The 119,660-nt window shown below is 44.1% G+C and overlaps 2 protein-coding genes across 3 annotated transcripts; one reads left to right on the top strand and one right to left on the bottom strand.

Annotated features, from left to right (window-relative positions):
- The first annotated feature begins 22,563 nt into the window (after positions 1-22,563).
- Positions 22,564-77,971, top strand: Il6r (interleukin 6 receptor). Of its 2 annotated transcripts, XM_047555749.1 has the most exons (11): positions 22,564-22,926; positions 46,536-46,772; positions 47,996-48,119; positions 51,712-51,893; positions 52,500-52,666; positions 53,167-53,308; positions 63,748-63,794; positions 64,918-64,987; positions 68,193-68,228; positions 68,510-68,603; positions 74,228-77,971. In XM_047555749.1, exons 1-11 carry the CDS (start codon positions 22,845-22,847, stop codon positions 74,457-74,459), a joined length of 1,413 nt encoding a protein of 470 aa, XP_047411705.1. In that variant the 5' UTR covers positions 22,564-22,844; the 3' UTR covers positions 74,460-77,971. The 2 variants fall into 2 exon arrangements, with proteins under 2 accessions (XP_047411705.1, XP_047411709.1); XM_047555753.1 differs by lacking the exon at positions 68,193-68,228 and having other exon boundaries at positions 22,566-22,926.
- Positions 77,972-88,336: 10,365 nt separating this feature from the next.
- She (Src homology 2 domain containing E) lies at positions 88,337-106,584 on the bottom strand. Its single transcript, XM_047561308.1, has 6 exons — positions 105,569-106,584; positions 102,954-103,080; positions 94,531-94,836; positions 91,827-91,983; positions 91,310-91,429; positions 88,337-89,941 (listed from the first exon to the last, which is right to left on the bottom strand). Exons 1-6 carry the CDS (start codon positions 106,184-106,186, stop codon positions 89,755-89,757), a joined length of 1,515 nt encoding a protein of 504 aa, XP_047417264.1. The 5' UTR covers positions 106,187-106,584; the 3' UTR covers positions 88,337-89,754.
- Positions 106,585-119,660: the final 13,076 nt, after the last annotated feature.

Below are 119,660 nucleotides of genomic sequence, written 5' to 3'. Positions count from 1 at the left end.
TTGCCACTTCCAGGCCTGTTTTCTTCTCTTTTTGTACACACACACCTCTACTGAGTATTTAGATTCCCCACTTTCTTCCCTCTATGCTGTAGACATCCCTTGATCTAATCCCTTCACTGCTTCACTAAGTCACTGCAGTCTTGGGTAACTTGGGTCTTATTTTGGTTCCTGGTACCACCAAGATCCCGGTGCCTTCTCTTACTGTGTGAATGAATGAAGAAAGGAGCACCCATGGGCACCCACTGCGGAAAGGAGTAGCTGTACCTCTGAAATTTTACCATTCAGGGTTTGAGTGTTCAGATCCTTTGGTTCACCTTTTACCTGTGCTCCCAGCATATGCTATATTGCCCAGGCTGGTCTTGAACTCCTGGGTTCAAGTGATCCTTCTTCCTCCATCTCCTGAGTAGCTGGGACTACAGGCACATGCCACCATGCCTGGAATTCACTTCCTTTTTCTGAACCCTTATTTGCTTCCCAATCCAACTTAGAACCTATGGTCTGGTATTAGTTCCTTTGCTTAGGGATGCTTCAACTCTGAAACAATCCCTGGTGAGTTGTAGAATGTGGAAAGAGAGCCAGAGCTAGGCATAGTGACACACTTATAATCCCTGCTGCCTGGGAGGCTGAGGCAGGAGAATCTCAGATTTGAGGGGACTTAGTCCTTGTCTCAAAATTTAAAAAGATTTTAAAGGATTGGGAATGTAGCTCATTGATATGAAGAGGGAGACATGAAGTGCACCTGGGTTCAATCCCCAGTACCACAAAAATATAAACAATTTATAAAGGCTAGCTGGGTGCAGTGGTACATGCCTGTAATCCAAGTGACTCAGAAGACTGAGGCAGGAGGCTCATGAGTTCAAAGCCAGCTTCAGCAACTTAGTGAGGCCCTATCTCAAAATAAAACATAAAAAGGACTGGGAATGTGGGTCAGTGGTAAAGGGCCACTGGGTTCAACCTCCAGTACCAAGTAAATAAATAGCCTGTGGGAGGGGAGGAGGAAGAACCATGTCCTATTTCCTCTGTGAGCCACTCTTCTCCCTGCTCAATAGCCCCGTGACAGGCAGTGTGAGCCATGGTGCCCCACTTCCCAGTCCTCAGTTGCCTTGTGAGTGGTGCTTCTGCTAGAAACCCCAGGGCTGCTGTGCTTGGGCTTAGGGTCAAGGGCTTTCTCTCTGTGCTGGGAACACTGCTTTGGGGCTGTGCTTGACTGTTTTGCATGGTGTTCTGGTGCTGGGATTTGCAGGGCATGCGGGGCCTAGTTGGTTGCATTGTGATGCCCAGTGCCCAGAGGAAGTCAGGCAGCTGCCCAAGCCCAGAGGGCCTTCCAAAGAATCTTCAGAGCTTCTGTGGTTGGAGGGAAACCATCTGAACTAGGGCCTGGGGTTTGGTTCTCCACTGGAGAAGGGGGGACTCCTAGAAACTAAAAAAATTCTATTCTGTGCAACTGGAAAGAACATCAGGATATTGGAAGAATATCAGGGGCCCCCTCAGTAGTTCCAAATGATGGCTGTTCTCTAGGTCTACCCTCACAACAAGAAGGGGAAGAAGAAATGGCCTCTGACCCTGTCTTTGCAACTAGCCCAGTGCCCTGTTAGATTTTCTACAACATCCTGGCCAGTGGTAATGACTTTGGCTCAGGTTCTTCTCTGAGAATCTGGTGAAAGCTATGCAATAAAATGCTCAGGTGCTTTTACAAGTGCCTGCAATTTAATAAGCTCCTCACCTGTCCATCCAGAAATGTTGTAGGCAGGCCTTCCTGGAATGTTCATGGGCCTCAGGGGAAGTAACAAATAGAGGCCTACATACCCCAGTCTAGTTATGGAGGAGTTATGAAATCAGGCTCACAGTCTGTTATGTTCCATCCTCCTACCTTGATAGGTTTATATTCATAACAACTTGGAAGTCTAGGTTTAAATTCAGCACTGGTCACCTTTGACTTCCCACCCCTCTGCCTGCCCTGTCTCTTTCCATTCGCTGGCCCTGTTCTACACTAAGGAATCCTGCAGCACACAAGTAGATACCCCAACTCACAAGTCTGAGCTCCATCTGCACCCCTCTGCAAACAGCTGCTCCTGGTGGCCTACTGAGCCAGATAGCACACTAGCAAAGGAATCTCCTCACTGGAGGATTCCAAGAGCAGAAGGTTAAACAGACCCTGAAATTGGACTCTGGGCTATTTGGGCAGAAAATGTCAGCATCTAGAAGAACACTATTTCAGGCGAATGATCAGCTTTTAAAGTTTCCAGCCCATGGTTGTAGCTCAGTAATAGAGCAATTGCCTAGCACACACAAAGTTTGGTTTGATCTCCAGCACTGGGAGAAAGAAAAGAGTGGGAGGGAAGAGGGAGAAGGGAGAGAGAAAGAAGTCAGCATGGTGGTTCACACATATGACCCTAGCTACTCCAGAGGCTAGGACAGGAGAATCGAAAGTTGACAGTCAGCCTGGAGAGTTTAGTAATACGTTGTGTCAAAATAAAAAACTAAAAAGGTCTAGGGGTGTAGCTCAGTAGTAGAGTGACCCGGGGTTCAATCTCCAGTACAAAAAAAAAAAAAAAAAAAAAGAGAGAGAGAGAAAAGAAAAAGGGAAAATGTGTTTTCAATCTGTGATGAACTGACACTTTTGTAAAATAAAAATACAATTACAGTGCCTTCCTGGGAAATGATTAGGAGCTTGGATGTTGCATCAAAGTGAAAAAAAAAGAAAAAGAAAGAAAGAGAAAACATTTTTAAGATGGTGTTGCCTAGGTTCAGGTTCAGGCTAATACTTGAATTGAAAAGCTTAAGGGAACCATGGCTTCCTCTTCTTTAAAAACATTTAATTTAGTTGGGTTTGGTGGCTCATGCCTGTAATCCCAGGGGAGGCTGAGGAAGGAGGATTGCAAGTTTGAGGCCAACCTTAGCAACTTAGTGAGACCCAGTCTTGAAATAAAAAGTAAAAAGGGCTGGGGATGTTGCTCAGAGATAAAGCACCTCTGGGTTCAATCCTCAGTACCAAACAAAAAAGTCAAATGGTGATACAAGTTTCTAAAAGCTTGCTTTCAATTTCTATACTTAGCTCATTGCAGGCAAGTTAGAAGCATTTCATTGACTGGAAATAGTTCAAAGACCACACCTTGAGCAGTACTAGTCTAGAAAGAGGCAATGTGACTTATAATTTTATGGGAGAGTCATGACCAGAGGAAGGTCCATGGTGGTGGTGAAGGGGTGCTATAGATCAGCCCAGAGTAGTAGGCTTCTTTGCAGGATGAGGGAAGTTCCATTTTGGGGGAGATACAGACCCCTGAACAGTTTGGGAACTCTAACATAATTTGTCAAGTCCATGAGCTGGGGAAGTAGCTCAGTGGTAGAGTGCTTGCCTAGTGCATCTAAGGCCCTGAGTATGATCCCCAGCACCACATACACACAAAAAAGTCCAAAGTTTCCTGCCCCAAATTATGGGTCTAAGCCTCCACTGGGCCAGTGGCCAAGGGCACCAAATACAGAACACATATTCATAAATAAGGAAGTCTGTTGTATAACAGAAGAACTTGACTCTGAAGTAGCCATCAATATAATTAATTACAGGCTTTTTAGAGTATAAGATGCCCAAGTACTATGAAAGGCCTGATGGCTTTTTTCCCTTTTCTATTTTTTGTTCTAGTCACAGATGGACGAACTGTGAGTGTCACTTGCATCTGTGGCTGATCACGTGATCATGCACTCTAACTCCATTGTCACCTGATTCTTTGGTCATGTGAATGTGAGCACGTGTTTGTTTTCTTTGTTCTATCCTCCTAGTGTTACAGTCTTCTATGTTAAAAGTTTTACCTACTGAAATCGTAGAACAGGGACATAGAGGGACCTAGAGGGTGAGGGCAACAAAGACCGGGCATGAGACATGAGGTCCACCATATGAGTGACTGGAACATCCCCAGTGACTGACCAGAACAATGGTCGATGCCAAGCAGGGCTTCCAGACAGAAAGGAAGGGGAATGCTGGAAGGAGGTGCCTGCAGCTGCAGCGTGGCCTTCAACCAGGGCAGCCCACGTTGTTTCCAGTTGGATCACCCAGGTAGACCTTCAGTACCATACACACACATACACATATGCACAAAAATTAAAAGTATGTAAAGAAGCTGGGCATGGTGCATGCCTCTAATTGCAGTGGCTTGAGAGGCTGAGGCAGGAGGATCACAAGTTCAAAGCCATCCTCAGCTGTGAGAAGCCATCCTTATTTAGCAGAATCAGATAGTTCCCGGTCTAGTTTCCCTGAGAGAATGACTCCCCTAACTCCACCCTATCCTGTCCATCACAGAAGAAGCTCCTCCGGGTCTTGTCCCCTTTACCTGTCTGTTTATAAATAAAAGAGAGTTGGGCTACTTCAGGTTATTATTAGAGGCCAGAGCTGGTATGGTCAGACCCGTCATGCCCCCTTTCATTTAAAAAGAGTATTGGCTCTTGTGGGTTTATTGAGTAGATAAGTTTTTAGGGTAATAGAAACACTATCCTCTGGTGGCTAACCCTTTTCTCATCCATGTGGGATGTGACTGAGAGGCCCCCCACATTCAGTAACTTAGTGAGCCCCTAAGCAACTTAGTAAGACCCTGTCTTTAAATAAAAAATAAAAGGGGCTGGGAATGTGGCTCTGTGGTTAAGTGCCCCTGGGTTCAATCCTCAGTACCAAAACTGAATACACCCCCTACAAAAAAAGTATATAAAGAAGAGAAATACCATTTATAAAATGCTTCAAAACCACCAAATAACTATAAATAACTCTAAGGTGTGAACTGCCCAGGTACTTTCCACATGAGACATCCCCTTGTACTCTGTCCCAGACACTGTCTCCTCTCTCCCAAAGGTAACCTCTACCCTGAGCCCCAATACCACAGATCAGTTCTAAACTTTTTATATGTTGAATCATGTAGTAAGTACCATTTTGTGTCTGGCTTTGTTCACCATCATGAGAGGCACCATATATACTATACAAAAGTAAGAAGTGGGTCAAATGCATCCCAAGGGCTCTGTTCTTCTGAACCTCAAGTTGGAGTATCCGAAAAACCCAAATGGCAGGTGATGGGCTTTAACTCATCCATCTCCAGTTGTCTTTTTGGCAATTGTGGTGCCAGGTGGCAATGTTCCGAGGCTGGCTGCTTTCAGAGTAGCAATGTGGCTATACCATTCCCAGGTATCACATTTGTGGTCAGCATAATTCAGAATCCAGAAACAGGAGCTGTCCTGTACCATCCACCCAGTCTGGACTCAGAGTGAACCCATGTCCTTTTGGAGCCAAGTACTTTGACCAGGGAAGCTCTGTGCTCTTTTTGTTTGTTTGGGGCAGCATATGGGGGTAGCGGGAGGTCTGTTGTCTGACTTAGTTGTAACTGGGTCCATCCCTGGAACTGGGGCTGGGGTGAAGCCCATCAATCCCTGAGGCTGCCCCAGTGCAGACAGGGGCAATGTGTGTTAATGATTAGCCACAGTCACCACCATACCCGTGAGCAGATGAGCAATTGCTTAGGGGAGGGTGTTGTTCTGTTTCAGCAAAAAGCAACTGATCTCAAGTAACAGAGGAGCTGTGTGCATTAAATAAGTGTGTGTATGCATGTGTGAGCAACTCAACTCAGGGCTCCGTGAGTGTGGGGCCCAGAAAAGGAGGCCCACCTGCCAACATCTAGTCAATGTTTGCAAGAACACTGCTGTGACTGGAGCCCAGACAGCAAGAAGAGAGAAGCAAGAGAGGAAGCAGGAGAGAAAAGCAGGGGTGATTTCTAGAGAATTCTTTTCTTTGCCAAGGCATTTCAGCTTTGTCTTGGATATAAGTCAAAGCCTCAAGAGGTTTTTAAGGGAGAAAAGTCTATCTTACCCCATCTTTCTCTCTTTCTCTCTCTCTCTTTGGTCCTGGGGAATTGAACGCAGGTGTGTTTAACTACTAAGCCACATCCCCAGCCCTTTTAAAAATATGTTATTTAGAGAGAGGGTCTCACTAAGTTGCTTAGAGCCTCACTAAGTTGCTGAGACTGGCTTTGAACTTGTAATCCTCCTGCCTTAACCTCCTTAGTCGGCATCCCTGCTCTTTTAATTTTTTATTTTGAGACGGGTTCTTGCTAAATTGCTGAGTCTGGTCTTGCATTTGTGATCCTCCTGCCTCAGTCTCCAGAGTTGCCACCACACTGGGCTGCCTTACCCATCTCAATGGCTTCGGGTCATACTACTATTTCTATGACTCAAAGATAACAATAGGGCTGCTTTCCAGCTTATTCATTTCTCAGGTTATTCAACTAATCTGGAGTTCTTCACCTGTACTCCCCTCCACTCCCTTTCATCACTGGTGGGTGGTACAGGTCCTGGGGGGGATGGGTGTGGTGCCTAGAGGTGGATGTGTACATCTTGATTATTTCACTTGGGAACCTGAGGGCAGAGGATGTGGGAGTGGAGAGGGGAAAGGAAGGCCCTGGAAAGTCCCCAAGAGCCTGGCAGTTCATGAACCACAGCTAAGCCAGTCTAGAAAAGACAACCTCGTTTTGAAAGCAAGGAGGAAATGATTGACTGTTCCACAGAGGGTGTGTGTAGCCACAGACGTGTACACATGTGGGCACAGGCCTGCTCTTCCTGACTGCACCAGCCATCTCCTTTAGCTCAGGTAAGCCTGGGAGGCTCTTTCCCCTTGCTACAAATCCTAAGGCCTGTTCTGTTATTGAGCAAACCTGTCTGAAGTGTCGAACGCATTGTTTTATTTCATATTTTTGGTATGGGGGATTGAACCCAGGGGCGCTTAACCACTGAGTCACATCCCCAGCACTTTTAAAAATATTTTATTTAAAGACAGGGTCTCATTAAGTTGAGACTGGCTTTGAACTTGTCATCCTCTGCCTCAGCCTCCTGAGCTGCTGGAATTACAGGTGTGTGCCACCATACCTGGCCTCAGAGGTTTATTTAAAATGTCTTATTCTTGAGACAGACAGTATTACTCTATGTACATGTATGATTACATGAATGGTGTGAAACTACATGGTGTACAACTATAGAAATGAAAAGTTGTACCCCATTTGTATACAATGAATCAAAATGCAGTCTGTAAAAATAAAAATTAAAAATTGAATAAATAAAATATAAAATACAAATGCAAAAAAACAAAAAGTCTTATTCTACACTTATGTTTGATTCATACTTTGGCTTGGTATAGAATTCTAAGTTAAAAACCAGGCATGCTGCAGCACCTCTGCAATCCCAGTGATTCCAGAAACTGAGGAAAGAGGATCACAAGTTCAAGACTAATCTCTGCAACTTAGGGAGATTTTCAGCAATTTAGCAAGACTCTGTCTCAAGATAAAAAATAAAAAGGTCTGGGATGTAGCTCAGTGGTAGTGTGCCCCTGGGTTTAACCCCCCAGTACCACCAAAAAAAAAAAAAGAGGAAAGGGCTTATTCTATCCTCATATTTGATTCATATTTTGGCTGGGTAGAAACAGAATTCTGGGTTACGAGAAATGTCACTTTTTTTGTTGTTGTTGTTGTTGTTGTCGTTTTTTTGTTTTTTTCAGTGCTGGGGGTAAAACCCAGGGCTTCACACACGCTAGGCAAAGCTCTACCTCTGTGCTACATTGCCAGCCCATCATGATTTTGAAAGCATTGCTCCATTTCCTTCTTTCTTCTAGTGTTGCTGTGGACACCTGCTGTTTGAATTATTGGTTGTATCCGTCTGTGTTCAATCAGGAGATAGAATCTCGCAGTGATTTAAACAGGGAGGCGTTCACATGAAGAGTCTTAAACTGATAGAAGAATAACTGTAAATGTAATAAGACTCTATATGATGTCCCAGGGCTGAGGGCAATATTCAAGGAAGAATATATTTGGAAAGGGGGTCTTCCCAAAGACAGGGGTTCAGACCTCATTGGAGAAGGTGTGGGCATAGTCCAGTGGTTGGCAGAGCAGTTTTCTGGTTTACTGGGCCAGAGCTGGTCTACAGTTACGAGGCAAGTGGGAAGCAATACTGCAGGGCACAGGTAAGCCACAGCTGGTAGCTGGAACACAGCGGGAGTAGGGTTCTGGAGTGGTAGGTCTGGAGTGTGTACTGTCCATGTCAGAAAGATGGAAGCATTGGGAGGGCAGTAGAGTGCAAGCAAGTCTGCTGCAAAGCATGGCAGGATGGGCTTCCCCATAGCTCTGACTTGTGGTGTGGTTCCCATGGTCAGAAGGGAAAGCCCCAACAACATGTATCCCATTTGTTTACAATAAAAAAAAAAAAAAAAAGAAGAAGAAGAAGGGAAAGCCCCATCCTCCTCCCACAATGTGACTCCATGTGCCTGCAGGGCCTACTCTCTAGAAAGCCTAAAATCACACTCACTGTAGAGAAGCAATTCCACCCTTTAAAACGGAGACTATAGCCAGGTATGGTGGCCCACGCTTGCAATCCCAGCTACAGGGGGCAATGTGTGTGTGTGTGTGTGTGTGTGTGTGTGTGAGTGTGTGTGTGTCCTGAGGTAGGAGGTTGGCAAGTGCAAGGCTAGCATCCACAGCTTAATGAGTCCCTGTCTCAAAATAATAATAAGCAGGGTGCCATGGCACATACCTGTAATCCCAGTGGTCTGGGAGGCTGAGGCAGGAGGATCTCAAGTTCAAATCAGCCTCAGAAACTTAGTGAGGCCCTAAGCAATTCAGTAAGACCCTGTCTTTAAATAAAATATAAAAAAGGACTGGGGATATGGCTCAGTGGTTAAGTCCCCCTGGATTCAATCCCTGGTACCAAAAGATTACAAACAAAATAAAATCTGAGAGGGGATTAAAGGTGAATTTGGAGCTAGAAACTGATAATCTTTGGTAGTGCTTATTTTTTCTCTCCCTCTTAAAGTTTGTAAAATCTTTTGTCTTTAGTGTTCCCTTGGTGTGAGTCTAATTTCATCTCTTGTTCTAGGCACTTGACTATTCTTTTAGTCCAAAAACTCATGTTTTCTTTTTAGCTCTGAGAAATGTTATTGAAGACTGGGGGTGTAACACTTGCCTAGCATGAGCAAGGCCCTTCAATCCCTAGTACTGCAAAAACAAAATAAAAAAGATTATTTGAATTGTTTCTTCCCCTATATTTCTTATTTCTCTCTCTCTCTCTCTCTCTCTCTCCGTTTTTCTTTTTCCTTTTCTTTTTTCAGTGCTGGGGATGGAACCTGGGGCCTTACACATGCTAGGCAAGTGATCTACCACTGAGTTACCCCCAGCCCCTGGGTTATTCCTTTAATTTCAACACTTTTTTTTTTTTTTTGGTGGTACTGGGGATAGAACCCAGGGGTGCTTTACCACTGTGCTACATCTGCCTCCCTCACAACCTTGTCTTTTTAAAAAGTTGCCCAGACTGGCTGGGTACAGTGGCACACATAGTAATTCCAGTGGTTTGGGAGGCTGAGACAAGAGGATCATAAATTCAAGGCAGCCTCAGCAATTTAGTGAGGTCCTAAGCAATTTAGCAAGATCCTGTCTCGAAATAAAAAAATCAAAACAACTGGGGATGCAACTCAGTAGTTAAACACCTCTGGGTTCAATCCCTAGTCCCCCCCTGACAACCCCCCCCCCCCCCAAATTGGCCAGACTGGCCTCAATCTGTGATCTTTTTGCTTCAGCCTCCTGAGTAGCTGGGATTATAGTTGTGGGGCACAGAACCTGGCTGTTTTTCAATTCTTCTACAGAGTTTGAGTTTTAAATTTCTGCTATTATGCTTTTAATTTTCAAGAGCACTCTCTCTCTCTTTCTCTCTCCGAATGTTTTCCTTTTTAAAAGTCACATCCCTAAACCGGGTGTGGTGAGACATACCTAAAATCTCAGAAACACAGGAGGCTGAGGTAGAAGGATCACAAAGTTCAAGGTCATTCAGGGCAATTTAGTGAGACCTTGTCTCAAAATAGAAAATAAAGAAGGACTGGGGATGTGGCTGTGGATAAACAGCCTTGGGTTCAATCCCTGGTGGGAGGGAGGGAGGGAGGGAAGGAAGGAAGGAAGGAAGGAAGGAAGGAAGGAAGGAAGGAAGGAAGGTAGGTTGAATCCCATTTTTGTTTCATGAGTGTAGTATCTTTTAATGTCTCTGAGGATTTTTTTTTTTTTTTTTTGGTCCTATGTAGAATCTGTTCCACAAATTGCTTTTCATTCTTCTTTGTATTTGTTTGTTTGTTTATCTTTGATGCTTGCAGGTTTGTTCAGTCAGCTATCTGGTGATCCTTGACTGATCATTTATGATTTTTTTATTGTGTGTGTGATACTGGGTATTGAACTCAGGACTGGAGCTCGCTAGATAAGAGCTCTACCAACTGAGTCATGTCCCCAGCCCCTCTGTCTGATCACTTGTGAGAGGGGATGATATAGACTTAGGTCCCAATAGTAAACACATGGTTCCCTCAAATTAGGAGAATTTCAGGAGGATTTGTCTACAAGATGGCCATTTACAAAGACAAAGTATTGGGGAGCTGTGACCTTTGGTTGAGAGACATGGGGTGAGGGGAGGAGAGTCTGAGTGGCACAGAAGAGAGAAACCAGGGGAATAAACACCTTGATCTCACTCTCTTCTACCCGTTGCCTGTTTCCTTGGTTCCATGTGGGCCAGACGACCCAGAAGTTAGAGGTATGGGATCCTGCTTATGTGATCCACATCTGGGGTCCTCCAGCACACAGGGCCAGGCTGAAAGGGATGCGGAGGAGCAAGGGAAGTTCCCTCACACAGGAATCAGCAGATTGGCAGCTCTGTGTGTGCATGCTTACTCCACCACACACACACACTCATAGAAGCACACACATTCAGTACCAGTGGTCCTTCGAGCCCCACTTAGGAGTCTTTCAGGAGTTTGTGGAGTAAGTGAGGGTGCTTCTCAGCTTTGCCTGTGCACTTTAGGATTTCAAGTCTTTGAGTTGGCTAAATCATTTGCTACCTAAACCCAGGTGGTTTTTTGACTCTTGGGCTCTATCTGGAAATATCAAACCTCCCTTGGGTATATATCTGGAAAGGTCTTGTGGGTAAGAAAAGTAAAGTCATCCTGAGGCTAGAATGTGAAGTGTCTCAAGTGGAGGTCCTAAGCAATTTAGCAATATCTCGTACCTAACTCTAGAGGCCATGGGCTTGGGGGTGGGAGATAGCAACTGAATTCTAGTTATGTGAGTCTTTTGCCAAGTTTATTATCTGTTTGGGGTTTGATTTTTTTTTTTTTTTTTTTTTTTTTTTTTGGTGTGTGCGTATGGGGGGGTGGGTGCTGCACATACATGCTATACTACTGACCCATAGCCCCAGGTCCCAATTTTTTTGTGTGTGTGTATGTGCACTGGGGATTGAACACAGGGGCATTCTTCCATTGAGATACATCCTTAGTACTTTTAATTTTTTATTTTGAAACAGGCTCTCACTAAGTTGCTAAGGGTCTCACTAAGTTGCTGAGGCTGGCCTTGAACTTGCAATCCTCCTACCTCAGCCTCCTGAGTTGCTGTAATTACAGGCATGTGACATTGTGCCTAGCCCTGGTCCCAATTTTCTTTCCATTTTTTTTTTTTTTTGTACCAGGGATTGAACCCAGGGGTGCTTAAATACTGAGCCACATTCTAGCCCATTTTAAAATATATTTAGATGAAGTCTCACTGAGTTGCGCAGGGCCTCACAAATTTGCTGAGGCTGGCCTTGAACTCTTGATCCTCCTGCCTCAGCCTCCTCAGCCACTGGGATTATAGGTATGTACTACAGCGCTCAGCCAGGGTTCCAGTTTTCAATGGCTTCCTATGTGATGACTCAATGGGGTATGTGGAAACAGTAGAGTGTTGTGCTAAATGTGATGCATTTCTTTTTTTTTAACACAGAATTTTCTTTTATATTTGTTCACACTGTTGCTCCTACTTGGAATTTTCTTTATCTTCTCCCTCACCTGTCCCACCCTTTCATCTTTATCTAGAGAAACCAGAACTTCAAAGCTCAGCTCCATGTCTATTTCACTGTGAACCCGCTGCCCTCTGATTGAATAGGAACTCCCAAACTCTCACACTTTTGTTGATGGTCACCTTTTTCTCCTCTATCCTGCAAGCCTGTTTTAGTCAAAGTTCCCCAGAGACACAGAAAAAAAAAATTTTTTTTTTTCTGTCTGTACTGGGGATTGAAGCCAGGGAACACTCTAGCACTGAGCTACATCTCCAGCCCTTTTTTTAGTTGTTGATGGACCTTTATTTTATTTATTTTTATGTCATGCTGAGATTTGAACCCAGTGCCTCACATGTGCTAGGCAAGCACTCTGCCACTGAGCTACAACCCCAGCCCCTAATGCCAGCCCTTTTTATTTATTTATTTATTTATTTATTTATTTATTTATTTTATTTTGAGACAGGGTCTCATTAAGTTGTTGAGGTTATCTTCTAATATGAGATCCTCCTGCTTCAGCCTCCCAAGTAGCTAGGGTTGTAGAAGGTACCACTGTACCCAGCCAGAATAGAATTTATGTATAAAATGATAAGGAATTGGTTCATCTCATTATGGAGGTCGACAAACCCCACAATCTTAAGGGTGAAACAGCAAACTGGAGACCCACAAGAGCTGATGTGGCCCAGCCCATGAGGACTATGGTATAGTTTCAGTCTGCAGACCCACAGGCTCCAAACCCAGGAGGAGATGATGTGTCCATTCCAAATCACAGTTAGGAAAAAGTCAGTGTCCCAGTTCAAAGGCAGTCAGACAGGAGGAATTCTTTCTTACATGGAAGAGGGTTAGACTTTAAAAACAAATTTTTTTTAGTTGTAGATGGACACAATACCTTTATTTTATTCATTTCTTTTTTTTATGTGGTGCTGAGGATTGAACGCAGTGCTGCACACGTACAAGGCAAGCGCTCTACTGCTGAGCTTCAACCCCAGCCCAAGGGTTAGAATTTTTGTACTGCTTTAGGTCTTCCATTGATTAGATGAGATCCACCCACATTAAGGAGGACAATCTGCTTTACTTATTCTACTGATTTAAATGCTGATCTAATCCAACCTCCCTCCCCCAGAGAAACACTCAGAATAATGTCTGATCAAATGTCTGAGCACCCTGTAGCCCACTCAAGTTGACATGTGGAATTGACCACCGTGCTACCCTTTCTCAATTTGGTTGCATTGCCGGAGCTGTGAAGCTGCAAACTATTTTTCCCAAGTCCCCTTTTCCTCTTCCTCCTCCAACTCCTCCTCCTCCTTTTTTTTTTTTTTTTTTTTTGTACTGGGGATTGAATCCAGGTATGCTTAACCACTGAACCACATCCCTAGTCCTTTTTTGAGATAGGGTCCCACCAAGTTGCTCTGGATCTTGCTAAGTTGATGAGTGTGGCTTTGAACTCACAATTCTTCTGCCTCAGCCTCCTGAGCTGCTGGGATTTTCAGGAGTGCGCCACCATGCCCAGCTTGAGCTGGCTTCTGGTTAGGTGCTGCTAATGGTAGTCACTGGAAAGAAAGCTGATGGAAGAAACCACGTTTTTCTCTTCTTCTCTGGATGTGGCAGCAGCAGTGGGCAAGTATGATCTTCCTCAGCACGTTGCAGCAGTGTGAGTGACAGTAGGTCATCCAGGAGTGTCATCAGCACAGCAATTGTGGACTCTAGATCTGGAGGCAGCATAGTGATGGGTGATTTTGAGCCCCTGGGTTCCTGCAACAATATGGGGAATGCTCCCTCTTGGTTCCCTGCAAGGTGGTATCCATAGCAGTTCTCATGGTCACTGTAGCAGCAGTGGACGCTCCCATGGCCTTGATGGTGCAGATGAGCTTTGATTTACATCACTTTCCTGCTGGTTCCTACAGCCTTCCTGCAGCTAATAATCTTTGAGTAACTTTGCTTCCTCTTTTGCTCTTCTGCTTGTTTGGTAGTAGGGATTGAATCCAATAGTGCTTTATCACTGAGCTACATCCCCAGCCCTTTTTTAAAAATTTGAGACAAGAGTCCAAAGTTACCCAGGCTGGCCTTGAAATTGTGATCTTCTGCTTCATCCTTGCAAGTTGCTGGGATTACAGGTGCATACCATTGTGCCCTACCCTCCTCTAGTCCTTCCAACATCTTTGTAACTTGGTCCTTATACAGTAGTCCCTCCTTACCATGAGAGGATATGTTCCAAGATTTCCAGTGTTTGCCTGAAACCACAAGTCTACTGAACACTATAGGTACTAAGTTTTTCCTTTCACCAAGATATGTATGATGATGCCAGGTATGGTGGCACACTCCTGTAATCCCAGCAGCTCTGGAGGCTGAGGCAGGAGGATCACAAGTTCAGAATTGGTTTCGTTTGTTTGTTACTTCCACAATCCCACAGTGCTGGGGATGCGAACCCTGGCCTCCAGCATGCGAGTCAGGCACTCTACGTGATGGGCTACATCGCCAGCACAGGATCACAAGTTCAAAGGCAGCCTCAGCAATTTAGTGAGGCCCTAGGCAATGCCTCCTGCCTTCCTGTCTGTAAATAAAATACCAAAAAGAACTGGGGATGTGACTCAGTGACTAGGTACCACAGTTTAATTTAGAAATTAGGCATGGCAAGAGAGTAATAATAATAATAAAATAGAACAATTATAAAAATATGTAATAAAATTGTGTGAAAGTGGTCTCTTTCAAAATATCTTATTGTGCTGTATCCGCCCTTCTTGTGATGATGCAAGATGATCATGCCTGTGTAATGAGCTGAATGAGGTAAGCATTGTGACCTTACATTTGAAGTTAAGCACAAACACTGCCAGGAGGCTATTAAATGGTCTGTACACACTACACAAAGGGGTGATTCACACCCAGGGCTGGATGGCTTGGATGGCAGGAGATTTCATCAAGCTATTCAAAACAGAACACAATTTAAAATGGATAAATTATTTATTCTTGGAATTTTACATTTAATATTTTTGAACTGAGGTTGATTGTAGGCAACTGAAACCACAGAAAGTAAAACTGTGGATAAAGGAGTACTACTGCATTATATTTCCTCAGTTTAAAAGACCTGAAGTAGTTTTTGTTTTCTTGATCATAATTCTTTTTCTCTTTCCTTCTTTCTTTTTTCTCCCCTCCTGGCGCCAGGGGTTGAACCTACGGGCGTTTAACAACACTGAACCACATCCCCAGCCCTTTTTATTTTTTATTTAGAGAGTTGCTTAGGGCCTCACTAAATTGCTGAGGCTGGCTTTGAACTTGCAACCTCCTGCCTCAGCCCTCTCAGAGACTGGGGTTACAGGCGTGCACCACCACACCCGACTTGATCATACTTCTTGACTTATGAAAATTGGACTTGTTAGGCCTGGACATGTAGCTCAGCAGGGGAGTGCTAACCTAAGCAGCCACAGGGCCCTGTGGGGGATCCTAGCACCAAAAAATCACAAATAAATAAAAATTAGGGCCTATCTGATTTATGAAAATTATGATATTCCTTCTTTAACAAGAAGTAATTTTAAGAGCCAGAAGTAATATCAAGAAGTAATTTTAAGAGCCAGAAGTAATATCAAGAAGTAATTTTAAGAGCCAGGTGTGGTGGTGTACACTTTTAATCCCAGCAATTTGGGAGGCAGAGGCAGAAGGATTGCAAATTCAAGGCAGCCTCAACAACTTGGAGAGAACCCTGTCTTTATAAAAAATAAAAAGGGTGAAGAAAAAAGAAAAAGAGACCGAGTATGTAGCTAAGTGGTAAAACAGCTCTGGCTTAAATCCTCAAAACCACCCCAAATAAATAAATAAATAAATAAATAAATAATGGACTGGAGATGTAGTCAGTGGTAGAGCACCCCTGGGTTTAATCCCCAGTACCAAAAATGAAAAAATAAACAAAAAAACCCACATTTTTTGAAATTTTTCTCCATTTCCATTTTTAAAAAATATGTAAATAAATAAAATCCATACAAAAATACGTAAAAGTTATAAGGTCACCACTCCTACTTTTCTCAACATGGCGCTGGTCAGCCTTCTCCTCCGGATTCTACCTCCCATCGCTGTTTCTGCCAGCGCCACGCCACACCCAATCAATATTCAACACCTCCATCTGAAACCAGCGGCCACGGGATTCGACCTATCAACTCTCACCCCGTTTCATGCCCCAACCAATCAGCCCACACCTGGCTCTATAGAAACACACTCCTTTCTGAATAAAGCGGAACTACTCCAGCACTTAGCTTTGGTGTGTGTCCGTGTGAAATTCTTTCAAAAGTAAATATATAAATGAATATATATATATATAATATAATTCTATATAATTCACTTGTTTACAACATACCATCTGAGAGTTTCCAGTGTACTCACAGGCAAGTGCGAACATTACAACTCAATTTTAGAACATTTCCATTATCTTGAAAATCAACCCTATTACCTTTAGTTATCACTAACTATCCCTCTAACTCTAGGTAACTATTCATCTACTTACTGTCTCCACAGATTTCCCTATGCTGGACTTTTCATATGAATGACATCATATAGTATGTAAGTTTTTGTGGTGGCTTTTCTCATTGACCATATTGTTTTCAAGGTTCATTCATATTATAGCCAAATGTCTTGGCAAAATAATATTTCACTGTATGGATATATTGCATTTTTATTTATCTGTTCACATTGATGGCCATTTGGGTTGTTTCCACCTTTTGACTGTTGTGAATAATATTACTGAAGACATTACTAGTACTAGATTTGTGTGTGTAAGAACCCAGAAACCACTGTGGACACAGGAACTCACACAAGAGAGTTTATTAAGCAAACAGACAGTGTGTCTCCCTGCAGGGTAAGAGAGAAAATGGAGGAGAGAGCATGAAAGCAAGGAGAGAGAGAGAGAGAGAGAGAGAGAGAGAGAGAGAGAGAGAGAGAGAGCATGAAAAAAAAATGGCAGGGAGCTATCCTTAAGCAGTCGAATTCCATGGGTTAACAGGGGACCAATAACAGAGAAGGAAGCTGACTGATGAACCAATAGCTAGCTAGGATGTTCACAGACTGACAAGAAGTTGGGAGGCGGGGAAATGACTGTAGACTTAAAAGGCGGGGGAGCAGTTTATATTTTATTATAGTGTGGACATATGTTTTCATTTCTCTTGGATATATATCTTAAAGAGTAGAATTGCAGGGTTATATGGCAACTCTATGTTTAATCAATTTGAGGAACTGCCAGGTTGTTTTCCAAAATGAGCACACCATTTCATATTTATTCCCACTAGCAGCAGATGAGGGTTTCAGTTTCTGCATATCTTCTCCAACACTCGTTATTGTCTGACACCCTCCACTTCCTGGGGATTGAATGCAGGGGCTCTCTACCACTGAGCTACATCCCCAGCCCTTTTTACTTTTTATTTATTCTGAGACAGGGTCTCACTAAGTTGCTCAGTCTGGCCTTGAATTTGCCAACCTCCTGTTTCAGCCTCCCAAGTAACTGAGATTATAGGCATGTATTACAGTGCTGGGTTTACTATTTCCATTTTATAAATAAGGAAAATGAAGTTCAGATAGATTATAGTTGTCCCAGGTCCCCAGTGGCCAATGGCAGAACTGGGTTTGAACTCAAGAATTTGCTTCTACATATATGATTATACATAAAGAGCTATGCATATATACATAACTACTAATGAACCAGTTTATGGATGCAAATGGAGTACATGATCAGCAATATAGAGAGTAGTTATTACTTAACACTTTCTACAAAAATCCAGAGTGTAATGTAGATTCTGCTGGGAAGTACAAGAGCAAACTATTCATAGGTACTTGTGAAATCCAAGTTTAGACCATCTTCCAGGAAAAGTGAAATGGCAGAGGTAGTGACTGCTGAAGCCTCAGCTTTGACATGACATCACTGTTGTCAGCAGAAGCAAACCTGAATCAACAGTTAGGTCTGCTAGTAAATGGTTCGTTCTGTAGACCTTAACACTAACCCTTGGGACTTCTTAGTAGGAGGCTCAGAGAGCATCTAATGACCATATTACATTTCCTTCTTTTATTTGTACTGGAGATTGAAACTGGGGGTGCTTAACCTCTGAACCATATCCCCAGCCCTTTTAATGTTTTATTTTGAGATAGGGTCTTGCTAAGTTGCTTAAGCCTTCACTAAATTGCTGAAGCTGGCCTGGAATTTGCAAAACTCCTGCATCAGCCTCCAGTCACTGGGATTATAGGTGTGCACCACCACCAAATTATATTTCAACCTGTTTATTTCACAGGTGATATAATGAACTGTAATTTTACTTAATATTTATTTATTTATTTATTGGTATCTGGCATTGAACCCAGGGATAATTAACCATGGCCCCAGTCCTATTTTTTTTTTTTTTTTTAATTTGAGACAGGGTCTTGCTAAATTGCTTAGGGCATTGCTAAATTGCTGAGGCTGGCTTTGAACTCACAATCCTCCTGCCTCAGCCTCCTGAGCTGCTAGGATTACGGGTGTGTACCACTGTGCCCAATACCATTCTGCTCTCTGTTTCTAAAACTTGGACTATTCAGGGACTATTTATATAAGTGAAATCATATAGTATTTCTGGCTTTTTCACTTAGCATAATGTCTTCAAGATTCATTCTTCTTGTGGGGTGTTGCCCCATGCCTGGAATCCCAGCAATTTGGGTGGCTGAGATAGGAAGATTGCAGGTCAAAGGCCAGCCACAGCAATTTAGCAAGGCCCTAAGCAACTTAGTGAGACCCTGTCTCAAAATTTGGAAAAAAAAAAGGGGGGTGGGGAGGGTTGGGAGGGCTGGGAATGTAGCTCAGTGGCAAAGTGCCCCTGGGTTAAATCTCCAGTATCAAAAGAGATTTATTCTTCTTGTAACATGGTTCAGATTTTCCTTCCTTTTTAGGGCTGAATAATGTTCCATTTGTGTGCACATATTTTATTTTGTTTTTCTATTCATCTATTGAGAGACATTTTACCCCCCACATTTTGGCAACTGTGAATAATGCTGCTATGATGCATTGCTGTTTCAGGGGGTGCTGGGTAAGTGCTCTATCACTGAGCTATAGTCCCCACTCTTGAATACTGCTGATATGAATATGTGTATACAAATGTTTGAGTCTCTGCTTCCAATTTTTTGTGTATATGCCCCAAACTCTGGATCACATGGCAGTATCATTTAATTTTAATCATGATGCTTCTTAGCAATTACAAAATCATAGCATTCTATAGGCATTACAAAAAGGGGAAGAAGCTTTAATAACCCCCGAGAATGTTGCAAAAAAAAAAAATTTCTATAGGTGATAAACTCACCTATACTGCAGCAGAAAGTGGATCAGAAAATGTGTTGAACTCAGCTGCAGATGGCAAACTGGGTGAGCCTGACCAACATTTTGCCAGGACGGGGGATGCTGCATTCCTCCAGTGTGAAAGTGAGGTCTCACCAGGCAGACTGGGAGTACTGGTCCCTGGCAGGGGCCTGAGGCGAGAAAGCACAACTGGTCAGAGGCACTGAGTTCTATGGATCAGAGAGGTGGGGCCCTCAGATGTCATACCTCTATCTGCCCGCACACCTCCTCCCAGGCTGATAAGAAAGGGGTAGGGGAAGTTTCAGAGAAGTTCTTCCTGTAATTATTAATGAACCAGGAGCTCTGGAGCTGACTCCAGCGCCAGAGGCCAAGGGAGAGGTCTGTACATTAGTCCAACCCCACCCCACTGAACTTCTTAGAATCATTCTTGACCCTAAGAGGGACTCACAAGGTGAGTTAAGGACAAAGCGTGCGGCTGGGTGTGGTGGTGCACACTGTAATTCCAGCAACTGGGAAGGCTGAGACAGGAGGATCTTGAGTTTAAACCTAGTCTCAGCAACTTAGAGAGACCTTAAGCAACTCAGTGAGACCCTGCCTCTAAATACAATACAAAACAACAACAAAAACAACAAAACACAAAAGGGCTGGGGATGTGGCTCAGTGGTTATGTGACCCTGGGTTCAATTCCCAGTACCAAAAAAAAGACAAGAAAAGGAAAAAGAACTGCTGTTTGTTTTAAACTTCAGTGGTTGAGAATGGCCTTGATGCATCAGCCCAGACCTCTGGAGGGTGGTGGTGGAGGGAATCAAAAAAGGACCACATGGCTGGGCATGGGGGTGAACACCTGTAATCCCACTGACCAGGGAGGCTGAGGCAGGAGGATTGAAAATTTGAGGCCAGCCTCAGCAATTTAGCAAGACCCTATCTTCAAAATAAAAAAAATAAAAAGGGCTGGAGATGTAGCTCAGTGGCAAAGTGCTATCGGGTTCAATCCCCAGTACCAAAAAGCAACCAATCAAACAACAATAAAACACCAGTCATGTAGGGGTCAGGTTGTCTGAGATCTTGTCTGCTGTTACTAACTGCACCATTTTCAGCAAACAACCTCACCTCTGAGGGGGGTCTCAGTTTCCATTCTGTAAAAGGAGAGAAAGAATAGATGACGATAAATGCTCTTGTGGATAGGAAACAATTTTATGTATTTATTTTATGAGGCCTCCCATAGGCTTTTGTCTTTGGCAAACTTTTAGAAGTTTAATTTCTTTAGGTCAGAGGTGAGAGAGGACTTGCTTGCTGGGGAGAGTCAGCCGAGAGCTTCTCCCTCTAGGGGAGACAGAAGGTAACTGCAAGGACGCTATGAGGGAGAGGGAGGAAAGTCTGCAGGCCCAGGGAGCTGGTGTCCCAAAGTCAGGTGCTGCTCTTCTACTCAGCCCTCCCAGACTTTGCAATCCCCAGTGTCTATGTCCTGCAGTGTCCTTGGTCTTGGGCCCACTGAGCCCTCGCTTAGTGAGAGGAGCCAGCAGCCAGACTTCAGTCTAGAGCTGACAATTAGCAGCTGTGGATTCTTGAACAAGTCATTTTGCCTCTGTGAGCCTCAGTCTATTCATCTGACAATATCTTCCAGCCCTTGGGGTTGAGAAGTTCAAAGACGACCATGTTTATAAAAGCTCCTTATAAGTAGCATGTTTACCCAAGAGAAGTGTCCTGGCTGAAGTCCTCCATGGGTCTGCTGCAGAATTACAGCAGCATGTCTGAAATCACTGGACCCAGGATGTTTGTTTCAGTCCCATCTGGTTCTCATTTCTATGTTTTTGGAGACCAGATACCTTCATTACCACCCTGCAATTCACCCTGGCACTCTAGGCAATTCCATGTTCCCCATGGCAGGATCTGCCAACCCCAAAGCTTTTGGCATCAGGAATCAGATCTGAAAACAGGCAGGCCAGGCTGAACTATATAGGTGTTTTCTTCCCTTCCTTATCAGTATTTTTCATAATAAGCTGAATGTTGCCCCAGAATTTTGAACTTCCACTGAGTGTAGAGTTCAGGGCTTTAAGAAGGTCAGAGAACTTGCTCAGAGCCCCAGGGGAGGTCAGGTCTCCCAGACAAAGGTCCTCACGAGGTGTCAGGCCCTGCTCAGCAGTGGTGATGCAGAGATAAGTTTGGAGGTGTGGCAGGCAAAGGAAGCAACCACAGTGGGAACCACTCTCCAGTCCTGCTGCAATCTCATTTCAAATAGCAGAGAGAGGGCTGGTGGTGGAAATATCGATCCTCCAACATGCCTTTCCTTCCCTATCTACAGGTGCGACTGAACCAAGCCCACCCAAACCAGCCCTCATTGTTCAGTGGGTCACTGCATGTGACAGGGTCTGCCTGGCATTGGTGATGGGAGTTCCCACAGAAAGATCCAGATGCCTGAGGTCTGAGGGCTGCATTTCAGAAGCTCTGTAGTTCCAGGCCAGGTCCTCTTGGATTGGGGGTTCCATCAGGCCACACCCTTTCAGTTGCCTGTTGATATGGGGTTAGAATCTGCCCAAAGCCCAAAGTGGAAAAACACATTCTAATAAGCAGTTGCAGGTCCAGAAACTTCTCAACTTAAACCTCATTTCAGCATTTTTCATTCTCTCCAAATTTGGCTCTGAGGCTACCCTATCAGCTTCAGGGGAAACTTGGTGGGTGCCTTCAAGAAGTCCCTTGCGGTTGCTCCTGAAAGCTAAGTGTAGTTTCTATCAAGTTGTGTGACATGCAGGTTGTGACATCTCACTGAGCACCTGTGGCCCAGGTGCTTAGATTTCTTCTCCTGGAATCTTCATAATAACCCTGTCCAGTATAAGCTTTTCTTATCTCTGACAGGTGAAGAAACTGAGATTCAGAGATTCTGAACAACAGTGATATACGCAGCAGGTGGTATGTCTGGATGGAAAGACTCTGTCAAAATCCAAAACCCAAAACGCCCCCTCCAATCCCCAGCAGCCTGAGAGGAACAACTGCGCAGAGAGAACCTAACCTTTTGTGATAGTTTTCCAATGCCTAAGTCTTACTTGGGATCAATTAAATCAGAATCTCTGGAGGTCGGGTTCAGACATCTGTGTGGTTCCCCAGACGATTCCATTGGGCAACCCGGGCTGCCAAGCACTGCTTCCCTATAACGGTGAGGCACCTCGCCTCTACCACTGCTCTCCAGGTGCGCCTTTCACAGTGTAAACCAGTTCACGAAACCAAAACTCAAAACCGAGTCAGTGGTGGCTAACTCCCCTTCCCTCATCAACAAAATTCGGGAGGGGCCCTGGTAAGGCTCGAGATCCTCTGCCCTCCCTGCTCAGGTGCGGCGCAGAGGCAGGAAGCCACCCCCTCCAGTCGCCGGTGCGATGGGCGGTTGCGCCATACGCTCTAGCTTTCGTAATTGCACACTGGGACGGCCAAGAGACACTCTAGAGCGAGTTCCTCAAATGTTTTCCTGCGTTGCCAGGACTGTCCGCTGCTCTGAGTCATGTGCAAGTGGGAAGTTGCACTGACATCGAGCCGGGCCAGAGGGAACTGAGTTGGGCGCTCCACGGGGCCGAGGGACTGACTCCTAGTGTGTGCTGAGTGCGGTCCCGGAGGGACTTGAACCTACCCGCTAGACCTCCCGTTGCTCCGCCCCGGCCCGGCAGCCCACCCACCTGCCTTTCTGGGACCACGGGGCGTTAGCCGAGAAGGAAGCATGCTGGCCTTCTACGCTCTGCTGGCCGCTCTTCTTGCGGCGCCCGAGGCAGTGCTGGCCTCAGGGGACTGCTCCGCACTGGGTAAGGGTTTCAAGCGCACCTGGAGGGCTGGGGCCTCTGGTGGGTGGGGGAAACAGCCGTGGCCGCCAAAGACTGGGGTTGCGGGGTGGGGGCGGAGGCTGGAAGGAGGAAAGGAAGTGTGGTCGCTCCCCTTTTTCGTGGCTAGCTTAGGTCTCGGCGGACACAAGTTGCCAGAACAGGGCTGACCCAGCAGTGCCCACGCTACGGTGCTTGGTGCGCCCCCTGCTGCGTATTACTCCTTTGACCGAGCGGTGTCTGTTCTCTTGCCTGTATCTTGGGAAGCTACCTGAGGTCTATGTACAGGACAAGGAACCTGACCCCGTGGTTCCTTCCCAGTGCCCCCATGAATCTTTACACGACTGCATCTCCAGTTATTCTAAGTGGAGATGCTGGAGAGGGCGCTCTAGCAGGGTGGTGTTCCCCTCTGTATATCCTTTGTACCAGCGCCCCTTTTTTTCCCTTCCACTTTAGCGGGGGCACCTCGCCTGGTTCTACCCCAACCCCCTGGGTGTACGTGTGGATGACAGTGTCCTGGTTGTGAAGTCTGACATGGGCGCTGAGTCACGAATTCTCCCGCCGCACGCACTCGCCTCAGGGGGCATCAGCTCTGGCAAGCCAAGTGTCCTGGTCCTGGGAGTTTAAGTGAGTGGGCAGCAAGGAATTGGAACGTTCAGGAGTTGACCTGCGCTGGGTATCCTGTTCAGACTAGAGAGTGAGGGGCGGGAGATGGGGTAGGGGCACTCAGTGCCCCTGTGGACTGCACTCTGCCCTGACTGCCAGGTCTTTCTATGGGTTCTGGCTACGAGCCCAGCTGCCTGTCTGGTCTCTCCTCTAGAGGAACCGGGCAACTGCTTCTCCAAAGGTTTATTTTAGGGTCTGAGGGCTTCTTTGAGGACACAGCGGAAAACCAAGGGGCAGCGAGTAGGCATTTGGAACAGATGGCTGGAGAGACAGCGGCTCTGGCTTTCACTGCTTGTACCACACTGAGCTCCTTCCTGGGTGAACAACTTTTTAGATTTGTCCCTGCAGGGGAGCTAAAGTTCCACACAGGTGGAAGATGGGCTGGAATGCCTCTCTTAGGGAGACCCTGTCTCAAAATATAAAATAAAAAGGGCTGGGCTGGGGAGATAGCTCAGTCAGTAGAGTGCTTGCCTTGCAGAAAGTAACTCTCTTTGCTTTCTGGATGTTTGTGGTCTTTGAGTTTGGAAGAGAAAAGTTATTGCAGTAACTGCCATTGTTGATGGAGAACATGGTTTACACATCTTTTCCTTCCCCTTCCCTCTCTCTCCACCCCCTTCCTCCTCCATATATATATATATATATATATATATATATATATATATATATATATTTCTGCTGGGGTTTGAACCCAGAGGACTTTACCACTGGGCTATATCCCCAAATTTTAATTCTGAGACAGGGCCTTGTTAACTTGCTGAGGTTGCTTTTGAACTTGGAATCCTCCTGTGTTGCTGGGATTACAGGCATGCACAATATGCCTGGCTACAGGTTTTTATTTTGTTGGTACCAGGGTTTGCTAAATCACTGAGCCATATCCCCCCCACTTTTTTTTTTTGGTGCTGGGGATCGAACCCAGGGCCTTGTGCTTGCAAGGCAAGCACTCTACTGACTGAGCTATCTCCCCAGCCCAGCCCTTTTTATTTTATATTTTGAGACAGGGTCTCCCTAAGTTGCTTAGGGCCTTACTTATTTTCTGAGGCTGGCTTTGAATTCCTGATCCTCCCGCCTCAGCCTCCCAAGCCACTGGGATGACAGGTGTGCATCATCATACCTGACTTCACTTTGATGATGCTATAGGTTTTTAATTCTCCACTGGATCTACTAAAACTTTGAAAGAGGAGACTTTGGTTCAGAGAGGTTGAGTTGGGAAGTTGTCAAGCCTACTTGATGGAGGCTTACTCCTCCCGTGGCTCTATGCTTTACTGTGGCAGAACCCTAAGACTCCCAAATGTATAGCTAGACCAGCGGACAGAGCTAAGAATATTTAGGGGCAAGCTGAGAGTCACTGAATGCTGGGTCAGAAGAGACTGAGCAAGGGGAAGTGGAAGGCAAGGCTTGACCTTAGTGGAATCATAAGGATGCAAGGCAGGGCTGAGCCCTTCCCAGCTTCCCCAGGGAGGGAGCAGGACTCTGCTGCCGGCCTCTGTTACTACTCACACCACTCCCCCAGGGCACCTGTTCTGGGAGGTTGCTGCTGGAGCCACTGCTTCCTTTGGCTTCTAAGTAGTTGCAAGGCACTTTATGGACAGTCATTTGTGCTCAGTTCTGCTTCCCTGGTGCTCAGAAAACATGGGCAAGGGCATCTCATGACAGAGAGTTTGAAAAAGGAAGAAATGAGAGTTTGGGGAGGAAGTGAAAGTCCTCCCAGCTCAGAAGGAAAATGCAGAGAAGTAGACATACACAGCTCTTCTCCCACACCCACACAGACTCGGCCCACAAACTGGAGAGCAAAAATAAAGCAATTGTACAGGAAGCATGGAGCAAATGACTGTGAGATAGCTCGCTTAAGAGAAATGAGGAGCAGAGGAGGGTAGCCGAGGCTGGAGCTGGCCCAGAGGGGAAACCCAGGCCCTCCTGGGCTGTGGAGCTCACAGAGTCCGGAGGCATGCTTTCCCTAGGATTAGGGATTAACTGCCACTCCCATGTCCAGTTGCTGCCAGGATTCCTAAGCATCCTTACCTAGGAGTTAGGGCCCTGGACCAGCTGGGAGTTAGGCTTTAGCTCCAACATTAGGCTAGAAGGCCTGGACATGGGTCATTCAAGTTCCCTCTTCGGTGCAAGAAAATACACAAAACAAGCATGTATATCTCTCTTTAAGTATTGCAAAGTCTGGTTCAGACATCTAAATTTTCCTTTAGGGCAAACTCTTCCTTCCTGCTTCCTACAACCTACTTGTATTCCTACGTTCACCTTAAATCAGTGTTTTCCAGAAGGATTGTTCTGAGTCTATCATGAGATTTGGTGTATGTGTTGGGTAGGTGGAGCTGATTCTCAGCTCCCACCCCAGATTAATCGGTTGATTGATGGATACTGGGGATTGAACCCCAAGGAGCTCTGCTACTGAGCTGTACCTCCAGCTAAGTTGCTGAGGCTGGCCTTGAACTTGAGATCCTCTTGCCTTAGCCTCCTGAGTAGCTAGGATTACAGATGTGCACCACTAGACCTGGCTCATGCCTGATTTATTAAATATGAATATCAGGGATGAGTTTTGAAAAAAAAATTTTAAACAAACTGCCCCTTGTGATTCTTAGGCACTATCAGGGTTGAGAACATCTGCCTAAATGGTGTGATTGAGGGACTAAATAAACGCCCTCCTCCATGAGGCTCCCAGCTGCCAGAAGTCTGTCCTCACTCTGGCTCTGTCCCTTGTTTATCACTGCAACAAACATTTTTTTTTGAGTCCCTGGAAAGCCCATGAGGCCTCTGTGGGATCAGCCACACGACTCCACCCTAAAAAGAGTCTGAAAATGGTCAAGTGTAAATCCTGAAAAGGACAGAGAAAAATGCAGTCTTTTTGACCTGCCTGCTTGGTACCAACTCCTCACAGACAAATTCTCTAGGGAGGTGGCTAGAAAGAAGTGACCCTGATAGAGGATATGACCTCAAGTCACCAAAAGCACTGACCTGACTCCATTAACTCATCTGAACCCTCAGCAAACAAGGTAAACAAGTATTCCCCTCATGGGGTATTTGTAGGGTTACCCAGAGTAGCCTAGGTGCTCACTGCTATAAGTAGGCACCCCTTCCTTCTGCTCACCCTTCCCTTTCCCTCCAGGCTTGCATGCCACAGACCCACCATCCAAACTATTCCGTTACCAACTCTAATCGAGGTTCAGAGCTGTCTAATATGTTAGCCATTTAAATTTAAATAAATTAAAATTAAATCAAATCATGGGGCTTGGTGGTGCATGCCTATAATTCCAACAACTGTAGAGACTGAGACAGGATAGCAAGTTTGAGTCCAGCCTTAGCAACTTAGACCATGCCCTCCATAAAATAAATAAAATAAAATAAAATAAGATTGGGGATGTGACTCAGTGGTTCAATCCCTAGTACCAAAACAAAACAAAACAAAAAAACAAAAATTAAAAATTAAACCAAATAAAAAATTTAGTTCTTTGGTTGCATTAGCCACATTTCAAATATCAGTACCCACATGTATTGGATAGCCCAGGTATAGAACATTCCCACCCCCAGTGAAAGTTCTACTGGGCAGTCCTAATCTGTTTCTTCAGAGGTTCCTGCCTTCTTTTCCTTTCTTCCTTCATTTTTTTCTTGGTGCTGGGGATTGAACCCAGGGCCTTGTGTGTGCTAGGCAAGCTCATTCTGCACAGGTAATGGCTGAGCCAGACAGACAAATCTCTGCCACACTCTGCCATGTATAGCCTTGGGCAAGTGATTTAATCTCTCTGAGACTCCATGTTACTATCTGGAAAATACATAAAAAATTATACAACTGGCCCTCTTTCTCTGCAGATTCCACATACAGGGATTCAACCTAAGTATATTGAAAAGTACTAGAAAAAAAATGCCCCCATACTGAACATGTATAGGATTTACCCCCACTTTTTCATTATTCCTTAAATAGTATAGTTATAACAAGTATTCATATAGCATTTACATTGTTAGGTATTATAAGTACTGGAGGGATGATTTAAAGTATATGGGAGGATGTGAATGGGTTATATGCAAATACTTATCATTTTGTATAACAGACTTGAACAACCACAGATTTTGGTATCTGAGGGGGTCCTGGAACTGAGGATGACTATACTACCTCACAGGGTGGTATGAGGATTAAATGGACTAAGAATATTTTAGATGGCATTTTTAGAAAAGTTCCCAGCACCAAGCAAACATTTGAATATGTAAGTGCAGTTAAGCCATGATCCGTGGTACACGTCTGCAATCCCAGAGACCTGGGAGACTGAGGCAGAAGGATCCCAAGTTCAAAGTCAGCCTCAGCAACTCAGGGAGGGCCGAAGCAACTTAGTGAGACCCTGTCTCAAAATAAAAATGTAAAAAGGGATGGGGATATGGCTCAGTGGTTAAGCCCCCTTGGGCTCAATCCCTAGTACTAAAATAAAATAAAAAAAGTAAAAAGATCTGGGGATGTCGTTCAGTGGCAGAGTACCCCAGGTTCAGTCCCCAGTACTGCAAAAATAAAAATGCAGTTAATCATTTATTCATTCCAAAATTTTATTTTGAGCTCCAACTGTGTTGCAGGCACAATTCTAAGAGCTGAGATGCAGCAGTGAACAAAACAGACAAAAGTCCCTGGCTTATTGGAGCTTCCTTCTAGCAGTGGAAACAACAGGATGTAAATTAAATAATAGTATAATAGCAACTAGTGCTCAGGGGGACATAGCCTGGGAGGGAGAGTGGCACCGTGTGTGTGTTAGGGGAGGGTGTGATGCAGAATTGATATGTTAGGGCAGGTTTTGCTGATGGATAATGTTTGAGTGAAAGCCTGAGGGAAATATGAAAATATTTGGAGATTTCCTGTGCTCCCCATCTTGGGCAGGAAAATTCCTGCCTCCTCTGAAACAATATATCCTACTTGAGGGCCTGTTATGTTCTGGGGCAGAGGGTTCTGTAGGGATACACAAGTGTTCCCTGCTCCAGAGAAGCTCCAGGGGTATCTCTGAGGAGAGAAGGCCTCAGCCATTTAGCTCTGTGGACACCAACTGAGCAGGGATATGCTAAATGTCACATCATTAACTCTCAATGAGATACTAAGTTTTTTTTTTTAGTACTGGGAATTGATCCCAGAGGAGTTTTACCACTGGGCCACATCCACAGCCCTTTTTAATTTTTATTTTAAGATAGGGTCTCACTAAATTGCTTAGGTCCTCCCTAATTTGCTGAGGTTGGCCTTGAACTTGTGATCCTCCTGCCTCAGCCTCCTGAATTGCTGGGATTACAGGTGTGTGCCACCATGTGCGGCTGAGGTATAAGTCTTTTAAAGAGAAATTATTTACTCTGGTACTGGAGATTGAATGCAGATATGCTCTACCACTGAACTACATTATAGCCTGTTTTTTAATTTTTAATATTGAGACAGGGTCTTGCTAAATTGCCCAGGCTGTCCTCAAACTTGTGATCTTCTTAAAAGCTAGCCTTCCTAATAGCTAGAACACAGACAGGCATCTCTACCGCCAGCCCAAAGAGAGTTTTTGAGGGCCGGAGTGGCCAGCTAAGGCAAAGAAAGACTTTAAGCCTCAGACCCTTGGCATCCTTGGGGAGTGACTTTTGGGAAGTCAATCTATGTGCTCTGCCCACTCCCCTTGCCTTGAGATCCAGAGGTGTCAGAAGTCCCTAGCAGTGTGAAAACCTTTTCTGCTACAGTCCTGGGCTGGGGTTTCACTTTTAACTGAAACTCAGCAGACTACCTCCCTCCCATCTGTCTCTTGCTAACTCTATGCAGTGACTTCTATCCCCAGGTGTGTGCTCTGGAGGCCCTGCATCCAGGCTTTCCCCCAGCACCTGTTCTCCAACTCACTTCCCTCTCTACCTCTGAAGCTCCTTTCGAAAAAGCATTCTTTGGCCTTCCTCTCAGTAACTGACAATTTATGGAGTGCTAACTGTGTGTAAGGAACTGTGCCAAGCCTTTGTACATGTGATCTGCTTTCTTCTTAACAGCCTTAGGTGAGAGAGCGCAAGTACCCAGACCTAGGTGGGGTGGGCTACAAACAGTACAACAGGTTTTGTTGGAAGGGAAGATCAGAGATCAATTTGGAAATTGAGATTAGACCACCAAAAGAGCACACTTACAGGGAGCTGGATACAGGAGTCAGGAATCAGGAATGAGGACTGAGCTTACGCATGGATGTGGGGATCATCCACAGGCAGATGCTGTTTTAAGTCCTGACACTGGCTGTGATCACCTTGGGCAATTTGGCTGTGGGCACCTTGTGGATGATGGAGAAAAGAGGCTCAGGGTCTGAGACCTCAGGAGAGAAATGGGGAGAGTTGTGGTCCTGAAAGCCATGTGAAGACAGTGTACCCAAGAAGAGGGAGAAACCGTTGTCTGAGCGCTGAGAGGTCAGGCAGGAGGACCAAGTTTGATTTAGCAACAGGCAGGCCACTGGTGGTATCTTGACCTGAGAAGCTCTGGTGAAAGGACAGGGGTCCAAAGGAGAACAGGAGAGCCCAGGGAGGTGGCACACACCTCTAATCCCAGTGACTCAGGAGCTGAGGCAGGAGGATCACACATGTGAGACCAGCCTGGGCAATTTAGCAAGACCCTGTCTCAAAATAAAAAGTAAAAAAGTTGGGGGTGTGGATTCCATGGTAGAGCACCCCTGGCTTCAATCTCTAGTACATGTCCCTCCCAAAGAAAGTAAAAAAAAAGAGAGAGAACACCGGGAGGGAAACTGGAAACAGTAGGTGTAGGCAACACTTTCGAGGATGATAACTGCAAATGAATGGCCTGTTCATTGGCCAAAGTACAGTTTAACCGAAGGGGAGGTGTTTTTTTTTTTTTTTTTTTTTAGAGGAGTGAAATAACAGCATGTTTACATGCTGATGAAAAGGATCTCATATAGACCAAAACACTGATAGAGAGGTGTCCTTGTGTAAGCTAAAGGAAACAGGCTCAGAGAGGTTTAGTAACTGGCTCAAGCTCACACATCAAGGAAGTGACAGAAGTGGGGGGACCAAGGTTTTTTTACTACATCATGTATGTTGTCAACAATCCCCACTCTTCCCAGGATAGAGGGACCGCAAAGTCATTTCTCTTCCCAGTGTCTTCATTAGAGACTCACTGCACCATACCTATTGGTGTGAGTGGGACAGCCCCTTCTTGCCCTAGGAAGTACCTATTGCCCTTCCTCGCTTCCCTTGGTTCTAGAAATTGAACCCAGAGGCACTTTACTACTGAGCTACATCCTTAGTCCTTTCTATTTATTTTTATTTTTATTTTATTTTATTTTTTCGCGGTACTGGGAATTGAACTTAGGGCCTTGTGCTTGCAAGGCAAGCACTCTACCAGCTGAGCTATCTCCCCAGCCCTCCTTTTTATTTTTTGAGACAGAGTCTTGCTAAATTGCTGAGTCTGGCTTGAATTTGGGATTCTTCTGCCTCAGCCTCCAGAGCAGCTGGGATTATAGCAGGCACTGCTACATCCAGCAGGCTGCCTTCTAAGTGTTGAAGAATACCAAAATCCATGCATGTTTCAGTCACTGCACTGTGGTCCCCTCCTTCTCCCCAACACCCCATGTACATTCGGATCACTTTTAATCAGGGGATTGTTTTGTAACCACATATTATAAATGAGTTTTCTTTGTATCCGAGAGGTACCTGGTGTAACAGAGAAAACAGCTTTGGTTTCAGGCTAACTCCTTGATGTCTCCTTTCTGTCCACTTTTCCTTTGGGAAAGTCACTTTAGGACTTCAGGTATATTGATACCTCCTGAGGTTGTAACAAGCAAAAGTGAGTACTTGATAGCTGTTCCCCATCCTAAGAGCTATTTTGATGAGAGAAGAGGGAGTATGTCATTTGAAGACTTTGTCAAAGGAAAGGGGACAGGCACCAATGAATTGCGAGTAATAATTACAATTGCTCAAGTTTTTGAGAGGTTACATCTTCTGACTGAAGATAGTGTCAAGGTTTTTACTTTGAAATGAATGTGAACCTCATAGTAACATTTTGTGGTAGGTAATTATTTCCATTATGTGGACGGCAAACGTGAGATCTAGAGAGGTTGAGAAACTAGCCTGAGGTCATACAGCAAGTGAGTGACAGAGCTAGGTTTGGAACTTAGATATGTGGCTTGAACTCTTTTTCTTTTTTGGGGGGGCAAGAAGTGGGTCTTGAACTCTTGACCATGGCACCCAGTGGACTATAGAGTTCATTTGTTTTTATTAAATGGAGAACTTCGTAGTGGAGGGCAGTGGTTCATACTTGTAATCCCAGATATTCAGGAGACTGAGGAAGGAGGATTACAAGTTCTTGGCAATTTAGTGAGATCCTCTCTCAAAATAAAAATTAAAAAGGTATGCATGTTAGCTCAGTGGTAGAGCACCCCTGGGTTCAATCACCATATATATATGAATGTGTGTGTGTGTGTGTGTGTATATATATAACTTTATTTTTTTGGTACTGGGGAGTGAATCCAGGGGTGCTTAACCACTGGGTCACATCTCCAGCCCTTTTTTGTATTTTATTTAGAGACAGGGTCTCCCTGAGTTACTTAGGACCTCGCTGTTGCTGAGGCTGGCTTTGAACTCAAGATCTTCCTGCCTCAGCCTCCCTAACCTGGCCCTCAGTATTGCAAAACAAACAAAAACTTTCTCTCTCTCTCTCTTGAATTTCATTGCATGGTATACAGAATTTATTTATCTAGACCGCTTTGATGGACATTTAGTTGTTTCCCACCTTGCTATTATAGACAGTGTTGTAGGGAATAACATCACATCCCTCATGTGGCATGAGTGCATATCCTACAGGATAAAGTCCTCCAAGTGGGGTTGGTGGGTCAAAAGCCATGTGGTTTATAATTTTTTTTTTGGTACCAGGCATTGAACCCAGGGGCTGTTAACCACTGAGCCACATTCCTGGCCCTTTATTTTTTACTTTTAATTTTGAGACAAGGTCTTACTAGGTAGCTTAGGGCCTTGCTAAATTGCTGACACTGGCTTTGAACTAGCGATCCTCCTGCATCGGCCGCCCAAGTCATGATTTATAATTTTGGGAGAGAATAAAAGTTATACCAGTTTATACTCCTTGTGACAATGTGATGTCCTCATACTTCTTCCACTGTTATTAAGCTGGTATCTACCTAGAAATTGATATCTGTGTGGAATTAATTTGCATTTAATTTACATGAATGAGATTAGATTTTTTCCATGTGTAACAGGCTTTAGCATAATTTATTTATATAATCTGTCTGTTCACAATCATTGTTCATTTTTCATTGGGTTCTTTCTTTTCTTTTTTTGGTACTTGGGATTGAACTCAGGGGCACTCAACCACTGAGCCACATCCCCAGTCCTTTTTTGTGTTTTATTTAGAGACAGAGTCTCACTGAGTTGCTTAAAGCCTGCTAAATTGCTGAGGTTGGCTTTGACCTCTTGGTCCTCCTGCCTCATCTTCTTGAGTCACTGGGATTACAGGCATGTGCCACCATGCCCGGTGAACCACATGAATGGGGGCAAATCAATTGTCTTTTGACTTTAATTTTTGTTAGTTGGGGTTAGTTTTTGTCATGCAGATTTTTGTTTTTAAACTGTAGTTGTATTTTTGGCTTCTAGGTTTTGTGTCATACTTAATAAGCTCTTCCTCATGTCAATAGTGAGTTCTGTGTTTTTTTGTAGTTGTAAATGGACAGCATGCCTTTATTGTATTTATATGTTTTTTAAATGTGGTGCTGAGGATCGAACCCAGTGCCTCACACATGCTAGGCAAGCGCTCTGCCACTGAACTATACAGCTCCACTCTAGTCAATAGTGTGTGTGTTTTTTTAATATTCATTTTTTGGTTGTAGGTGAACACAATACCTTTATTTTATTTTTATGTAGTGCTGAGGATCAAACCCAGGGCCTCAAGCATGCTAGGCGATCGCTCTACCACTGAGCCACAACCCTACCCCCTCAATAGTGTTTTAAAAGATTCTCCTTTTCCTTTCGGTGCTTTGAAGTTTTCTAAAATGTTGTTGTTGTTATTATTATTTTGTAGTGAGGATTGAACCCAGGGATGCTCTACCAATGAGCTCCATTCCCAGCCCTTTTTATGTTGAGACAGGGTGCCCAGGCTGGCCTGGAACTTATGATCCTTCTGCCTCAGCCTCCGAGTTGCATTGTGCCTGGCAAAGCTAGGGCTTTTACTGGAGCATCAAGTAATTCACTAAAAGTGACTGCTTTATTTCCCCCATGAAGGTCCTTGGGATTATAGACATTTGCCACCACGCCTGATCCCACACTGTTTCAAGTGTGGATAAGGCTAATCCCCTCTCATTTCTCTGTTTTTTGTTTTTTTTTTTTTTGTTTTTTTTTTTTCCCAGAATTTTCCTGGCTATCTTTGCTTGTTTACTTTCCCATTTGAACTTTAGAATCAACTTGCCTAATTCAAAGAAAAAAAAAGGTCCTGTTGGTATTTTTATTAGTATAAAGTAAACTTTAGGAATTTGTTTAAAGAACATGGATTTACTTATTATAGTGCTGAGCCTTCCTAGCTTGAAACAGAACACAGGAGGCCTGATGGGGCTTATTCACAAGGGAGGGTGGGCAAACTGGGGCAGGAGAGCCGGGCACTCAGGTTTCACGGAGGGTGGATATGCCCGTCACATCTCCATTCTGAACTGCTACCTTGGCAGTGACATGGAGTGAGCCGGACGAGTGTGTGCAGTGTGTGATGTGTGCACACAGGCTCACGGCAGGGGGCGTGGGGTGGGGGAAGGCAGGGGAGGGTCTTTGGGGCCAGTATGTAAGTGTGTTATGGCAGTGTATCATGCCTACAGTGGAAATCTGGCAGCTCTATGAATCTCCACAGCCCCACCATACCCATGGAACCACCGCACAGTAAGAGCTGAACAGCTCCTGTCTAGTGGGTGGGATAAAAGATGGGGGAGGACAGGGCTTGGTAGATATATATGGTTTGAGATGGGATGAAGGGGCATACATCACGTCCCTTCTCCCCATCCCCCTCCTCCCATCTTCCAGAAACATGTGACAACCCTGACTGTGGGCCAGGTCCTCCTTGGATTCCAAGGCTACCTCCAGAGATGGGGAGATGAACCCTTATGTGTTGTACTACTGGGAAGGCGGAGGGCTGTGGAACAAACATGAACCAGTCTGGCGCCCGGAGTCCAGCCTGGCCACATGACACACTGGTGGTACAACTTCTTGGCCTTTGTTTCTCCCTGTCTATGGAAATGAGTAGCTTCGCCTGGCACGGTGGCACATGCCTGTTATCGCAGCGGCTTGGGAGGCTGAGGCAGGAGGATTGTGGGTTCAAAGTCAGTTTCAACAATTTAGCGAGGCCCTAAGCAACACAGTGAGGCCCTAAGCTACTCAGTGAGACCCTGTCTCTAAATAAAAATACAAAAAAAGAGCTGGGGATGTGACTCAGAGGTTAAGTGCCTCTGGGTTCAATCCCAGTACCGGAAAAAAACAAAAAAACCAAAACAAAAACAAAAAAACAAAAAAAAAAAAAAAGAAAGTAAGAAAGAAATGAGCAGCTTTAGCTGAGCACAGTGGCACCCACCTGTAATTCCAGCAACTCAGGAGCCTGAGTCAGGAGGATCACAAGTTCAAGGCCAGCTTCAGCAATTTAGTGAGACCCTGTCTCAAAATCAAAAGGACTTAGGATATAGCTTAGTGGTAGAGCACCCTGAGTTCAATCCCTGATACTGGGGTGGGGGGAAGGAAGGAAGGGAGGAAGGAAGGGAGCAGCAACTTGGTGTGAACTTTCCCTAGGGTCCTTTACATTTTCAAACAGCCACCCACCCTTATCTCAGCACCCATTCCTGACTGTAGTTCTTCCTCTCAGTCTCTGTCTGGACCATAGTCCCATGTGGGTGCATCAGGAGTATCAGTGCCTTTCTTTCCAGGTCCCTGTTCAGTTCTGTGGCTAATCTCCTTATATCTTAATCTCCTCCTGGGGTTGGGTGGGGGTGGGGAGTTGAATTGTTTTCTATCCTTAGATACCTTTTCCTTTAATTACTTTATAATCTCTGAGAGGTGATCCAGGCCGGATCTTCTTGGCCTGGGGCCACCTCATTATCTCTGATGCTGCCAGGGGAGGATTGAATGTTTTCCCCTCGAGGAACAGGTCACCCGCACGCGTGGGTTTCTGAGTTAGCATCTAAGGCCACCTTTTTATGGGTCCAAATGAGCCTCCCTCCCAGGCCTTTCTCCTGGCAATCCACAGTGCAGATGAAGAGGAAGGCCGAGCCAAGGTAAATACTGACTCCGCCAAACACAAGACAAATACAAGCAGGTACAAGAAGTACAAACACATTAGTGGGCAAGGGCCGGGGGCAGGCTCCTGCCAGCAGGAGTCATTACTCTGAGAAGACGGATTTGGACAAACTGGGTTGGGAGCCAAATTAAAGAAGGTGGCAGGGGACACAGTCTACAGCCTGGAAATCCTGGCTTGTGGTGGTCTGCAGCCTCACCTGTCCTACATGACATCTTGGGCTATCAGGGAGAAGTGAGCAGACCCAGTGATGGAAGGACCTGGGGAGGGAGTGAGATTGAGTCAGAGGCGGTGATGCCTTTTTTATTTCTTTTGGTATAGGGATTGAACTCAGGGGCGCTTAACCACTGAGCCAATCCCCTTTTAAATTTTATTTAAACACAGGGTCTCGCTGAGTTGCTTAGGGCATTGCTAAATTGCTGAGGCTGGCTTTGAACTCTTGATCTTCCTGCTTCAGCCTCCTGAGCCACTGGGATTATAGGCATGTGCACTGCGCCCGGCCAGTGATGCTTTTAAGATATAACTCAGGATACAAATGCTGTTCTTACAGAGTCCAGGGAGAAATCTCAAGGGTGTGACTCCAGGCTCCTAAGAGAGATCCCCAGGTCCTACTAGGGGTGGCCAGGTGTGAGGAGGCTCATTCCCCCTTGCACATACCCCTCAAACCTCAGGGTTCCTTTTCCCTGGATTCTAAAGTCTCAGAAGGTGTAAGAAGAGCAGGGAAGGGGAGAGGGAATGAGGGGATGGATAGGGGTTGGTGGGCATCCCAGAAGAGAGGGAACTGGGTAGGGGCAGAGAGAGGTACCTGGGTCAAGCAAGAGAGAGAAAGGCTTTGGCCAGACTCATGTGGGGCCCATTACAGACTCCCCACTCACTAGCTGTGTGAATTTGGGCCAGTTCCTTCACTTCTCTGACCTCTGTTGCCTCAGTGGTACAGTGGGGTAAGACTCCCTTGTAGCACTGCTGTGGGGAGACTTGGTCACCTGGCGCATGGTGTGAGTGCTCTGTAATGATGGTTCTGACTATTGCAATGGAAGCCAGAAGACTGATTTCAGTCCTCAGATGGAGAATGCAAGGAGAGGTGACTGGAAACATTGGGGACCTGTCCTAGCCTGTGTGGGACCACGGTCTGCATTTATTTCCATTTGGACCTGGGCTGCCCACATTCTCCTGGCAACCTCTTGACGTTCACCTCCTTTCAGATCAAGGCCCCAAGTGCTGAGAGGGGACCTTTAATTCTTCCATGATCCAGTCTGAAATGCTGTGCCCCTGAAACCTGAGAGGTGAGAGGCCATCCTGGGCTGCCAGCTGGACTCTACGTCCCTGCTAAGAAACGGCTGTGAGATGGGATTAGCAGGCATGAGTTAAGCCTGTGTCCTCGGTGACAGGCCAGGCAGCCTGTTCACTGCTTACATAAATGGGGCCAGGAAGCTGAACTTGTTTTTGCTGGCAAGAGCAATAGTATGCTGCAAGAGAATTGAGAAATCTGTTTCTCCGTGTGCATGTTTTTCTCTGGTTATTGACATTTGCCAGTTTACACGAAGGGGGAAGAAATTAGAGCAGCAATACGGCTATTTGGGTTTGTGGCACCCAGGCTTGGTCCTCATGGGGGAAGAACCCCACTTCCCAAGAGCTGTGCTGCAGAGTCCCTGCTCGAGGGGTGTCTGCTCCCCAGGGAATGGGACTGCACAGGCCACATGGGCAGGGATTTGTGGGATTACTGATTGGGATGTACTAGGATCTATGCTGTCTTTCCCTTGAGGAATGGAAGTCAAGGGAGGTGGTGAGAATTTCTTTCCCTTAGAGCTCTCCAGAGAGAGAAATGCATTTTTCTGAGGGCCCCGGGATGACCTGGCCACCATCCTGCTCCCCAAGCCCTCACCTATTAAAATAATACATTCACAGATTGCGTGTGTGTTGCAAGCTGGTATTGTCCGAGGTAAGAAACCGTGCTTCCTGCCCTGGGAGCTAATCATCATGAGGTAATGGGAAACTGAGACAGCAGGAATGGGGGCTGGTGGGGACCTCCAGATCTCAGTCTGAACCCTCATTTTTCAGAGAAAGCAAGTGGGCTCTGCCAGGGTCAGTGATGTGCCCACAGCGGCCTGCCAGTTCTGGCAAGATCAGGAATAGAACTCGGTCTCCTGATGGTGCAGGCATGTTTCCTCTTCATTAAGCTGCCTCCTGCTCTGAGATGTGCTGTATATGAAAGAAGAAAGCAGGGCAAGGCCTCCAGTTGGTCAGTGACTAAATACAGAGTGTATTTGAGGATTGAAAAGATGCTTCGGTTATGGTGTGATGGGGCACTCCTCTAATCCCAGTGGCTCAGGAGGCTGGAAGATCATGGGTTCAAAGCCAACCTCAGCAACTTAGGGAGACCCTAACAACTCAGCGAGACCCTGTCTCTAAATAAAATATAAAGAAGGACTGGGGATGTGGCTCAGTGGTTAAGAAAAAAAAAAAAAAGACACTTAAAGGCACTTTGGGGAGGTGGTTGTCAGGAGGTCATAATGCTTTCTTTTCTGATCTCAGTCCCAGGGAGGGACTTTTGTCTTCTCTGCTTTTCCTATGTCTTCATAGAAACCTGGGATAAGGGTACTCCCTTCTTGCATCTGACACTAGTCTTGGCAGGAAAAAAAGTACTCACAATACTTGAATGCCCCTTCCTCTCTCCTGACTCTCGGGTGCTTTAGGATGCCTAGGAGCTGGGGGGACAGTTGGTTTATTCTCAAGGTGATTGAGAGAGAAACAGAAGTAAGAAGTAGCATCGGTTCCTATCCTAGAGGCTGGGACAGGAGGTGGGTGGGAGGTGGGACAGAGGCTGAGCTTTGGTGGTGCCTCCTCCTGCTTCTAGAGCCAGCACTGACCCCTTGGAGGGTGTGCACATCCTGCCTGCTCCCTCACAGGTCCCACCTCCTTCCTTACTGTGCTTTAGATGCTTCAACCCCAATCCTCCCCAGGACTCTTCACTTCTTGATACCTTTGCACATGCTGTTCCCTCTTCATGAAATGCTATTCCCAGCAGCTCCACTCATCAAGCTCCCAACCATTTCTCAAGGTCAAATTTCTTTTTCCTTTTTAGAATGATGTGTCCTTCTTCTCACCTCTCAATATTTCAAGATCATTTATTTCAGAATAACCTGAATTAAAGGTGATTTTACCCTCTTCCCAGGGGTCTGTGGATGTTAAACAAAATAAAATATGGAAAGGGTGATACAGAGCCAGTACAGAGTAAATGCTGAGTAACTGCAAGTTGTGTCTCCTGGATTAGGAACTTCTGGCCTTACATGACGATGAAAAAAAATTCTTGATTTCTGAAGGAGGGGACAGGCACAGGCTTGCAATCCTGGCCCTAAAAGGCTGAGCATTTGCTCAAGGGCAGATGCTAAATTGTGTTCTGTTTGCTAAATTTCAGCTTGTGCCGCACCCACAATGCCCTGCTCCAGGGCTGCTGTGCCGCCTGCCAGGTTGGGGTGGGAGCGCTCGGTTGCTGGGGCACGTCCTGCCGGAAGTCGTGCCTCCTCACCTGGCTGCCTGTGGTGTCTCTTCCCTTTGGCCCTTCTCCTCCTGTGGGGCCTACAGGGAGGGTCCTAGTGGACTCTGAAGGAATAGAGATATAAGGACAGATGGGAGGCTTGGAGGCTGAGTCCACAGACGGTTCCTTGTATCTATCAGGGAGGGCATCAGGCCTGCAGGGGAAGGACGTGCCGAGTATGTCAAGTCCAGCGAGTGACAACATGGAGCTGCCAGAACTGGGTGGGTGCTCTGTGACCTGAAAGTGTCTCAGAAGCTGCTTGTCTTGAAAATCTACCCTATCCCCAGGGCCCCTTGCACTCTGGGACCTCCTCCTGGATATGTAACAACTCAGACAGACCCAAGTCTTTGTTTTTATAACAAATATACATGTATATACATATGTGTTGTGTGTGTATATATATATGTACACACTTTTTCCCATTATAAGAGTAATATAAGCCAGGTGTGGAATGGTGGCACATGTCTGTAATCCCAGAGGCTGAGGCAGGAGGATCCCAAGTTCAAGGCTAGCCTCGGCAATTTTGTGAGACCCTGTCTCAAAATAAAATTAAAAAAATAAATAAATAAAAGGGGTTGAAGATGTAAAGTGCCCCTGAATTCAATCCATAGTACCAAAAAAAGAAAAAAATAGTAATGTAAGTATCTTGTAGAAAAATTTTAAATTACAGAAAAGCCAGGTGGGGTGGTCACGTATCTGTAGTCTCTGCTACTCTGGAGACTGAGACAGGAAGAATTGAAGACCAGCGTGGGCAACCTAGTGAGACCCCCATCTCAGAAAAATAGATAAATAAATAAATAATGAAAAGGTAGGAATCTACAAGTAAGAGAAAGAAATTGCCCCTAGGAATAACAAAAATTTTTTAAAAATTAAAATAAAAATCCCTCAAACAAACAAAAGAAATTATTCTTACTCCCATCATTTGGAGAGGAGGGCAGAGGTCCTGAGAGGGCACTTCTATGCCCACCACTTCCTCCTCTTCAGATCTGCTCCTGAGGCTGCTCCTGCTGGTCAGCAAGACTCAATGTCACTGGTACTGACTCAGTGGGGTCAGGAGGCAGAGGGGTGTGTGGGTGGGTGCGTGGGCGGGAAGGCCTGCACTGCCCCCTGACTCACTGACTTGAGCTAGGATGTTTCCTTATGGTCTTTCTTCTAAGAGTATTTCTTATAATCATTCTGTTTACAGTACTTTTAAGAGCAAAGTTAACACAGCCTTGTTTACAGGTTCTAGAGAAAAAATATGTTTTGAAGCAGAATTGTGATAGGCAATACTTGCCAATGGGTGGTTTATAATTAATCACTCCCTATTTAAAAAAAAAAAGTGACTCAGTTTTAAAGATTCAGAAAACCATTACTCAAGTTCCTTGGCAGAGGAAATGGTCATTATGTTGCTCCCTGCAGCTTTGCTTTTGTGGAAGAGGAAAAAAAAGTCTTTTTATTTGGTGTTTCTCTGAGCTGCCCAAATGCTTTGGCCATTGTCAGCAAGTGCAGGAACAGAACAGCTCCTGCCATTGTTCAGGCTTTTCACTAAACATGCAAGAGCTTCCATTTGAGCTGGGCTTAGGAAGTGACCAGAGAGACATTTTTCCTGGAACTGGAAAAGGCAAAAGCAAAAGCAGAAAGGAGAGCTCCTTTGGCTTCTAGATGGATTTTCCTGCCTTCATATCTCCTGCCTGTGAAAAGCTGGCTTCTCTGGTCTCCATCGTGGGGCCTGTCCATTGCACAACGCAAGAGACCCCACTGGGACCACGTGTGAATGGTGCCTTTGGGAGTTGCTAGCATGAAGACCTTGTCCCTATATGAAACAAACATGTATTAAACACCCATGGAGTTCTCTGATGTGTGGCCAGCAGGAACTCACAGGCTTGTAGTCATGGGGTGGGGGGTGGAGACCTGTGTATATAGTCACACATCACTTAATAATGGGGACACATTCTGAGAAATGTGTCATCAGGTGATTTTGTGTGAACTTTACAGAGTTACACAAACCTAGGTGGTATAAGTCAATAACTTGATGAGTCCTCTTGATACCATCAAAATTGCAGTAAACAGGGTTGGGGTTGTGGCTCAGTGGTAGAACGCTTGCCTGGCATGTGTGAGGCACTGGGTTTGATCCTCAGCACCACATAAAAATAAATAAAAGTATTGTGACCATCTACAACCTAAAAATATTTTTAAAAAGATGCAATAAAGAGGCTGCATCTGGGATAACACTGCATACTGTTCTACAGATTTTATTTTATAAGTAGGAGTATACTTGAAAATAACTATAAAAATGTATAGTTTAGTAAATACATAAACCAGAAACATAGTTGTTTGTTTGCTTATCTATCTACTTATTTATTTATTTATTTTTGTGTTACTGGAGATTTAACCCAGGGGTGTTTTACTACCTCTGCCCTTGGTTTTTTGAAACAGGGTCTCACTGTGTTGCTGAGGCTGGCCTCCAATTGCTATCCTCCTGCCTCAGGCTCCTGAAACTGGGATTAGAGGTGGGCATCACCCAACATTAATTATCACTATTAAGTATCATTTACTGTACATAATTGTGAATCTCTCTCTCTCTCTCACAGACACACACACACACACACACACACACACACACACACACACAGGCTAAACAGGTTACTTGAGGGTGATGAAGTGAGATGAGCCAGTGTCCTGATGCCCAGAGTCCATGCTACATAAGGTCAAAGATGATAGAGAGCTCATTCAGGTACTGGTCAATCATCTCTGACTTGATTTCCATCTGGTTAACTGGTCATTGTACACATGGAACCATGCTGCCCAACATTTCTTGCAGGATGGTGGTGGTCAGGAGGTGCATCTTCACCACCTCTGGTTTCTCGTGGGGCGGTGCCTCCTGGCTTTGCGCATGTGCATCAGCAGTGAGTGTTACTTCCTATTCCGACAGTGGTGTAGCTGCCCCGCCCCACGATGTACAGCTGCACCAGCTGCTGATGGGACACATCCACCACGTGATAGGTGAATTTGTGAAAGGTTGCTTCTTCTGCTGCTTCACTTCCGCTATCTCTCCAGCTTCTTGGAAAGGCTACACTACACTTTTTTTACCCCCAGTGCTGGGGATAGTACCCAGGCCTGTGTGCGCTAGGCAAGCATTCTATCACTGAACTCAGCCCCTGTGCAATACTATCATATGACTGGAATCACAGTAGGTTTATTATGACTGACATAAAAAAAAATCCTATGGGACTATCGCTGTATACCCTGGTCCATGGTTGACTGAATATCCTTCTGTGATTCAGAACAGCACCCTGAGAAAAGTGTCAATGAAAGGATGAGCTGTTCATTGTTCTTTTTTTTTTTTTTTTTTTTTTTTTTTGGTGGTACTGGGGATTGAACCCAGGGGCGCTTAACCATTGAACCACATCCCTAACCCTTTTTAAGATATTTAGAGGTAGGGTCTCACTGGGTTGCTTAGGGCTTCACTAAGTTGTTGAGGCTGGCTTTGAACTTGAGACCCTCCTGCATCAGCTTCCTGAGCTGTTGGGATTATAGACCAGCACCAACCCAGCTGTCCTTGAGTCCTTCCTTGGACTTTCATGCAATTGTATACAGACTGTATCCATTGTGTATTGGTGCTCTTAAGCTACCTGTGGCTTCTGACATCCACTCTTCAGCTGATGGAGGGCTGTTGCAAGCATTGCAATGGGACCACTCCTTAGCAGACAGTCCTCCTTTTATTGTGTCTCCATCAATCACAAACACTTCAAATTTTGAAGTGCTTCTACAACTTCATAATTTGTGAATGAACTTGATGTCCATGATAGATTTTATCCTTATAGCTGCGTTATCCAGTGAAAATGGAGAAGTGAAATCATTGATAGTGATAGAAAGGGTCAGTGGGTCTTCTAAACCTCATTCAGTCACAGATGGAAATCACTATGGCAAGCTGTCATTGGATTCAACACATTGCACTGTGTGTTCAATTATGGGGAAAAAAAGGGCACATACATGCAAAGACCAGCAATTTCATTCTCTGAAAAGCTCCTGGGTGAGTGCACCAAGAGTCACCTATGGAGAGTTGACAGCTGCACTTTGATATGGCAAAGCACTGGAAACCACCCCAGATCTCCCACAATGGGAGTCACCCAATGAAATATTATAGAATAATGAAAATGTAGTGAAAATTACATGTAAATGACTCATAGAATCATTCTATGGAAAAAGAACACCATAAAAGATTACATATGAACCATCTATATAAAGCTCAAAAATCAAAGAAAGAAAAATTCAGGGATCCATGGAAAGTGAATGTAGTTTTTAGAAGAAGGCAGGATAAACCTAAAATGTAAAGTGGGTGGACCAGAAACTGGGGTAAGCTTTAGAGATAAGATTAGGTTTTGGGTTGGTGGGCCCTCATGAGTATTTCATGCTTCGTAACTTTTTTTTAATGCCTGGGATTGAATCCAGGGCTTTGTGCATACTAGGCAAGTGCTCCACCACTGAGCTCCATCCTCAGCCTAATGCTTCATAACTTTTGTATATTGTATACACACACACACACACACACACACACACTCTCTCTCCCTCTCTCTCTCTCTCTCTCTCTCTCTCTCTCTCTCTCTCTCTCTCTCACTCATGTGCTGTGCCCTAGTTCTGCAGCAGTGAGTACATCTTGCATCTCTCTGATGCCTAATTATGTTCTCTTCACTGATGCCTGGCTTCTGGGGACTTCTGGAATGTCAGTAATATATGCAGGACAGAGAAAGAGTCTTCCTTGCCCACTGTGGAACAAGAGGAGTCGGGAATGGGTCTCCAGGACCTGCCCAAACTTGCTTGGCTACATCATGACTTTCACCTAGTTTTCTCACCCAGCATCCAGGGTTCTTATGGTAAGGAGAGAAAACCTTGGGTGAGTGACTACCACCATGACTTTCCATATGTCCTTTTCCTGCCAGCCTCAGAGAAGAGGGTGCCAGGGTGCTTTGGCTCCAAGTGGTAAACTGAGAAGGAAGATTGAAGGGTATTTGTACCGCTTGGCAGGGCCTGGTGCCAGGCAGAAGCTATCTCTGCCTCTTGGATGCCTGTGTCTCTAGTCCCTGGACTGTGGCCAGTGACTGGTAGGGACAGTCAGACTACTTGGCTTGGGGGAGGATAGAGCCCTCCCAGGAGTCACTGGTCCTTACTCCCTCTTCCCCGATGGCCTTGTCTGGGAGGAAGGACAGGCTACCAAGCATGAGATGACAAACTCTTCCCAAGAAAAAAGGTTTTGCTGATCAAAGAGACACTTGTGCCAACCCAGGAGCATGGGCAGGGAGGTGACATCAGGTGTTCTGGCCTTTCTGAAATCTTTGGCCAGATTTATTGCTGCTGTTTGCTAACCCATAGTTATACATTTGGTTTAAAGGATCAAGTATGCTTAACATGAAAACTGACTGTGTTCCTTGGCCTCCATTGCTTCAGCTGGTTGGATTAATTTAATTGATTGGTTAATAAATGGGTGCAAGGTCATTGGGCTAATTTTTATCTTAGGTTCTGTGAATCTATAACCTGTACTAAACCTGTGCTAGAAAATAATGTTTTTGTTCCTCTAATCTTTAACCTCTTTTTTCTTGAATAGTAGCATACACAATATTTTTTAAGGGGAAAGAAACATACTTTGTCTTTTTCACTTTCCAATTGGGGTCCTAGAATAAAAGCAGCAACACTGTGGGAGTGTGGGACACACTGTCAGACATCTGGTTCACATCCCAGCTGTGCAGCTATCTTGTTGGTGGTCATGGGCAAGTCTCCTGAGTCTTCTGTGCCTCAGTTACCATCTGCAAAATATCTTTTTTTTTTTTTTTTTTTTTTTTTTTTTGCGGTGCTGGGGATCGAACCCAGGGCCTTGCACTTGCAAGGCAAGCACTGTACCGACTGAGCTATCTCCCCAGCCCACCATCTGCAAAATAGACCCTGAAGACCTGTGATTTTGAGACTCCCTTCTTGCTTGTGTGTACCAGGAGTCCCATTTGGGTCCCTGGCGTTCATTCCTAGGGGTATTCATTCATTCACATATTCATCAATTGCTTTGTGGGTGCCAGGCAATGTTTTAGGAGCTGGAATATAACAAAGTGTCTACCAGGCTTGGTGGCCCACACTTATAATCCCATGACTCTGAGGCTGAGGTAGATTGCAAGTTCAAGGCCAGCCAGACCCTGTCGCAAAGTAAAAAATAAAAAGGGCAGGGGGTGAAGCTTAGTGGGACAGCATCCCCTGGGTTCAATCCCCAGTACCTTAACAAACCACAAAGCAAAACAGAGTGCCTAAGTGCTTGGAGTCTTGAGGGGAAGACGGACTGGGAATTGGTAATTTATGGCAGCTTATGGTGGAGAAGGCAGCACTGTGCCGGGGCCTAATCTAGCTAGAGGGATAGGGAAGGCTTCTGGGTAAGGGATATTTAGGATCAGACCAGAAACAGGAGACCTTGTCGTGGGGATGGGGTCGGGGAGGAGCAAGTGTGAGAAGAGCCAGAGTGAGGCTCTGGAGCAGCTAGGAGGTGGGAGAGATGAGGACTCAAAGGTTGGCAGGGGCAGGAAGAGCTTGGAATTCATCTTGTGGACAGGGCAGGCCCTTGAAGGGTTTTCTTTTTTCCTTTATTATTATTTCTTCTCCCTCCCCCCCTCCTCCTTTTTCTTCCTTCTCCTCCTCTTCCTACTCTTCTCTTCTTCATTTTTTTTTTTCTTTTGTATCAGGGAATGGACCCAGGGCTGCTTAACCATTGAGCCACCCCCCCGCCAGCCCTATTTATATTTTCTTTAGAGACAGGGTCTCACAGAGTTGCTCAGGGCCTCGCTAAATTGCTGAGGCTGGCTTGAACTCATGATCCTCCTGCCTCAGCCTCCTGAGTCATTAGGATCGTAAGCATGTGCCGTCGCACCTGGTCCCTTGAAGGGTTTTCTTACCAGGGGAGTTGGGTGGCTAGATTGTTGCTTGAGAAAGCTCACTCTGGCATCTGGGGGTGGTGAGGACAGCCCCTGGAGGCTGTTGTCCTGATCCAGGCAGAGGTGTCCTGAACCTTGATACACTCCAGAGTTGTTCAGTACTGAAGCCTCTGTGGCTTCCCTGTGTCACACAAGCAGTCCCTTTCTCAGGATGCCATGGTCTTACTGAGTGTTCTCCCTCCCACAGAGATGGCAAGTGATGTGCTGACTAGCCTGCCTGGGGCCAGCGTTACCCTGACCTGCCCAGGGGAGGAACTGGGAGATAATGCCACTGTTCACTGGATGCTCACTGGTCCACACCACAGAAGATGGGCTGGTGTAGGAAGGAGGCTGCTTCTGAGGTCCGTGCAGCTCAATGACTCTGGGAGCTATTTGTGCTACCTGGATGGTCACCCCGCTGGGACTGTGCACTTGCTGGTAGATGGTGAGTTGTCCCCAGAGCTCTTGGATATGCCCCGTAAGAAGCATGACTCTGTGCATTCTAGGAAGATTCCTTGCTTGATCCTTTAAACTCCTGTTATTTCTTTGGCCCAGGAATTTTGGGGAAAGGCTCACTGATGTCAGTGCAATACTGGAGGAAATTTCTGCGGAGGGGGTCATCTAGCTGATGGAGAATACTGTCTATCTGACCTTACAGTGGACTGATTAACAGCATGGAGCCCAGAGCCAGACAGCTTGGGTTTAAATCCCCCTTCACATACAGTTTGACTTCTGCTCCCCAGATTTCTCTGGCAAAATAAAGTTAATTTTATTACTTTAGGGTATTTCAAAGATGAAATGAAGTGTCCGGTGCGGTGGTGCACATCCTTAATGCCAGTAATTTGGGAGGCTGAGGTAGGAGGATGGCAAGTTGGAGGCCAACTTAATGAAACCCTGTCTCAAAATAGAAAATGAAAAGAGCTAGAGATGTATCTCAGTGGTAGAGCACCCCTGGGTTCAATCTCCAGCACCAAAAAAGAAAAAAAAAATTAGCTCCTTCACATCCAGATGAAGACTTCATACAGCCAATTCCCTGTGTGCAAGCCCTATGCAGGGCTCTTCCTTGTTTCTCATGTAATTCTTCCAAAAACTCTGGGAAGGAAAGTGGTATTTATTACTATTATTATCATCAGTTCATTTTATAGGTAAGGAAACTGAAGAGAGGCTGGGACTTACCCAAGGCCACATAGCCAGGTCTACATGATTCCAAAGTCCCTATTTTTTTTTTTTTTTAATCATTCTCTTACTGCTTTGGACAGAAGGTTCAAAGGTGATGCCTCCCTTCCCTTGCCCAGGATCCTTTTCCCAGTTTGACACAGGACTTTTGTATCTTAATTGTACCTCAGTTAGGTATGGTGGTTCTGACTTGGGAGGCCGAAGCAGGAGGATTGCAAGTTTGAGGCCAGCCTCAGCAACTTAGAGAGACCCTGTCTCAAAATAAGAAGGGCTGGAGATGTAGCACACTGGTAAAGCACCCCTCAGTTCAATCCCTAGGACTGCCCAAACCCCAGGGGAAAATTTTTTTTACCATCCATTAGAATGTGTGTGAATCTGTTCTAGCTCCAGAAATGTCCCAGTGTTCCCCTCGGCATGGAGGCTACGCTGCTTGAGGTCAGGTGTCTCAAAGGAAGCCCTGCTGCTCCTCAGACTGCTATTCTTTCCTTTCAGTTCCTCCTGAGGCGCCTAAGCTTTCCTGCTTCCGAAAGAGCCTCCTCAGCAGCGTGGTTTGTGAGTGGAGTCCTCAGAGTGCCCCCTCCCCAACCACCAAGGCTGTACTGTTGGTGAAGAAGTTGTAAGTAACCTGGACTGGGCTGTGTGTTTTTGTCTACTCCTTTCTCACCTGGTCCCCGAACCATGGTGAGCTTGCATAGGAGAGTAGAATGGCTGATTCTAAAAAAAAAGAAAAAAACAGTTTAACTTTTACTTTGAGACAGGCTCTCACTAAGTTGCTGAGGCTGGCTTTGAACTTGTGATCTTCTTTCCTCAGCCTCCTGAGTCTCTGGGATTACAGGCACGAACCACTGTGCCCAGCTAAGCGATTGCAAAATTTTATCATTAAAAAGTAATTCCTGGGACTAGGGGTGTAGCTCAGTGGTACGAGTGCTTCTGTAGCATGTGTGAGGCCCTGGGTTTAACCCCTGGAAGGAAGGAAGGAAGGAAGGAGGGAGGGAGGGAGGGAGGAAGAAAAGAGAGAGAAAGGGAGAAAGAAGGGGAAGGAGGAAGGGAAGGAGGGGAAGAGGAAGGAAAGAAGGAGAAAGAAGAAGAAGAAAGTAATTCTTCCTTTGGGGTATATGGAGGAGGTTTAAACTGAGACATCAACTCAACTTCTCATGCTGTGTTGAGCACTGTGTTCTAAAAATTAACTCAGTTTAGTGATCACAATGTCTACCGAAAGTAGGTGCTATTTTTCTCACTTACCAGGTAGAGAAGCTGGACGCTGTGGGGCATGCCTGTAATCTCAGTGACTCTGGAGGCTGATACAGGAGAATGGCAAATTCAAGGCCAGTCTTGACAACTTAGTGAGAAACTGAGTCAAAATTAAAAAAATTAAAAGGGCTGGGGATATAGCTCAATGCTAGTAGAGTGCCTCTAGGTTCAATCTCCAGTACCAAAATAAAAATCAAAAACCAAATAAACAACAACAAGAAGACAGGTGGAGAAACTGAGATTCAGGGAGATTAATTTCAGGTCATTTAGCTAGAACATGGCTCTGCTGGGAATCCAATTCCAGGTGCCTGAGTTCAGAGGTTTGGGGTGTTGCTCTGAGATACAAATGGCCCTGGAAGGGGAAGGCCAGCCAGGTCATGATCAGTGTCTTGCCCCATGAGTACATCAGGCTTCTATTATGGATGCAGGTGATAGGAAGTCGTCATGGATGGAGGACTGGAATTGGGGGTAGTGGGGACAGAAGTCATGCCTGCCACTTCAAGATGGCATAAAGCGGGGAGACCTGGGGTGGGCCCAGTCAAAAATGTGGAGGAATTGGAAGATGCTGAACACAAATACACCATACCAGTTTTACCTGGGTCTGTCCTCAAACCAAGGTCTCCTTTGTCTAGAGTTTGGAATTTAGTTTAAGCTGCCAGTCATCAGAGTATAGTAGTCCCACTCTCTACCTCCCATGGTTTCAATTACCCTTGGTCCACTGTGGCCTGAAAATATTAAGTAGAAAATTCTAGAACTCAACAATGCATATGTTTTAAATGAAGCCATTCTGAGTAACCTGATGAAATCATGTGCCATCTTGCCCGGAGTTGTGAATCATCCTTTTTAGTCCAGCACATCCGCACTGTATCCACTATCTAGCTCTTAATCACTTAGTAGAACCTCCTTTATCAGTGTTCATGTTCAACTCTCCCTCATTTTACTTAATAATGGCCCCAAAGCACAAGAGTAGAGATGCAAAGGAAGCTCCCAGGGCCTAAAACATGAAAGGACAGACTAACTCTGTTTCTGTGTGGCAGTGCTGCCAGCTCTGTAGGAAAAGCATGGTAGGTATGGGGTTTGCTACCATCTGGGGTTTCAGGCACTTACTTGGGTTCTTGGAACATATCCCCTGCAGGCAGAGGACTACTCTATCAAAAAATCAGAGCAGTGTCTTCAATAGGGTGGTTTGGCTGCCCCTTGTCTCCAGAGAATCGCTAGAAGGCCTGACAGTGATATTTATGTTCCCGACTCCATGCAGGACAGTGTGGTTTACCCACCTGCAAAAGATACAGCTGCCCCTAAGACTAGTAGTGCACACCAAATGATGGGAAGACCAGAAAGCCTCCCAGCCCAAATTTGGGTCTGGATATTGTTTGGAACTAAATAGAAGACATTTCTCCATAGACAGCATGTTCTACCCACTGACTGGCAGTTTCAGAAAACTTATTCACATTTTTTTTTTTTTTTTGGTAGCAAGAATTGAACCCAGAGGCACTTAACTACTGAGCCACATCCCTAGCCCTTTTTATGTTTTATTTTGAGACAGGGTCTTGCTAAGTTCCTCAGGGCCTCACTAAGTTTCTGAGGCTGGCTTTGAACTCACGATCCTCCTGCCTCAGCCTCCGGAGATGCTGGGATTAGAGGGGTGTGCCCAGTACTTATTCACTTATTTGATACTTCACCTAGAATTCTTAGTTGACAATAAAGTGGGAGAGAACAAGGTGTTTAGCTCAACATCCTCCTCCTGCCAGCAGTCTCAGGCATTTTGAGCATCTGCTTTGAAGAGTCTGGATGGCTGCTGAGAACCTTTGAAGTGAGGGAAGTGGGGATGGGAGTGGCTGCCAGAGTGACAGGGACCCTGGGACCCACTGAGGCCCCACCCATACCCTGAGACTCTGGGGCCCCAGGAAAGAGATTCTGGTATGTTCTGTTTTTTGTTTTGGGTGTGTCTGCTTTCATATCCTTACCCACCACACATGCTCAGTCTCTCATTCCACCAGTGTCTGAGAAGTTCACCTCTGCCCTGGCTGTGGGAGAGACATGAGTGGAACAGGGCTGGGCCCCTGCCCTCCAGCACCACAACAGGGCAGCCTGGAAATCAGACAGGTTCAGCCTTCTCAGGATAGGTGGGACAGAAGCCTGAGTGGTGTTGGAGGAATCAGGAAGGGTGGCTATAGCTCACACTGGGGCAGGCTTTCAGAAGCAGTTTGTCTCACATGCTAGACTCTTCCCGGGTCCAGGGTTAAAACCCAAGTCAGAGGTTGGTGATTGGTCACCCCAGCAGCAGGGCAAGTGGCTGCCATGGCTTAACATGCCCACATACATGGGAAGTGGGTGAGGTTCCAGGTTTCCTGTCAGGTGGGTTGGTGTCTGACTTGCCTCGAATGTCCTCAATCTCCAGAACCCTTTTCTGGACTCCCCTGCCAGAAACCCTGCCACCTTCCTGCAAACTGCTTCTTGCACTGAGTTCTTCCGTAATACACAAGCATCCCCACTGGGTGCTTAGTCATCTGAGTGCCCTGAAGCCAGGGTAGGGCCTCCCTGGATCTATTTCTGTATCCCCCAAAGAGCCAAGAGCACATTTCTTGGCACGATGCCAGCCCTCACTGCATCTCTGATGCCTCAGTGACAGGCTGAGCCCTCTGCTCCAGCACCTCCCCTCTCTGTGTTGGGTGCCGAGCTTGATGTTTTTCACACATAGTTTTCAATTACTCCCTATCTAGTGGGCACTATTAACATTCCCATTTTCAAATGAGAGCACAGAACCTCACAGTCTGGTTGCATGACTTACTCAGAGTCACAAAAGCTAATAAGAGCTGATTATCAGGAACTGGGATTCAAACCCTGGGACTAGACTTCAGAGCCTGAACTTCTAATCCCTGGCACTGACCATCTTTCCCTTCTAGAAAAAGTGCAGAATCTGATAGTGTGGCCCTGCCCTTGTTTTATTCCAACAGCCAGAAAGTCCCAGCAGAAGACTTCCAGGTACCATGCCAGTATTCTCAGGACTCCCAGAAGTTCTCCTGCCAGTTGGAAATCCCAGAGGGAGACAAGTCTTACCACATAGTGTCCTTATGCGTTGCCAACAGTGCTGGAAGCAAGTTCAGTAACAGGGAGGCCTTTGAGGGTTATGGAATCCGTAAGTAAGCTCTCCCCTCCCCAACCCCCCAACTATTTTCTTCTCTTTTGACATAATATTTCTTTTTCTTTTTCTTTTTGGTCCTGGGGATTGAACCCAGGGATGCTTGACCACTGAGCCACATCCCCAGACCTTTTTTTTTTTTTTTTTTTTAATTTTGAGACAGGGTTTTGCTAAGTTGCTTATGGCCTCACTAAATTGCTAAGGCTGGCCTCAAACTTTTGATCTTCCTGCCTCAGCCTCCCAAGTCACTAGCATTGCAGTCACTTGCACCACCATGCCTGGTCCTTGACTTATATTTCTTATCTATTCCTTGGAGAGGCAGGGAAGCAGTGGTTAAGGGGTTTGGCTAGCTGGAGCCCTTTTGGGCATTGACAGATGAGGGTCTTGTCAAGGTGTTGGGTGGGGCTGAGAGTGTGGCTTAGTGGTAGAGCACTTGCCTAGAGCGTGCAAGGCTCTGAGTTTAATCCCTAGCATGGGGGAGGAGGGCACATGAATAAAAAGATATGCATGGGAGTGGTCCGGGTCTGGGGTGGGGGTCCTGCTTTATGGGCCCCTGCTGTGCACCATGCTCACCTCATAGGAGCCTCGTTGTTTCTCCCACAGTGCAGCCTGACCCGCCCACCAACATTGTAGTTACTGCTGTGGCTGAAAACCCCCGATGGCTCAATGTCACTTGGGAAGACCCCCTTTCCTGGAACTCAGATTTCTACAGGCTACAGTTTGAACTCCGATACCGGGCTGAGCACGCAAAGGCATTCACAACGTGGATGGTAAATTCTTCTATTATTTCTAAACAGAAAAGTGCTGTAGACACTTGAGGGTCATAAAAAGGATATAGAGGAAAAAATTGGATCTTCTAGGTTCTGTTTTGTAACTTCCTCCTGTATGACCTCAGATGAGTCTTCAAATCTTATGAACCTTGGCCATCTCATTTATTAAATCAGAATAGTAATACTAGGCCTTGTCTTCACAGGCTGGTTTGCAAGAAGGGTATGAAGGGTGGCCAGGGCTTGGGCTCCGAGCACATCAAGGGCACTGATTCTCAGGATTCTGTACTGCACTGGGTGGGGACATTGACTTACAATTTCAGCCTGTGTCACCCTGAGGGCAATTCCATCTCTCTGTGAGTCTCCATGGTGGTGGGAGTCTCTCTGCCAGCTGGAGGGCAGGGTGGCTAAGGGCTCCTTGTCCTTGCGACAGTGCACCCCCCCCCCCCCCCCCCCCCCCCGCCCCAGGGCCCACTTGGAGTCACTGTGCCTCCCTTCCTCAGGTCAAGAATTCCCAGTACCACTGCATCATCCATGATGCCTGGCGTGGCTTGAGGCACATGGTGCAGCTTCGGGCCCAGGAGGAGTTTGGACTTGGCTCCTGGAGTGAGTGGAGCCCAGAGGTCACAGGCATTCCTTGGACAGGTACCTTGTTGGGCATGGAGGGAGGATGGGGTATTGCTGCTTTGTTAGTAGATCAGTAATGTAGTGCTATAGGACAAGTCACCCCAAAACTAGTACTTAAAACAGCAACCATTTATTTGCTTCAGACAACGCTGGTCTTGCCTGAACCACAATGCAGTAGCCATCAGGTCTGGAGGGTCCAAGGTGACTCACTCACATGGCTGATGGTGGGAGCTGGTTGGTGACTGGGCCCTTAGTTCTTCCCATACTTCTAACCTTCCCTTAGGCTACCTCTGGCTCTGCCTCCGAGGGGAGCTGGGGTGGAGAATCACTCTGCTGGATGGGAGGAGCTGCAAAGAGTCAGATGCATATTTAATCTATGACAATTACTAATGCCTTTTATTTTTAAAAAGATGATGGGGGATTATTGAAATTAACATGTTAGTGATAAAATAAAAAATACTAGAAAAACATGAAGAGAATAACTATTACCAGTATTTTCATTTAGTGAAAACCAGTGGAAATATTTTAGTTTGTTTTTTTCTAATACATTTATCTGTGTGTTTACATATATAAATATAATATTGCACCAGGTGCAGTGGTGCACACCTGTGATCCCAGTGACTTGGGGGGCTGAGGCAGGAGGACTGCAAGTTTGAGGCCAACCTTGGCAATTAGCAAGGCTCTAAGCAACTTAGTGAGATCCTGTCTCAAAATAAAAATAATGTAGAGTTTTTAATTTATAAAATATATAATTTGAGGAGATTACTGGGGACTGAACCCAGGAGTGCTCTACCACAGCTACATCCCCAGCCTACATACATATATAAAATATTGTGATCATGCCCCATGTTATCAAAAAAAATTTTTTTCGGTACCAAGGATTGAACCTAGGGACACATAATGACTGAGCCACATTATTTTGAGTCAGGGTATCACTAAGTTGTTTAATGCCTTGCTAAGTTGCTGAGGCTGGCTTTGAAATTGAAATCCTCCTACCTCAGCCTCCTGAGCTGCTGCTGCACTTGGCATGTTATCAGAATTTTTTGAAAATGTATTATTTGCCAACTGCCCAACAGCATGATTAAGAAAAAAATTTTGTAAAATGCCCATGGGAGTTTTTTTTTTTGGTTTTGGTACTGGGGATTGAACCCAGGGTCACTAGACTACTTCCCAAGTCACTGGAATTATTAGCATGAACTACCATACCCAGTTTGGAAGTTTTTTAAAAAAGAAAAATTTAAAAATATGTATCAAATTTATACAGAAGACTTGAGAAGCTGAGGCAGGAGGTTCATGAGTTTGAGGCCAGCCTTAGCAACGTCCTAAGCAACCTAGAATCTGTCTCAAAATAAAAAATAATGGGCGGGGGTTGTGGCTCAGTGGCAAAGCGCTGCCTAGCATGTGTGAGGCACTGGGTTCAATTCTCAGCACCACGTAAAAATAAATAAATAAAATAAAGACATTGTGTTCATCTATGACTAAAAAAATAGTAAAAAAAAATTAAAAAAAATTTAAAAAAGGACTGGAGATGTAACTCAGTGGTAAAGTGCCCCTGGTTTCAATCCCCAGTACCAGAGACAATAGCAACCAAAAGCCCCAGAATGACTTACAATACCAAGCAGAGTCTTGTGCCCTGCCCTTCCCATCCCCAGTTCTGCTTTCTGGAGGAACCTGCTTGACTCTGTTTCTGCATCTTCTGCTGGTGACCTCCTTAACTCTAGTCTGCCTTTTCTTTCTTTTTCCCCTGCCTTATCTCTAAAGGACAAGCTTAGGTGAATGACTTCTTTCCCCCTGATAAAACCACTTGAGACATTATCTACCAATATCCTGCTATGAAAGATTAGAATTTAGCAGACCTAGAATGTGGGTATCTCCCTGACCACAACCAGAGAGTGGTCACCCTGGTCACCCAAGCCTCTCTTTGAGCTTCCAGAGTTGAAGAGCTTACTCCCAGCATTCGTATTGTAGAACATATTACAGGCTCGCATTGAGGTTGAATGTTTTCTAACCCTGTCATAGTTGAATCAAATTAATCATTCATTTTTTTTTGGGGGGGAGGGGCAGGATTGAACCCAGGGGTGCTTAACCCCTGAGCTACATCCCAGCCTCTTTTCTATTTTTTTATTTTGAGACTGGATCTCACTAAGTTGCTGAGGATGACCTTGAACTTGTGTTTCTCCTGCCTTAGCCTCCCCAGTTGCTGGGATCACAGGCGTGCACCACTGTGCTTAGCTAAATTAGTCATTCTTAATTACTTAGCAATTAAAAGAATAAGGCCAGCCAGGCACCATGACACATGCCTGTAATCCCAGCAGCTCTGGAGACTGAGGCAGGAGGATCATAAATTCTAGGCCATCATAGGCAATTTAGGGAGAACTGAGCATTCTATTGAGAACCTGTCTTAATATAAAAAGTATTGGGGATGTAGCTCAGTGGTAAAGAACCCTGGGTTCAAGCCCCTATACAAAAAAGGAAAAAAGAAAAAAAGAGAGAGAAAGAAAGAAAGAAAAGAAAAGAAAAGAAAAAGGAGGCCAGGCACAGTGGTGCACACCTGTAATCCCAGTAATTCAGGAGGCTGAGGCAGGAGGATGTTGCAAGTTCAAGGTCAGTCTGAGCAACTATTGTGAAAACTTGCCTTAAAATAAAAAATAAAAAGGCTTGGGGATGTAGCTCAGTGGTAAAGCACCCAAGGAGTCAATCCCCACTACTGTTTTAAGAAAAGAAAAAGAAAAAAAGAAGAAAAAACAGAAAAATTATCCTTAGATTTAAGAGTTTTTAAACTAGTGATAAAATGTGCATAACATAATATTTGTTATTTTACTATTTCAAGTGTACAGTTTTGTGGCATTAAGTACATTCACATTGTTGTACCAGCATCACCATCATCTACCTCCAGAGTTTTTATCTCGAAAAACTGAAACTCTGGGTAATTCCCCATTCTCCTAACCATACCTTAACCCCTGGCAAACCCTGACATTCTGCTTTCTGTCTCTGAATTTGACTACTCCAGATTATTCTTCTTTGTTTTGAGACAGGGTGTTTCAAATAAGTGGAGTCACGCGGGATTTGTCCTTTGGTGCCTAGCTTATTTCCCTTTGTATAACATGTCTTCAAGGTTCACTCACATAGCAGCATCTGTCAGAATACCCTCCTTTTAAAGGGCTGAGTGGTATTCTATTATGTAGAAACACCATATTTTGTTTCTTCATTCATCTGTCAATGGATACTTGAGTTGCTTGTGTCTTTTGGCTTTGTGAATGATGCTGCTATGAACATGGGTATAGAGAGATCTATTTGTGTTCCTGCTTTCAGTTCTTTTGTGTATAAACCCAGAAGTGGAATCACTGTGTCACGTGGTAATTCTATTTTTAATTTTTTGAGGAACTGCCACACTGTTTTCCATCATGGCTGCACCTTTTCATATTCACTACAGAGTGCACAAACACACCTTGCAAACACTAGTTATTTTTTTTCCTTCTGACCCTTCCCTCTCCCTTCCTTTCTCTCTCTCTTTTTGAGACAGTCTCAAACTCCTGGGCTTAAGTGATCTTCCTGCCTCAACCTCTCAAGTAACTGGGATTACGGGAGTTCATTTGTTTTTATTTTATTTTTACTTTTGGTACTGGGGATTGAATCCAGGGGTACTTAACCACTGAGCCGCATTCCCAACCCTTTTAATTTTTTTTATTTAGAGACAAGATCTCACCAAGTTACTTAGAGCTTTGCTAAATTGCTCAGGCTGGCTTTGAACTTGTGATCGTCCTGAGCCCTTGGGATTATAGGTAGGCCACCACACCTGGCTCCATTTGATGTTTTAATAGTAGCCATTCTTATGGGTATGAAGTGCTGTCTCATTGTGGTTTTGATTCACATTTCCCTAATAATAGTGATGTGGAACATCTTATTTTTGTTTACTTTTTGTTATTGGAGACTGAACCCAGGGAGGCTTTACCCCTGAGCTATATCCCCAGTTGTTTTTATTCTTTATTTTGAGACGGTGTCCCTAATTTGCTAAACATCTAAACTAAGTTGCTGAGGCTGGCCTTGAACTTGCCATCCTTTTACCTCAGCCTCCCAAGTCTCTGAGATTACGGGTTTGAGCTGTCACTCTGCATTTAGAAAGTCTTCTTTTGTGAGCCACTCTGGTCTCACTGAGTCTTGCTCTGTCCTCTGGGCTCACTCACCCCTGTCCTCTGGGCTCACTCCTAGTCCAGTCTGCTCTCTGAATTCTTCTCTGAGTTCAGAGGACTTCCCTCTGATTGCGCTGCTATTCCCAGACTACCACATGGGACGGTTTAGAACTTCTCGCTTAGCTAGTCATCTGCCCCTAAATCTGGTCTCATTTGTGGATGTATGTCTTTAAATCATTGACGTCCTCTCTCCTGTGGATGACAGTATAGCAGGGGCCATCTGGCAAGCTCTGGGTACAGTCTTGGACTTTCCAGCCTTGGGTCATATGCTGGAATGACCACGTGAGCTCAGACAGAGCACTTCGTTCCTTCTCCCTAAGCATCTGGACGGTTGGAGCTCCCTATCCTGTAGGTGGATAGTTTGGGGCGGGGGGAAGCATCTTTAAACCCCAGTGGTAAATATATCCAAGAGAGAAACCTGTTGCTCCCCTCTCCACAGAGAACAGAGCAAGAGGAACTTGGATAATTCTGAGACCAAAGGGATTTAGGATAGATACTGGGGCAAGTTTTGGGAAATGAGAAGGCGGTTGGAACACTAGGTGAGGTGTTTTTTACTGTCAGGGTCATGTCAGTGGACTAGGGACTCTATCATTGGGCTTCCTGATCCCAAGGACCTTCAACATTCAAAGCCCAGACAAAAAGGATGCCCTGCCTCCCATCCTATATGTGGGGTGGGGACCTCTGGGAAATACAGAGGTCATGGGAAGCATGTTGGACTTGGGAATCAGGTTGGATGATATTGGCAAAATTAATTCACCTCTTGAAGCCTCTGTCTGATCCACCTCTGGTGACCATGTGAGCTTAGGAGAGGTTTTATGAGTCTGGTGAAAAAAACATTCTTTAAGTCAGGCACAGTGATGCACACCTGTAATTCAGCTACTTGAGAGGCTGAGGCAGGAGGATCATGAGTTTGAGGCCAGCCTTGTCAACTTAGTGAGATCCCATCTTAAAATAAAAAGAAATACTTTTTAGAAATGGGCAAGTCTATTGCAAATACGAGGGGATTAGCAACCACAGTGCAGTGTTGGTTCTTGGAATGAATGAAGAGAGAGGGGCCGTGGGCATCCCAGAATCATTTTCCTGGATGCCATCCTGGACCCTCTGAGTGTGAATCTGGAGGGGTTAGTGGAATGCGTAGTTTGAGAAGACTTTTCTTGTGATTATAATATGTGTGGTAAGGGGAGGATGCCCCATTATAATACAGTGTACTAAGAATGGAGCAGACAGTTGTTAAGCTGGAGGGTCTGAATGGAGCAAGTAGAGGCCAGCCTTGGCCTTGGTCTTGGGGAAGCTGAGGAGGCTGAGTGGAAGGTGGAGGAGGGGCGCAGGAGCCTGGACTTCGGCAGGTGCTGCCCTCTTGAGGATGAGACCTGGCAGCACACAGCAATCTGCAGGAAGGCATGTTCGTGGGGGATTAGTGAGCTGTGTGTGTGTGTGCGTGCGTGCGCACATGGACTAGTGGAGTGGGCAGCATCACACTGTCTTAGAGTCCTTACTTCGTCCATCAAGGCCAGGACACTGCTGTCAGCCTCTGCAGCTGTGATTCTTAGAGAGACACTCTTTGTGCCCTTGATCATAGGGAGAAGAGATCCCTTATAGACAGGGCAGCTCCCTCCCAAGTTCGGGAGTTCACCCAGATAAATCTCCTGGCAGGAGTTCTCTCTGATGTTACAGACGTCTTGGGGTAAAGTGCCTAGGAAAAACCTATCAGGCAGAAAAGAGTTATTTTTTGCTATTTGAAAATCCCTTTAACTCCCTCTTCTATTCCCCAAGAATGGGAATCACACCCCTTTGAGAAGGTTTGAGAGGTTTGCCTTGGTAAAACATATGGGTGCCCTGAGGTTGGGGCTGGGGACACTCCAGGCAGCTTGGTCCCCTGGTCTGCACCCCTGGAGCTACTCCCGCCCTTTGGCCATCCCATTCATGGGGAGCTCATTTTGTTCCTCTCCTCAGCACCCACAAGTGGGATGTTCTGCCAATTAAAGAGGGCCTGGCTCCACATTTCTGAGAGATCTTGTCCTATTCATTAATGTGGCTCCCCCACATTCCTCCTTTTGGGATCTTTCCCTCCCTCTGCCCCTTCCTCTCTTTCCTCTTTCTTTCTTTCCTTCATTCCATTCCATTCTATTCTATTCTATTCTCTCTTTTTCTGGTACTGGGGATTGAACCCAGGGAGCTGTATAACTGCCCAGCCTTTTAAAAATTTTTTTAATTTTGAGACAGGGGCTTATTAAATTGTTCCGTCTGGTCTCAAACTTGTGATCCTCCTGCCTCCGCCTCCCCAGTAGCTGCAATTATAGGCCCGTGTCACTGTGCCTGGCACTTGGTCCTGTTTTCTGCTATATTCTTGAACCTACCCATCCCACTGGGTGTGCTGGCAGCTCCCACCACACCATCTACTACCTGTACGGAGCATTGGTTTGCAGTGAGACAGACTTGGGTCTAGTTGATGACCCTGCTCCTAGGACTAGTTCGACTTTGGGGAAGTAACTAAGCAAGCCTTAGTCTGCTTATTTGTCAAGTGGGAGTAATAATGCTTGCCTCAAAAAACCCCCAAAACCTGAACACCTCCCTGGCGGCTTTGACAATACGGAAAGCAGTTGACGCAAAGTGTATAATGTCAGAATTTTTGTTTCTCAACTGCCTCCTGCTCATGCTGTCCCGCGAACTCTGGATTCCTGTCTTCACTTGGCCCGGATGTCTTTTCAGGTCCTCTCTCCTGCAACTGGGTACTTGGCATGACCCAAACCAAACGCATCCCGGTCACTCACAAACCTCCCTGCCCTTTTTGTCCAGGGAAGAACACTGCTACCCACCCAACCTCCAGTGCTGGGAGCCTGACTCAGGGACACCACCCTCCCTTGGTTGTCACGTCTCAGCAGAACCTTAACAGTTGACCCTCCTAACTGATTTCCTGCTTTTGGAGTTCACGCACCGTGCATTCTCCGTGCTGTTTCTCTAGGCGTCTTTCTAAATCACAAGACTGCACCTGTCACTTCCCAGACATTACCCATGGCTCCCGTGGCTTTCTCCTGAGCTTGGTGTGGAGGGCCTTTTTGGGCAGGCCTGCTGATCATCCCAGTTAATCTCATTGGAATAAAGTCATTCATTCATTCACCTTATTCATTATTTACTCATTTTGTTTAGAATATAAAAGCACATCTATAATCTTGTAGAAAATTGGACATATTAATACAGGGTAAGCAACCACCACAGTTAACATCCTGCGTGGTCTTTTTTCCCTCTCTGCCTCCCTTTCTTCCTCTTTCTTTTTTCCTTTCTTCCTTTCTCTTTCTTTCTGGTACCTGGGATTGAACCCAAGGGTGCTCTACCACTGAGCTACGGCCCCAGCCCTTGTTATTTTGAGATGGGTCTTGCCAAATCCAGCCACTGTGCCTGACTGAAAATGACTTTTATTTATAATGATGCAAATTGCTGCTCCCCCTCCCCCCACCTCACAGGGGACAAAATAGTCTGAATCAGATTATTTTCAGAGTTTCATTGTATCTGGTCACAGTGGCACACACCTGCAGTCCCAGAGACTTGGGAGGCGGAGGCAGGAGGATTGCAAATTCAAGACCAGCCTGGGAAACTTAGTGAGACCTGTTCCAAAATAAAAAAAATAAAAAGGGCTGGGATGTGGCTTACCCCTGGGTTCAATCCCCAGTGTTGAAAAAAAATCTTGTATTCCATTTCACATTTTTATTATAAATATTTTATTCATTCTGGTAACATTGTGGGTTATTCCAGATAATACCAAAATAAAATTCCTACTTTATCTCCAGAAACCTGAACCACAGAAAGAGGTCAAACATTCTCTGAACCACGTTATGTCTCAGGTCAGGACTGAGGGTGGAAACTGTATGTATGTATGTCTTGCTTTCTTCCTGAAACCTCTCTCTGCTTTGGGGGAGCTTTATAAAACCCTAGTGACTGAGTCTCATGGCCCAGGTTCGGAGACCATGGGTCTAGGGTGGGTCTATAAGGTTCGGGATGATACTAACCTAGGTCTGGGAAACCTCTATCCTGAACAGCTCTCTGGGTTGGCTGTGTTTTCTGTTTAGTGCTGTACCCATCTCCTGGTTTTAGTTTTCTTTCTAGTGCCCCCTACATGTTTTGTTCATCCTTTAGTCACTCCCTGCCAAGAATCTTAACTGTTTTCCACTAGTCTGGGCTGGGAGAAACCCAAAGAAATAAGAAACTGGATCCCTGCCATTAGATTGCAGTTCAATTCTGGACTAACCTGCTGTGTGGCCTTAGACAAGTTGCTTTCCCTCTCTGGACAATGAGGTGAGTGGATGAGTTCCTTCAGCTCCTCCAATGCAGCTGATATGTGATTTGTCCCCTTCTTAGAGATGGCACATTATACTGGAAAGTCTTTCCTGAGCCGAAACAGGGTCTTCTCCTCCACCCCTTGCTGGTCCTTTCTTATTCTACTCCCGGTTCAGGGAGGCATGTTCTCTTCGTGTGAATGATTTCTGTGGTATTTTTAACTTCCTGATGGATGAATGATGGGCTATCAGGAAAATATTTTGAAATCCAGAGCATTCCACCCAGTGCTCGTTACGGTTCAGCGCCTGGTCCCCTGGGCCCACATCTGCCCCTGGGCCTGGCCTCATGTCAGCATTCTGACTTTGGTTCGTGGCCTCCTCCTGCTTCAGCGATTTCTGCAGAAACATGGTTCCCAGGGATGGAGTGGCCTCGTGAGTGTGACTTGTCCACATCCTGCCTCCTCATCCAGGCCAATGAGGATTTGCTAATCATGATGTATCTTTTTTATTGAAAAAAGGACATGGAAGGAAATGATAATGTTAATAGTGTTTATATCTGGTGATGTGTATCCTTCCATTTTGTCTGTATATGAATGTATATTATATTTAATGTAATATACAATGAATAATAACAAAAATATGTTTCTTTAGAAACTTGATTGAAGCTGGGTGAGGTGGTGCATGCCTGTAATTCCAGTGACTGGGGAGGTTGAGGCAAGAGGATCTCAAGTTTGAGGCCAGCCTCAGCAACTTAGCAAGATCCTGTCTCAAAATGAAAAAGGGCTGGAGGGGTATGTTAATGGTAACGTGCCTCCAGTTCATTTCCTAATACCTCCAACAACAACAAAACAACTTTGGATCAAACTGTATGGCTTTTTCTTGTCTTACATCTTTTTAATGCATTATGTATTCAACATTTTTTTCTAAAATATATATTTTGAAGTTTTATTTATTTACTCATTTTATTTTTTATTTTTTGGTATGGGGGATTGAACCCAGGGGTGCTTAACCACTGAGCCACAACTCAGCCCTATTTGTATTTTATTTAGAGACAAGGTCTCCTGAGTTGCTTAAGGCCTTGCTAAGTTGCTGAGGCTGGCTTTGAACTCAAGATCTTCCTGCCTCAGTCTCCTTATGTGGGCCTTGCACACACTAGGTAAGCCATCCACCACCTAACCACATCCCCGCCCTTATTTTATTATTTTCTATAGTATTGGATATTGAACCCAGGGGCGCTCTAACCATTGGACCACATCCCTAGCCCTTTTTATTTTTTATTTTGAGGCAGGGTCTCACTAAGTTGCAGAGGCTGAACTCAAACTTCTGATCCTTCCCAAATTATTGAAATTATAGGAGTTTGGCATGGAACCCAGCTCCTTATTTTATCCATCAATGAGATCGACATAGAATAGTTGGGTGTATTGATGGGTTACAATATGATGTTTTGATACATGTATGCATTGTGTACAGGCTATTACATTATGTGGCTCTATCATAATTTATATAGCTTGTCTCTTAGGGTTGGATATTTAGTTATTTCCAATATTATGCTCCTTTGTTTGTTTGTTTTGTTGTTGTTGTTGGTGGTGCTGGGATTGAACCCAGGTCCTTGTGCATGCTAGATAAGCGCTCTGCTGGTGAACAGCATCCCAGGTCACTGCGATGTGTACTTATTGATTGATTGATTGATTGCTTGGTTGTACCAGGGACTGAACTCAGGGGTGCTTAACCACCTGAGCCACATCCCCAGCCCTTTTTATATTTTTTATTTAGAGACAGGGTCTCACTGAGTTGCTTAGGGCTTTGATAAGTTGCTGAGGCTGGCTTTGAACTCAGGATCCTCCTGCCTCAGCTGCTGGGATTACAGGTGTGCACCACTTCGCCCCAACTGTTTTCCTCTTTGAAATAGCATTGTGATGCTTCTGGAGCCATTGGGTAGCACTCCAGGGCCCATGAATCACTAGTGACAGCCCTTCCTTTTCTCCTCTATCTGCAGAATCCAAGAGTACCCCAGCTGTGACCCCCGCATCCGACTCCACGGAGGTGAGCTTGTGTTCTTGTGCGAGTCAGGGCAGCAGCACCTAGTGGTTAGTATGGGTTGGCCACAGATAGAATTTGGTTTAAAGCCCAGCTCTGCCTCTTACTAAAGTGTGATGTGGCAAATTTCTGCCCTTTCCAAGTCTCTGAGAAAGGGGAAAACAGCAATTCTATGTCCCAGGGCTGTAAAGGGCAGGGTAGCCTTGCCCAGCCCAGGAAACCACCTGTGTCTGGTGGCTGCTATTTTCTTTCTGAGCTTTTTAGGTACCACTAACTGCTTAGCTTGAGATACAGTTCAGATTATCTGAGTTCCTCCCCTGTGGATGCCTGGTATCATAATTTGCTGGAAAGAGGATTACCTCTGAAGCTGCTTAACCAATTCTTTGAGTAATCCAATTTCCCATTCAACTGTGTCTCTATCTCCTCCCGTGGTCTTAAATTCCCTAAATGCTAAGCTGGCAGGCTCAGTCACCCCTGGAGCTGGGCAGCACAGGCTTCTGAACCCTGGGCATGTGTGATGCAGGACTATCTGGGCACCTTTAGGACCAGCTGCAGGTGGAGTTCATACCTGTGGGACTCGAGCTCGCCCAATACAGGTCCCAGGGGAGCTGACACGACTGAAGACTTGGCCCTGTCCTGCTAAACTCTGAGTCACACATTCCTTATCTCGTTTGATTCTCATATTAACTCTATCAGAGAGCAGAACTGAGACCCACATGGGTTAAGAAATCTGCCTACAGTCACAAAGCTGGTCCGTGGCAGCCAGGATTCCAGTCCCTGCTTTTCCCAGTGGGCAGTAATACCTATCTCCTGGCACCAGACCTTAAGGACAGTTGCTGCTTTGGGGTTATCTATTGAGCCTGGTCTCCTCTGTGCAGAGGGCTGTGCCCTTCAACTTTTGTGGCAAGGCAGATGGAAAGGAATCGCTGCCTCAAGCAGGAGACACAAGTAATACAAATAATGGTGATAAAGTTGGAGGTGATGAAGTCAGATACTGGGAGGTTTGTGAGATAGAGAAAGGGAAGCCTAGGGTACCCAGGGAGGTCTTTGAGAAGGTGATGCCCAAACTGGGTCTGAATGATGGTGGAGTCCACAGAAGCGGACCTATAACATGGCATGTCTCTCTTAGGCACCTACCACTGATGAAGAGAAGGAGGACGGCCTCCAGAAGGTTTCTGCAAAAGCAACAAGCCTCCCAGGTCAGGACTGGATTTTTAGAAACTTTTTATTCTTTTTTTGTACTGGGGATTAAAACCTGGGGCACTTTACACTGAGTTACATCTCCAGCCCTTTTTATTTTTTATTTTGAGATGAGATTTTGGTAACTTGCTGAGGCTGGCCTCAAACTTGCCATCCTCCTATCTCAACCTCCCGAGTTGCTGGGATTACAGGCGTGTGCCATGTCTCCCAGCAGGATTGGATATTTTTGTATTCCTCTTGTCTGATGGACACGAGACTTGTCTTTGCATAAAATCCTCTCTTATTTGGACAGTTGGCAGAGGATCAATGACAGAAATATTTAATTATTTGGTAAGTTCAAGTGTGATATTGCTAGCTAAAGTATAGTGAGGGGACCATGAGAAGAAGGGTATGAATCTGTGACCTATTTCACAACTGACCCACAATACAAATGAGTGTGCCACCAACAAATTCCTGGAATCAGAAATGGAAACAGATGGAGGGAAATCTTTGTTTTGAGAACCCTTGCCTTCAATGCTTCCAATTCCCTATACCTACAAACCTGGGAAAACTCAATGCATTTGAATCAAGAAAGGTCGCAGGTCCTGTGTTTGTTTTACTAGCTGTAGGGACTCCTGGAGCTCTGGCTCCAGAGTTCAGGGGTTGAGCAGCTCCTTGGATGACTCCTGGGCTTTCTGAGGAAGTCCTTGCCTGCTTGCCCTTTCTGGGAGTGGCTGCCAAGCTGCCTTCCAGTTGTGGAGGCCAGGCGCACCTGTGGAGGGACGGCTGGATCCCCAGGCAGAGCTCTGCCCAGCGGGACTGCAGAGGCCGCCAGCCCATCCCTGCTCGCAAGGCTTCTGTCCCATAGGCAGGCTCAGGTGAAGAGTAAGTAGTGACTGTGGCCGACCGTGGAGCTGGGGTGGCCCAAAGGGAGGTGCAGACTAGGCCAAGTGGAAATGAGAGATCTGAGGGGACACATCTGGCTGGGAACCGCAGGAAGCTCATAGAGGAGCCATTTGCAGGGGACCTCTGACGGTACAGATAGGACAGCAGGACACTGGGCGCCTAAGGGCTTGTGGGGGAGGGACGCCTGAGTCGTCTCCATCCACACTCACTGAGGAGCTCATCTAATCCCATGTCCTCAAAGATGTCCTCAGTGAGTGTGGACATCCGTGTGCTGGTCACTTCTGAATTTATATCCCCATCCTAACTTTCCTCCCAAGACCCAGACTCGTATATCCAGTGGCATATCCCTTGGAATCTACTCGAAATCTCAAACTTAACATGTTTGCAAGAGTGTGCTTGATGGTCCACTCCCATCTCAAATCTGTTCTCCATCTCAGAAATTGGCACGGAATTCCCTGGGCTGCTCATGTTTCCGGGATCAGGTGCCCTTCCTCTCCTAGCCCCCATCCCCTCAGCCCTGTTGGTGGTACCTTGAGACATGTCTAGAAGTTGACCCCTTCTCACCACTTGCACCTCCAGCACCTAGACCAGCCGCTGCCATCTCTCATCCTCCAGGGCTTTAGGAGCTTCTAGTCTAGTCCCCAACAGGCTCTTTTCCAATCAGCACCAAGACTGACTCTGAAAACATAAATCACCCTCTCCCTGGTTCAATATCCTCTCTTCCAGGCTAAAAACTAAAGTCCTAACAAAATCTGTGAGGAGTCCTAGCTGTCATCTAGTCCTCTGTCTTCAGACCTCACCTCCTCCATTTTCCTTCTCACTCTGCTCCCCCACATTGTCCTCTTTACACTTCCATACATGCTCTACCTCAGGGCCTTTGCACCTACTTCTTCCTCTGTCTGGATCCTCTTCCTTCAACTTCCTCTTGACCAGCTTCTTCCTACCACCCAGGTTTCTGCTCAAAGGTCCCCTTCTTGGAGAACCCTTTCCTGACCCCCATCTTAACAGAGCTCCCCTCTGCCACAGAGACTCTCTCCCCTTCCTGTGGTTTGCTTTGCTTTTTTCTTTTTCTTTCTTTCTTTTTGGTACCAGAAATTGAACCCAGAGGTACCACTGGGCCATATCCTCAGCCCCAACCCTTTTTCATATTTTATTTAGAGACAGGTTCTCACTGAGTTGCTGAGGCTGGCTTTGAACTTGGGATCCTCCTGCCTCAGTCTCCCAGAGCTGCTGGGATTACAGGCATGTGCTACTGTGCCTAGCCCATGATTTGCTTTTTATTGTTGCCCTGGCCACCGCTCATGTCACCTTACATGTGTACTTGTTTATCTGCCTCCCTTAATTACAATGTAATATCCAGGAGGGAGGAACTTTTCTGTCATGCTTTTCTGTGTCTCTGAGGCTTAGAACAAAGACTGGCACATGACAGATACTCCATAACTGTTTATTGAATGAAGGAAGGAAGATAATAAAAGATGATGAAATATTAATAAATGAGCAAGCAGACATCTTGCTTTTCCTGTCAAGATGTGGGATGCACACAGAGAGCCCTATCTTTGAGGTCAGTGAACACTCACCACTCTGGATGCTTGGCAACGCCTGCCCCTTGGGGTGTCTGAAGAGATGCCTGACAGGTGGCATCCACAATAGCAGTGGACACCATTGGGGTAGAAGAGCCTAATCCTGGGTCCACACAGCTGGGACTTCCACATTCCCAGCAGGAGAGGGTGATGGTTTTGCTTTCATATGCCCTCTGGCCAGTTTGGGGTCTTTGGCAATTGTAGGAAGGGTCTTTCTGTGGTATGACATGGTTACCTATGAAGCTGGATTGTTCTTTCCTTCATTCAGTGAAATGTTTTAGAGAGGCTGCTTTGTACCTGGAGAGCCTGCTCAGTCTGGGAGCAGCTGAGGGCATTACCCAGGGAACTAGCTCTCCTCTAGTCAGAGAGCTCAGACCAGAGGAACTGGAGGAATACCCAGGAGGGACATTCATTGAGCTTGGAGTGGGGGTCCCTTCTCAAAGGAAGTGACCTCATCTCGTTTGAGACCTAGTGGTCAGGTAGGGCCTGGACGGCAAAGGACTGCAGCAAAGGTGGGCAGAGCATCATGGGAGAGGAGGGAGATGAATCCCATGGCCTTTTGAACTGAGTGAAGGCTGGGGCTCCAGCACCAGGTGGGGGCCAGGCAGGGAGGAAATGCCAGTGGAGAAAATGACTTGACTGAAAGGCTCTGAGCCTCCCTGCTGTGGTCCTCCCTGGAGCTGACACCAAGGACTCCCCAGAGCTTCTGTTTCTTGAACACCTCCTCTGTGTCTTGCAGGTCAGGCAGAATGCCACCAGAAGAGCCCCTCTGAAAGTGAGTGGGAGTCTGTGGCTGGCCACAGGAGCTCAGAAGCTGAGCTCCAGATCCATCTCTTGCCAAGGGGTGGAATCCTGGGGTCTGTCAGGTTATGCTCGGGTGGCTTTTTAGAGTTGGCTTTGACCAGAAAATCGGCAGGCTTGTCCACTGGCCTGTTGGTTCCAGAGCCATTTTCTCTTCCAGGGTGGGTTCCTTTGGGGTTCTTGACGGCACCAACTGAGTGGTTTTCTTTTTTCCTCCTCTTTCTCTTCCTTCTCTGCTTTTTTCTTCTTTTCCAGGGCAAGATTCTCTGCCGGTCTCGCTGCCCACATTCCTGGTAGCTGGAGGAAGCCTGGCCTTTGGATCGCTCCTCTGCATTGGCATTGTCCTGAGGTGAGACAGGTTCTCGGGGATGTCTCTGTGATGTTCTCATATTTCTCATATAGTTTTCCTTTGCCCATCTGGTCATCAAAAATTTATGAGGGGCTGGGGATGTGGCTGAGGATGCGAACCCGGTCCTCGCCTGGCAAGCACGAGGTCCTGAGTTCTATTCCCAGTACCATACACACTCGCACACACAAATCCTTTCAATGAGACGAGGTTTTGGATCTTTGGAGACTTCTGGTTGGTCAGGTGTGGTGGTGCATACCTGTAATCTCAGTGACTCAGGATACTGAGGCAGGAGGATTGCAAATTTGAGGCTAAACTTGGCAACTTAGAAAGACCCTGTCTCAAAAAAATATATATTATATATGTATATGTGTATATTACATATATAATATATATGTATATGTGTGTATATGTATATGTATTTGTATATATATATTATTTATTTTTGGTACCAAGGATTGAACCCAAGGGCGCTTAACCACTGAGCCACATCCTCAGCCCTTTTTATTCTTTATTTTGAGGCAGGGTCTCACTAAGTTGCTTAGGCCTTGCTTAGTTGCTGAGGCTGACTTTGAACTTTTAATCCTCCTGCCTCAGCCTCCTGAGCTACTGGGATCAAAATAATTTAAAAATAATTAAAAAGGGGTTGAGGATAGCTCAGAGGTAAAGTGCCCTTGGTTCAATTCCCATTTGCGCACACACACACACACACACACACACACACACACACAATCTCAGAGCATTTGCTCATCCATTAATTCATTCAACAAATGAATGCACATACAACACCTATAACATCTACTAGTAAGCTGAGCCCTGATTTAGTGCAGCAGGAGACAGCAGTGAATAGGATAGATGCTGTCTAATGAAGAAGCCAGACTGGAGAGGTAATTACAGGTGTGGTGAGAGTTACAAAAAGAGTAGCTGAGCCGGACACTGTGGCACATGTCTGTAATCCCAACACCTAGGGAAGCTGAGGCAGCAGGATCACAAGTTCAAAGCCAGCCTCAGCAACTTAGTGAGGTCCTAAGCACCTCAGTGAGACCCTGTCTCTAAATAAAATATTTAAAAAGGTTTGGGGTTGTGGCTCAGTGGCAGAGTGCTTGCCTAGTACGTGTGAGGCTCTGGGTTGGATCCTCAGCACCATATGAAAATAAATAAAATAAAAGTATTGTGTCCATCTATGACTAAAAATTTAAAAAAAAATTTTTAAAAAAAGGGCTGGGGGTTTGGTTCAGTGGTTAAGTACCCCCAGTTCAATCCCTGGTACCAAATAAATAAATAAAGTAGCTGGTGGTAAAGAGAACTGACAGGACATTAAGGAGGAAGAGGAGTTGGTCTGATGAAGAGGAGAAAGAAAAGGATTCCAGAAAGGAGTAAGACCTTGCCAGAGAGCTTTCTACACAGCTCATTGGGTCCTCACAGCGACCCTGAGCAAGTTTGGCTTCAGCAGCAAGACAACAACTCAAATTGTGCTCAGCTTTGGTTTTCCTGCTCTCTCTCTCTCTCTCTCTCTCTCTCTCTCTCTCTCTCTCTCTCTCTCTCTCTTTCTCTCTCTCTCTCTCTCTCTCTCTCTCTCTCTCACACACACACACACACACACACACACACACTCTCTCTCTCTCTCTCTCTCTCTCTCTCTTATTTTGTTTTTCAGTATTGAGGATCAAATACAGGGGCACTCTACCACTGGGTACATCCATAGCCCTTTTTATTTTTATTTGGAGACAAGGTCTCACAAAGTGACTGAGGCTGGCCTCAAATTTTTGATTCTCTTGCCTCAGCCTCCTGAGTAGGTGGGATTACAAGTGTGCACTACTGTGCCCAGCTTCCTTTCCTTTCCTTCTTTGCTGGAGATTGAACCCAGAGCCTGTGCATGCTAGGCAAGTGCTCTACCACTGAGCTACACCCCAGACCTCTAGTCAAATTCTTTAATTTATTAATGACGAAACAGCTCCCAAGAGTAAAATAATTTATCCAAGGACAAGTAAGAGCCAGGATTGGAACACATGCCCATGAATCCTTCCCCATGGTACTAGCTTGTTATTGGCTATGAGGGGGCCCAGCCGTCCTATCAGTCCGCCACAGGCACTTAAGCAGTGTCATTTTGGTATTATGTTAACCACTAACAGAGAAGAATTAGTTTGGGACTAGACCTAGTTTGCTCACCTGCCCATGATGCTTGGATAGTAGCTGGTTGCTAAACAACCAAAGTCCCTGCAGATACAGATAGGGCAAGTGCCCTGGGGTGAGAACATACAGCCATTTATAGTCTAGCCTGGTGAGTCTCCATTTTCTTCTGTTCAAGGCAAGTTTATTTGGAAAGAGGCCAGTTATTTAAAATGATTAAAAGCTCCTCTCCTTCTAAAATCCCTGCTGTCAAGAAATGGCTATGAACTTAGGAATACTATGGGAATCTGGGAAGGCCAGAATGGCTGAACTACAGTGAACATTGGGTTGACCACATTTACACTAGGCAGAATCTGAGAGGTGGTCAACTTCATCCCTACAGCCTGTGACATCCTGGTTTTACTTTTAGCATATTTAATTTGTGTCTCAAGCATAGTAGCATAGTATTGTCCTGAATATTCCCCTCCATTTTTTGTGGTACTAGGGATTGAACCCAGGGGTGCTCTACCACTGAGTCTCATCCACAGCCATTTTTATTCTTTATTTTGAGACAGGGTCTCACTAAGACAGCCCTGAACTTGTGGTCCTCCTCCCTCAGCCTTTTGAGTAGCTGGGACTACAGACCTGTGTCTCCATGTCCAATGTCTATATTTCGTTTTTCAAAAAGAGTGAGCGCCATTATGAGTGTTTTAAAAAATGTCTTTTAACTGGGCATGGTGGTGCACATCTGTAATCCCAGCGGCTTGTGGCAGGAGGATTGTGAGTTCAAAGCCAGTCTCAGCAACTTATTGAGGCCCTAAGCAACTTAGTGAGACCCTGTCACAAAATAAAATAGAAAAAAGGACTGAGATGTGGCTCAGTGGCTAAGTGTCCGTGGTTCAATCCCTGGTACCAAAAATACCAAAAAACAAAAACCAAAAAACAAACCTTCTTTTAGACACAGAACTTTTTCTTGAAGCAAAACTTTATGAAACCCAAATATGTAAAATATATGTGAAGTAGGGGTCAAGGTGCAAATGTGCAGTAACCCGGCTCTTTCTTCCTTTTGCATGCTGTACTGGGAATAAGGCCCCCAGGCCGTGCTCTCACTCATCTGTGCCAGTTGTGGACATACCCTTAACCCTGACTGGCTGGTTTCAAAAGCCTCTTTGAGATTAGTGCTATTAAAACTATTTCAAAAAGAAAACTCACCTTTTTCAGTTACCCCTTCAGTTGCTTAAATAGAAAAACTAAAAACTGGGCAGAGATTGCTCCTATCTTGACTAAATAAAGACAATTGGGAGTGTATATGTATATATGATTACTATAGGTAATTTGCAAAATACTGACAAATAGAAAAGAAGAAAAAAATTATTTGTTTTCTAAAGATGGTTACTGCTAATTCTAAAATGTAAATGTGATAGATGTCTAGCAAACATACAGAAAAGATAGGTCATAAACATACAGCTCCACAAATTCCCACAAAATCATCAGTTAGATCAAGAACACTTAATATTTAGACAAATTTCCTGAGTCTTTTTCCTCTGCATAGGCTCTTGTTTGTTTTTACATAGCTGTGATTATTCTGTAACTACAACTTTGAATCCTACCTTTTAATTTTTTTGTACTGAGGACTGAACTCAGGGGTGCTTAACCACTGAGCCACATCCTCAGCCTTTTTAAAAATATTTCATTTAGAGACAGGGTTTCAATGAGTTGCCACATTGCTGAGGCTGACTTTGAACTCACGATTCACCCGCCTCAGCCTGCTGAGCTGCTGGGATTACAGGAGTACACCACTGCACCCTACTCCTATCTTTTAAATTTAGCATTATAGGAAGAGCATATTTTTCACAAAATTCTTTGCAAACCTCATTTTCATTAGCTGCAGATCCCTTTATCAGGGACTTATACCCAAGTTCACTAAACCAACCTCCTATTATTGGGCACTTAGATGTTGTTTTGCTTTTATAAACAACACTGTGTTGAACATCTTTGTACAATAAGCTTATCCATAGCACTGCTATTTCTCTAGGGTATATTCCCAGAAGAGGAATTCCTGGATTAGACAGTCTGAATATTTTGCAATCCAGAGTATAAAGAATCTGTCCTCCATCTTCTCACAGGGAAGGAGAATTCCACTCAAAGACTCAGCAAAACTCCAATAAGCACCCTTGCTGGGCTCTTCCTGTGTGGTGTCCAAATGACAAAGCCCTAAGTAACATTCTGCAGATTGTTTATTCCATTTGGTTAATGGGCTAAGAGCCAATGGCAGACTTGGAGCCAATTATCAATTATTTATCATAACAAGGACAGGAATAGCCTGCTGATATAAAAAGAAGCCCAAGGAGAATGCTCAAATCTTGTTTTTGACATTGGTTTCCCTTCCTCCCCCATGACCCTTCTTGGAGTAACTGATATTTGATGAACTTGAGAGAGGCCATCTTTCTCCCACTTTTGGAAATGAGTCAGCCACAAAGTGGTAAGCAAGAGGGAGAGGAGGCCCCAGCTGCCTCAGCACAGTTGAAGGGCCCCTTCAGGAAGGAGACCAACTGTACCTTTGAAGATCAATATCACCATCACATCTTTCTTTGAGTTGTCAAGTGACTTTTCTCAGTTACTGAGTCCTGGCTTTGGGCCCAGAGTGATGCACTGTGAGCGAAGCTGTGATCAGAGAGATGTCTATCTCTTTCCTGTTTAACATTGACTTTCCTGTCGGATGAGTCAACGTGTGCCCAGTTGGTGCCCACAGTTTGAGTGTGGGAGCTCTCGCTGGTTGGGTAAGATTGGACCAGAGGCATATAGAGAATTGGGGAGAACAGGAATATTGGAAACAGAGGAACAGGAGCATTGTTGAGGAGGCAGTAATCCCTTCTCTGCTATTAAATGGTGGCCAAGAATGTTCTGCTTCCTGCCAGAACAAGGCCCATTTCCTTCCCACTAAAAGAAGACATACTGTTGTGTTGTTTTTCAGTACTGGGGATAGAACCCAGGTGTGCTCCACCACTGAGCCACATCCCCAGCCCTTTTTATTTTTATTTTGAGACAGGGTCTTGTTAAGTTGCCCAGGCTGACCTCGAACTTGGGATCTTGCTGCCTCAGCTTCTTGAGTCACTGGAATTACAGGCATAAGCCACCATGGCTGACTGTTTCGTTTTTTAATAAATGGATTTGGGACTGATGATGTGTAGCCTGTGGGACAGGACAAATTAAGGGATTATCAGAGAATTTTTTGGTGCTATAAAGGGACACTCACACTTGCCTCGGTCTCCCTACCTGTAAACTGGCCTACCAATATATACTTCTTTTTTTGGGATGCTTTTGAAACTCACCAGCTCTCCAGAGGATTGTAAAATCTCTGGGGATGAGGAACAGCTGATGATGGGATGAATCACTATCACTCTTTTGAGTGAGACTGGTTGCCCAGTCCTCTGGGGCAGCCAGCTGTTGGTGTCTTTCACTGTGGATTCATCACAGGGAGACCGTGACATCTGTGTTGTTTGTGTGTTTGTATGCAGGTTCAAGAAGACATGGAAGTCACAGACCCTGAAAGAGTGCAAGACAAGCATGCACCCGCCATATTCTTTGGGGCAGTCCAAGCCCACCATTGTGCTTGTTCCTCTCCTTTCCCCTCCAGTGTCCCCCAGCAGCCTAGGGTCTGACAACACATCGAGCCACAGCCGATCAGATGCCAGGGATTCACGGAGCCCTTATGACATCAGCAATCGAGACTACTTCTTTCCCAGATAACTGTCTGGGTGGCACCTGGCAGCTGGGTGTCAGATGTGCTGAATCGTGTGGGTGACGCAGCACACACTGGCTCCAGAAAAGATGCTTCTCACTGCCATTCCAGCTCATCTCAGGGCGTGGGGCATTTGGCTTCACTGTTACAGAAGAGCCTGCAGAGATTCTGTACTGGGTGAAAACCAACTCGCTGCACCTGTTCCAAAGAAAGAGGTAGTTGAGTTTTCAAACTGCCCTTCTCAAGTGCTCTGCTTAAAGGGATTCTAAGGAACTCAGGACACCATGAAAGAGTTGTGCCAAGACTCAAATGGACAGCGGATGTGGAGGAGCAGCTGGGTACCCACATATCCTGACTCATCTCTGCAAGCTGCACCCTCAGGCAGGGGTATGGGTTTTCAGCAAAGGCCACTGCAGCTGGCTAGCTCCTAGCCCCCTGTACAGTTACATCTTCTCTCTTGAACTCTTGAAACCCAAGTGCCTTTGCCATTCTGTTTTTCTAGGCCTGAGGATGACTTTATGTAAACCACTGAAGCTGGGGGAGGAAGCTCTTTCCTGCCTTTCTTCTCCCCACTTGAAAAACAGCTGGTGTGTGAGTGTGTGTGTGTGTGTGTGGAGGGTGAATAATATCTCAGGGCCTGATGGTTTTAGGTGGAATTATAATTAGTTCCTCTTTAGCATTTTGCTAAATGTGAATGATAGTCCTAGGCATTTGTTGACTACAGAAGCAACTGCACTAACTTTATTCCCCTCTTTGGATCTCAGGACTTAAGGAGGAGAGAAGCAGACAGGAAGGAGGGGAGTAGGAACAGGGTCTTCAAGGTTCCCTGTTGTAGCTCAGGGGGACCACAGCCTCTGAAAACCAATGTTTCCTCTCCCCTCTGCTGCCCCAAAAGGAGGAATGGCAGTTGGAGGGGCCTCTGCCAGTGCTGGGAGCAAAACCATTTTATTTCAACTTTGTTGATTTTGGTGTCAACTGGACCTTAGTAACTAGCATAGATAATATTTGTGTGACAGGAAAAAATGAATCTGGCAAGAAATGTACTTTATGTTTTTTAAAAACTGCTGTTTTCTCTTGAGATGTTAGAAGACCCAGTATTCTCTGGATGTTAGCATATAAATAACTTGGGGCGGGGCACAATAATTTTGTTTAGCACCAAAGCAAGTCAACTGAGAAAAGGAGGAGGAGGAAAAAAAAATGTTTTCCCCTGTTAGAAATGAGATTCTGATTTCATTCTCTATTTCATTTTTGTCTTACAAACTGTAAAAATAATCTTTGCCTCTTTTCTGATTTGGGGAAAAAGTAACTTGTGACTGCTGCCCACACCCCAGGTGGTTAGGAAGGAAAGGGTGTCCCCCTTCCTGTTGTCATGCCTCCCACGATTACCCGGCAGGGTCCTAGAAATTCCCCACCACGAAGGCTGTGAGTCCTATAATCAGAAGGGAGGTTCATTAAAAAAAATAAATAAATAAAAAATCCCTTACCTTGGTGACTTCCTCTTTTTGTTTCGTTCCTTGAACTGGATTCAGCTCAGCTCCTATGGAAGCAGCCACTTAAGTCTAGCCATGACACCAACTAACCACCAGCCCACTTTTCTGTTGGGACTTTGAGAATTCAGTGATGTTGGTGGTCACCCAGACAGGTACCCACAGAAGAGAGCTGTGATTAAAACGAACTGTGGAACCACAGACCCTGAATTTACCAGACCACAAAACTTTTCTAGAAGTTTACCCTTTTAGAAAAACACCACTACCGCCAGACATGTGGCGGAGGATGAAAATGATCATGTTGTATCAGCTGTTTGCCAGGTTCGGGGCGTTACTATCTGGAGCACTGCTGGCTATTTACATCTCAGACCCCATTGCCACCTTAGGCAGGTTGTCAATGTGGTTGACAAAAGTTAAGCAGGTGTTCAGGGCTTTTCTTTTTTCCCCCTCCTCTGTAAGGTTTCTGAATTGCAAAAATGCTGTGAAAGGGAAATATTACAAATGAGATCTGCATGAGAAAAGGTAATTCTGTGACCACGGTTCTTTAATTCTCGACATGGTTTTGCCCACATGTAATGTTACCAAAGCCAGGCAGAGCCGTGCTGGCAGAAGATGTGAAATCCAGATAGCTCATTATCTCTAAGAGCTAGGCAGCTTTGATCTCCAAATTGTTATTGCTTTCATTATTATCGTAACGGAACTGCCTTTTTTTTTTTTTTTTTTTTTTTTAATCAAAGAGGGTTTTTTTTTTTTCCCCTTTATTTTTTATAAGCTAGTGTCAATGAAGGAAAGGCCTGTCTTCTCTGGGCTCAAGTTTTGCTTAATGCACACAGGCATATGCCTTAAGTTTTCTCTGTCCTTGAATGGTAACTGAATGTGTGTCTCCATCCACTGGTCATTCTTCCTTAGTTTTCTCCAGCCCACGAGGTGCCTTGTGTCCTCAACAGGGCTGTCACTCACCTAAGACCTGTTGCCATCAGCCACACAGCCAAATGTGAAATGTGTGGACAGAGACAGTTTAAATCTGACAACCCATCTTGTGGAGTGGGAAAAGTCGAAAATATGCTGGACCCAGGTCTAACCTAAAGTGATCATTAGTTCTTGTAGCATTAATGACATGTTTTAAAAAATATTGGATGTGTGTATGAGGACTTTGGGGGACTCAGCAGTTTGTTCTGGTGGGGTCTTGCCCTAGCTGTTTGTTTGCCAGACCCTGAGCTTACACTGATTCTCTACCACTTCCCTGCTGTCTTGGGAGAAAGAAAACTGGTCACAGTGGCAAGGTGTAGACTCTACTGCTGGAACTGGTTTTGGAGCCCTGTGGTGGTGAATAGAGCCCAGCAGGGCAGGCCGGAACTGGTCATGGTTTGTGAGTTTCTCAAATATTGTTCGGGAATGTCTTGCCCAGCTGCTTTGGTGCTGGCTCATCTCATTGCAGGTCCTTAACATTGCCCTGGTTGGGAAGAAGTCCCACACCCAGCTCCAGGTGAGTCATCTGCCCTCATTTGGAAAGGCAGAGCAACCAATGGTCCTTTTCCATGCAGTAGCCTGCAGTGGGACTGCTGCCGGAAGGGGCAGACCAGCTGCCTCCGGTTTTGTGCCAGGCACTCCCAAGCGTCCCCTAAAGGTCCTTCCAGCCTCATGTCCCTAGTGTGGCCAGGCGCCTGCTCCAGGGAGTTTCTATGGCAACCTTAATGATTATTAAGGAACATTGTCAGTTTTATGAACATATGCTCAGATGAAAATCTACTTTGGGAGGAAAGGATTGGAACAGCATGTAGCAAGGCTGTTAATTAACAGAGAGACCTTATTGGATGGAGATCACATCTGCTAAATACAATACCTCAACTCTACACCACTTTTGGAGAGCAATAATCGTTTTAAGGGATTTCTCTTTTAATTACCTGAAAACCAATACCAAAGACTGGTATCTACACAATGTATATTTTTTCAATGCTCTTTCTTTCTATCAACTATTTTGCACTTAAAGTGAAAATTGTAAATGTTTTAAATAAATCATTTCTAAAAATACACTTGAGATGTAATTTTGCTTTGGGCACCTGGGTCATACAAAAGAAGAGACTTGTGTGATTAACAGGGAGAAAGGAACGAGAAAGGATGGGTAATTAAATAGCACTATTTTGGGGGAGATTTCCTCTTAAGGTGGGATTAAAGACTCTCTAGGGAAAAAAAAAATCAGATGAGTTCAAGAAGTAGCAATTTCCCAAAAGGCCTTAATTATGAAAGTGTTTTGAAACAGATCCTGGGATTTTGGGAAGGGGTGTGTATGTGAGTCTGCCAAGTTTACCATCTTTATTAGCAGATGATGGACATGTGGGGAAGGAAAAGGAAGGGCCATTATTCATCAGAAGACTGTTTATTGGACAGGGGTGGAGTGCTAATGGTATCACAAAGGCCTCCCTGAACTCTTGATGGTCAGATAGGCTGACTCTGTCCCCTATTGAAAAGGGTCTTTGAGAGGAAGAGCTTGGGACATGGCCATCCACATCTTCCAAACAGAGGAAAAGCCATCACGTGGATGCTTTGTGGGTGGAGTTGCCATGTAAATACTTCAGAACTGGCAACAGGGGGACTGCAGGGAGGACTGGAAATGATATAACTCATACTGAGAGTTAGGGCCCCCACTGCTTGGGCCTGACCTGGGCAGTCAGGAAAGCCACAGGACTGCCCAGTGGGACTCCCTGGATCCCTTAGGACAACATGTTCTCTCCTTGAGGTTGGTCCTTGTCTTGCAGAAAGCAGGAACCATATGTCCCTCGTGGTGGGTAGGCTGCGTGGGCTGCGGAGAGGGGGCTGGAGTGGACCTGCAGAGCCAGGAAATGAAGGAGCTGCTTCCCCTTTCTCCGCAGCATCACTGTTAGGATGACATGGTTACCGTGCTCTTTCCAGAAGAGCTGGGGAAAGCAGATGGTGATTCTTGTAGAGGATGGGAAGGAACACTCAGTTATTGGAACTGTCTCTTAAGAAAGCATCTTCCTTATTTACTGAGGCACAAGGAAACTGATGCTTTCTGTAGATCTGTGAGAAGTACAGGTAGGTGCTGGAGACAGTGCTTGCCACCTTGTGGAGCACAGGTGTGCTGCTGGCCCTTGAACTGTCACCACGCGCAGCATGGCTGTGTGCGAGGGTTGGGATGGGGATTCAGAACGCCCCACCCCCAGGGACAAGTGGAGGTTCAAAACATGAATAAAATTAAGTTTTTCAGTAAAATCATGAAACACTCACACTACAGGTGTGTATAATATTTAACTAAGGATGTTCCTTCTAAGATTATTTCAAAATGCTTAACAAAGCTACCCAACGTTCTCAGAGAAAATAGTACTATAATGGGAAGCTGCATGTATATATATATATATATTTTTTTTTTCCAGTACCAAGGATTGAACCCAGGGGTGCTCTATTACTGAGGTGTATCCCCAGCCCTTTTTATTATTATTTTTTTAAATTTTGTGACAGGGTCTCACTAAGTTTCTCAGGCTGGATTTGAACTTGTGATCCTCCTGCCTCACTCAGCCTCCTGGATTATAGCCACCACACCCAGGGCATTATAATTTTTTAAAGAATAAAATTTATCAGGAGGGAAATTGTATTTTGGTTTTAAATTTATGTGTCACTCCTTAATAAGAGGGTTTTGTTTGGTTTTGTTTGGTGCTGGGGATCAAACCTAGGGTCTTGTTCACAGCTAGGCAAGCACTCTACCACTGAGCTATGCTATACCCCTAACCCTTCAATGAGAGATGATTTTTTTCTTTTTCTTTTTTCCTTTTTTTTGGTTCTGTGGGTTGAACCCAGGGGCCCTCTAACACCCCCAGCCCTTTTAATATTTTTATTCTGAGATACGAGGTAGGATCTTGTCAAGTTTCCCAGGCTGGCCTTGAACTTGGGATTCTCTTGCCTTGCCTCCTGAGTCTCTGGAGTTACAGGCGTGCACCACTACACTGGGCTTTGGTGAAAGTTTTTAAATTCTGAAGACACTGAGGTGGGACATGTTGTAATCTGTGGCCAGCAACAGATGAAGGGAGAGGCAAAAGTGAAGGATGACAGCGTCCTGCTCACACTACTCATGCGGGTAGCACATTATCCTGCAGGGCACAAATATACACTGCTGTGCAATGGCATCTCCACAATCAGCTGTTAGAATCCCATTCTGGTTTCACCCACAAGGACTCCAGTTCAGTAGGTCTGAAGCAAGCCCAGAAAGTTAAATAAACTCCCCCAAGTGATTCTGAAGGGTGACAATGAACACTGAGAGTGACAGGAACCACAGACAAGCTGAGTGCTCTAGGCACCTTGCACTCCAGAACTTATTGTATGTCAGTGGATGTCTTCAAGGGACGGGGCTGCATTTTAGAAGAGCAGGCTCCAGCTCCAGATCCTTGGAATCACAATAGCAGGTGTCTAATGCAGAAATGTAAGAGCCACAGGTGTGTCCACTGTGCAGCCAGCTTTGAGGATCTGTGTGCTGGACCATAGGGCTGGAGGTAAAATTCTATAGCAGCATGATATGGTGGGTATCAATTAGGAAACAAAGTCGACAGGCAGCAAAGGGGTATATGGCCAGCCTTGCTGGTTACCTAGAAGTTCCTTTTGGGTATAGGTCACCTATTAACATTTGTTAATAAGGGCTGGGGGTGTAGCTCAGTGATAGGATGTTTGCCAAGCATGCTTGAGGCCCTGGGTTTCATCCTCAGCACCACAAAAATGAATGAAATAAAAACGATGAATAATACTAGCTATTATTTACCCAACCCCAACTAGGGGCTTTACAAACAATATATTCTTCCTTGCCCGAATGATGCTGCAAAGTATTTTCACCTGCTGACAGATGAGACCGCTGAGGCTCACATAGGTGAAGAGTGGTGCAGGAAATCCAGGCTAGTTAGGAGGCTGAGTTAGACTCCAAACGTGGGCCTGCCCAACCCCAAGGCTGGTGCTTTTCGTCTTGTCATAGGGCTCAGTTCCCCACCACCACTAGGGACTCTCAGTGGGTGGACCTCTCTTTCCCAGGACAGGTACTCTTACCCTGTGCTGGTGTGGGGTCTGGCTCACTTGGCCCCAGAGGAGAAGGACATGGCCTCCTCATTTGGTATGTTGGGCCTATCAGTGTGCACAGGGGCTGGAAGCTGAGCCCGTGGGAGCCTAACCCCACGGGGCTTAGGTCCAGCGGTTCTCATAGGTGACTGTTCAGCTGCCAGACCATAAAAAGAATGGGTCACAAAAGGGAGAGAGGGAACTAGTTTGTTAAAATTAATGCTTCTTAATCAGGGACCGAACAACATCGCTTCATCTTCATCCGTATCAATCCTCATCTCTGGATGTGCAGAAATGATTTGGTTTTTGTCTTGCTGCTTCTTGGTATAAACTTTAATAAGATTCCTCAAAATCCTCAAGTTGTGCTTTATTAGGGGGGCAGGATGCTCACGCATCCACTCGCTCTGAAAGGAGGAAGGGCTGCCACAGTCTGAGTGGTGCTTTCCGGTGTGTGGGAAGATTCGTCAAGGAACAGCTACTGGACTACTGTGCTGGATGGGGACGGGGGTGTCGGGGTACAAGAGGAGGGAGTGCCTTTCTCAAGGAGCTGGCAGCTTGCCCAGAGAGCCACACAACCCATAAGCAAATGCTGTCTCTGGGAGAGAATGACTAATCTGGTGGAGGGAGTCAAGGAAAGAAGGAACTGAACTATGAAAGCAGAGGAAGAGGGTTCCAGATGGAAGGTCCTCCAGGGAGAAACCCAAGTGGGGAGGGGGCAGGCTGCCTTGACATGTGGAGTACATCTGCAACACTCTAGGAGCACTTAGGAAGTCACCGGAGACCAGCCTTGCTCTTTACTTTTTCCTTTATGCATACAGAAAAATTTTGTTCACAATGGGCTGGGATGTGGCTCAGTAGTGCTTGTCTAGCATGAACCAGGCCCTGGGTTCAATCCCCAGTACTGAAAAAAAAAAACATTGTTTTTCCCATGAGCATATGCTTTTACAATGAAAGAAAAAACTTCACTAAGTAGTTACAATCCCTCTATTTTGGAATATTTCGATCTTGTACTGCCTACAAAATTATTAAGGCCCAGCACAGTATTGAATGCTCTTAGTCCCAGATATTTGGCAGACTAAGGCAGAAAGATCACTTGAGCCCAGGAGTTGGAGCAATGGAACAAGACCCTATCGCTAAATAAATAAATAAGTAAAGAAGGAAGGAAAGAAAGAAGAGAGAGAGAGAGAGAGAAGAGAGAAGAAGAAGAAGAAGAAGAAGAAGAAGAAGAAGAAGAAGAAGAAGAAGAAGAAGAAAGGAGGGAGGGAGTGAGTGGAGGGAGGGGAGGAAGGAAGGAAGGAAGGAAGGAAGGAAGGATATTAAGAAGTGCCAAGGCCTGGTGTGGTGACTCACACCCGTAATCCCATTGATTTGGGAAGCTGAAGCAGGAGGATTGCAAGTTCAAGGCCAGGCTGGGCAACTGGGTGAGATCCTGTCTCAAAATTCAAAATAACAATAGTAGTTGTAGTAATAATAATAATAATAATAATAATATCAGTGATAGAGCACCTGCCTGCCTTGTGTGAGGTCCTGAATTCAATTCCTAGTACTGCAAAACTAACTAAATAAAAATAAATAAGTAAATGTAAGTAGGTAGGGATCATAGACAAAATTAAATTGCCTAAAGATAATCATTGTCAAAGGGTATAACATGTTATATTAGTCTCTAATAAAGCTTGACATTCTGTTTTAAAAAAAGTGCAGGGATTTTAAGGGGAATGTTTCACTTGCAAACACACCACTTTAAATAACCCAAAATGAATATAAACATGTCTTTCTTAACTATCTCTTAAAGTAAAACATGTTTTTTCTTGTCAACAGCATACTGGTTGCTACCTTGATAAATTAATGGCTTTTATATGCACATCAAGTATATATCTTTTTACATAATTAATCTGAATTAGTAATCCTGTTTATGCACATACATCAGAAGGCAAGCTGAATCATTTAAGAAATGTCATGGAGGAAGCGTTTTGAGTCTAGATAATTCAGCAACTCATACTATATGATTCACAATGTGGAGGAAGAAATTCTAGTGCTACTTGTGGGTTTTGGAAATTAACTGCATGTCTCAGAGCAGATCTCCTTAATGTCTAATCATTTGTTGGTTACCAGAGCTTAAGTTGTCTTCAGGATTTCCAACTGCCTGGTTCCACTTGGAGCACCTAGGCTCCTAGGACTTTTTCAACATGCCCAATAGAAACTCTGCATCCATTAAGCAATTCTCCTCTCCCCAGCAGCCACCAATCCTCCCTTCTGTCTCTATGAATTTGACATTCGTCTCATGTAAGCAGAATCATATAATATTTTTTTGTGATTGGCTTATTTCACTTATGTCTCAAGATTCATCTGTTCATGTTGCATCCCATGTAAAGGAGGAATAATATCCCACTAGAAATCCAGACCACATTTTCTTTCTTCTTCTCCTTCTTCTTCCTCCTCCTCCTCCTGCTTCTTACCAGGGATTGGAACTAGGGCACTTAACCACTGAGCTACATCCCCAGCCATTTTTATATTTTATTTTGAGTCAGGGTCTTGCTAAGTTGCTTAGGGCCTTGCTAAGCTGCTGAGGCTGGCTTTGAACTTGTGATCCCCCTGCCTCAGTCTCCTGAGTCGCTGGGATTACAGGTGTGCAACATCATGCCCAGCAACCACATTTTATTTATCCATTCATCTGTCAACACATAATTGGATTGCTTCCACTTCTTGGCTATTGCGAACCTGTTTTAATTTAAGAGGCCTTTTTCCTTGCTAACTAAAACCAAGGGACTAATTTATTACTCCTTGCTCCCTACTTTAACTGATTGTTCTCAAATGTGAGGAGTTCTGCAGGTCAGGTAGTATCCTCTTAAAGAGAGAGTAGAGGTCCAGTGATTAAGAATCAGACCTAAACTCCAAAAGTAGACTTAGGCTGCAATCTAGACTCTTATGTGACTAGGACATTACTTAATCAAGTACCAGGGTCCTCATCTGAAAAATGAGGCTCCCCACCTGGCTCACCTGAATTGTGAGGGATTAAAATCAGATCACGTGGAATGAAAAGCATCTGCTTAGCAGTGCACTTGATCTGTAGTAAATCTATTTTCATTACTTACATCTTGGTCTTTCACAGGGTCAAAACCCAGGATTCAACACCCACATCCTAGGCGCTTATAAACATGTGTTCAATCTGAATTCTGAAAAACGTTACTCTGATTGCTCTAGTGGCAGGCAGAAGAAACATTTCTGGATGCAAACTTCCTTTTCTCTTAAACACAGATGGCAAAAAAAAAAAAAAAAAAATAGGCACTTGTACCACCTGGTGGCAATTTATATAAATGTTCAATGGAAATTACAAATCCAGTACTTGGGATCAATAATATACCCTTCTTCTAGGATCTCAAACGACTTTATTTGCATAAAGTATTGGCTTCCAATGGTGGTTGTCAGCCAGGGCTATGTATCATAATCACCAGTTAAGTTTCTTAAAAATATAGATTAAAAATAATTTTATAGATTTAAAAAAACGTAGACTTTTCCAGCTTCACAAGCATCTAGTCCCTCAGTTGGGATGGGGGCATCTGTATTAATAACAATGACATCAACACAGAGCACATCTCTGATGCCCAGGTAGAGATGAGCACAGATGCAATTTACTCTCTACTCACAAAGAAGATGAGCCAAAGAAACAGAGTAAAACTGCACTGTTATATTGTTGTTGTCCCCCGCCCCCCACATCCCCCAATACTGGGAATAAAACTCAGGGTCTTGCACATACTCCTCAGAGGCAACCATGCTACATCCCAGCAGTTACATGGTATTTGGGAAGGAAGTCACAATGGAAGGTCTCTCAGGGTGACGTGGTTGCTGGGGGCGGTGTCAGATCCGCTGGTTGTATTCCATTCTGGTTTGTATGTACATTTCATGAGCAGCAGTGACTGCAAATAAAGCTCTGCTGTTAGTACAGGAAGTACTTTTTATGAAGGGAGACGATTTACAAAACTAACTGAATTCAGCACAACCACTCCAGTTTTTTTTTTTTTTTTGACATAATGTTTATTGAAGTTCCATTTCAGAGTAAACCATCTTCAGGAGGGCACATAGTCTACAGTGGTTACTGTAATACATACAGAAATTTCATAAAATATTTCTGATACAATATAAATCATCAAGGTACTATAGATAGGCACCTGTATTACATACAACCTTCAAATATTTTGAAGATTAAAAGCAATGTGTCAGTTAAAATGTTAGATCCCTCTGATAAAGTAACCATATGACTGAAATGTGATGCCTGTCTCAATGATCTTCTAGTTTATTTATTAAAATATACTTAAGATTCTAAACTACATGACCTAGTTAGAGTCCAAGGATCTTGTGATGATAGTTATATTAAGTTTCAAACCACATTTTCCACAGGAAAGATTATATTTCAAGGGGTCAACTGGTACATCATTATTTTTTCTTTTATGGACTGTATCAGAAATCCTTTAGAAAATTCCATCCTTAAATGCATTTCTTTTCCCAACTGCAGTTTGATCTCTTTCCATTAGATGGCAGTAACATACCATCTTTCATTACACAAGGCCAGACTTGGAGGCTGTTAAAGGCCCGCTGCAGGCCAAGATTCTCTAAGTCAGTTACTGGGGAGCAAAAATTGGAAATGAGAAGAAAGAGTGATTCTAAAGAGAACATAGGGCCACACCAGTGCTGGTTATAGAAAATAAGAAAAAGACAACTAATGAGTGAAAGATCACTGAGAAAGTTATCAATGAATTCCTGCTAATATCAAAAGTATGCACAGGAGAAATGAAATCTAGACGTCACTGGGTTTCTTCCTCCTGGAATGATGGAAATCCAAGGCATTAACCTTGATTTTTTTGTAAAATAGCATTTTAATAGAGTAGAAAGGCTACCCTTCATTTTAAAAGCAACTGAAGAATGTCTTATAGTTGTTCTTCTGAATTAAATGTTAAGGTGTACCCAATAGCAAGAGACAATAACAGAGTAATAACACCATTAAATAATCCAGTTACCAAATTAGGACTATTTCCCATCTGCCTCAAAAACATCTGGATTTCTCTATACTTTATCTGCCCACCTCCCCATCCAGCAGAGATCAATAAGTGAACACAAATTCAATAAAGTACAGATTTTAAACAGCAAGGAATAAAGGCTCTTTCTATATGTGCTTCTTATGAAAGCACCATGAATAACTTAAAATACTTTTGTTCCCATTAGAGAATAGATATGTCAATACTTGCCTTTTTGTATACATACTATACTTTCTCCATTATTTTATTCTTATGTTAAATGAACATAAGAAATCCATCTTGATAGAAAAAGCTATGGAATTGAAGAAAATAGATATGTTATTTTGCCCTCACCCTCCCCAAGCAGGAGTGTTGCTACGGTGCCCATGGTGGGTTTGAACTCCTGGGCTCAAGCAATGCTCCTGCCTCAGCTTCCCAAGTGGGTGAGACTACAGGTGCTCACCACTGCATCTGGCTGCCCTCTGTTCTTACAGATCTGAAACTAACCAACTGCATTACTCAGTACTCTGGAGTAGAGCAATTTTTGGAAAGAGGTGTGATAAAGAAGGAAGAACTGACACAGCTCTACAAATGCTAAATTCAAGGCACATAAGAATTCACCAAAAGACATTCTTTTCTCCTGAAAATATTCTGAAAGAATTAACTCAAAAGAATGAGGACTACAGAAAAATACTTGTATCAAGATAAGTGACAAAACGTCCAAGCGTTCATAGCTCTGAGAACATGACACAGAGCTTCAGATCAGCTGGCCCAGGAGGCTTAACAAGGAAGCCATTAGGGTCCTCCTGCTGGGTCTAATTGTTTTTAGAACATATGGTACTTTATGCCACCACCCAGCTGTGAATTCCCTGGCTTTTGTCAGCTTGTGTCACAACCTAAGACGAAAACAGTAGCTTAACACCCCCTTCACCAGCCTTCCGCTAATTTACTATATTTCTGCATATTTTAACTTCCCGTACAATTGCAAGGTAATTGGACTATATATAAACTCCCGATCTCCTTCACTTTTAATTATATAAAGAAAATAGCATCACTGTCACAGCAAAAAAATATAGAGGAAGCACAATCCTAGGTATATGATAGAAGCTCAATAAATACTTAATGTATCAGGAATACTTTCAAAATGTTATTTCATTATACATTCATCATAGTTGCTGGGTATGGGCCAAAATCACTTAATGCACAAAGAAAAAAATTTATAAAGCTTTTAGCATTTATTAAAGTTAAGATAATTGCTATATTTCCTTTGTAGAATAAGTTTAGCAAAAAGAATAAGGTTTTATCACTAGCATGTAGAACTAAAAATAAGTTTAACACAATGAATAATGTGTATATAGAAAATAATAAATATTTGTTGAGTGGAATTTGAACTATGGATGCTGGAAATTAAAAAAAAAAAATCCTGTACTAAAGATATAGTACATGAACCAATACACACTTAAAAAAGTCTATCAATGCTGGGCGTGGTGGCACATGCCTGTAATCCCAGTGACTCAAGGGATCACAAGTTCAAGGCTAGCCTTAGCAACTGAGTGAGGCCCTAAGCAACTCAGTGAGACCCTGTCTCAAAATAAAAATAAAATAAAATAAAATAAAAAGGACTGGGGATGTGGTTCAGTAGTAAATGCTCCTGGGTCTGATCCCCAGTACCCATCACCCCAAAAATCTATCAATACTTAGACAACAAAACATTACTGAAAATTATACAACCTTTACAACCCTTTGACTTAGAATATAACTTAAAAAGCAAAAAAAAGTACTAATTTCTAAATTAGAGGATAACTAATAACTGGAAAGATATGCTTTCCTAAAAATTAATCAAATCAACATTTTTTTGTGTATTTAATAGAAGATACAAAAGTTAACTTTTCATTGATGACAGTCAGCACATTTGTATCTGGACCAGTTCTGAGAACCAAATTACGAACCCCAGAGCACAGAAACATCTGTTCAGTTCTAATTACAGAGCCACCCACCAGAGAATTCTTCTCACAGTATGCCATTCCTATGGGTTTTTCACAGTAAACAAATGGCAATGTAAATTCATAAAGATAACAATGCTATGACTATTAATTTAATGTATTAAGGAATAATAGGGACAATCTCAAAGTTTTTGTTGTTGTTGTTGTTGTTTTTTGGTATAGTGCTAGGAATTGAACCCAGGGCCTTATGCGTGCTGGAGGAATACTCTACCACTGAGCTACATTCCCAATTTTCTCTATTTTTAAATTCTTTTTAAAAATATTTTTTAGTTGTAGAAGGACACAATGCCTTTATTTTATTTTTATATTTTTATGTGGTGCTGTGGATTGAACCCAATGCCTCACACATGCTAGGCAGGCCCATTACTACTGAGCCACAATCCCAACCCCTTTATTTTTATTTTGAGACAGGATCTCACTAAGTTGCTGAGGCTGTCCTCTAACTTGTGATCCTTTTGACTCAACTTCCCTTGTAGCTGGGATTAGAAGTGTGTACCACCGCACCTGGCTAGAGTCTTTAAAAAAAATTTTTTTTTGTACTAAAGATTGAACCCAGAGTGCTTTACCACTGAGCCACATCCCCAGTCCTTTTCATTTTTTATTTTGAGACAGGGTCTCACTAAGTTGTTTAGGGCCTTGCTAATTTGCAGAAGTTGGTCCTGAACTTGGGATCCTCCAGCCTCAGCCTCCCCAGTCACCAGGATATCAGGCAAGTACCACAGCACTTGGCTTTAAAATACTTTTATACAGATGAACAGGCTTGCTTTGTACAGAAAGAGAATTTTTGCAGACTCTAGTGACCCAGTTCATACAATCAGATCTCAGAATTGTTTTTGAAAAAATTTACTAAAAATACAAAGCAAATCTAATTTTAGAGACAAACTAAAGATGATTCCATGGCAACTAAAATGTACAAAGACAAAACAAACGATATCTGAAGTTTTATATAATTATCCAATAGGAAAATAGCTGTTGAGCTTTGAAATTTTTAAAAATCAGACAGGAAATCTTCGTGACATATTTTATCTATAATCCAGAATTATAATAATGATGTCAGTGCTTAATTATGCTGGTGAGTTCTAAATCTGGGGCATCTTCCTTCCAAATTATGCTTATATTATTGACTGCTGAAAAAATTATTTAAAAGACGGTCCACAGAGAATGAGAAAATACCAACTTTTCTTAGAAAGGCTGACAAACAAAATAATCCATTTGCCAGATCCTATAGTTGTGATTTGCATGAACACAAGAGCTGAATTAGGACACTGGAGGGAGGAAGAAAGACAATTGCTTGCCCATTGTTCATATTTCCCACTGTTCATCCAGGTTCCCTGATAAAGGGTGCGACACTAAATGCTCTTCCAGTTCATATGATCCCAGGTAAAAATCCAAATGGTGTGCTATTGGTTTGCTTAGAGATCTGGTATCCCAGGGAACAACTAGCACATTGCTGGAGAACTTCTATGCCCCTAATCTCTAGACTTACCTTTCCTAAGGTTCACAACCCAATTAAAATCCCCTACTTTAGAGGAGGAAACAACAGGTAAATTATGATTCCTTATTTTGCAGCTACTAAGCAAGGAGAAAAAGGGCGACAAGGAGTCACAAGTCATGGAATGGATTCAAGATCACAGACTTTCTGACTTTAAGAGGTGAGTCCCACTCTGCACTAGGTGTGCAGAGCAGTCCAGCCTTGTCCACTGAGATGCTGGTTAGGTGCTGATGGCCTCTTGGGCTCTTGTTAGCCAAAACTTAGTGAAGCTTGCTGTGTACAGGGTAGAGCAAGGTCATGTGTTCTGCTCCCTTGAAAGGTAGCTTTTCATTGGAATAATAGTGCACCACTTCAGGGATGCTGTCAAACACAGCGCTTGTTTGATTCAGTGTGTATTTGTTGTCTTTGGTCTGAGCCACTATGATGTGGACACATCCTTGACTCGTCCTGGAGCAAAACAAGAATCAAGGGGAGACATGAATGAGTGAGCACAGAACCCTCCCTATGGAAAACAATCCCCTGAGGGTTCGCATAGGTTAACAGGTCCTCTTCCATTCCTGGAATTGTTCTACACAAACAGAAATGCATTAGACACTCCAGCGGAGCTCTGGGGAAGTTTTGCAGCCTAAATGCATGTCATCCTTAAGTTGTTTATCCTTTATTACACATGAGTCATCAGACACTAGACCAAAAAAAAAAAAAAAAAAAAAAAAAAAAAGCCAAGTTTCTTCTAGCCCCCAACTTGCAAAACTAGAGCTTAAGCACAAGGTTGCTAAAGCAAAGTTGAAGCTCACCCTCCTCGCTGCTGCTAAAAGAACATAGGCCGGGCTTCTTCATTCTTTCTTCCCAAAAAGAACACGCTAATAATAATAATAACAAGGATGAAAACTATTTCCTTCCTTGCCACCGATGTGGAAAGACCATTCCTGGTTGTGTATAACAACAGTTGGCACTGAAGGCTCAAAGATTTAATCCATGAGCACCAATTTCAGGAACCCAGTAGAGCTATTCCTGGTATTGTATATCTGGTGGCCTATCCCATTTTCTGAGCCATATTACCCACACGCCCCTCCCCCCTCTTTTTCCCTCCAGTCTGATTGTTTCAGCTGCAGGGGCTCAGCTTCCTCAGGAAGGAAATGCTGTTAGGGCTCTTGACAATGATCCTCTAATATAGCGCCGCTGAACTCAGGGTGCAATGAGAATTTCCATGATACACTGCAGCAGGCCTACCCGGCAAAAGTGAATTTTCTGTGCACAATTAGACAGAGGGAGTAATAAGCAAGTCAGCATTTCCTTCTTCACCAGAACAGACTGGTATCAAAATTGCAGCTGGCATTTTGACAATTAAGGGATCCAATTTATGAAAGTCCCTAATTGTTGGGAATAAAAGAGAAATTATTTCTCTCCTGAGAGAGGCCCTACCCAGATCAGGCAATGAAAGGTAAAAATTGACTAAAATGTACAAAGATCATGAAATAGGATCCTCATTATCCTAATAGATACTGGGGACCTTACCCAATGCCAATTCTGCATTCAGATCAGTGTTTCAGTTGTTTAAGTAAATGCATCTTATTTTCTCTAGATACATTCCTGTGAACCACCTTCAAATTATATATATAATTATATATTATATATAAAACATACATATATTTATTGATATTTATATGTATACATATACATATATATACACATATATATTATATACATATAATTATAAATTATATTTCTTGGATTGGTGATCTACTCATGGTAGAAAGGACTGTCAGGTATACCCTTCCCTTGAGACAAGGAAGCTCTTGAGCCCGAAATACTTACTTCAGTGCAATGGAGTACCTGCTGTTCCCTGACTCACTATTTCGAACCAGGTAACCAGCTTCTTTGCAGGGCTGTAGTCGACTCTCAGCCTCAGCCCGGGTTATGGCACCATGATACCAGCTGAAAAAAGGGAGGTGGAGGATGGAAGGTGCTATGAGCATCAGAATGCAAACCCAGACTGGAACTCTTTCAGAATAGACAAGATGCAGATTTGAGTGATCCTGGGTTACAAAACCTACCAATCACATAAGAGTGAGTCAACAGGGCTAGTGTCATTCAAAAAGTTTTCCCTGTGCACAGGAGAATGAATTTAGACAATGTTCTTGGGATACAATGCACTGTCCATTCTGCACAAGTGCACTGAGCTCAGAAGATGGGTTTTCATGAATAAGACCCACTCATACAGGTATTCATGGACAAAAGTAATCATGTAAGATGGGCCAGGGTGCCCACCCCACACTAGGCTGTCAGTAACCTTGGAGACTTGTTTATCTCAGGGTCGGTGAAGGAGACTCACGGCTGCTTCTCCAGGGGCAGGCCTGGGTCCACCTTCTCCCCCTCGCCATGGTCAGATAGGGCTGGCTTCAAGATCTTCTGGGTCCAGCTTTTTTGCCGGTGGTGCTGCCTCACTGCCTCCTCCTTGACGGAAGGTCGCTCAGATCCTTCAAACTGGACTGGAAGGAAGACTCCATTTAACATCAGAGACAGCAGAGGTGGTCCACATAAACTTCAAAGGAAAAAACCTCCCTGCCTGCCTTAGCTCAGGAAAGAAGCATTTTCTTCTTTAACACAAACTCTAATATGCTACAAAAATAACCTGGATAGCTAAGCCCCTGCTGTCTTTGATATCTGATTACACTGCTAGCATCCCACATACAGCCACTTTTCTTTAAGATACTCATCAGCATACAATAATTTTGGAATATAGAGGAAACTACTTTAATATATTTCAGCATAGACTTTTAAAGAACTGTAAGTTTCAGTATTTTCAGGGAAAAAAAAAAAAAAAAAGACTAACCAGGCATGGTGGCACAGGCCTCTAATCCTAGTGGTTCCAGAGGCTAAGATAGAAGATCAAAAATTCAAGGCCAACCTCAGCAATTTAGCAAGGCCCTAAGCAACTTAGCAAGACACTGTCTCAAAACAAAAAGGGTTGGGGATGAGGCTCAATGGTAGAGTACCCCCTGGGTTCAATCCCTAGTAACACACACACACACACACACACACACACACAAGGCTAAATATGGTTTACAAACACATTGCTTGCAAGAGTGTGTAGCATTCTCTGAAAACAAATGAAAAAGCTAGGAACAGTGGTGCACGCCTGTAATCCCAGTGACTCAGGACTGCAAGTTCCAGGACAGCTTCAGCAACTTAGTGAAACCCTAAGCAACTTAGTGAGACCCTGTCTCAAAAAAAAAAAAAAAAAAAAAAAAAAAAAAAATATATATATATATATATATATATATATATATATATATATGGGGCTGAGGATGTAGCTCAGTGGTTAAGCACATTGGGTTCAATCCTCAGTACCAAAAAACAATTTTTATTATAAAATAGAAACAAAAATCACCCTAGAATCAGAGTCCACCAAGCAATATGTTGACGATGCTATGACATGTAGACTGCACAGAGACCAAATGGCAGCGCCGAATTCAGGACTGAGAAAACAGCAGGTAACCAATACAGATTTGTTGAAAACAAGATTAAAATCACACCAAAACTGACTCAAATGTTTGCTATCAAATATGTTCTCTGTTCACCCTTTACATTGGCTTTTACTTTTTTTCTTTCGGCAGTTCAGGGAATTGAACTCAGATTTTCACACATGCTAGGCAAACACTCTACCACTGTGACTTTTTACAATTTTATTTTGAGACAGGGTCTTACTAAATTGCCCAGACTGGCTTCAAACTTTTGCTCCTCCTTGTCTCAGCCTCCTTAGTAGCTGGGATTACAGGGGTGCACCAGTGTGCTCCACTATAACTAAGGATTTAACAGGCTTGAAGAGTAGCACCATGGAAGAGAAAAAATTGCTCCCAATTTGACAGTTTCAGTGGTGAGAAATAAATGTACTGTGGTCATATATGTTTTTCCGACACTCATTTAAGGCATTTCCAAAGTAGTTACACACTGCAAAAAGAAAATAAAGGTTCTTGACAGGAAAAAAAAATGCAATATTAAGGGTACAACTTCAGTCCTGGGCTTTCCACTAGAGTCAGATTCTTACATCCCTATCTCAAATTCCTTGGGAAAAAACTTGCGGTAAGGAACATAAAGAAAATAGAGCTAGGCATGGTGGCACAGTAATCCCAGCAACTCTGGAGCTGAGGCAGGAGGACCAAGCCCAGAGGCCAGTTCGGAGCAACTTAGCCAGATCCTGTTTTGGGAAAAATAAGATCTGGGGATGTAGCTCAGCAGTTAAATGCCAGTGGAGGTTCAATCTCCAGGAAAGATAAGAAAGAAAAGAAGACAAGAAAAGAAAAGAAAAAAAAAAAAAAAAAAAAAAAAAAAAAAAAGAAAGAAAGAAAGAAAGAAAGAAAGAAAGAAAGAAAGAAAGAAAAGAAAAAGACAAGTGTTGGTACAGCATCAAAATCCTTCCTTTTAGCTATTTTGAATGCTACTGTGTGCTGGATCATCAGAAGGTAATGCTCTTATTTACGACTTTGTTCCCCTGACCAATCTCTCTCCATCTCTCCCCTCACCCATGCCCTCCCCAGACTCTCATAACCGCCGTTCTACTCTGGACTTAAAAGGTGCTTTTATTATTATTATTATTAGTATTAGTAGTAGTAGTACTAGTACTAGTAGTAGTATTTTGGTATCGGGGATTGAAACAGGGGAGCTTTTACCACTGAGCCACATCCCAGCCCTTTTTATTTTTTGAGACTGGATTGTTTAGGGCTTCGCTAAATTGCTAAGGCTGGTTTTGGACGTGCGTTCCTCCTGCCTCAGCCTCCGAGCGCTGGGATTACAGGTGTGTTTTAGATTGCACGTGTAAGCGAACTCAGGCGGGGATAATTGATCCAAGCGATGGATATGTTAATTACCCTGATCTGATCATCTACCGCAATGCATACATGTACTGAAACATCAATAAGTTTACTCAGTAAATTTGTACAATGATGAGTTATCAATTTTAAAACAGAAAACACGTTTTCAGAAGAAAATGACTCGGCGGGAGGGCGAAGCGCGCGGGCGCCGCACACTGCCCTCACCTGACAGGGCACGCACGATCTGCTCCCGCTTCCACTCCCAGGGCTGCTCGTACTCGGCCGCCGGCCTCTCGTCGTCCTCTGGCAGCCGGCTGTCCGCGGGCCGCGCCTTCCCCTCCGCGCGCGGGCCGCCCTCTGCGGGCTCGTAGGGGGTGTCGTAAAGCTGTGGCGGCTTCCCCAGGAGGTCCTTGGAACTACGTCTCTTCGCCAGCGTGTCTGACTTCGTGCCATTCTCTCCGGGCTCGCTGGGGCTGTCAAGCAGCTGGAGAGCCTTCACCAGGGGGTCTTTGGAGCCTCGGCGTCTGATTTCTGAAAAACACGTGTCACAGCAATACCTTGAAAGAAAAGGTGCCACTAGGGGTGGGGTGGGGACGAGGGGGCAGTGATTATCCCAATTACCTCTGTTGTTTCTGGCTGAGGTTGGCGATAACTCCAAGATTGTTCCTGAAGGTGCTGATTACCTCCTAGCTGTGCTACAACTGTAAAAGAGGGTGTCCAGAACTTCCTCTTTTCCTTGCCTTAGCCAGATAATGGGATCAACTCATATGAGGAGGAATTACATCTGAGGACAGGCAACTTGAACGGTGCCCCGGTAGCCCGGAAGCGGGTAAGAAGTGGCCTCAGGGAAACCTGTTTGACTTTCTGGTCTTGTCTGTTCTGAGTAATAGTCACCTTCAGTTTTTACAGCTTGTTAGGAACCCCAGCGGTGCTGGGGATAGAACCCAGGACCTCGCGCATGCTAGGCAAGTGCTCTCTACCACTGAGCTACAACCCAGCCCCAGAGTATTTTAATAAAAATGGGCTGACATTTATGATATTCAAAGTATTGCTACGAACACACCCAGAGAAGTTATTTATGTGCACTAGTCAGAGTTCTTCCAGTCAGTTTTAATATAGTGGGGGAAGCCAGACATATTTACATAAAATATGCATCAGACTAATAATTGCAGGATGAATTCAAGTAAAAGAGGTGTTATGGGGAAAAACAATAATTACTCAATAGCTAACATTTATCAATGGCTCCCCATGTGTTAAGCACTATTCTAGGAGTGTTGTAATTTTCACAACCACTCTGAGATGGATACTATTATTTCTCCATTATTAGAAAAGAGAAAACTGAAGCACAAAGAGGTTAAGGAAATTATGCAAACCAATAAGCAGGAAGTTGGGCTTTAGAAGGCATACTCTCAGCCACTGCATTTGGAATGACTCCAAGTGGAAGAGAAATGGAAGATGAGTTAACTTTGATATAAAAGGTCTTTTCCAGTGGAGGAAGCTGTAAGAGTGAAAATATGGAGGTGGGAACCATAAAGGGCTTGTTTCCATATAGGGGAGTTGAGAGAAAAGTTAAAGGACACAAGATGGAGAGGTTGTAGGAGAAGCTATAAAACTAGGTGAGCCAGGTGCTGAAGTGAAGATGTTTTAAAAACAAAGATAAAAAGTTTAGATTTTTCTGTATGTAATGCAGAACTATTTTAACAGGGAATAATAATTATATGTGTTTCACTGGAAGATAACTAACCACTGAATATAGGATGGAGTAAGTCTGAAGGTATGGACTGAATTGAGGCATAGACATGGTTGGAAAAACCCTGCTGTAAACCAACCAATTACCAATTACAGTGGGATGGAACCAGCTATATTTGGGGATTGACAAACCGGGGGTACTGGAGCCTTGTGGGGTGAAGCTGGAGATGACTAGAGTGTGGACCACCAGAACTGCCAATATAAACCAACAAAAGCATCAGGCTGTGGCTCTTGCAAATGCCCATTAGGAAGCCTTCAACCCATCCTCTATCTGGTCACAATCAAGGAAGACCTTTCTACACACAAAATACCTCATCTCCTCACTGAACACCTCATTCGATTTCAACTATATTCAAAGGGCAAATGGCTCAGTATGGCAAGGGAGGCATTCTATGACCAGACACCTCCCTCCAATCTCTTCTCTCACCCAACCTGCTCCTGTCCTCCAACTCCTTGCTCTAACCAAATGGAACTTCTGAAATGGCCTGCACACTGCACTGTCCTTTGTCTGGTGACCTTCTTTTCCTTTGAAATCTAACTCAGCACTTCCACCACTCTGGAGAAGTCTTTCCTGCCCACCTTCTCTCATGTCCCACAGAGTTGATCAGGTGCCATGCTGTGCCAATCCTATGGGTCTATGCTTCCAGTTTGGTGGACTAGACAGAGACCACCACAGCTTGTTTATGTTGGTAGGATATGCAATTGTGCCAAATAACAAGTGGATGGATGAAGGGGAGCTCTAGAGCTTCTCCAGGGAGGTGATCATAAGGAGGCAGGTGACTGTGTGGACCTCCAGGCAGGTGACTATGTAGATCTGCAGGTACATGTCAAGGAGTTACAATGGATTGATGTTAATACTGTGAGAATTAAAGCAGTCAAGGGAGAAAACGAAGAAAGATTGCCAAGGAAAGAGGGTCAGAGGCAGAGCTTGGGTTTCCTTCAGGTAAGGGTGTTCGGGAGAGGAGGAGTTAGGCAGGAAGGCTGAGTATGTTTGGTGGGATAAGCAGGAAGAAAGTGAGAAGAACATAGTGCTGTGAGAATGAAGGATTTTAGGACTTTCCCCCTGTAACTGAAAAATAGTCATGGTGATGCTCTCTAGAGAAGAATCATTGACTCACTAGGACTTCTGTAACAAGGAAAAGACAACAGATAGGGGAAAGTTAACAAAATCAGGGCACTAAATTCGAAAGGGCAAACTTTATTTCTAGGGAGAGGTTACAGTTCTGTTGGATCTGGCCCTCACTGTCAGTAGCTGCCTCCAATTCTGTGCAATTCCAGCTTACAGAAATCACCTGGGTGAGCTATAGCACGTCCTGCTGCCTGGTCCCACCTCCAGTGGTCCAATTTCATTGTTCTGAGATAAATCCTAGAAGTCAGACTGTAAGAATTCCCCTGGTGATGTTAACTAAGCCTGAGGACCACTTCCACACCTTGTGGGTCCTCATCAGCCCCAACTCACTTCCTCCTTCTCTCTGGCGTTAATCTCTCCAGGCTAGCCCCATACCCAGGAGAAGGGCATTCTCTCCCTAAAACTGCCACATCAGAACATGATGCTGTGATTGTGATCAGACAGGACTGGACCCTACCCACTGCCCCTAGGCCAGGTCAGGGGCTTGGGCTATCTAAGGCCAGCCAGAGCTTTCAATCCCACAGCCTTTTTTTTTTTTTTTTTCTTCGTTGCCCATTCTAGATGGAGATATGGAACAAGAAACAAAACATACTCTGTACTTGGTTCAATTAAGATAAGGCTGGCATTTTTAAAAAAGAACTTTTATAAAGAACTAAGAAAAAGGAAGCAGAAAACACAAAGGAATTCAAGGGATGAATTTAGAATTTTTAGGTTTCTAATCAGAACTTGTTTACCCTCAGTTTAGACTGTCTGGCATAGTCTAGGGAAAGCCTTGCACAAGGTCCTGGCTTCAATTCTGCCCCAGCTGAACTAAAAGGAGAAGCAGTTGATTTCAGTCTCAAGATAGGAGTCTAGCTCACAAGGAAATTTCAATAAATTTGCATTCAAATGAGGCATGGTGATTAGAATCTTGGGTTCTTATTTCACATGTTTGAATTTTTCCTTTTGCAAGGAGGTCCTTGCATTTCTTATATTTCAATTAGTCTGTGCACAGTTAGAGGTCTGGGAGAGACACTGGAAAGCATGTAGCTAAGAATGTCCCTTTCTTTTGCATGGTTTTGGGATTGGGCAAATCTGCAAAGTATCATCACCTTTTGAAACAATGTTTAAGTAGGAAAATGATTTGGACACAGCATCCTTCCCCCTTCAAGAGGAGTAACCTTCCAGTCCATTCCAACACCTGGCTGCCCTCAACCTGAGGCGCCATAGAAACAGAAACAATCGTGGGGCTGCAAGCCGACCCTTCCTGCAGGGAGAATAGCCCCTGACGTGCAGAGCTGGCTCCGAGAGGAAACAAGCCTGAGAAGGAGGAAATGGCAAGAGGAAGCTACACCCTGGCTGCCGATAGAGGCCATTTACTGTGGCAGACAACAGAGTGCAGTGGACGGGCAGTAGATAAACACTCATTTGCAGCAGGCAGAAAATGAGGGCTGCCCCACACCAATTAAAATGGCAGTTGGTTGGTGTAGAACCTAACAGGCTGGAAATTTTCCCTTCTCAACTCCCAGTTCTCACTACACATAATTATGCCATTCATGTTTAAAAGCATGGCAGAAGACATTTAAGATGAAATTAATTATAGTTAGCAATTAATATTATTTTGTGTTGTCCAGAATTGTCTTTGAAAACGGGATTCAATTGTTCCTATAGTGTCTAAACAATGGCCATATTTGTTGAGAATGCCAGGTACAAGATGGTACAAGATCCCAAGGAAGCCTCAGAATGCACTGGTAGAAGTGTTGTTCCATCTTCACAGGTGAATCAACTAAGGCTACGGTTGTGCAGTAGTTAGTGGGGAGTCATTTATTACAGACTCTAGAGCTCATGCTTTCTTTGCCTTTCTCTTTTTTAAAGCTGTACTGGGGGCTAAATCCAGGGGCACTCCACCACTGAGCTACAGTCCCACTTCATTATTTTTCATTTTGAGACAGTCTCACTAAGTTGCTGAGGCTGGCCTCTAACATGTGTCCCTCCTGCCTCAGGTTCCAGAGTTGCTGGGATTACAGGTGTGAGCCATCACACCTGCCTGGAACCCATGCTTTCTCTACCATACCTTACTTTATGTTCAAAAGATTTCAAGTAAAATGTTAATTACAATTTAAAATAACATGTTTTCCCTTAATCCCTTTCATTTTTTCCAAAACATTAAACATAAAGCCTCATAGGGTTCTTGTTTCCTCTTGGAATCAGAAACAGAGATATTATGCAACCTTTTTCTTTTCTTTCTTTCTTTCTTTTTTTTGTACCAAGTATTGAACAGATGGATGCTTAACCACTAAGCCACATTCCCGGCCCCTTTTAGTTTTTTCACACAAGGTCTCGCTAAGTTGCTTAGGCCTCACTTAGGCCTTGCTAAATTGCTGAGGCTAGATTTAAACTTGCCATCTTCCTGAACTGTTGAGATTACAGTTGTGCACCAAATGCCCAGTCTATGCAACTTTTTTACTCATGTATTTTATCAGTGTTCAATCTTTTGATATGAAATTACTTTACTATTTTCTTATCAAATAAATCAAATATCTGGGGGAAAAGCCAGTATAATTCAGAAACCCTGACATTCTATAAGGAAATTAGAGATAAATCAAAAAGTCTGGGCTGGGGGCATAGCTCAGTGATAGGATGCTTGTTTAGCATGAGTGGGGACCTAGGTTTGATACTCAGCACTACAAAAAATAAAAAAAAAAAAAAATAAATAAACAAATAAATAAAGTGACCATGTATATTTACTTTCTATGATAGTTTTTTAAATGCAGACCCCAACATTGAGTTCTACTTTAGATTTGTCTATTTAAACAAACCAACAAAACGATTTGGAGGGAAAAATAAAAATTTAAAAATAATCCTTGACTTGTGCTCAGGAGCCAAAACCAAAGGTTGCTGAGTGATTTTGTATCTCTCCTCTTGGCTGTGGAATTTGGACAAATTATTTCATTTTTCTGAACCTAGGTTTCTTCAACTAGGTAGAAGAAACCAATCTTACAGGGTTGTTGTAGGATTTAGTGAGGTAATTTGCTAAGTCTGGCAGCCAGTAAGCCCTGGACTTGTGACTGTATGATACTTGTCTGAAAAGAATTCTCGTGCTAACTAATGGCTACCTTAGGGAACTTCTACAGACCCATCCAATGCTCAGGCAACTAAAAATCATAATGCTAAATTATGTAGAATGTTTCTGTGAAGTACTGAGTTAAAATATTCCTGCTAATTTAGCAGAAACAACACAGCTTTATGCTAATATTGCCTTGTATTCAAAGTCATATTTTTTATGAACAATCCTTTGAATAAATCTCAGTGATAATTTATTCATAAATTCTCTTTCTTTCAATGCCAGGGATTGAACCCAGGGCCTCATACATGCTAAGATATTCCAAAATTTTATCAGTAGAAAGTAATGCCTGGGACCGGGAATGTAGGTCAGTGGTAGAACACTTGCCTAACATTCTCAGCACTGCAAAAAGCAAAAAGAAATATGGGAAATTTCTAAATTTGGACTTGACAACTAAGCATAGAAGGAACAACTGAATAAAAAAAGTAAGAGGTTGAAAAAAACAGCAGCAAATCTTTTGCTTCAAGTTTCCAATAAACTCACTTCTATTACTCTGTCCAACTGTGTAACCTATGAGTAACCTAAGAGGTAGATTCTCCACATTGATCGAGATATGTGTTATTTATTTTAATGAATAATGAAAAACCCTTAAGATGCACTAATATGTTTTTTCAAGAACAAAATGCTATATGCTTCTATTACTAGTTTAAAAAGTCAATAATTTAGATTTTTAATAAATTTGAGTTTATTTACCAAAGGAATATATTAATTTTGTATTCTTACATGAATTTATTCACATAAATTGTTTAAGACAGAGCCTGGACCCTAACACTCAAATATTAAATGCTAGCTATTACTATATTATTTCATGTTGGACAATTTTGACTTTTTAAAATTTTATTTATTTATTTATTTTTTAAATTTTGAGACAGGGTCTTGCAAAGTTGCCTTACAGGCTGGCCTCTAACTTGTGATCCTTCTGCCTCAGCCTCCCAAGTCGCTGGGATTACAAGCATGTGCTGCGCAATTTTGACTTTGAATGACTAATGTACTTAGTCTGAGGGGAGAAGTGCCCTACTTATGGGTCAAGTTTACAGTGCTTTTGCATGAATCATTTCAAGTGTGCCTTGAGAGCCTGGTGGTATTGGGGGGCAGACCACTCAATTTGGAGTGGGAAATCTGGGTTCTATTTCCTGTTCTGCCTCTTAAAAAGTCTTGTGAGCCTAGAAAAGTCTGAATACCTCAGATCTTGTTTTTTCATCCTGTACCAAGAGGGACAGTATTGCAGTCCCCTAGTTTATAGAGCTGTCTGTGGGGATTATTTAACACAAGTCAACAAACAAAAAAACTATATTCAGTTTCTGGAAACACAGCATTTTCCCTATTATCAGCATGACTCCCCAAATAAACAGCTGATACAGTACAGATAAACGACCAATTCTAGTTAAAGAGAAAGACAAGACTAAAAACCAAAGGACAAAGAAAGGTGAATCAAAGTTAAGCATTAACTTTTTTTTTTTTCCTTTTAGAAAATTCTTTTCCTCAATTGTGTGTAAAAGCAAATCCTTTCCCTATTCCTTTCAAGCCTCTGATATTTTTTAAAATTCTGACTAAGTTCATTTTCACTTCCTTTCATTCACAGATTTCATTAAGGGTCACAGTCCAGTGACCTGCAGGGTCACAGCCTGGCCAGAGTACACCCCCCCCAAGTGGGATGCCTTATCTTTGTAAGCAGAGAAGCAGGAAACAGAGCTGAGCTTTCCTGTTGCAGCTCCTTTTCATTCTGAGGGCTGTCTTGACCCTTCCAGGGCGCTGCCACTGCCCCTCTGCTCACCTCTTTGAAACTAGTTTAGGGAGCCTGAGCTTGACAGCTTTTCAGTCTTTAACATGTGACAATTACTCCTTTCCCAGGCACGAAACCCAGAACACTAGAACAAGGCTCCCTTGAGTCAGCACTCTGAAACTACATTTTCCATTACAGATATTTAAGGCAAATTAGATGAATAAGTAATTTACTCTAAAATTTCCAAATAAATCAAATAACTAGTTTACATTATTTTGGATAATTATCATTTACACCAACGTAAGAGAACTATGTATAAAAGGGAAGATTTTGACACCAAAAATGACAGATGGATTGCTTAGCTCACAATTGGAATAGTTTTCAGTTGAAAAATTACAAGATTAGTCTAGTTTGATTTTAGATGGTTTACCTTGAAGGGCTGGTTCATGACAGTGATTGCTAACTATTCCTTAATAATTTAATATTGTGCTCCAATATTGTAGAAAAGAATCTAAAATACAGAGGATCATGTCATGTTTGCAACTTTACACAACTTAAAACACCTTAAGTATTATTTGTCTCCTGGAACTGACTTATAACTCCCACTATGGATGTCAAAGCTTTCACTTGTGACCAAGAAATATATATAACTAATCCTAAAACTGAAGATCACATTCTGAGCAGATGTGCAAACTCCCAAGTGTCATCGTGCATAGAATTAGAAAAACTTAAAAGGAAAAAAATCCTCCCAATTCTAAAACTCTGAAGGATATTAAGCCATATAGGAAGTTAGATATTTCAATAGTTTAGTTTGGGGTCTAATTTCTGTTTCTTCAGGTCAGCAGGATCTGGTTTAATTGCTTTCTCCCTTATCCCCAAATGGACTCTGGTTACCATTTTACAACCCTTCAAGTGAGTGTGAGGTTTCTGCCCCTATCACAAACCTGTTATCATTTGCTGGGCATCGTAGGGCTCCATGTAACCATCGTTCTCACCCACTCTCTCTGCATCCCTTTGACCCTTTGTCCGTTTGGCATCATAAGGGTCAGCATAGTCTTCTAAAATGATGACCTACCAAATAACAAGAAGATAGTTATTAAAGATTATCATATACCAAAATGTCAATGGCATCAAAATGGCTATGAAATCTCCTGCAGATTGGAAGAGAATCAAAATATCTCATCGGTTCCAGACGGCTTTCACTCTTAATCATGTGTCTCAGTTGGTCAAACAACCTATTTTTAGTTTTGGTAATTCAATTTATTTGCAATCATTCATATAAATTCTTTCACTTATCCCCAAAGTTTTTCTTACTTTCCTTTCTCTTCCCAAGCAATAACGCATTTGTCAGTTTGAGGGTGGCAAGGGTGGGCAGTGGGAAGTACAGGGTACCTATGGCTTTAGCATTTAAAAAGGTGAAATGCAGCTAAGTGCAGTGGTGCACATCTGTAATCCCAGTGACTTGAGAGGCTGAGGAAGGAGGATCATAAATTCAAGGCCAGACTCAGCAATTTGGCAAGTCCCTAAGCAACTTAGCAAGACCCTGTCTCAAAATAAAAAAGGCTGGTGATATAGCTCAGTGGTAAAGCATCCCTGGATTCAATACCCACAACCAAAAAAAAAAAAAAAAAAAGGGAAAGTTTAACCCCATGTTGTGGGTCTTTTAAGCTCCACTTAGCTGAGTAACAGTCACAGTGAGTCAGTTAGTCACTTCCCAGCACTAAGCATGGCTAAGCATAGTGAGGGAGTCAAAATGAACCCAAGACCTACTTCCTGTCCTCAATGAATTTTAGAACAGCTCTAAAGAGACAGACTTCATGAAGGAGAAATAATACTGAACAGTATTATAGGACTTCAAGGTTCAGTAATTCATAGGCAGCTTGATTCTCTGAGATCAGATAGTTTTGATGGTATTTGTGTCTAAGAATATTTATTTATCTTTGCGAAGTGGAAGGTACATGGAGAGGTGTGTGTGCAATAATTCTATTCTGCAGTGACTGGGTGACAACACCAAAGACAAGGAATCCTTTTCGGGGAAGAAGTTCTGGGCTCACTCCACAATCTCTAATATAAAATAGTCTCCAAAAAGTTCATGGAGAAGTGCCACTGGAGCTGGAAGTAAGATAAATGAGGAAGAGGTGAAGAGGAGGGAACTGGATGAAACTGGAAGAGTTCTCCACCCAGGAGAAGATGGCCTAAGAAGCCTCAGACACCCAGAAGTGATGGCTATGAAAACCAGGCAGCCTGTGGAGGACTGTGATTACCTCTCACTTCCATCTTTTCTCCATGACCAGCCATCATGTGCACTACAGCTGCAAGGCACAGAGAGGAACAGAGGGCAGGGTACTAGGTCCCAGGTCAGGTAGACCACCAAGTAATCTAAGGGCTGGGTCCATGTCCATCTTTCTGTGCTCTCTACTCAGTGCCTGGCACAGTGTAGGCATGCTGTAAATATTTTGGGGAAGAACTGAATGGAGGAATGAATGCAGGTGCCCGATATATGCCACATGGTCTATGCTACAGGTTCTTGTCCAGGTAGCAGCATGTTTGAAGGCTCACATACAAAAAAATAAAGTTCCTATGACAGGAAGCAATTACCTGAATTTGGGTCTTAAGATCTCAGTTTGAGTTCTCCCCTCTTCCTCTTTCATGTGGAAGCGAAACTACCAAACCAACCCAATCAACTCATTGCTGTAAGGATGGAGAGCCTCCTCCCATGTTCACATTCCTTTTCTTACTTTCCCACATTGGACAGCACCCAGAAAACCTCCAGTGAATCAGAAGCAGGAAGTACCTTCTTCTTTCCTGCTCAGTAACTTTCTTAAGGACATTTCTTGTCATAGTCCCAGTTCTCTTAAGCTTTAGTACCCTGTGTCCCTTATCCTATATGGCTGCTGAACAGCAAACGTCCATGGAATGAATGGAAGGACTGTCATCTTGGAGGGCTGCTGGAAGTTTGAGAAACCTTTTACACCTTTTAGGTGTAACTGCAGGGGATGATGAAATCTCAAAGCCAGCAGTGAAGTGAGTGGCCCACCCATTTCCTGAAGCTTCCAAATCCACACTTAACACAGATCAGAGGTTGTCATTCTTTATGCTCTAGGATAGGCATACACAAGTCTAGCTTTGCAGATCCCCTGGATGTCAAAATTAAAATAAACCACATCTATAAAGGGGCCAAACTTAACACCCCATTCAATTACTCTTTAAACTAACAAAATTAAATGCAGGGATGTGGCTCAGTGGTTGAGTGCTCCTGAGTTCAATCCCCGCCCCCAACCAAAAAAATCAAAAAACAAAAACCAAACAAACAAAAATACGAAAAGCCAAAACAAAACAAAAAACCACATTTATTAGTACATTTCTGCAAAGTTCTCCACCCGTAGGATGAGGAATTGTCAAGATAAAATATGATTTCAAAGGATTGCTTGGTAGTCACAGTATAATAGTGATTCCTCGATCCAGCTTCACTTTCTCTTAGGTATAAGGCCTAGTGTTTAACAGGTTGTCTATGGTCCCCTTGTACTGAGAAATGGTCCAAGGGAGGATGAATTCTTACCGTGTCTTGCTGCTTCATAATCTTGCCCTTGTCCAGCTCGGGGCCCAGGGAGGAAGGTGAAGAGGATGCAGAAGAACTGCTACTGCTGCTGCTACTGCTGCTGCTGCTGCTACTGCTGCTGCTACTGGGGTAGTTGCTCTTTCCATTCTTTTCCTGAGTGTCCACTTTGATGAGCCTGTTGATGTAAGTGCTGCAGCCCGAGCTCTTGGCTGCGCCCCGGTGGGGCTCCTCCTCTGTGGCCCGGGAGTTCTTGCGGCCTTTGCCCGCCGCGGCCTGAATCAGACCCTGAAGGCTGTCCCGGGACAGTCGGCTGTCCTTGGCGGGGCCGCCGCCGGCTCTGCCACCCCCCAGCTCAGCCGCGGAGTTTTTGCGACCCTTGCCAGGAACTGTCCCGGCACCGCTGGCCTCAGAGTTCTTGCGCAGTTTGCCGCTGCCCCCGCCCCCGGGCTTGGCGCGTTCGGACACTGTCTTCAGGTTCAGGGGGAACTCCTTGAACCACTTGGCCGCCATGAGGGGGGCCCGGCCAGCGCGGCCAAGGAGCGTCGTGGTCGCGGAGCAGGCGAGCGAGGAGGCCCAGCCCAGACACCGAGAGGCGCCAGGGGTCGGGGGCCACTGCATTCCCCGAGACTGGGGCGCTGGAGGCCGCAGCGAGGCCCCGTGACGGCTGCCCCGCGCGCCCCTGGCCGGCCGTCGCCCACTCCTGACAGGGTGGGGCGCCTACCGCCCTGGGCTGGGGGCCCGGGGCGCCGAGCGGGCGGGCGCAGGCGGCCACTCCGGACACGGACGGCGACAGTCACAACGCACTGGGGGGCCCCGCCCGGCCTCGTCTTCAACGCCTGTACACCTCCGGGTTCCGTGGCTCTCAGGAGGCGGCGGGCGCCGGGGGCTTCCCCCTGCTTTTTCCTCCCGAAGTGGGAGAGGCTGAACCCACGGAAGCCCCCGGCAACCCTGCCCACACTTCCAGGGACAAGAAGGAACGCAGCGGAGGCAGCGGGAGTGTCCCCGGCGCCGCGACGGACGGTGGACGGACGGCGGGCCGCCCACCCATCTGAGCCCCTCCCCTCAGCGGCTGGCGCCTCCCAGCCCGCCACCTCCCACCCAGAGCTGGGAGCCACCGGGGAGCGCCTGGGGATGGCGGGTCGGGGGTGCTGGTTCAATGGCACACGGCTGCACGTGCGGCCCAGCCGCGCCCCCGCGAGCATAGGGGCCCTCGCGGCTGCACTGACGGCCCCCAGCTAAACCGAGCCAACCTCAGCCAGGCGCTGCCTTCAAAATGCGCCAGGAGTGCGCCACGTGCGCTTCGCAGGTCGGGAGAGGAGACCTCGGTTCCTCAGGGGCCAGAAGCCCCTCTCCGCTTCACTTTTCCGCGTTCTTTCTAGGAACATTACATGGTTTTGGTAGTGGTGGCAGGGTTGCTTACTATGATTTGGGCGCAGGGACAGCGGTCCCTAACTCCCGCCCTCTTTCCATTAGGCTCCGGAGGAGGGGAGCAGCGCATCCCACTGTGCGAGCGACCAGGTCTTCCCGCCCTGCCCACGCCACGAACACTGAGGATTGGCTGCTGGCGAGCCGCGCCACCCCTCCCCTTGCTCCGCCGGGTTCCAAGGAGAAAGCCAGGTATAGAAGCGGCCAAATGGACGCACCTGGCTAGGAAGCAAAGGTTTGGCTTGCTGGTTCCAGGTCCCAGGCTGCCCAGTGACCAGTGGTGGATGCAGGGGACTGGGAGGCAGTCGAAGGAATTGCACCCCTATTTCCACCACAAGGTGGAAGGGCGCACTGTTACCTTCGGGGTTTTGGGCTCACGTTGGGGTGGGAGCGAGTCTGAATCTGTGCAGATGGGGACCACTTTGTGTACAACTGTGGGGCTTTTTACGTTAAAAGACGCCTTTGCCACCCAGCTTCGAAGCAGTTTAAAATCTTTTTAATTTTTAAAAAAAGTTTAAACTAGCCGGGCGCTGTGGCGCACTCCTGTAATCTCAGTAGCTGGGGGTGCTGAAGCAGGAGGATCGCGAGTTCAAAGACAGTCTCAGCAATTTGGCGAGTCCCCAAGCAACTCAGTGAGACCCTTTATCGAAATAAAATATAAAAAAGGGCTAGGGATGTGACTCAGTGATTAAGTGCTCCTGGGTTCAATTCCTGGTACAAAAAAAGTTTAAACTTAAGTTATAAAACAAAAATCTTTTCGTTTAAAAAACTAAATATGCTGCCGCAGGGGCTCACGTGCTGCCAGGGAAACGGAATGGTCCAGGCCACCTTCTGGTGGTATTTGGGTGGTGTCTGGTGATGTGGGAAGGCGAAAGAAATGCCTGCTCATGTTGAAATTGCATCTTGACATTTTTTAAAAAAGCTTTATTGAGATATGATTTACACATCATAATATTCAGCAGTTTCAAGTGTATACTTAAAAATTTTAAATTTATGTACTATGTTTACAACTATCAACAAATCTAACTTTAGAACCCTTCCATCACCCCCAAAAGAAACCTTGCATCCATTAGCAGTCACTCCTCATTCTCCTTTCTCTCTTCCCAACCCTGAGCAGCTACTCATGTACTTTCTGTCTCTATGGATTTGTCCATTCTGGAAACTTCACTTAATTGTGACCATGAAATAGATGGCCTTTTGTGTTTGGCTTTCCCTTCCTGGAATCCTTTAAAAAAAATTTTTTTTTTTTTTATTCATCCACAGGGTAGTATATGTATCAGCACTTCATTCCTTTTATATTGCCCAGTAACAGTCCATTGTATAGATATACCACATTTTATTTATCTATTCATCAGTTAATAGACATTTGAGTTGCTTCCACTTTTTGGCTATTATTTTTTTTTTATTATTGTAAACAAATGGGATACATGTTGTTAACTTTTTGGCTATTATAAACAATGCTGCTATGAACAAATCTTTATGTGGATATATGTTTGAATTTCCCCTGAGTAGTTATCCAGGAGTGCAGTTGCTGGGTCACATGGTAACTCACTGTTTTAACTTCTTGAGAAACTGCCAAACTTTTCTAAAGTGGTTGTAACATTTTACATTCACACCAGCAATACCATGTTCCTATTTCTTCATATCCCGAACACTTGTTTTAGGCTGTTTTTGTTTTGTTTTTGGCTTAAAGCCATCCTAGTGGGTATGAAGTGGTCATATTATGGTTTTGATTTGCATTTCCCTAGAGGTTAAAGATGTAGAGCATCTTTTCATGTGCTTATTGGCCATTTGTATGGTTTTAGAGCTATGTGTCAGATCCTTTTTAATTGGTTTTTCTTCTTTGTTATTGAGCTGTTATTGAACATGTAAGATGTTCTTACTTCTCTTTAAAAACACAAGTAAGATATTTCTCCAGATCAAGCTATAGAGTGGAAGGAAGCTCAGGACTTTGTTGTCACATGATTTGGAGTAAAACCAAAACAAGGGGTGGGGTTGTGGCTCAATGGTAGCATGCTTGCCTAGCATGTGTGAGGCACTGGGTTTGATCCTTAGCACCACATAGAAAAATAAATAAAATAAAGTTATTGTGTTCATCTACATCTAAAAATAATGTTCATGACAAAACAGGCTTCTTCTCCATTTGTGAACATAGATACTAAGTGATCTTGGAGAAATTATCAGGTTTTTGTCTTTCAACCTGTAGAACTTCATGTGTAAAATGGGGAAACGCCTACTCCTTGGAGTTTCCATGAGGATTAAATCAACATGTGTATTAGCTTCTTTGCATAGCAGGCCAGTAAAAGCATTTTTGACAGATTACTGTTGAGCCTTTGTTTGGGAGGTCTTGGTGCCCGCCCTGTTCAGGAAGCCCATAGACTTTTCCAGGGATTGCCAGGAAATCAGGACTAACACCTTACAGCCCACATTTTGCCATAAACCTCCTGGGTTTTATTCATTCATGTCTAAGTCTTTTAATTATCTTAACCACTTTTGGTTTTATTTAGATTTTTTTGCAGCTAAAACCATTTTCTCCCACAGCTGGGAACAATTTAGAGAAAAGCATTTCTGTTTTATTCTAAAATGTAATGTTTTAATTTATATTTCACTTATAGTAAAGGAAAAATATAGCTTTATAGAATAACTTTGAGTCTCCTTTCTTGTAGAAGTAGATTGAAGGCTTTGGAGTCACCTCAGTGTTTTCTATAATTCTTAGCAAACCATTTGATGTCCTTGAGCTTTGGTTTTCTCATTTATAAAATAGGAAGATAAGCTGGAGATGTAGCTAAGTGGTAGAGTACATGCTTATCCCTGTTTTGGATCCCCAGCATCACGAGAAGAAGAAATAAGTAAATAAAAGGAAGATAATACTACACAGTGTTGTAGGAAGGTGCCACTGAAAGCCACAAAAAATAAACATGGTGACTGCCATTTGTTGTCTTCTTAATATATGACAGATGCCTCATCTCATTTTACCCTCATTTACCCTAATATAGGTGTTTTGATTCCTATCTTACAGATAAAACACGACTGGCCTTTGTGCTGGCGTCAGAACTGCGTGGGTCAAACCCCACAGCCTGGTTCCCACAGGCCAGTCACTTTGCAGGTATGAGGGATTAAAGTTGCTTAGGGGGCCTGTGTTTCCTGTTTGCTGCTATAATAAATTGTGGCCAACTTAGTGGCTTAGACAATACCTGTGTTATCTTACCGATCTGCAGGTCAGAAGCCTGATACATGTCTCACTGGGCTAAAATCAAGGTGTCAGGCTGTGTTCCTTCTGAAGATTCTGGTTGGAGAACCTGATTCCTTACCTTTTCCAGCTTCTGGAGGCTGACCACATTCTTTAGTTGGTGGCCCTTACCTTCAAAGCCAGCAGCAATGGTGGAGTCCTTCTTAGACCACATCAGTTTAACCTTGCTTCTGTTCTTACATCTCTTTTTCTGATTCTCTTCTGCTTCCCTCTTCCACTTTTGAGATCCTCTATTACATGGGATCTGTGCAGAGAATCCCTCTATTACAAGTTCAGCTGATTAGCAATCTTAATTCCACTACAATCTTAATTCCCCTTTCCCATGAAACCTAACATGTTCATAGGTCTCAGAGATTATACTGACCCTCTTGGGGCCAGTATTATCCTACCTACCACAGAACCTATTGGGTACTTATGCAATGTGAGTTATCCTGGCATGCCTCTGACTGCTTGGCTTTGCAGGAGATCCTGTAAGCAGCATGTAAGTCCCTTTGCTGATGAGAGTCTTCCTCCACGCTCCAGCCCTCTCTTCCTCTTGTGCTACCTCACAGTGCCCAGAGCTTAAGAATCACCCCCAGTATCCTTTCCCTGTCGAGTCTCATCCTATATGTGCTGTTAGTAATTAAAAAGACTCTGGGGAGGACTTCCTGGCTTGGAACCTGATTCTGGGAGGAGGAAGGGAAGCCCTTGGTCAGGAAGGGAAGTGGGGGTGCCCCACTTTAATGCCCAGCCTGTGTTCCCTTTTGTCAGAGTTCATTTGGGAGGAACAGTACTAACACCTGTGTTTGACAGGTCTTGAAACAGTAGTGACTGTAAAACTGTTCAGGAAGCATGGAGTGTTGGAGGAGAAGGAATCCCCAGGTGAGTTGGGGGTGGGGGATTGGTGCTGGGGCCTTACTGTATAACCTGGATCCCCATTCTTGATGTTCAGTGTACCCAGCTTCTGCTTAAGATGACACTTGGGGTCTGCCTCTCTTCCGCCCTTTCTACAGTCATCCACATCCTTTCACATAGCTTTGTGTCCCCCATCACAGTTGCTGCGCAGACCTCATCAGTGCACTGCTGCTCCACCATCTCCAAAGTGATCTTTCTAACACCCAGATGTGTTGATATCCCCACGATGGTTAAAACCCTTCACCTTCATCTCCCAGCCAGTGGCTTAGGCTGCGACCTCTGTGGCACGACTTTCCTCCATTTCAATATTTGGCCTTACTTTCCTTTCTAGGATCCTGTCTCCCTCTCACTCGCGTGCAGCGTGTATTCCAGCTACCCCAGACTCCGTGCAATTTGCCCAATGCCTGCTTTAGTCATATCCCTGCCTTTGCATGTGCTGTTCCCCCGCCTGGATTCGTTTCAGTCTTCCACCTGTGCTCCCCCTCTTCCTCCTGTCCCTCAGTTTAATGGCAGCTCTGGAAAGCACAGCCTCTTTTGTCCTGAAGCCTGTTCTCGTACCTCATTAGAAGCATGGATGGATCTCCCTCAAGCACTTCAACTCTCTCCCACTAGAGAGTTAAGCTCCTGCTTACTTACCCCTGGCCTACCCTGAGTACAGTGTAGCCATTCAGTGCTTCCTAGGGGTGTTGTGTGTGTGTGTGTGTGTGTGTTTCTTTAAATCTTTCTAATTTTTAAAAATAAATTTAATTATATATATTTAAGGTATTTAATGTGATGTTATAAACACACATACACACACAATGGTTATTGTAAAGAAACAAATTAACATATCCATTATCTCACATTGTTACTCATTCTCCACACCCAGGCTAGAACAGTTGTACTGTACTAATTTAGTTCAGATCCTGAATACAAACACATCTTTCTTTCTTTTTCTTTTCTTTTCTTTTTTTTTAATTTCTTTTTCCTTTTGTACGAGTAGTTGAATCAGGGGCATTGGTCACGTCCCCATCCCTTTTTATTTTGGGACAGGGTCTCACTAAATTGCCCAGTCTGGCCTCCAACTTGTGATCCTTCTGCCTCTGCCTCCTGAGTAGCTGGGATTACAGGTGCACATCACCAACTCGTTCCGCTACAGTACATTATTCTTCACTGTAGTGCGCATTAGATCTTTTCACTCGTTTGTTCCGCTTATTTGCTGCTTTGTGTCTTTTAACCTACATCTCCATAACCTCCCAAACCCTAACCCAGTTACCACTGTTTTAGTCTCTCTATATTTGACTTTTTAAAAAATTTTGCATGTGAGATCATGCAATATTTTCCTTTCTATCCTTGGCTTATTTCCTTTATAATGTCCTCTAGGCCCATCCAATTTGTGGCAAATGGCAGAATCTCTTTGGTTGAATAATGCCATTGTGTATGTGTCTTGATGTGGTGGTTGTTGCATTCCTAAGAATTGCTGGGTCTATGTGAATATTTTCTCTCTTTCTCCTAGACCTTTTTTTCACATTTTGAAATTGGATCTTGCTAAATTGTTAAGGCTGGCCTGGAATTTGAGATCTTCCTGCCTCAGCTCTGGACTCACTGGGATTACAAGTGTCCCCACCACACCCATCTGTGTGTGAATATTTTAACATTGAAGGGAATGTGAGTCACTTATCACATGTTTTGACTCTGCTGAATACTCTAAACTCATCCCAGCCTTTCAGGTGGTGGGGGTAATGGGGATTGAACCTAGGGCTGCTAGACAAGCACTCTACCACTGAGTTGCATCCCCAGCCCACACCTGTCTTTTTAATGCTATTTTTCTTCTCAGAATTCAAGAAGAGAGAGACAGAAGCAGATGTGGGCAATCTTCCGCCTGATGTCTCTGAGGCAGTCCTTGTGCTCAGCGAACAGCTGCTGCTCACTCCCTTGGGTCTTCCCCATATGCATAACTAACCTGCTAGTTAGTAAGAGCTTGGAAGGTGCAAGTCGTAGCTGTAGGTGGTGGCTAGGCCCACATGTGCCACAGTTTGCCCTGGGCTTTCTCAGTTTTAACCCTAAAACCTCACCCTGGACAGTTGGTCAGCCTACTTATTACTTTGGATTGTGGGCCTATAGTAAAGCATCTTCTTTTGGGGAAGGGATCTTGTTAGGGTTCAGCTTGGTCCAGGGAATGGTCTGGTCTCAGCCCAAACACTACTGTGTACTGTGTGAAATGAACAGCTCAGTCAGTAGGCTGGGTCAGTGAGGTTTAGAGAGTAGAAAGTCAGGAATTTTATTTTTGACCCTAGGAATTTTACCAACAAACCTAAAATGATGATAGGTATATAAGGACTTAAATTTTGTAGTAAGTGCCTTTGAAGTACAGAAAGTACATGGAAGGAAAATGAAAGTGTAATCTATTGGAGCATATCCTGGCCTTTTGTTTTTGAGTATCTACTAGATGCAAGATATTGCACCCAAAGTTCATCTTGCATAAAGGTAAATAATTTAATCTTTGCATTCACAGAGCTCAATCTTGAAAGAAGAATGAGAGAAATGAACCTTAAGGGATCCCTGGAACAGTCTGTTTTGTGTTGTTGTAACAAAATACCTGAGACTGAGTACTTCATAAAGAAAAGAGGTTTGTTTTGACTCATGGTTTTGGAGGCTGAAAAGTCCAAGTTAGGATGATCACATCTGGAGAGGAACACATGGAGGATGGCACCACATGGTAGAAGCACTTATGATAGTAGCAAGGCCAAATACATGGAGTGGCCTTGCTTTTTAACAACCTGCTGTCATGGTAACTAGTTCGGCTGTATCTACTCCCTGCTGTGACATGGGCATCAATTGCTTCTGACCCAATCGCCTCCCACTAGGCCCCACCTCTTAAAGTTTCCACCACCTTTCAGTACATTGGGAACCAAGCTTCTAGCATATAAGTCTTTAGAAGAGAAACCATATCCAAACTATAGCAAGCCCCTGCTGCAGGCCAGACATTATTAAAACACTTCCTGGTCTACACATCTTCCCTGCCCAAGTTGCATTTATTAATTACACCACTTAATTACTTTTAACTATCAGACCTGCTTTGGGAAATAAACTAAATGCTTCACCAGTGTGATTTTGTTAAATTATTATTATAACTGCATGGTGAGTAGTCTCCATCTCGGAGATGAGGTAGCTTAGGATCTGATGTCAAATCCCTTAGTCAAGTACAAAGACCAGGTGAGTGGTCTGCCAAGAGTTGAATTCAGGTCCAGTTGTCCTCAAGTCCCATGTTCTTGTCTTGCACCAAACCACATAACCAATAAGACATGGAAATCACTGGCCATAGTAACAGATGGACCTGTTGTGTTTTATTCAATGAACAGAGAAGAAAATGACATTGGAATACAGAAAATTAGAGAATTAATTTTGACCCAATAAATTAAATCACTTTCAATCAAAGGTGTGGATTGAAGGAATCTTGGCACCCGATAGAAGGGAGTGATGGGGCTGATTCCCCTTCCCTGTATTGCAAGTTGGTACAACCCATTACTTGCCAATGAGGTGGGCAGAGGAGCTTCTGGGCATGGTTTCTGCAGTTTTCTGAAGGAGGCAAGGTATAGAGCAGTCTGTTGCCTTTAAGCCCTCTGCAGGATACCCTATTTCAGAGCACAGAACCTGGTACTTGCTTGACCATGTTTCCTGTTATGGTTTGGATATGATGTTCCCCCCCAAAAACTGCTATATTAATGCAGGAATATTCAGAGGTGAAATGATAGGATTGTGAAAGTTGTTACCTAATCCGTCCATTCCTAGTTTGATATGGGTGATAACTATAGGCAGGTGGGGCATGGTTGGAGGAGTTAGGTATCCCAGAAGTGTTCTTCTTCCCTGTGGCCCCTTCCAAGGTTGTCAGAATTTATAGTATTGGGCAATTCTGAACATTTCATATGGAATCATACATAGAAATTTGTGTTTTCTTTCACTTAGTGTGATGTTCTAAGGGTTCATTCATGTAATAGAATGTCTCAGAACTGCATTTTTATGGCTGAATAATATTTTAATTGTGGGCTGGAATTGTAGCTCAGTGGTGGAATGCTTGCCTTGCATGTGTGAAGCACTGGGTTCCATCCTCAGCACCACATAATAAATAAATAAATAAAATAAAGGTATTTTGTCCATCTGCAACTAAAAATTTTTTTAAAAAATAATAATTGCATGGATATACCACATTTTGTTTATTTATTCATCAGGGGGTGGGTATTTAGGTTGTTTCTATTTTTGGGTATTATAAATACTGCTACTCCATTAGTGTATAAGTTTTTATCTAAACATATGTTCTAGTTCTCTTGGGTTTACACCTAGGAGTGGAATGACTGGGTCATATAATAATCTGTGTTAAAATTTTGAAGAACTGCCAAACTGTTTTCCAAAATAGCTGTACCCATTTTCCATTCACAGCTTCACTATATGAGGACTCCAATTTCTCCATTTTCTCACAAAAATCTGTTTTAGTCTTTTATTATTATAGCAATTTAGTGGATGGAAAATGTATCTCCTGTGGTTTAATTTTTGTTTCTTCAATAATTAATGCACATCTTATGTGCTTATTGTCCATTTGTGTATCTTATTTGGAGAAATGTCTATTCAAATACTTTGCCCATCTTTAATTGGATCATCAGTTTATTATTATGTTATGGTTTAGATATGAGGTGTTCCCCAAAAGTTCCTGTTAATGCAGAAATACTCAGAGGTAAAATGATTGGATTGTGAGAACTATAATCGAATCAGTCCTACCTCCTTTGAATGAACTGGGTGGGTTCTGGGTAGAGGAGGTGGGTCACTGGGGGATGTGCCATGGACACCTGCATCTTGCCTGTGGCTCCTTCTTCCTTCTCTCTCTGCTCCTGACCCTGCCATGAACAGAGCAGCTTTCCTCTGCTAGGTGCTTCTCCCATGATGTTCTGCCTCACCTTAGGCCCAGAGCAATGGAGTCAGCTGTCTATGGACTGAGACCTCTGAAACTGTGAGCCCCAAATAAACTTTACCTCCTCTAAGTTGTTCTTGTTGTATATTTTGGTCACAGTGATACAAAAGCTAACTAAATAAGTTGTAAGACTTCTTTATAGATTCTGAATACACATCCCTTATCAGGCTTATGCAAATATTTTCTCCCATTCAGTTGTCTTTTAACTTTCTTCATAGTGTCCTTTGACACACAACAGACTTTACTATTGATCAAATCCAATTTTCTATTTTTTCCTTTGGTTACCTGTGCTTTAGGTATTATATTTAAGAATTCATAGCCCATCCCTAATCTAAGGCAATGAATTTTCAAAATTTATTCCTATGATTTCTTCTAAGAGTTTTATAGTTTTAACTTTTTTTTGTGTATGTGGTACTGGGGATCAAATCCAGGCCCTTGAACACACCAGGGAAGAACTCTACCACTGAACCACAAACCCAATCTTTTTTAAAATTACTTTTTATTTTGAGACAGGGTTTCACTAAGTTGCCCAGGCTGAATTTATGATTCTCCTGCCTCAGCCTCCCAAGCAGTTAGAATTACAGGTATACACCACTGTGCCTAGCCTGGCTTAGTTTTAACTCTTATTTTTTTGGTACCAGGACTGGGACTTGAACCCAGGGATACTCTACCACTGAGTTACATCCTCAGCCTCTTTTATTTTTTGAAATAGAATCTTACCTGAATTTGAACTTGGGAGCCTCATCCTCCTGAGTCACTGGGATTACAGGTGTGCCCCACCATATTCCTTTTTGAATTAATTTTTGCATGCAGATATTCAGTCATCCCATGGTCATTGGTTGAAAAGACTGCCTTTCCCCACTGAATTATCTTGATACTTTTATCAAAAATCAACTGACCAGGCTGGGTGCGGTGGTGCACACCTGTAATCCCAGCAGCTTGGGAGGCTGAGGCAGTAGGATTGCGAGTTCAAAACCAGCCTCTGCAACTTAGTGATGCTCTGTCTCTAAGTAAAATATAAAAAAGGGCTGGGGATGTGGCTTAGTGGTTAAGCACCTCTGGGTTCAATCTCTTATACAAAAAAAAAAAAAAAGAAGAAGAAGAAAAGCTGATCATAAATATAAAAATTTATTTTGGATTCTCATTCTCTTCCACTGATATGCTCATCTCTTCTTACGCCAGTGCTACATTTGCCTAATGTAGCTTGTAGTGTTTTGAAATCAGTCATCCATTTATTTTTGAACCCACTAGTTTGCTTTCTGTCCTCACCAATTCTGAAACTGTTCTTGCTGAGTTTTATAAGTAATCTACATGATGCCATTGGACTAAAAACCTTCTAATATCTTCGGTTTCCATACTTATGATAGATCTATGATTTTTCCTCTCACAAGAAAATATTTGAAAATAGAGGCTAAAATATAAGAAGCACCAATCTTAAATGTATAACTAAGAAAGTAAGGAAAATTAAACAGCCCAAAATAGGTAGGTAACTTAAAAACGGAAGCGTCTGACCAATATCCTGGGATCTTGGCCTGCCTCAAAAACTAAAGGATTTGGATTTAAACAGTTTAAACATTTGGGGACACGAGATAAGATCTTGGGTTTGTGTAAGGAGGGCAGTAATAACTAAAACCACTGGAAAAGCAGGATCCTTGAAGGGCTGAACCATGAAAACAGCTCACTAGGTGAGGGTGGTGTTAATCCCTCCTGACCTGGATTATGGGCTGGCAGTCTCCCCAAGAACATGTAACAGTAGGTGCAGCTTTGTGTGTTTGGGGGCTTAATTGCATATTACCTGAGTGATCTGGGAACCTTCAAGCTAAAAATTTAATCTGTGATAAAATTAAAAATCCAATTGTGAAAAAAAAAACATTTAAACTGAATGAAAGGAAACTTCCTAAATCTGATAGATAATAGCTATAGGAAATATACAGAAAACATAAGTATTTTGGAAATAGCAGCATTTTAAAATCAAGAACAAGATGCAAATACTTAGGTCTCCTCTTCTTCTAAGACCTTTCATGGGAGGTCTTAGCCAGATCAAGGAAGAAAAGGAAGAGAAATAAAAGGTGTAAAAATTAGAAAGGAAAAAATAAAACTGTCATTATTTGCAGAGAATTACCTCAGTGGAAAGTCTAAGAGACTCTTAAGTGTGCTGTTGTAATTATTGAGAATTAGCAGGGTAGTTGAATATAAGATAAATATCCAAAAGTCAATAGCATTTCTGTACAAGAGGAACCAGAAATACAAAGGGCTAGGAATAAATATCATGACAATTGTATAAGACATGTATACCGAAAATTATGAAACTTCATTGAGAGATATTAAGGAAGGCTTATATAAACAGAGAAGTAACATGTGGATAAGAAGACTCGATTTTATGATCCTTAGAATGATCTATAGGATCATTCTAGATTTAGTAGCATTTTGATCAAAATACCCAAGGGTTTTCCAAAGAACTGGACAAGTTGATTCTAAAATTTACATGGACCAGAAAGTTCCATGAGTAAACGTTCCTTTCTGAAGAAAAATATGGGAGTGGGAAGCAGGGAAGACTCCACTCCAGTGAAGATGACCTCAGTGTGGGTGTAGTGCTAAATAGCTGACATAAGAAACAAAATAGAAACCCAGAAATAGAGCAAAACCTATGTGAATTCTTGGGTGTGTGTGTTTAAAAAACAGGTGCCATTGCAAATCAGTTGGCAAAGAAGGGACAATATTCTCAACTCATTCTGACATTTGGTTACCCATGAAGGGAAAATGAAATTGGACCTTTACCTTATGATATGCACAAACTGGATTCCAGATGGATTGAGAACTTTTTAAAGTCAGTAAACATAATTCTTGGTGATGCAACTTTGATAGCTTTCTCTTTGAGTTCAGGAAGAAGATAAAGACTACCACTATTTTGGTCAATATTTGTATTGGTGGTCTTGGTCAGTTGCAGTAAGGCAAGAAGAAAGACATAATTGGAAAGAGGCTAAGAGTACAGCTCAGTGGTAGAGCAGGTGCTTAGCATGTGTAAGGCACTTGGTTCTATCTCCAGAACAAAAAAAAAAAAAAAAAAAAAAAAGGAAAGAAAAAAGTGTCATTAGTTGCAGTTGAAATGTGATAGCAGAAAGCCATGACTTTTAATCATCATCCACAAGGGAAAGGATATATTTCTCCAGAACACTCACCTTGTATATTTAAACTTAATGTGTCAGGAAACCAAGCTCCGATGTTCCCCCAGCCTGCTCCTGCCAGCCTTCCTCTTCTCCACAAATGGCAACACTATTTTCCTCAGGCTCCAAACCTGAAAAAGTCTCGTCTCATGCCTCACATTTTCCTTGCACTTCATGTTCAATCTGTCAGCAGGTCATTATGGCTCTACCTTAGAAATACATCTAGAGTCAAACAGTCTTGTCGAGATGAGAGAGTGGAATATCTCTTTAAATTTGCAAACATAAAGTGGTAGGATTAAAGCAAAGTTGGTGGCTGACAGGGAGGAGGAAAGAAAGGAAGAATAAAAGGGGTGGATACATGACTTTTGACTTCCGAGTTTATATTGTACGATCGATCGGTTTGACTTTAGGGATATA

Source organism: Sciurus carolinensis, chromosome 1 (assembly GCF_902686445.1).
Source record: "Sciurus carolinensis chromosome 1, mSciCar1.2, whole genome shotgun sequence".
NCBI classification, from domain to species: Eukaryota; Metazoa; Chordata; class Mammalia; order Rodentia; family Sciuridae; genus Sciurus; species Sciurus carolinensis.
This window is presented reverse-complemented; position numbering and strand designations above follow the sequence as displayed.

Excerpts from the sequence above, each read along its gene's own strand:
- Il6r (XM_047555749.1), top strand. The coding sequence starts at position 22,845 with ATGCTGGCCTTCTACGCTCTGCTGGCCGCTCTTCTTGCGGCGCCCGAG. Across the intron at positions 46,773-47,995 it reads TGTGCACTTGCTGGTAGATG|TTCCTCCTGAGGCGCCTAAG; the intron begins GTGAGTTGTCCC and ends CTTTCCTTTCAG. Across the intron at positions 48,120-51,711 it reads GTACTGTTGGTGAAGAAGTT|CCAGAAAGTCCCAGCAGAAG; the intron begins GTAAGTAACCTG and ends TTATTCCAACAG.
- She (XM_047561308.1), bottom strand. The coding sequence starts at position 106,186 with ATGCAGTGGCCCCCGACCCCTGGCGCCTCTCGGTGTCTGGGCTGGGCC. Across the intron at positions 103,081-105,568 it reads TTATGAAGCAGCAAGACACG|GTCATCATTTTAGAAGACTA; the intron begins GTAAGAATTCAT and ends GTTATTTGGTAG. Across the intron at positions 91,430-91,826 it reads CTGCCCCTGGAGAAGCAGCC|CTGGTATCATGGTGCCATAA; the intron begins GTGAGTCTCCTT and ends CCCTTTTTTCAG.